Here is a 144,179-nt window from a genome sequence, read left to right as displayed (position 1 = left end):
CCGCAACATCGACTTAGCCAAGCTGCGGGGCAATGCGGGATCCTTAACCCACTGCACTGGGCCGGTGTTCCAACCCGTGCCTGCGCAGTGACCTATAGCTTGTTCTTTTTAACTGCTGCGCAGTATTCCACTGAATGAACCAACTACCAGTCCATTTATCCAACCTGTTGATGGATATTGACGTTGCTGCTGCTTTTGTGCTGTTGAACTCCGCGTGCCCTCGTGAGTGTGTCTCTGGGACCCTCCCACCCACAAAGTGAGCCCTGGGGCACCCTGCCGACAGGTTACCGTCTCTCTGTCGCCCCCAGGTGGTCAAGGTCGTGGGCAGCAACATCTCCCACAAGCTGCGCCTGTCACGGGTGAAGCCCACCGACGAAGGCACCTATGAGTGTCGCGTCATCGACTTCAGCGATGGCAAGGCCCGGCACCACAAGGTCAAGGCCTACCTGCGGGTGCAGCCGGGAGAGAACTCTGTCCTGCACCTGCCCGAGGCCCCGCCCGCCGCGCCCGCCCCGCCGCCTCCCAAGCCAGGCAAGGAGCTGCGGAAGCGCTCGGTGGACGAGGAGGCCTGCAGCCTCTAGACTGATGCCCACCCCGCCACCAGCCTGCCCCGTGCCCCTACGCCAGTACCGAGTGCATGAGGAGCCGCTGGACCGCTGGGGACGGGACTGCCTGGGTCCAGCTGCCTCCCCATCCCCGAGACCGCCCGTGGCCCCCACTTCGGCCCTCCGCCCACCACCCCTTGGCTCAGCATGTAAGCCCCGCCCAACCCTTCCCCTTCAGACCCTTGCGGTGACCTGGCTCGGAGAAGGTGGCCCCAGGGCACCTAGGGGACAACTGCCTTGAACGCTGAGGTGGGGCATCAGGCCGGGGCCAGGCTGCCCCTTTTCTGTCACCAGCTTCAGTAGAGTCCAGTGTTTCGCTTTGCTTGCTTGTCCTCCATCCCGTCCCAAGCCGGGGCCTCCCAGCCTTACTCTCTCTCCCTCCTACCGTCCCCTGCTTGGACCTGGGGGTGTGGACAGTGACCCCTCCCCAAGTTTGGACTTCAGTCTTCTGACCAGAACTAGGGCCTCTTCTCTGGCAAAGACCTGGGGCCCCAAGCCCCCAAGAGAACCATGGCTTGTTGGCAGGGTCGCTCATAGGTGACCTGGGAGCAGAGGGAGACCCCTCACTGCCTCCTGGTGGGTCCTCCGTGTTCAGCCTCCTTACACTGAGAAACAGCTCCCTGTCCCACTCCCTGGGACCAGGAATCAGCCCCTTCACATGGTAAGTTGGAAAGAGGGCCTTTCCGCCTCTGACCCCATGGCCCCACGCAGAGTTTCGCACCAGCAGGACCCCTTCACGGGTCTTTGAGGCTCTCCCAGGAGCCACCTCTGCCAGCTCCTAACATCCCAGCCCCCTCCTAGGACCCATGCCAAACCCACCCAAGGGCCTGGGGCTGTTGGGAGCCAAGCCCCCCCCCAACTCATCCCCTCACAATTCCTGATGGGGGGCACCCACCCCCTGGTGATTTGTAAATATCTCTACTGGGCCCAACACCCCCTCAGAACTGGCTCAGAGCTCAGGCTGCCCCTCAGCGATGGAGTGGGGGGTGTGGGAGAGGCCGAGGGCTTTGCCTAGGGGTATTTGGGTAACCCTGTACACATGATCCATCCGTGACTACCAGCCAACCTGAATAAAGTGGTTTAAAAAACCTCCGGGCAGTGTCCTTCTGGAGCATTTGTGTCTGGGAGCAGTGCTGCTGGAGAGGGGGAGGCCAGGAGGGCTGGGCTGCCCACACCCACGCCTCGATCAGCATCTTCCTGCTTCTGCTCTCCACCCCCCAAGCACAGAACAAGTGGGAATGGCGCAAGGATAAGGTGAAGGGAAACCAGACTTTGTCCAGCGCCAATCCAAGTATCAGGCACTTGACTCATTCTCAGATTCTGAAATAATGACACATACAGAAGAGAGCATGAGACATGTTTACAGTTTTGTGAGTACATAAGTGACCAAGCAAGTAGGGGTGAGCCACCTTACCAAACAGCACCCCAGAACTGGACCCCCCTGCCCAGCCCGTGTGTCTTCTAGATCAACCCCCTCCTCCCTCTTGGAGGTCACCATCACCCTGATTTTTTTTTTTTTTTTTTTGCTTTTTAGGGACACACTGGCAGCATATGGAGGTTCCCAGGCTAGGCCAAATCAGAGCTGTAGGCGCTGGCCACAGCCACAGCCACAGCCGCAGCCACAGCAACGGGGGATCAGAGCTGCATCTGTGACATACATCACAGCTCATGCCACCTGCATTCTTTTTTTTTTGTCTTTTTTGTTGTTGTTGTTTCTATTTCTTGGGCCGCTCCTGTGGCATATGGAGGTTCCCAGGCTAGGGGTTGAATCGGAGCTGTAGCCACCAGCCTACACCAGAGCCACAGCAACGCGGGATCCGAGCCGCGTCTGCAACCTACACCACAGCTCACGGCAACGTCGGATCGTTAACCCACTGAGCAAGGGCAGGGACCGAACCTGCAACCTCATGGTTCCTAGTCGGATTCGTTAACCACTGCGCCACGACGGGAACTCCGCCACCTGGATTCTTAACCCACTGAGTGAGGCCAGGGATCGAACTCGAATTCTCATGGATACTAGTCAAGTTCTTAACCCACTGAGCCACATCAGGATCTCCCCACCCTGATTTTTAAGGTCATCCCATTCGTAATGTTCCTTTTACCATTTTACGACCTATGTGTACATATATATGTCATCTTAAACAATATAGTTGAGTCTTGTTTACACGTTTGAACTTTATATTCACAGAATCGTACGGTAGCTATTCCTGCACACACTGCTATAATCGTGAGATTCATCCATGTTGTTACATGTGTCTAATTTGTCCATTGTTATTACTGCCTGACTATCCTCCAACGTATCAACTTATTTATCCATTCTGCTGTTGACAAGAATTTGTGTTCCCATTTGGTTGCATGATAATCCATGACCCTGCCCCAAGCACGTGAGCATGATATTCTTAGTGGTGGACTGGCCAGGTCAGAGGTTTAGACACTGCCCTTTAGGGATCTCATTTTTCTCCCCTGAAATACCACCATTCCCATATTGCAGTTAAGGAAACAGGCTCAGAGAAGTTAAGTAGCTCCCCCAAGGTCACACAGCTATTGAAATTTGCTATGCCAATCCTGGCCCCCACTCCCATTGTGCCCTGGGCTCTGGACGCCCTTTGGCTCATCCCAGCCAAGAGTCCCACCTGCCGCGGTCCTGCTGAGAATCTGCCTGAGGGCGTGTTGGTCTGGGATCAAGACTTTGGAGCCAGTATGGCCAGCTGGCGCCTCCTCTTGTGTCTCTCCAGGAACCACAGGCATCACTCATCCCAAGCCTGGGGCATCTGCCTGTCCTGGAGCTCCCCTGCCAGCCAGACGTACCAGCCTCTCTCAAGGGCAGGGACCAGGAACTGTTGAAATGGTGACTGACATTGGCTGAGCACTAAGTGTGCCCCAGGCACTGTGCCAGCTGCCACAGCGGTCCCAAAGGGAGGTGTGTATCCTCGGTTTTGAGATGAGGAAATTGAAGTTCAGAGAAGAGTGACTGGAGGCTGGCTGGCTGGATGAGGACATGGATAAACTGGGCTGTGAAGCAGGCAGGGCTCTGGACTTGGTATAGAATCCAGGTATTCCTGAGGCTGTATGGCCTATGACCTGTGGTCCTTTCAGGCCAGCAGCCAGTCTTAATTCAATGAATATGGTCCTTCCAGAAAGCCCCAAATTCAAGGCAGGCCCTGAAAAGCCTAGGTCCCTCTGGGAAAGTCTGGAGGTTATAGGCTTCTGCTACTGTGATAACAATACTTACAGGTCTAATGGATGCAACTAGAGATTCTCATACTAACTGAAGTAAGTCAGAAAGAGAAAGACAAATACCCTAGGATATCACTTATATGTGGAATCTAAAATATGGCACAAATTAGAGTTCCCATTGTGGCTCAGAGGAAATGAATCTGTCTATCATCCATGAGGACTCAGGTTCGATCCCTGGCCTCGCTCAGTGGGTTAAGGATCTGGTGTTGCTGTGAGCTGTGGTGTAGGGTGCAGATGCAGCTCAGATCTGGCATTGCTGTGGCTGTGGTGTAGGCCGGCAGCTACATCTCCAATTTGACCCCTAGCCTGGCAACCTCCATAAGCCACAGGTGTGGCCCTAAAAAGACAAAAATAAAATAAAATAAAATATAGCACAAATGAATCTATCTACAGAACAGAAACAGACGCACAGATATGGAGAACAGACTTGTGGTTGCCAAGGGGGGATGGGGGAGGGATTCGGATGGACTGGGAGTTTGGGACTAGCAGATGCAAACTATTGTATTTAGAATGGATAAGGAATGAGGCTCTACCATATAGCACAGGGAACGATATCCAATCTCTTGTGATAGACTATGATGGAAGATAACATGAGAAAAAGAATGTATATATATATGACCAGGTCACTTTGCCGTACAACAGAAACTTGCACAACACTGTAAGTCAACTATACATTAATTTATAAAAAAGTAAATAAAATAAATTAAAAAAATACTTATAGGTCCTGAGTACCTACTATGCACAAGTAAAGGGCTTTCCAGAGGTTCCACGGGATCTCATTTCACTCTCCCAAGGGCCTGTGTCTCATCTCCGGTCCCCTCCCCCTTTGGAGGGTTCCCCAACGGCTTGGAGGGATTTTTCTTGCTCCTTTGGGAATGCAGCCCAGGGGAGAGGACAGTGCATGGTTAGAATCCTGCCTCTGCCCACCCTTGTTTCAGGACCCCAGGAAAGGCTCTTTCCCTCTCTGAGCCTCAGTTTCTCTTTCTGTAGAATGGGGGTGTTCCCAGGGAAATGCAAATCAAAATCATAATGAAATACCTGCTTCAGGCATTTGACTCTTCATTCAGATGGCAAGAATCAAAAAGACAGAATAATAAGCATTGGCAAAGATGTGGAGAAATTACAACCCTCATACACCGTTGGTGGAATTGTAAAATGATGCAGCCGCTTGGAAAAAACAGTCTGGCAGTTTCTCCGAATGTTAAACATAGAGTTACCACACAATCCAGCAATTCCACTCCTAGGTATATACACAAGAGAACTAAAAACACATATCCACACAAAAACTCGTACATGAATACTCGTTCATAGCAGTGTTATTTCTTTTTTTTTTTTTTTCTCTTCTGTCTCTTTTAGGGCCTCACCCAAGGCACATGGACGTTCCTAGGCTAGGGGTCTAATTGGAGCTGTAGCTGCTGGCCTACACCACAGCCACAGCCATGCCAGATCCAAGCTGCATCTGCGACCTATACCACAGCTCATGGCAACGCCAGATCCTTAATCCACTGAGCAAGGTCAGGGATCAAACCCTCAACCTCATGGTTACTAGTTGGGTTCGCCAACCACTGAGCCATGATGGGAACTGCATTTTTTTGTTTGTTTGTTTTTTGTCTTTTGTCTTTTTTAGCAGTGTTATTTCTAAATAATAGCCTCGAAATGGAAAAAACCCAAATAGCCATCGACTGATGAATGGATGAATAAAACGTGGTGTATCCAGACAATGCAATATTGTTTGGCAATAAAAAAGAATGAAGTACTTATACATGCTATACCATGGATTATTCTAAGTGATAATCAAAACATTATTCTACGTGAACGAAGCCAGATACAAAAGATTACATATGGTATGATTCCATTCATATGAAATGTCTAAGAATAGAAAAATCTATGGAAACAACAGATTGGTAGTTGCCAGGGCTGGCGGGGAAGGAAAGTGGGGAGTGACTGCTAATGGGTACGGGGTTCTTTTGAGGGTGACAGAAATGTTCTAAGATTGATTGGGGTGATGAACACACAACTCTCTAAATAAAAAAAAATCACTGAAATCTTAGTATCGTACACTTTGCATGGGTGCATTGTACAGTATCTGAATTACATCTCAATAAAGCTGTCGAAGGAAACAAGATCCTCTTAACGATAGCACAGGGACCAAGTGCCCACAGCAGGCGCACGGCAGGCACTTGGAAAATTCTGGCTCCTATTAATATGATTTTTATGTGGAAGACAAAGCAGATTTGTGCTGGCCTCAGAGCAGAGCTGGGGGTAGCAGCCTGGGATGTGTGGCCAGGGAGAAGGAGAGAAACAGGGGACCTGGGAGAGGGAAGTTCCTAAAGGGGGTATCCAGGCCCTGTCCTGAAGACTCAGAATCTCCCCCCATCCACCCCCGCCACTGCACCCCTAGTTAGTTGCTCTGCAGCATAAGAATAAGCCTGGGGAGTTCCCGTCGTGGCGCAGTGGTTAACGAATCCGACTGGGAACCATGAGGTTGCAGGTTCGGTTCCTGCCCTTGCTCAGTGGGTTAACGACCCGGCGTTGCCGTGAGCTGTGGTGTAGGTTGCAGACGCGGCTCGGATCCCGCGTTGCTGTGGCTCTGGCGTAGGCCGGTGGCTACAGCTCCAATTCAACCCCTAGCCTGGGAATCTCCATATGCCGCGGGAGCAGCCCAAGAAATAGCAACAACAACAACAACAATAACAACAAAACAAACAAACAACCAAAAAAGAATAAGCCTGGATGGCAGGGGAGAAGAGGTTCTCATTATAAATTCAGATGTCCAGGCCCCCTCGGCTTTCACATTGGTCCCCACCCACATCTATGGCTAGTGACCCTGGTGACTCTCATGCTTGCGAATGACTCCAAGGCCTCCAGCTCCCTTGGTCCCCAAGGCCCCCTACCCAACCAGCCCAAGTCCTACCCACCCTGGCTGCTTGGGTGCCCTCAGGTGTGGTCCCTCACACTGTCAACCCTATCCCAGAACTTCCCTTTCCATCCACTGCTAGATGGGAATGGGGGGCACTGCAAGGATCAGGCCTCTGCTCCCCTGTTCTCAATCCTTCATCCTGGGATTCAGCGTGTGAGGCAAGGATACCCCATTTTAGAAGGTGGGAGAGTGTCCAGTAAGCTGTAACCCAGGGGCTGGACCCTCCAGTGCAGGGCAGGCCTGACCACATTCCAAGTCCCTAGTAAGCGCTGGCTCTGTGATTAGCTACTAGAAGGGCAGTGCAGAGCCATCCCAGCAGTTCCGTGAGAACCCAGCTTGGGGCAGGGGATGACAGGATCTGGTCCAGGAGGGGAGAGAAGGAACTCAGGAACTCCATCAGGGCCCCCGGAAATGGGTGGGGTCCCCTGCCTTCTTGAGGCCCACACATCACCCAAACCCAGGGCCATCTGACTCACAATAGCTTGTGAGCAACCCAGATATAGGGCTTTACCCATAAACGTTCTGATTTGGTCATTCTAGAGCCAAAAATCTCTCTGCCCAACAGGATTCTGATGGAGGTGGCCAGTGGAGTATAGTTAGAGAATTTTTTTCTTTTTAGGGCTGCACCTGCATCATATGGAAGTTCCCAGGCTAGGGGTTGAATTGGAGCTGTATCTGCGACCTATGCCATAGCTCACGGCAACATCAGATCCTTAATTTAGTGAGGCCAGGGATCGAACCTGCATCCTCATCCTCAGGTCAGGTTCGTGACTCACTGAGCCACAACGGAAACTCCCTAGTTAGAGGAGTATTGCACTATATGATTCTTTAAAGAAGCAGACACACATAACTAAAAAATACATATACTTTTTATAAAAATGGGTGTTCATTTCACTTAACCACAGGCCTTGCTTCTTACCTGCTCTCATTTTCTATCTCATTTTTGCTGCTGACTGAAGAGCATTTCAGCACAATAACCCTAACCACTTACCTCCTGATGGACATCTAAACTATTTCTAATGATTTGCTCTTACAGGTAATGATTATCTAAGTATGGCTCTAAGAACAGCTTGGCACTCTTGGGGTATTTCAAAGTGTGTGGAAAATTCTTAAACACGGAATTGCTAGCACCAGATAGTCTATCAGATCACCCTCCCCAAACAAACTTGACTATCTTTTTTTTTTTTTGCTTTTTAGGGCCATACCTGTGGCATATAAATGTTCCCAGATGTTCCCGGGTTGATTTAGAGCCACAGCTGCCGGCCTGCAACACTGCCACAGCAACGCAGGATCCGAGCCACGTCTGTAGCCCATACCAGGGCTCATGGCAACACTGGATCCTAAACCCGCTGAGTGAGGCCAGGGATCGAACCTGCAACCTCATGATTCCTAGTTGGATTTATTTCCACTGTGCCACGACGGGAACTCCCCAAACTTGACTATCTTAAAACTTTTTTGGAATAAGGAATCAGGGCACATGATATGAATTTTAAAAGTTCCAAAGAGTGTATACAGAGAACTGCATTCTGTTCCCACCTATCTATCCCAATTCCTCCTGGACACAATTACCATTAAGAAGTTCTTAACTCTCCTTTCAGTTATAGTCTGTGTGCGTGTGTATATGTGTATGTATGTGTATGTGTTTAAATACACGGATAATAGCGTGTGTGTGTGTTTCAATACATGGATAATAGCATGATATACACAGTTCTGCACCTTGCTTTTTCCACCTACCTTGGCAATGGTTCTACATGGGTTTTTTATTGGCTGTAGAATAGCCAATGATATGGATGAACCACGATTTATGTAGCCATTCCCCTAGGGATGAACATTGAGGCCATTTCCAATCTCATGTTGTTATAAACAGTGTTTATTGTGAATTTCCTAGATTATAAATCTGTGAATACATATGCAAACATGTCTGCAGGATAAATATTTAAAAGTTTATCTAGAATTGCTGAGTCAAAGAGTTTGTGCATTTTAAATTTTCAAAAATATTGCACAATTGATCTCCACAGAAGTGGGATCAACTTAGACCCTACAAGCTGTGTCTATGAGAGAGTGACCCTGTTTGCTGATTCCCCACTTTTGCAGATCCTGTTATCGAAGGTTTCGTTCCTGGTCAATCTGGCTGAAATGGGATCTCATGGTAGTTTCAATCTGGCTTTTCTTATGAGTGAAACTGAGCATCTTTTTGCTTATTTAAGAGCCATCTGTATTCCCTTTTCTGTGAACTGACAATTCATAGTCTTTGTGCATTTTCCTATTGATTGTCATTTTATTGATTAGTAGGAGCTCTTTGTGAGATGAATTGCAAATATTTTAATCAGTCGTTTGGCTTTGTTTTTGGTGTTTTTCCCCTCCCAATTAAACTTTTTTAAAAATTGTAAAATTAATAGATTAATTATATCTGTTAATTGTAAAAATTTTATAATTAATAGATTAATTATATCTATTAATCTTTTATTTTCTCATTTCTGCATTAGGTTCCTTCCTTCCTTCCTTCCTTCCTTTCTTTCTTTCTTCCTTTCTTATTTCCTCCTTTCTCTCTCTCTCTCTCTTTCTTTCTGGCTGCACCCTGGGCATATGAAAGTTCCCAGGCTAGGGGTCAAATAGGAGCTGCAACTACTGGCCTACACCACGGCCACAGCGATACCAGATCAGAGCCACGTCTGGGACCTACACCACAGTTCATAGCAATGCAGCTCATGGCAACGCTGGATCCTTAACCCACTGAGCGAGGCCAGGGATTGAACCCATGTCCACATGGATACTAGTTGGGTTCATTACCGCTGAGCCACAACGAAAACTCCAAGTGCCATAGGTTTCTGTGTATTAATTTTGTACCTAACCAACTTATTGAATTATTGCTTGTAATAGTTTCTCATTTGATTAATGATATCTTCAAGTAAGGTTATCTTCCTCATTTCTTTCTAATCTATATTCACTTTATTTATTTCTCTTGTCTAATTGCATTGGCCAATACCTCCAAGATAATGTTAAATTACAGAACTCATAGAGGACATCTTTGCCCTGCTTTTAGCTTTAAGGTGAGTGCTTCTCAGGTTTACAATGCTAGCTTTTAAATATATGTCCAGAGTCTCCTGTGAATGATTTAGGAAACTCAAGCCTTATTAATGAAATACCCAAACACTTCAGGATGAATGCCTATTTCAAGTAGGCACTATCCAAGCCAGGTTCCAAGAACATGCCCATTCCACTTCTTGAAAAAAAAAAAAAAAAGGAAAAAATTTCTGGACCTTCAGGTACAGCTCTGCAAAATCAACAGGTATGGCATTTAGAGCATGAACTTTGGGGTCTGATAGACATGGATTTGAATCTCAGCTCTACCACTTCTGAGGTATGCAGTGTTAGGGCCACCTCCTTTTCCTGAACCTCAAAGTTTCCTTGGGGAGCTTAAGGGGACACTGTGAGCTCAGCATTTAGCACACTAAGATTGTTCTCATTCACCAGCATGGAGGAGGGTAGGGCCTAGGAATCTGCATTACTAATGCAAGAACGTCTATGAGCTGGTGGAATATCACACGTGCATAACAAGTTGTCTGAAAAGAGCTCCACCAAGCTGAGAGCTGTGGTCACTTCTAAGGAGTGGGATAGAAGGGATATACCCCAGTAGCCTGACTATTTGTAAAGGGCAAGTTTTATATCTGTAACTTGAAATTCATACAAATATTTAAAGAAAACCAACAACAACAACAAAAGAAGTAAATAAAAGGGGGAATGTAAGATGCTAAGCTTGGCAGGAATCCTAGTATGTCTGAGTCCCCTTGACAAGGTCTCTTGCTCCAGTGATGAGAATTGCTCTCCCTCTGAAGGAAGCCCCACCCTGCACGGAGCAGACCCTAGAGTCAAATTCACCCCACTCCTCCTCTATCCTACTCTCCAGCTCTCTTGCCACTCCTACTTCTTTTTTTTTTGCTTGTGTTAGTCCTGATTTAGTTCAGATATCCACACTCCTTTGAGGCCACTTATCTCAGTAAAGACTTGCCCACTCCCAGACTCAGTATGTGCATCATAATTAATCTAAGCCAGGAGCTCTTCATGCGGAGTCTGTAGACTACCTCTAACAAAGGTCCGTGGATGGAATGCATGGAATTCACAAACTTGCATTGGGGACAAAAAACAAACAAACAAAAAAACACAACTATGTCTTTATTTTCACTAACCTCCAACTGAAAATTTAGCATTTCCTTCTATTATGTATGTAAGCAACGAACCACAGTATTATTAGCAGTAGCTTGTGAAGTCACAAGTCACCAATGGAAATCACAGTTTCATATCACAAAACAGTGTTTACAGATATCTCAGATTATTGTTTACACTCATCACTACTTAAAAATTATGGTTGTTATTAGATCCGCTGCAAGATTTTTGTTATTTAATGCACTAATAAAGAAACAATTCTATATCACTTAAATATATGTATTTTGAAAACTGCATTTCAGTATAATTGGTTTCTTTTGTAATTCTGTCATTTTGTTTTGTGCAGTTAAACAGAGTATTCTGGGAAGGGGCCCGTAGGTTTCACCAAAATTTCCAAGGGGTCCATGGCACAGAAGAGGCGAATAAACCCTAGTCTAAGCTAAAGCTGGCAATTCCATTATCCTTGCTGTAGATTACCTTAGGAAGTGTCATGTGACCTAGTGCATCATATTCACAATGAGATGCAAGGGGACATCTCTTGGAGGGAGAGTGGAGTCCCTCTTGAGAAAGGTTTCTTAAGAGGAGACATGAGGAAGTCATATGTTCTTCCTCTGTTACTTAGTGGCTAAGCATGTGAGCTGGGAATTCCTTACACCATTGGGCAGCCATGTGGACAGCAGCTGATCCACTTGAGTTGCAGAAAAGACTGATGGGAGAAGCCTGAGTCTTTGAGGATGCGGTTGATCTGATGAATTAGCCAGGTAGGAACCTCCCTACCCTTAGGATTTAAGCCATTGGGTCAATTGTCTTTCACTTGCAGACAAGAGCACATTCTCTAATCCGCCATGCTACTTTTGTTCTCCCATGTTTCCCACACTTGGCCCTAAGCATTCCTGGAGTGACATGAAGAAAGGACCCAGCTCCTTCCTCCATCTGACCCTTATTTAGATTGGTCAGATCTTCTTTCTTCAAGCCTGGACATCTTCAGGTCCTTCAAATGGACTCATGTGACATGGTTTTGAGACCTTTAACTACCACTGACATGTATGTCTACCCAGGTCAGTGGTTCTCAAACTCTAGCATCCATTGGAATCATGCTAATGTTTGTTAACATCAGCTTGTTAAACCACCCTCTCAGTTTCAGACTGAGTAAGGCTGGAGTGGATCCCAATACTTTGCCTGCCTGCCTGCCTGCCTGCCTTCCTTCCTTCCTTCCTTCCTTCCTTCCTTTCTGTTTTTATCTTTTGAGGGCCGACCCATGGCATATGGATGTTCCCAGGCTAGGGGTGGAATCTGAGCTGTAGCTGCCAGCCTATGCCACATCCACAGCAACGCTGGATCTGACCCTCATCTTTGACCTGCACCACAGCTCACGGCAACACCAGATCCTTAACCCACTAAGCAAGGCCGGAGATCGAACCCCCTCTTCATGGATACTAGTCAGGTTTGTTAACCACTGAGGAAACTCCTAGTTTGCATTTTCTAACAAATTCCCAGATGCTGCTGAGGCTGTTGGGAACCAGAGTTTGAGAATCAACGGTCTAGGTCCCTGTAAAAACACGGCTTTCAAAAATGAAACCACTACTCAAGGAGGGATCCAGCTAGTGCTAAGCAGAGCAAAATTAACACCTTGCTCAATTCCAATAGCATGCTCCTATTACTGCGGCCCAAATTACAAATTGCTTTTTCAGACTGTTGACCTCTATGTCACCCAGACTCTGAAAACTGTATCATACATGTGGCTCCTAAACTTTCTCCCTGTCTCTTCGTTGTGTACTTATTATGTGCCAAGCGCTTTAAGGAGTTATCTAATTTAATTCTCAGGACAACTTTGAAGTGGGCAGCTATCTCTTTTGGGGAGATGGATGCCCAGAGAAATAAAGAGAAACAATACTCAAGGTCACCTAGCTGGTAAATAAGTGAAGGACCCAGGATTTGAGGCTGATTATAGAACTCTTCGATTAAGAACGCTCCTCCTGCTTAACAGCCCCAATTAGTCAGCTGCCCTTTGGGGCCAAGGCAAATTTACCTAATTGTACCTCATCCAGCTCATTTCTCTTCCTTGTCTACAAGGTCATCAAATGTGATTTCTGTCAAATTCCCCAGGTTTCTGAAGCCTCCAATATGTCTTTCACCCATAACTCAGCCCTTTCACTGCCTGCTCCTGCTGCCCCCAAGAGAAGGAGGTTAGGCTTGCTAACCTGAGCCACATGAGTTAGGTTTCTGAAAGTGTTAACTGTGGGCACATTTTAATAAAGGCCATTTTCTAGGCGACAGCTACATGAATGGTTCTAATTTAATATGCAAATGTACAACCAGTGATTTAGGATGTGCTGGGCCTTTATTGTTCTAGTTGCAGTTATGTTGATTTAGCCCACAGCTTTATAATTAATAATTTAATAAGCCACCTTATTTTTTAATCTCCTTTTGTCCTCATGCCTCATCCTTTTCTACTTTAAGGGACAGGTCTGTGTGAAGATTGAGTTTAATGAAGGATCAATCCTTGAATAAGTGTAGTGGCAAAAAGTCTCCCTTGAAATACTAGAAAAAGCTTTAAGTGCATGAGTTTTCATTTTCTTGATGCGATTCTTGGTTGCATCATAAATATGATGGCTCAGTTTATCCCCAGTAGTGCTTTTAGCATTATGTTCTATATTTCTTGATATAAACATTGTTAGACAAGTTTTTTTTTTTTTTGATGTGTATTTGCCTGGGATATCTTTTTCTATTTTCAACATTTCTGTGTCACTCTCTTAGGCACAAATCCTATACACAGCTTGTACTGAATTTTGATGTTTTAAAAACTTCATCTGGCGGTCTCTGTCTTTAACAGGTAAGCTTAATCCACTTACATTTATTGTGACTACTGATTTAATTGGACTTATTTTCTACCATCTTATTTTGAGTGTATGTTTGTGTTTTCTATTACCATGAGATTTTTTGAGGGGTGGAGAGGGAAGGACCATATATGATTAATTTTTTTCCTTTTCCTTTTTTTTTTTTTTTGGTCTTTTCTAGGGCCGTACTCTTGGCATATGGAGGTTCCCAGGCTAGGGGTCTAGTCGGAGCTGTAGCCGCCGGCCTACATCACAGCCTCAGCAACGAGGGATCCAAGCCACAACTGCAACCTACACCACAGCTCACGGCAATGCTGGATCCTTAACCCACTGAGCTTAAGGGATGGAACCTGTAGCCTCATGGTTCCTAGTCAGATTTAACCACTGAGCCACAACAGGAACTCCTAATTTTTTTTCTTGACTTTTGATATATAGCATACTTTAGCACCTCATCCATTTTTCTTCCCACAGATCTGAAGGCTATGTATCACATTCCTTTCAGTGGTTTCATTTTAATTTTTAACATACTTACTTATATATTTTCCTAACAGTATATAAAGTTTTCAGTATCTCTATTTTCCTCTTGACAACACCAACACTGTGTAACTACCAACTGAACTACCCTCCTCCCCGTCATCCTTGTTATTGTCTAGAATTTTAGTTCCACTGTTTATCATAAACATTGTTTATATTATCGGAAATTATTTAGAGTCATCAATACATGTAACCAATTTCTGTACTTAATGTTTTCCTTCTTTCACTTTCCCTTTTGCTGAAATACATGATTTAGTAATTTTGTCAGTGAGGGTACAGGTGGTGAACTCTCTTAAGCTGTGAAAGTCTGAAAATATCTGTAATTTGATTTCTTTTTTCAGTGTTCATCTAGCTGTGTATTGAGGGAGGTTGATCGTTTTTTCCCTCTGCATGATAGGATATCATTTCATACACTGCTGTTGATGAGAAATCTGCCATCAGCTCAATTGGTTTTCTTTTGTAGGTAATTTGTCTTTATTCTCTGTAACTCTTTTTTTTTTCTTTTTTTTTTTTTTGTCTATTCTAGGGCTGCACCTGTGGCATATGGAGGTTCCCAGGCTAGGAGTCGAATCAGAGCTGTAGCTGCTGGCCTATGCCACAGCCACAACAACACCAGATCCGAGCTGTGTCTACGACCTACACCACAGCTCACGTCAATGCTGGATCCTTAACCCACTGAGCGAGGCCAGGGATTGAACCCAAAACCTCATGATTCCTAGTCGGATTTGTTAACCACTGAGTCATGATGGGAACTCCTATTCTTTGTAACTTAAGATTTTTCTCTTTATTTTTGACATGCTACTCTATCATCACAATATTTCTGGTTGAGATTTATTTTTAAACATTCCAATTAGCACAGGGTATGTGTTTTTCATCTGAGGACTTTCTTTTTAATTCTGAAGCATTCTTAGCCACCATTTCTTAAATGCTGTATCTCCATTACATCCTTTATTCTATCCTTCTGGAATTTCTATTACACATATATTGGAATCTTTCTATCTACTCATTATGTCTTAACTGCGCTTTCATATTTTCCATTTCTTTATCTCTCTGTGCTGCTTTCTGGGTGAATTACTCAGGAATATCTTTCAATTCACCAAATGTCTCTTCAACTGTGTTTTATTTAGAATGTATCCCATTTGAATGCACTTCAATAATGATACTTCTCATTTTTTTTCAGATTTCTAATGGTTTCTTTTTCAGATCAAGAGCTAATTCTGTTTTTGTTTCATAACTTTTTATAAGATATTCCTTCCTTTACCTTTGTTAGGATCCCAAACCCTTAACATAATTTACTGATTGCTTTACTATTTGCACTTATTATGAGCAAATTCATCTGTTAAGAGTTGGGCTTGTTGGCTGTCTCTATTAGTTTTCTTCAAGTGCTTTAGAACTTTCGTTTGCAAGACTATTTTTAAAAGGAACATTTCTGTCTATTTTCTTTCTTTGCATTTCTCTAAACCCAGAGCCTCAGGACCCTCTCCCAAACTAGGCTCCCTACTGGCAGCTGAGGATTCCCAGTTTTGGGTGCTATCAGAGATGTCCTGGATGCAGTAAATGAGTCAAGGTGGTATAGCTCAGGTCCCAATTACCAGACCTGCATTTGCGTCTCTCCATTACCCAGAGTTTTTTTGTTTTTGTTTTTGGTTTTTTTTGTCTTTTTTTTTTTTTTTTTTTTTTTTGCCATTTCTTGGGCCGCTCCCGCGGCATATGGAGGTTCCCAGGCTAGGGGTCCAATCGGGGCTGTAGCCACCAGCCTACGCCAGAGCCACAGCAACTCGGGATCCGAGCTGCGTCTGCGACCTATACCACAGCTCACGGCAACACTGGATCGTTAACCCACTGAGCAAGGCCAGGGACCAAACCCACAACCTCATGGTTCTTAGTCGCATTCATTAATCACTGCGCCACGACGGGAACTCCTCAAGCAGAGTTTTAAGCAATGAGTCTGATGCGAGATCTCCACTTCTTGAAGAACCCTTTTGGTCTTGAATTCCTGGTCATTTCTGCCTGTTTCCAGGTGAGCAGGTCTGAGGCTTCAGTCTCCATTTATCTCTGTATTTCTACTCCCTTAAGTTATCGTATTTGTGAGTGTGACTATGTAATTTTATTTAATTAAAAATATAATTCACAGGAGTTCCTGCTGTGGCTCAGTGGGTTAGGAACATGATAGTATCCATGACGATGTGGGTTTGATTCCTTGGCCTTGCTCAGTGGATTAAGCATCTGGCGCTGCTGTGAGCTGTGGTGCAGGCTGCAGTCGTGGCTCAGATCCGGCGTTGCTGTGGCTGTGGTGTAGGCCAGCAGCTGCAGCTCTGATCCGACCCCTAGCCTGGGAACTTCCACATGCTGCAGGTGTGGCCCTAAAAAGTAAAATAAATATAATAAATATGTGTGTGTGTTTATGCGTATAATTTATTGCCATAGTGTATAAACAGATTATTTTTACCATGCTAATTCATGGATGGTGTGGTTAAATTTCCTTACATTGGTTATATTAAGGTAGATATGATTTATGTACAATAAAAGTACACACTTAAAGTGTATCATATGGGCATTCCTGTTGTGGCTCAGTGAGTTTAGAACACAACTAGTATCCAGGAGGATGCAGGTTTGATCCCTGGCCTCGTTCAGTGGGTTAAGGATCCAGCGTTGCCACAATCTGTGGTGTAGGTCACAGATGCAGTTCAATCTGACATTGCTGTGGCTGTAGTGTAGGCTGGCAGCTGCAGCTCTGATTTCACCCCTAGCCTGAGAACTTCCATATGCCACGGGTGTGGCCCTAAAAAAAAAAGACCAAAAAAAGTGTAAAATTTGAAACAGTCATATAATTGCAATTAAATGATAGATGCATAGTTATCACCATTATAACAAAGAAAAGAGTAATTTCATCACCCCCCAAGCTTCCTTTGTACCCCTTTGCTATCAATCACCTTCCCCAAACCCCAGCCCCAGATAACCACTGATCTACCTTCTATGGTTAGTTTTGCCTTTCCAAAAATTTCATATAAATTGAATCGGACAGTATGTACTCTTTTATGTTTGGCTTCTCTCACTAAGCATACTGATTCTGAGATTTATTCATATTGTGTATACCAGTACTTCATTTGTTTTTACTGTTGAGTATACTCTGTTACATGGATATATCACCATTTGTTGATCCATTCTTCTATTGACGGACATTTGGGTTGTTTCTAGTCAGGGCTATTATATACAAGTCTGCCGTGAACATTCCTACACAAATCTTTGTGTAGATATGTTTTCACTTCTCTTGGGTAAATATGTAAGAGCGGGAATCCTGGTCAGTATGGTAAGTGTATGTTTAACATTATAAGAAACAACCAAACTGTTTTTCAAAGTGGCTGCACCATTTTTCATTCCCATCTGCAATGTATGAGAGTTCTGGTTGAGGAGCAAGTTATTTTTAAAGCATGAACTCAATGCCATCTTCACTGAAGGTGACTGTAAAAACACTTTAGAGTGTACGCTGAGCTATAAAATGCCAGGAATGGTAATGAGTGCTCAGTGAGGGCACAGACTTTTAGTGTCTGGTGTACTGCTGCATTCCCAATGTCTAGCACCGGTCCTGGCTCATGGCATGCACTCAATAAATGAATCAATAAATAAAGATTTGTCCCTAACAGCATTAACAACTTTTTTTTTTTTTGGCTGCACCACGGCATGCAAAAGTTCCCAGACAGGGATTGAACCCAAGCCACAGCAGCGACAATGAGCCACAGCAGTGACAATGCCATATACTTAACCTCTAGATCACCAGGGAACACTCATTGACAGCTTTTAAGCGTTGGGTCAAAGTTTGGACCAACTGCATCATATTTAAGGGAAGGAAGTTTTTTGGAATCCTGTTTTCTCCTTCCTTAAATTTCACTTGTTTTGAACTAGTTAGCATTTCTCTCCCTTTCAATTCATTACACAAAAGGAAATCAGGCTGGTGGGTAAGGAGGTGTCTCACTCAGCCCTGCTGCCACTCAGACCAGCCTCTTTGGCTTCTCCCTCAAGGCTTTCTTTTCCAGCTACCAAGGGTGGGGAGCAGTTGAAGGATGGTGCCTTCAGAGGAGGGGGAGTTAATGATGGAATCTGTAGTTGGGCCCACACGGCTGACCTCCCTGGGACTTGAGGGGCTGCCTCCTGGTGACCTGCCTGAGTAAGAGCCGATGGGCCCGGTGGCTGAGCTGGGTGAAAAGAGTTGGGTCCACTTGGCTGTCCTTCCCACCGTTCATCAGGTGTCCAAAAACTTGGCAGCCTATAGGGGTTAGGGCATGTCCCTGAGCTGTGAGTCCAATACAGTAGTCACTAGCCACATGTATGTATTTAAAGCTAAACTAATAAACTAAAATATTTAGTTCCCCAGTTGTACCAGCCACATTGCAAGGGCTCAGTAGACACCCGTGGCCAGTGGCCATCATATTGGCTAGTGCAGACATAAAACGCTTCCATCACTGAAGGAAGTTCTATTAGATAGTGCTACCCCGCAAGAAAGACACCTCAGGTAGAAGTACACAGGCAGAGGACTAAGAAGAGGCAAGTGATGGGCTGAAGTACATCAGACCAGGCAGACTCCAGCTGGGCCACCATGGTCCATGGGCCCCACACTCTGGGAGGGAAGCAGAGGAGAGAGAGGGAAGGTGTCCAGGCAAGGGTGCAGTGGTGGGGGGAGAAACGTATCTGTGTCTTGTTTAAAGGATGTTTTAGTATGGGTTCCTCCAGAAGCAAACGCTAGGAGGAAAACCTAAGGGCCAATAATTTACAGGGTTGGGTCGGGGAGGTGATCCCAGAAAGTACCAGTGGGGAGTGAGGCAGTGAGATGGGGAAAGTGCATGGTCCGGCAAGTGTCCGCTGTGAGCAAGTGGGACTCCACCCTACTGGGAAACCCTGGCAGCCAGTGTAGAGCACACTCTGCAAAGTCATCCTACCCCAGGGCTGGGGAAGCTGTGGTTTTTGAACATTAACTTCCATCTGTCATTGGCTGAAGGCTGCTCCCAGGGTGTTAATTTGCCAGGACTTCTGGTCTGTCTTACCTGTAGAAGGTCCTCAGGCAAAGAGCTGCAAACAGGAGCAGCTGGAAGTTAGCTGGAGCACAATGAGTGGGGAAGACCTGAAGGAAATGGGCTAGGCACACCTATCTGCTACAAAGGAGAAAACCAACATCCTTAACCCCAGCCTCATCACACACACACACACACACACACACACACACACACACACACACACAAGCTCTTTGCAACCGCTCACACTGGCCTCTTCCTTTTCCTCAGACTCACCCTGCTCCCTCCCACCACAGGACCTTTGCACATGCTGTTCTGGGAATGTCTGAAGCTCTCTGCTACTCTTTCCCATCCCCTTTCTTCTAGTCAAATCCTAGTTATTCTTTAGACCTTGGCTCAAGCATCCCTTCCTCTAGGTAGCCTTCTATGAAGGACACCCCACCCCCAACCCAGGACAAGAACAAGTGTGCAATATCACACTGTTCCAGCTCCCTGTCCTATAAGTGTACCATTATATATTTGTTAGGTTAGTTGAATAAATCTGTCTTCCAATCAGACTTTAAGGAAGGGATCTTATTCACAGTGACACACAGTAGGTTCGCAAGAAATATATGTGGAGTGAATGAATGAAAAATAAAGGAATGAATGAATGAATTCCAGTCTGGCTGACTAAGATTCTCAGTAGCCAGAGAGAGAATTTACCAGCTAAAGACCCCAGAAAGAGGAGGAGGCTAATTAGCAATTCATTAGGATCCATTTTCACTTCTGTAGTCAATGCTAATCACTTGTTTGTTTAAAACAAGAAGTTCTGAACTCATTAAATCCATTAGTAAATGAAAATGTTTCTCAGGAAAGTCTGGCCTCCCACAATGGAGTGTAAATTCTAGGGCGCACCCTCTACTTGGCATAGACTTGCCAGAAGTCAGGAAAGCAGGTGCTCGACAATCTGGAATTACCCTGGGTGAGGACCTCCTTCACAGCAGGACCTTAGGAACCTGCTCCTTCAGCCCTCTGAGCTCAGTGTCCCCCTCTGTACAATGGGCACAACATTCAATCGCATGGCTAGTTGTGAAGATTACAGGGAGCCAGCCATGTAGCCAGGAGTGTCAGCTCACACCTTGGTGTTTTCCTCCCTGATGGCCGGTAGAGGGTCTACTTTGAGGATGGAGCTACCAGGCAGCTCCACTGCCCTGAACTCCTTCCATCTTCCTAACATACAGTCTCCTCTCTCTTCCTAAGTAGCCCACTTCAAGATTCCCAGGCCATGTTGGGCTCACCCTGGCCTTGCATTATCAGCTCATTTAATCCTCACAGCAAGACCGTTACTACCTGCATTTGTGGATGTGAAAACTGAGCTTGGAGAGAAGAGGCAACTGCCCATAATTTATTCTCTCCAAGCTGAGCTGTCTCCTCCAGGAAGCCATTTCTGATCCTCAAGGCAGAAATGGGCTCTCCCCAGTCCATGCTCCATCAGATGGGTCTGCTGGGCCTGAGTCTCACTCATCCTCATGTTCCCAGGGGTCTGGTATGCTGCAGAAATGGAGCATCCACCTGTGTCTGGGCGCCCACTACATACCAGCCTCAGTGCTCAGTGCTTCTCCTGCGTTAAATCACTGAGTCCTCACAAAAACTGTATAGGGCGAGCTACTATTATTATACCCCATCTTCCTGATGAGGAAATTGGTGCTTTAGATGTCACCTGCCTAGAAGGTGCATAAACGGCAAAGGCAATCTGTCTTTGGAGACCATGCACGTCGCCACCTCAGAGGACTGTCTTGCCCCCACAACAGGTGTCAGGACTGCTGGAGGGGAGGACTTGGGGTGGCTGGCAACGGTGAGCCCTGCCCTCCATCCAGACAGAGCCTGCACAAATGCTAAAGAAAACCAGTTCTCTGGGGCAGTGCTACCAACATACTCCTCAGGCACCTGCTGCGTGCCCGCTGGAAGTAGAGTTGGGTCTACCTTTGGGGTACTGAACCGACTTGCCTCCCTTCCCAGAGTTTCACCCTTTTGTTCAGCCTTATTGTTGATTGTTCCCACGTCCCATCGCGGTGAGCTGCACACTGTACCTGTGGTTCCCTCTGCTCAGAGGGGCTCTTTATTTTGTGTCCAAGGGGGAAATATTGCAAAGCAGCTTGGATGGCCTCTCCATGCAGCCTCCTAGCTTCCTTTCAGTTCAGCCTCTCTGCTGCCACTTACACCTCTAAGGTATCCTTATCGTTGTGAGGACCAGCTCCTACACAGCACTGCCCAGGGGCCAGGCCCTGAGTCTTTACTTTATTCTCACCATGCTCTAATTCTCACCATGCTCTCAGGGAGGTATTATCTTTATTCCATTTTGTCAAAGCTCAGAGCAATGAAGGGACTTGCCCAAGGCAGTAAGGTCAGGATTCAAATGTCTGTGTCCAGAGGCCATGCTCTTAACTGCTGCTTCCAACCTCTTCCTATCCAGACTTTATTGCTGCCTTCTCAAGATTGTCTTGTCTTCTCTGAGCCTGACTTCTAGGAGACAGCATTTATATCTTTTTTTTTTTTTTTGTCTTTTTAGGGCCACACCCACGGCATATGGAAGTTTCCAGGCTGGGGGTTGAATCAGAGCTGTAGCCACCAGCCCACTCTACAGACACAGCATTTCGGGATCCAAGCTGAGTCTTCGACACACACCACAGCTCACACCAATGCCGGATCCTTAATCCACCGAGCGAGGCCAGGGATTGAAGCTATGTCCTCACGGATACTAGTCGGGTTTGTTAACTGCTGAGCCACGATGGGAACTCCCAGCATTTATGTCTTTTTGTCTCTGGGCTGGCACATAAAAGCCTCAAAAGGAGTTTCCGTTGTGGCTCAGTGGGTTAGTAACCCAACTAGCATCCATGAGGATGTGGGTTCAGTCCCTGGCCTTGTTCAGTGGGTTAAGGATCTGGTGTTGCTGCAAGCTGCGGCATAGGTCGCAGATGTGGCTCAGATCTGCTATTGCTGTGGCTGTGATGTAAGCCAGCAGCTGCAGCTCTGATTCAACCCCCAACCTGGGAAGTTCCATATGCTGCAGGTATGGCCCTAAAAAAGAAAAAAAAAAAAAAGCCTCAAAACGTGCTCGTTGAACTGAAGTTTCCAAGTTGCAGATTTTGGATTCTGTTGCAGAAATCTGATGTAACTGATCATGTAAACTCATTATGTGATGTTAGCAGTCTTAGGTTTGAATGAATCCTATCTTTGCCCTTTATTTGGTGCCTGTCTTCCTAACAGTGAGAGGAAGGCACAAGCCACAGCCCTGTCCAAGGTGCTGAAGATGCAGTCAAGCATGTGAGTCCTCCCTGGTGGGGGGTGGGGGTGGGGGCAGTGCTGGGGCAGAGAGCAACATGCAATGCCCAGAGAGTGCTGAGTGTGTCTCAAATTCTACCTGGGCAGTCAGGAAAAACTTTGAGGCTCAACCTGCTTCTTTTGGGGTTCTGAGGGGCTTAGATGAGCTGGGGCACAGAAGGGAGATGGTCTTCCTTCATGCACGCTGGGGCTGTGGGTGGCTGCCTATACAGCAAACAACCCATTCCCTGAAGATCCTCTCCAAGATCCCTTTCCTTATTTGGCTTAAGAAATGCCTCCTTAACCCCTAGCCTGTTTCCCCATGAGAAATGCAAAGCACAAGATAGGGAACCCAGATAATGTCAGGCTATCACCAAAATGTGAGTTTACCGTAGAATTATAGACTCACAAATGTCTTATATTTTATTGCTTTTTAGGGCTGAATCTTTGGCATTGGAGGTTCCCAGACGAGGGGTGGAATTGGAGCTGCAGCTGATGGCCTACACCACCAGCCACAGTGACTCCAGACATAAGCTATGTCTGTGACCTACACCACAGCTGACGGCAATGCCGGATCCTTAACCTACTGAGTGAGGCCAGGGATAGACCCCATGTCCTTATGGATACTGGTTGGGTTCATTACTGCTGAGCCATAACGGGAACTCCACAAAAGTCTTATATTTTAATAATAACTTTTTTTGGTGAATGAATAATTTACACATGTATATGGCTAAAAAATGTGAAGAGTTATAAAGGGTACGATGTAAAAGACTTCCCATCACTGATCCTGCTACCCTTCCCAGAGGCGGCCATTTGGGTGTTCTTTCAGAGAACTTCTGCACAAAAAGTACCCCTGACCCCCCATAAATAGTAGCATTGTTCTGCTTGCCTTTTTCTTTAATAATGTATCTTGGAGATATACACAGAGAACTAGCTCTTTCTTTTTAAAGGCTTCTTGGCACATTACATGTTAGTAAGGCACTGGTTTAGCCAGGACTCTCTGGATGGACCACCAGGTGTTTCCATTTTTCTTCTCTCTCTTTTTTTCCCCTCCGCTCCTGTGGCATGTGGAAGTTCCCAGGCCAGGGATCAAACCTGTGCCACAGCAGTGACTCAAGCTGCCTGCTGCAGTGATAATGCTGGATCCTTAACCTGCTGCGCCACAAGAGAATGCCTCTGATTTTTTTTTTTTATTAATGCAAACAGTGTTTCAATGAAGAGTTTGTTCATCATCTTTGCATGTGGGCAAGGAACTTCCTTAAAACAGGATTGCTGAGTCAAAGGGTAGGTGCCTTTAAAATTCTGAAAGCCATTGTTGTTTCAATCATTCCATTATACGGATGCACCACAGTTCATTTAACCAGTCCATCCCTCCCCACTTCCCTCTCTCCGCAACCCCTTCTGCTTTCTTTTCAATTCTGTATTTACTTTTAGAAAACAGTTAACAGTAACATCTTATGACTTCGGATGTACCATTGTTCAGAACAGTTCACTAGAATTTCTGTTTTGGGAGGGGGCGAGGGGGTGTTTTAGTTTCTTCTGGATGGACATTTAAGTCGTATGATTAGGTTTTTCCCTATCTTTTGCTCCCAGTCTCTTGAAATATTAATATAAAGCATTAGGCATAATGCCTAGCACATGCAGGGCACTCAGTATTTGTGAGTTTCTGGGAATCAGAAACAACCTTGCAGTGACCTGCCTGTGCATGCCTTACACATTTGTGCCCAAGCGTGAGTATTTAATTCTTAGGGGCAGAATTGCTGGTCAAAAGGGGTGTACATTTAAATTTGCAAGATACGGGCCAACTGACCTCCAGAGAACTTGCACCTCCAGAGAACGCATATTCCTGTTTTTCCACATATTTGCCAACCCTTTAGTATCAAATCACCGTTTAGGGGGTGGAGCAATGCTTGGAGACTGACTGCTTCAAACCCTCTACCAGGAAAAGGGAAACTGAGGCCCTGGGGAGGAAGAGGGACCGAGCAATGTCCCCTGTGAACTGTAGTGCAGTGAGAGCTCCATTTCCGTCCTCTTTGTCCTCTTCTAGGGGGCTGGGTAGTGTCCCGGGTGGCATGTGTGAGAACGCCCGGTGGGGTCCCCGAGGTAAGAAAGGACGGGAAAATGGGGCAAAGAAGAGCTGGGGGGCACCAAGATCTGTGTCCACGGCTTGATGTGGGATCTCAGTTCCCGGACAAGGGACGGAACCCGGGCGACAGCGGTGAAAGCGCCAAGTTCTAACCCCTAGACCACCAGGGAACTCCCATGTTTTATTTCTTAAAAAAAAACTTCTGACTTTTTCCACGACTTCTCCCTGTTGCCAACGCCCCTCCCCCCACAAACATCCTTTCCCTTGGAAACGGCCTCTGAGACTCTGAAAAGTGCTCTCCTCACTTGTGAGCCCGCCTGTGTGGGAGGACGCCAAGGACGTGAGGGTACTGATTGAGAGAGCAGGTGGAGACCCGGGAGCTGCTGTGCAAAAAGAATGGCAAATTACATAAGGAGGGAAAGCGGAAGGGGGCGGTGGAGCCAGTGCTTTTTTAACCCTTTCCTGCTGCGAGAGCAGGCAGCCCCGGACGATGGGAGATGGCTGCAGCCAGAGACATTCTCATAAAGGGCTTGTGCTGACGGCTTTGAAAAGAGGACAGCATGGCTCCCTCCTCGCCCTTTGCAGACAGGCTTTGTACTCTGGGTAAAAGTGTTGGAAAAGGTAGAACAGCGCCTAATCTAGGAGATGATTCCTGTGGGAAATCAGGCTGCTTTTCTGGTGTAATTTGAAAAGCCACTGCCTTGAAACTTCAGTGTGTGTGGGGGGTGGGGGGGTGCAGACGGGGTGCAGAGAGAAGAATGCCATTTATAAAGCAATCAGTGCTTCGACAGAGTCAGCCATCACTCAGAATTATTTTCCAAAATTTGGCCTCTCTTCCTTACTCTGGAGGAAAGGCAGCACAGGCACTGTGCTTCCAATCAAGCCCGACACGGAGGCTAGGGTAAGTCACACAAAGGGAGAGGAGCCCTGCTCTGTTCATCACAGCGGGAGCTGCAGAAAATCATTTCTGAGGCTTCTCAACTCCTCCAAACGAGCCGGAGGAAGCCTCATCAGAGGTTGCATTCATCTCACTTCTTACTTTTAAACTTTAAAGCACATATTTATGTGCCTCAGGTTGCCCATGAACCACGGCATGTCAAACAGTTTGGGGTTGATGGAAGAGGTACATTTTCTCGTCCTGGGACTTTCAGAAACACAATTTCATCACCAGGCTCTCTCCCTTCCAATTCCTCCTGTGCGCTGCCACGGGATGAATATTCCTAAAATGCTGCTTTCAGTACATTATTCACGCGTTCAAGAACTGTCCGAGGCCACCTCTTGATCTCTTAAGGCTGGGATTCCCAGGTTGACAGTCAGGGCCTTCTATCCATGTGGCCACAGAGATCACCACCTCCCCCCTTCCCACCAAGCCAGTGCACCAAGGCAGGGAATGCCTGTCTTTTTTGCCCCCCCCGCCCCCCCCGCCAGCTTGCATCTCTTCATGGCAACCAAACATGGCGCTTCCTTTTAGGGGAAAACAACTCCACCCCAGCTCTCTCTACATATGGTTTGGGTCAAGTGACCTGACGCCAGGCCTGGCCATGAGAATGTAGATCAGGGCCTGGCAAACTAAAGCCCCAGGGCAAAAACAATGCCCCCACCCCGCCAGTCCGTCTTAAAAGGCTCTGGAGAATAATTTTTACATTTCTACAAGGTTATAAAAAAATCAAATAATGATTATAAGTTCTCCTTGTGACTCAGTGGGTTAAGAACCCAGTTAGTATTCATGAGGATATGAGTTCAATCCCTGGCCTCGCTCAGTGCGTTAAGGATCTGGTGTTGCCATGAGCTGTGGTTGCAGTTGCAGCTCAGATCTGGGATTGCTGTGGTTGTGGCATAGGCCAGGCAGCTGCAGCTCCGATAGACCCCTAGCCTGGGAACTTCCATATGCTGTTGGTGTGGCCATAAAAAGAAAAAAAAAATCAAAGAACAGGATAATATAGAGAACCTATGCCCGCAAAGCTTAAAATATGCCACCTGGCCCTTTATAGATAAAGTTTGCCTACACCTGCTTGGCTGCACAATGCTGGGTTTGGTGGCGGAGGAACGGATGCACTGAGGGGTCTGGAGCCAGCTAGGCCCATTGGTCGTGAGAGCCCAGACTTTTTTGCTCAAGCCAGTTTGAGTTGGGTCTGTCAGTTGCAAGGGAGGGGTTATGATGAACACAGATACAGGCAGGTATGTCCCCATGCCTTTAGGCCTGTTATTTCCTTATCTGGAATGCCTTTATCCTCTTTGCCTGCCAAAAGCCTGGTGGTTGTATCGGGATCTTTTTTTTTTTTTGCCTTTCCATTTTAGCGCCACACATGCAGCATATGGAAGTTCCCAGGCTAGGAGTCAAATTGAACCTGCAGCTGGCGGCCTACACCACAGCTCACGGTAACGCTGGATCCCCAACCCACTGGGTGAGGCCAAGGATCAAACTTGCATCCTCATGGATACTAGTCAGGTTCTTATCCCAGTGAGCCACAAGAGGAACTCCTGTTTTACCAGGATCTTATCTCCTCCTCTGCTGTGGTCCCTTGTAGCTCCCGAGTAGTTCATTCTGAGACCTGGTCATCTGCTTCCTCAGCTATAACTGCATCCCTTGGAGGCATAGGTATTGCATCCTTAACAAAGCCACAAGCCATGGGATGGGTGCGGCGGGGGTGGGGGAAAGAAAAGCATGTTGTCCAGCCCTGGGCACTAAGCTAAAGACCACAGACAGCGCAGCAATTATTGCAAAAGAGGCATAGGCAATGGCTCCATTTTAGAGATGGGAAAATGAAGGAAAGCAACTCGCCTGAGGTCATGCCGTTTTTAATAGGTAGTGTCAGAGATCACCCCCAGCTTGGATGAACTCTAGATCCACGTTTTTTCCACCATAAGGTGCCTCCTGAGGGCCACATCCAACTCTTCCTGCATCCTGCAGGAGCACCCCCCCCCATCCATCTCAACTCAACCTGAAACGCAAGGCCTCTCAGGACCTGCCTGCTAATCCCTCACCTGCTACCCCTAATTCCAGCCACACCAGCCACTCAGAATACTCAGGGGCCACCCTGAATGAAGGCGAATTTAATAGGGGGAAATGATCACTTTGTGAAGCCTACGTTAACAAGGACTAGATGGAGTCTGCTGGACAGGTTCAAAATTAAAGTTGCCTGAATATAATAATAACTGCGGAGGCACTCTAATTAGTTTTTTTTTTTTTTTTTTGATCAAGTGCAACAATCTGCCTGCAGGAATTTGAAAGCAACTCAAGATGTCTTAACTCTTTGAGGAAGACACAGGGTTTTGGAACATTACGGCAAATCCTCCCACACAGATGATCTCCTGGAGGGCTTCCCCAGAGCCCGAGTGGCACGGCGACACAGGGTGGGTGTGCATGTGACCCCTGCCCCTAGGCACACCGTCTCAGCCTGCCACACCCGGGCTCCCTGGGAAGGAAGGCAGGCCACTCGAATCTCACCAGGAGCCAGGTCATGCTCGACAAGTCACGCCACCTCTCTGACCCGTTTTCTCATTTGTCAGGACCTAGAGATCGAATTAGTCTATCACTTTGGGTCCCCAGTGGAATTAGGAAGAGCACTGTGTGAATCTTCTCTACAATCCCCTCAATTAAAGGGCATTTCCTCCCTTTCCCAAAGGAAATCATCTCAGAATTTTAAAAGTGGAAGAGAGTTAAGTGATTATTTCTCTCTTTCAGGGTTCCTTAACCTGGAGTCCCTGCAGGGTCATAGGTGAAGTCTCTGAAATTGTACAGAGGATTTTGCGAGGTCAGCTAAGCGGACCAACCCAGTGGGAGATGGAGACGGTGTCTGACTTCAGTCTTGGAGGAGGCAGTGCCTTCCTGGGAGTGACAGGGGAGGAATGTGTCGAGGGAGTGGGTCCTCAGATTGCATCTGATTCCCAGAGGATCCCCAAATCCCCAAAGATGACGAGCAATCTCTCTGGTCCAGTCTCTCCACTTTACAGGTGGGAGGACTGAGGCCCAAAGAGAGGGGGGTGCCCCTGATGACTCCATGACAGAGCCAGACCGGAAGAACCAGCTGGATGTCCCATTGCCCTTGCTGGGAAGGCCCCAAAAGGAAAGGAGTGGGGCCCCTCTGGAACTGGCTGAGGACACTTGTTCCAATATATCCCCATGCCAGCCATTTCCTGCTTCTGTTTTTGGGGTTTTTTTTGAGAGCTTGGGGATTATCTATGTCACTGGAGGAATTACTGAGTTACTGCCTCAGCACGCATTTGGTGGGAGTGTTCATCATTCTTGCTCGTGCATCCTTCAGCACGGGTGCGTGCGTGTGTGTGAGTGCGAGTGCGTGTGTGTGTGTGTGTGTGTGTGTGTGTGTGTGTGTAGCTGTGTACCTAAATTTACATAACCGGTGGATTTTAAGTCTCCCAGCTAGAAAAATCAAGTGTTGATCTTGTCTTTTCTACACAAACTCCCTCAAGGTTATCGCGTGGTTAATGAAGGGACCCAAGTCAGTAGCTCCAGGCAAGCCAGCATGACGGGGCTGGAACAGCCCTGCTCTGCAATCCCTAATGAACAAGTGGGTCCAGGCGAGGCTCACCAATGGCTGCCAACATCCTAAGAAGAGATGAGACAAAATATACTTCCTGATGGAAGTAAATGATACCACCTATGGGGGAGCGATGCCAAAAAACAAAAACAAAAACATCAAACCTGATCAAGCCTTTAGTTCTGTCTCCTCATTTACAGGAGATACAGGTGACAGAAGGAGACCGTGAAATGACCCCCACAGGGATGTAATCAGTAAATCCAGACTGTGGGAAATGCTGTAGAATAAATGACCTTGTTTTCTCAACAAAAAACTTGCCGGAAAAAGAAGAGAGAGGTGGAGGGCAAATCTATAAATTAAGAGAGATTTATTAAGGGACATATCGATAATGGCAATGTACATAGCTTGTTTGCATCCTGATTCAAACATACTGGGAAAATTGAAACACTGACTGAATACAATATTAAAGGACTATTGTTACATTTTCTAGGTGTGATAATGCTAATCTGGTGGTACGTTTTAAAGACAGCTTTGGGGGGGGGGGGTTCCTGCCGTGGCTCAGTGGAAATGAATCTGACTAGCATCCGTGAGGATGCAGGTTTGATCCCTGGCCTTGCTCAGTGGGTTGAGGATCCGGCGTTGCTGTGAATTGTGGTATAGGTTGCAGATTCGGCTCGGATCTGGTGTTGCTGTGGCTGTGGCACACGCCGGCAACTACAGCTCTGATTGGATCCCTAGCCTGGGAACCTCCATGTGCCATGGGTGTGGGCCTAAAATTAAACAAGTTTAGATGTGACACCTGGAACTTGCTTCAGAATAACCCAGGGGATGGTTGAGGGTGCAGGGGAAACAGAAAGGGCAGATGAAGGATGGCTATACGCGGGTAGCAGGTGCAGCTGGCTTATGGGCACACGGGGCTTCGATACACCATTAGCCATGATAGAAAGGTAAAAAATACCTGAGAGGTATCCAAAGAATTGTCATGCACATTTGCCTTTGGAGAGGGAAACTCGATGTTTCAGGAAAGAGGACAGGGAGACTGATTCTCCATTGTTTCGTATGGCTTGGATTTTGCATCATGACTTTGTATTTTGCATCATGACTTTTCATTCATGAACATAAGCACACTTCTCCCCCCACTGCCTTTTTGGGCACCCTGTGGCATATGGGCTTCCCAGGACAGGGATCGGATCCCAGCTGCAGTTGCAACCTAAACCGCAGCTGCAGCAATGCGTGGATCCTTAACCCACTGTGCCAGGCTGGGGATCAAACCTATGTCCCAGCGCTCCCAAGATGCCACTGATCCCGTTGTGCCGTAACGGGAACTACTACTATAAACTTACCTAAAACAAAACAACACAACAACAACAAAAAAAACTCAATTTAAATAACAAACTTCAAAGTGAGATCGTGATTATACTTTTCCTCCAAGAAGTGCCTTTATTTCATTTTCTTCCAAAGCACAGGTGAGGTTCCAGCTCCTGATTTGAGAATGGAGTCTGTGCTGCAGGCCAGTGTTCTGAGATCTCCTGGATGTGTGATCCTTCCATGTGGTCCTCAGGCACTCAGAAGACACACAAGATGCGTGGTACAGGCCTCTGTCCCACGTGTCCTCAAGTTCTCGGGTGTGGGTGTGCATGTGGGGTAGCCTTTGAGGCAGCCAGGGCCGCAGAGATGGTAAGCGAAGGAGTTAAGCCCTTAGAGCTGCCAGACAATGTCATTTGAAAACACCAGGTATGAAATATAAATAACAGTCAGCTACTATCCTTCAATCCAATTTCTAAGCAGTTGTGTGATCGATCAATTTATAAATCGATCGGCTGTCTAATCCACCTTGGCAGTCTTCTCTGCTGCTGCTACCACTGCCCTCGGCCAGGGTGGGGTCGGCCCCATGTCTTTCGTCCTTGGCAGGGAGGAAGGGATGAGGTCACGGCAGCTGTTGGAGCAGGAGGAGCACATTGGCTGTGTATGGGTTCTGGGGGCCGGTGGCCCCCCGCAGCTGCACAGGGTGGAGGCTGGGGTGGGGAGGTGTGAACTCCTCTGGGCAGTAAAGTTCGTTCAGGAGGAACCAAGTGGAGTCTGGGTCTACCTTCATCAAGTGGAGGAAAACGCTGTGGAGAGATGGAAGAAAAGGAGTGGGGGGGGCACGCCGGGGGTGGGGTGTGGGGGGGTGCTGGTGCTCTTACCCAAGAGCTGCCTCCTGAGCTATTTGGGAAAAAGCTGATAATCGCATCACTAAGCACAGCAGCACAAACCCCACTTTGCATTGTAAGACAGGGCCATGAGGATGGTCCCAAAGCCTAACAGCAAGAGAGGTAAAGAGTTTCATATTTGTTGACATAGAGAAGGAAAGTAATTAGTCTGAGCAGAACAATATTGACATCAAACAAGCTCTTAGCAAATAAACTGGTTAAATTCTGGGCTGTAAGGCAGTTTCCAGAAGGACGAAAACAGGCAGGGCCCACCCCTCATTACAGGATGCACTCATCTCACAGACAAGCCCCGGGGCAGGGACTCCCTGTCCTGCGTGGGGAGCCCGGACAAACCCTCAACTGCTGAGTCCAGGTCCTTCTCTCCGACCCACCAGCATGCTGCTGAATTTGGCAGCTGGCCCTTTTCTGGCCCCCGAGAGCCAAGGATTCCCGGTGGTCTGGATACGCTGGGTCAGGGATCAGGCCCAGATGCTATCCTGTGGGAGGACCAGCTGAGCCCTGTCCTGTGACCTTTAGCAGAGGCAGAACACTGGTGCCCTATATACACATGAACAGAGCTGAAGGACCAGGGCCACCCTACACGTGCACCTGCCACGGGTGAGGTTCTTTATTTGTCTCAGCCTGAACTGCAGGATCACGGTCTTTTTTATCTTCTCACATCCATTTCTTTTTTTCTTTTTTTGTATTTTCTAGGGTTGCACCCACGGCATGTGGAGGTTCCCAGGCTAGAGGTCTAATCGGAGCTGTAGCCACCGGCCTACACCATAGCCACAGCAACGTGGGATCCAAGCCACATCTGCAACCTACACCACAGCTCACGGCAACGCTGGATCCTTAACCCACTGAGCAGGGCCAGGGATCGAACCCGCAACATCATGGTTCCTAGTCGGATTCGTTAACCACTGAGCCACGACAGCAACTCCATCACATCCATTTCTCAATGATGCTCAGGGTGACCACGCCGGGCAATCCAAGTGTAAACATCACACATGTGTGATGCAGCAGTTCAGAGCCTGGCTTTTCAACCTCAGGAAGGCTGAGGCCCTCCCCTCGCTGGGCGGCTCTCTTGCCCCCCCTCCCCAAATCTTAGCTCACGCTGTCACCTGTGCAGAGGGCAGGCTTCTTGCACCACTTGGCCTAGGTGCCTGCCCTTTAATTTAATCTTTCAGGGCACCTTTCGCCGCATTTATTACCTGCCTGTTTATTGACCACTTCCCTTCCTCACAAGAACAAGCCCGAAGGCAGGGACCACATCTGTGTGGTTCATTAGCACCTAGCACGGCACATGGTAAACACTCGACCAATACCTGACTGAACGGGTTTCATATTTTATTTACTTATTGCTTTTTAGAGCCGCACCCAGGGCACATGGAAGTTCCCAGGCGAAGGGCTGAATCAGAGCTGCAGGTGCCAGCCGACACCACAGCCACAGCCACTCGGGATCCGAGCCATGTCTGCGACCTACACCACAGCTCAGGGCAATGCCAGATCCTTAACGCACTGAGCGAAGCCAGGGATTCAACCTGCATCCTCATGGATACGAGTTGGGTTCGTTCCTGCGGAGCCACAACAGGAACTCCTCATATTTGAAAAGTGACTTATTACACTACACACGAATGGCTTCGGACGACGCCCCTCTTTGAAACAACTCCATTCTGTAAAATAACCTAGTCCACTGCTTCCCATCAAGGAAGGACCAAAACATGTTATGCTAGTAGGAGTCAGGTTACTGCAGACGTCACTAGCTGTGTGTCTTGTCTCCATCTCACTTCACCCAGGGTTCTGGGGAGTTTCAATGAGAAAACACAGGTCCAGCCCTCCTTGGGGCCCACCACACAGCAAGCCCTGTGCACCCACGGACAGCAGACAGAATCTACTTGTTGGATCACACATTTCAGTCTCGATGACATTCCTAGCAGCCTATCTCATAGTGCTGGGCATCGAACAGGAACTTACATGCTTGCTAAATGCAGCTAAATGCTGTTTTTTAATGTCATTCACTGAAAAGCCTGTGGGTTTTACCTGGGTGAAGCCAGTTTTCCTTTCTTCCTTGGGTTTAGCAGACATGTGCTAAGAAGGCGAGGGAGGCATTTTGAAAAATTTTCTGGTCTGCTTTGTGCCTGAACAATTTTAAGTTTTCTTTACTTAGGATAATCTTGAGTTTACAACCTCAGTGGTGGTTGCTGGGGAAGTGATTAGAATATTCTAATTCACCGTTTCCACTTCACCGCAGAAAGGAGATGGGGCCTGCGTGGGAGACAATTTTTGTTTAAAAACAAAAATATCTTTGATAATTAGAGTGGCAGGGGAAATTACGAAAAAAATGTACCCAAAATGGGAGATTTCTATTTACACGTGACACAGTTGACAGTTTTCCCTGGTGCCAAAGACTGTTAGCATGCAAATGGTTTCATTTGATTTTTTTTTTTTTCCTTTTCAAGAACTGGAACAATTCCTCAAGCTACAGCATGGGCGCACTCTCAGCTTCAAGGAGTATTTTGATCTAGGCAAGACCCAGCAAAGTGGTGCTACGGCCCAGTTCAGACACAGCTCTGCTCTGACTTATGAGGCACAGAAACGATGCCATGTTCATTTTCGGCGTCCTTTTTAACTGCTAGATGCGGGTGTTGTATTCTTTGGCAGGAAAGGAAAAAGAAGGAAGGCACTCTCTTTGCCCTATGTGATGCCTAAATAAAATGCTAAGAGGGAGGCAAAGGAAAAATCACGTGCAAAGTTCGCCCTCTTTTAGTTAGCAAGAGCCAAACTCCCAGAGGAATTATTTTGGGTCTCATTTCTGGGCTCTTAGAGGGTCTTTCTGAGATTCTCCAGAATGGCAGGCGGCAACACAAGTTTCCTCCCCACCTCTGCGGCTGGGAGCAAATTATTTTGCCTCTGTGAACCTATTTCCTTTTTCTCCAAAGGAAAATGATCACACCCGCCCCACCTTCCTCACAGGTTTGTTCCGAGGCTCTAAGGAGATGAGGTGCAGGAAAACACTTTGAAGTGTATAATGAAAACACTGTTCCTTCCAGAAAGAGAGTGTGTCTGTGTCTAAGGAATAATTATCACCACCAACCCTGGCAGCACTGCCACACCATGGAAAATTCTCAGACGCTTCAAAAAGGGCAGAATATTTGTCTTTTGTTTCAGTCATAATTTCCTTCATACTGACTTGGTAGGGGTCCTAATTCTCAGCCATGGGGGTTGTAATTTGGCCCATTATTTTCAGGAAGAAACGAATGCAGTATGCTTTGCCCTCTGCACGCCCGAGGTCGGGAGAAATGCCGTTCCATGCGACCAGGTGGCCGGTAGGTGTATGCTCTTGCTTGGCAAAAGGCATGCGGCAGCAAACACTGACAAATTCCAAACCCGGGCCCTTGTTCACTCTGAGGCCCTGGGAGCTGAGCCTCTGGGAGCTGAGCTGAGCCTGGGCCCTAAGAACTCCTCTCTGAGGACTCGGCAGCCCAGCTTCACTCCAAACTCCAGTACCACCTCCCACTTCGTTGTGGGGTCAGTTCCTGCCCTTCCTGAGCTGGGGAGATAGGGCTCCCAGAGAGCCAGGACAGAAGGCTGCAGACCCAGAAAGCATCCTCTTGCATGATCAGAAGCCAGAAGACAAAGGCAGGACCTCCGCTTTGAAGTGACTGGAGTAACTGCCCGGAAAATGTTCCTCATACATCTTGAGATGTGGTCGAGATGGCTGCTGAACATGCCAAATGGCCAACTCCATCTTTTTTCAAACCCAAACAGAAACACTTAAAAAAAAAAAAAATGTGTGTGTATGTGTGTACACCATTTAACTCCTGAACAAAAATTTCTTTCTCCTTCCCCCAGGCCCAAATCAGTGGCTCCAGGGAGCAGAGTTATCAGGAGATTATCTGGTCCCCAGAGTTTCGGGAGGCACTCAGCTGTGCCTCTTGCCTCTGAGTGTCCTGAGGCGAGTGATTATCTCTCAATAACCTGTGGGGCCGTGTAGCTTAAATGATAACTTGACTTTAAAAAATTTAGAACTCGCCGTTAGGCAGTTTCTAAGCAACCTCTGTTTCCATGGCAAAGAAGCCTGGTGTTTATACTGATTTTTCACTTAAAATGCGGTTTTATTGAATTTCACTTCATGCAGGCAGCCATTTCCCCGCACTTCAGCCCTATCTACAATTGACGGGTATCAGTAAGTACCTAATAAACTCCAGACACCAAACCAACAGAAGCGACTCATTCCTTTACGATCAATATCAGGTGTGCCCGAGTGACAGAGCTGGAGGGGAGGGAGCCTGGGGAGCTGGGACACGCTGTGCTAGGATGTGGTTGGCCGGGTCTGGGACCATCTCTGCATGGTTCACCAAATGTTTCCTGGCACCTGGTCCGGCCCAGGCACTGGGTTAGGTGTGTGGGACACAAAGGTGGGAAGCCGAGGCTCAGGCCTCAGGGCTCCCTGCCTGGTGGGGAGGAAAGCCTGTTCCCAGAGGCTCATGAAGCATCGTGCAGATAGCCAGGCTCAAGTCACGAGTGGGCCAGAGCCAGGGAAGGGCTTTGAGGGAGCACGGCAAGTCACTTCTCTGCATCAATCAGACTCGTTCTAAGCCCCTTCCAGCTCCCACACTCCTCAGCAGTTCTCAGGCATGGGGACCGGATTGTGGGCCCTTCCACCCAAATGTGGCAAAACCAAAAAGACACCCCTCTGTTGAAGAGGCACATATCACAGTGTGTCCTCACCATCTCGGGCTGGACAACGTCCGCTCAAGGGGAGCTCCCAAAAACCCAGCCAATCGAGGCCCAGCAAAGCTAAATAAACTGTAACTGAAATTCAGAGCCTCTAGCTCTCCTGGGTGACAGGCTATTCTTTCTCTGTCAATTACTTGCTTGAGGGAGCTGCTGCTCCTTGTCTCTTTCTGGATTTATAAAATGCTCTCATGAGCTGTCTTCGTAAATGCCAGGGGTAAAGGACTTGCGGCTTTGTGATGTTTATTTATTTATTTATTGGGGATATCTGAAGAAGTTATTCAGGGTGTCTCCTTAGGAACACGATACAGGTTGTCTCTGTATGGGCATGACTAAACGCAATCGGAGAATAAACTCACCTGTTGGAAAGCAGGCGCATCGGCAAAGCTGCTTTGGCTTCCCTGTCGTTCCCTTTCTGGGAGAACAGCCTCCATGCTCTTCTTTTCTCCAGCCATCCCTTCTCCCGTGACTCCTACATGCTGATGCTACAAATGAGGCTGTGTGTTTCCTTTTAAATAAACGGATGCTCGGGGTGTCGACGTGTCCGAGCCAGCAAGCAGTGGGGCGATGCTACCATACTCGGTAATTTACTCTAATGGGTCTTGGTTCATTGGGTAACCAGTATTTCAAGCCTGTCCTTTCTTGCTATTGAATTTAGCGATCTTCCTCTGCATGGAGGCCTTTTTTTTTGTTGTTGTTTCTAAATGTTGGAAATGGAGGATTATGACTTGAAGCAACAATTTACTCTCCAAATGAATACTGCCAATTACCTCTGCAGCTATACATACTTGTTCGACTCAACTATATTTACCTGTTCACAGACATCCATCTATAGATAGCCAACCTGCACATCTGCACAGAGACCTATATTAAAAATATTTAAATGCAACGGGGAAGGGTTTAAAATCATAAACACCAATGGAAGCTTGCGATGCTAATTGAGTCCCTAAAGTACCACGAGACAAAGTATCATAGATGCAGCGGAATGACTTCATTGCTTTGTGCATATTTAAAAAGATATGGCACTGAGAGGCCCAATCTGTTACTGACAATTCAAAAATAAGCCAGAACCGAGAAGGGTTTAAATCCCACTGGGGTAGGATTTAAAAGCAGCCCTTTCCATCTGGCCAGCTCTCCCCCTTCCAGGCCCCACTGCCAGCCTAGATCCTACGGCAGTGACAACGCTGCTGGGTGCGGATCTCAAAGTGGCCCTGGCCGTCTGCGTGCTCAGGCCACGTGCCGAGTTTTCCGGTCCTCCCTGGAAGATTCACACCCTTGAAGATAAAGACATTTCGCGGCAGCCTACCTGTTTTGCACCCCCCCCCCCCCACATCACCCCCGGCCAACCCCAAACCGTTTTCCTGTAGCCCACACTTTGGCAATAAGCCAGCAGCCTCCACTGATGGAACCATACGAAATTGCTCTAGGAAATGTTACTTCTGTTTCTACTGCAAGGACATTAGGAAAGATCAGCCACAATGGTACTCAGGGTTCCTCTAAGCTGACCCATGGGGAAGTTTCCTTAGGATTCAGTACCAAGGGAATTTCAGAGCTGTGGTTCCTTCTGAGAAGCTTTCTTACTCCAGTAATGACTGGAAGTTTCAGCAGATGCGTTTCTCTCTTTGCCTTGTCTGTTAGGAAGCCCAGAGCTATGCTGCAGGCTCATCTCTGGCAGAGGTGCGGAGTTCAAAGCCTGCATTTTGTGTATTAACCTCAATTCTGGCTTCACCTTGTTTTCTGTCTTATTATTTTTTTCCTTAAGAAAATATCTTTACTTCCTATTTACCTTGTTGGAGACACTTCAGTTTATACGATGCTCTAGGTCTTTTCTGGAGTAAGGAGGAAGTTTAAATAATGAGAATGATTATTGCTGATTGACTTTTCACTCTGGGCTGACATTCTGTGCTAAAGACATATTCATGACTTTGTGATAATTTTATCAGGGGTTAAAAAGATATGCTTATTCTAGTCTTGTAGATGAGGAAATTGAGACTTTAAGAAGGAAATTAACTGACCCAAGGTGACACTACTACTGAGCAGTGATGTGAGGTCAACTCTACCTTGGTCTTTACCTCTGAACTCTCGACACAGTATCAGGCTTATAATAAGAGGCTCTAATCATCTTTTACATAAATACACAAAGAAGACAATTGAGGCTATGCCCCCAGCTGCTTTACTTGGCACTGAGATTGTCACATTTCTCTCCTGCTTCTTAGGTATTCAGGTCACACCACAGACTCTGCCAAGGAATGAAATGGCCACCCTCTGGTCAGCCAAGGCTTTTGATATCTGAAACCCACTTTGTGCACGTGGTCCCACTACCAGGCTTGATCTCCCATCAGAAGCATCCTGGTTCCCAACCCAGCACAGTACAAATAAGGGCATGCACGCCCCACACCTGGCTTTCCCACTGGGTGGGAAAACTGATGACCCTGGCAGATTATCAGTCACATGACAACACCAAGGAAGCAGGGAAAGACGGAGCATTTAAGTAGCCAGAGGTCCTTGCCTTCAGATCCGAAACCCAACAACCCACTTGGTTTGTAATCTGCGTGGCAGATGTCTCTTATCTTTGACACCAGGAAATCATGCCTATACATGCATAGTGAACAGCTACAGATCTGGGTGTGTTTTTAGAACAATGAGCCTTGAAAAGAAAAGCAGCAATGCCTGTCAAAAGATGGATAATAGGAAAGCTAACTACGTGGGTCTGGATTTGTCAACTATTAATCAAATGTCAAAAGGGAAAATATTAGGAGTGCCCTCGTTTCCATGCTGGATGCAATCCGAAGGGGAAACAGCTTTGCAGCCCAAGCTGAAACAAACTGCCCACACCATTTAGGGGGATGAGCTACTAATTTTAAGCTCAGCTGAACTAACGGATCACCTCTGTGGCTCCTGATCCGTTCAAATATAATAGGCCCATGTGTGGGTAAAGAGAGGAGTTGGGGCTCTGACGGGGATGAAATGAATGAGCCAAAGCCAGTCTGAGTTCGTCCAGAGTTTGAAGGCAGCGGCTGGGTCTTTGATGGGCTGGGATCCTACTGCTAGAAAGAAAGCCAGGAAGTCAGTCAGTAAATGAACCTTCAAACTTGGTCCTGACTTCTCATGCAAAAGGCGGTAGGAGAGGTGGAACGATTAACATGAAAAGGATCCTTCTGGGGTGAGAACCCCTGTTCACAGTTCGGTAAAGATGAAGCAGGCTTCCAACAGGAAATACCATGCCCATGTGCATATGTGTACATGTCACATATGTACACGATATATTTGGCAAATTTATACGTCTCCCACATGGGTTTGTATACAAATATAAATATATCTCCAGAAGGTAAGCATCATGAGGGCAGAGGCTTCCTCTCTCTTGCTCCCCTCTATTTTCGGTGCCTAGGACAGCGCTGGGCACACAGCAGCTCCTCAGCCAATCAGGAGTAGGAATGAACGTGAGTGGATTCTCTTACACATGAATGCAATTCATCTGCATGATGATTCTGGAGGAAGGTGTTATCACCAGGCCCAGTTTATAGAGGAAGGAAATGAGGCGCAAGTAAACCCAGCAATTTGCTCAATCAAGGTCACAGAATCAGTAAGAACCTAGGTTTGACCACTTCCAAGACTGGTGCCCTTTGGCCATGTATACAATGGCCAAGAGAGGAAGATGGGAGGGCCCTCTTCCTTCGCCACAGCACCCGGTACCTGCACAGCCAGCACTCCCTGCTGGCACCCTGCATGCCCACCTGGGTTCTGGGCTTGGCAGGTGGCGGCAGGACTAGGGGGTGGAGACCAATAGGCCTAAAAGCATTGTTTCTCCATCGTTGGCCACGGACTTCAACTTTTTAAAAGCAAGTACTGCCTAGTTTATTTCCTTTTAGCCCCAGGGTGGAAGGCTCACTGAATGATTTAAGACTCCATGCAAAACACGGAGAGCCTTAGAGGCTGCTCAAGAGAGAGGAGTGTGGTTTTAATGGAGTGGTTGAAGCAGGCTTGGAGCGTGTACTGGTTTGAAGGGAAAACACAGAAACGTGGGGAATATGCTCTCATCTCAAATTCCTTTCATGTAAGGGAAGGAAAAGCTCCATGGCCAGAAAGGCACAGAACTGTGGAGGCCCGCAGCATGCTGGGAAGTATCTCAGAGGCTTCCGGGGCCACTGGAGAATTTACATCAGTTAAGTTTTCCTCTGCATGGTTGAGATGGGGGCATGCCTGATGTTTTGTAATCCAGTGCTTACTTTCAGGGACTTGGCCTTATTTGCTGACCCCTCTTCCCACACCCCAAATACGGTTTTCTCATTTGCTACCCACGGAAGTTATTCAACGAGGTGGACTCTGGGGGGAGCTCGTATTGTTTTCTTGCATAGCCAGTTAACAGTGACACCTGGTGGTAACAAACAGCAAGGTTATACCCTGCTTTTACCCCTCCCCCCTCCACCCCGCCCCCAACCAAGTTGCAAGATTTATGTCCCTCCTTACAAGGCACATTCACTAGATAAAAGCATTAAACTGGAATGGCATCTCCGTTCTTAGCATTTACAGCCTCAGTTATATCAACCACCCCCTGATCAATTTCCATTTCTAGAGTTTACAGCCTGGATGTAAAAGCCTGCCACAAAGGCTATATTTAATACGACAAATTAAAAAAGCAAACACAGGCTTGGTCATTCTTCGGAGCCAGGAGAAGCAAACAGGAGGAAGGAGAAAGCCAACCAGAATGCATACAAAGAGGAACCTTCACGAAGCTGTTGAAGAGTCTGCCTCCATTACCACGTGAAGGAGGCTGCCCTGCAGAGGTCACAGCCCTTGCCTGCCAGGCCTCCAGACACATCTGCCCACCCGCCTCCTTTCAGATGCTGGAAGCCTCAGAGCTGCCGCCTGCCCTCGAAGGTCTCCCACCAGCCCCACCACATCCAAGCAAGCCAGTCATCTATCTGCCCAGGGTCACTGGAGTCCCTGCCCCTGAGGGCGTTGGGGTGTCTCTGGGAGGCTCTGGCTTTTACTGGTTCTTCAGCTCTACGGAGCCGAAGCTTGGGTGACTGTGACCCTCTGGGCTATAGAACCCCCTCTTGCACCCCAGCAAAGAACACCCAGCCTTCTCTTCTCCCATGAGTGGGTGGGGGGTGTCACTGAGGGCTGTGTGGGAAATGCTGAGGGGCAGGGGTGGGAGCAGGGCGCTGGGGAGGGGGCTTCTGCAGTGGTTCAGGTCAGAGATGAGGGTGGCCTGGCCCAGCAGTTTGGAGGTGAAGAGAAGCGGACAGTCTGAAGAGAGATTTCGCAAGTTATGAGGACAGGCTTCACTTCTGGAGCGGATGTGGCACGTGCAGGAAAAGGAGAATTCAGGACAAACACTTGGATGGATGTGCGTCTGTCGGCTGAGCTGGAGCCTCTGTCTCACCCGGGGCATCTCATTTCTTAGTCCCTGGAGGTCTGACTGTTTTAAAACTAATCGGCCCACCCATCTCCCTCTCTTCACTCGTAATGAGACTCACAAAGAGACCAGGTTTCCTATTGTCTCAGGTTTCTTCTCCCATTTAGAGAGCTTATTAACTTCTGAATCAAGATGCCAAATCAGCTCCTGATCAAGGACAACATGGATTTTTTTCCCCCGGACTTCAAAATAAGTTTGCCGATGATGTGTACGTGAAGCAATCAGCCTTACGCTCCCTCCTCGCCCAGCCCAGCCGCGTCAGAGGGAGGTCATCTGACTCAACCCCGAAAGGAAGGCGGTGGAGCAAACAAAGGGCGCTGCTGCAGTCAAGCAGTGGGGCTGCGTTCTCCTCCTCCCCAGGCACTTGGAATTTCAACTCAAGAGTCAGCAAGGTCTAATTCGGGTTTCATCGCTTTCAGTGGCAAAAAAATAAATACATAAATAAAAATAAAAAGATAATGAATTGTGAATATTAGCTTGTTTGATGGGTCTAAACTTGAAGGATGGGTGTGGGAAAAGTAGCACGGGCCAGGGAATGAGAAAATCAGATCTTCGGGGCTCTTCGGACATCCAGAAGAACTGACCTCAGGATGGATTCGTCATGTTCGTGAGCGTGCCTAAAAATCACAGCACAGTGAGCTCAGGGACACTGCTCGGGGGAGGACCGCTTTCACCTGGAGTAAGAATGGGGACAAGAAGCTACTTGGGATGTGCTCTTATGCTCAAGAAACCATGACTGATTCTGGGCCTAGGGGATGTGACAAGAAAGAGACAGAAAGAAAAAAGGGAACTGGGCACATCAAGGGCCCAAAATTGCAAAGGACGATAAATCAATTCAAAGAGATATTTCCATGCTCCCAGAGAGTTGCAAGGTTTATAAGGGAGCAAGTCGGCTGTCCTCATTTCATAGACGGAGCAGCCCTTCAACCCTTCAGATGACGAGATGACACCCACCCCAGCAAGGAAGGGCGACCGGACCAAGTGGGCGGGACTGTTTCTCTGCCCAGGGATGTGGAGCTGCAGGGCCCAGAGCAGCAGGCAGGGCCAGGCTGGACGGGCCGGCTTCTGCCCCAGCTGTAGACAGCCAGGGACAGCAGTTCCAGGGCAGCAGGCTGCTCCTGGCTAGGAGAGTTGGGGATGGGGGGGACACGGTGCATTTGGGGGCTCAAGTCTGGGGAATGCTCCTGTGCTCAGAGTTTTAGCTTTTGATAAGTATCCTTTAGGACTCAGGGAATGAGACATAGCTTCGTCTGTTAGAGGTGGTACAGCTATTCTTTGATAAGCAAAACCCTTGGAAATTGGAATCGCATAATTTCAGAGTTGAAAAGGCCCTTTAAATCATTAGTCCAATGGTTTTGAATGTTTCCTGGTTCACAGATTCCTATAATAATCTGTGATTATTCCTCATTCATCACTGGATGAATGATGTAGACTCCGCCTGGAAAAAGACACGTATACGTCTGCTTGCACACACACAAGTCTGCACACAATCTGTGAGAGTTCACTGCATCTGATGCCCATTAAGATGCTCCGTGGAGCCAAGGCTTGCCAGATCTATAACCCAAATGCTTTCGCTTTGCGGATGAGGGAGCGGAGGCCCAGAGAGGTGCCAGGGTCACCTGGGCATTAGAAGAGTAGCAAGAGGGCCTAGAAGCAGATCACCCTCCACTCAGGAGAGTGTTTTGTCCTCTGTGCAACACCATCTTTCTGCTTTGTGCCCCTCTGGAAGTGCTGCTGATGCTGCAGCAGAAGAAAAGGTTACTTGTAAAGAGAAATGCGTCTTGTAAAAATACCATCTCTAGATGGTGGCACAGTTAAAGAAATCATCTTAACCTGGCAAGAAGAGAGAGAAGAGAAAAGAGATGCCTCAACTTGGCTCGCCATTAGCAAATCATCTATAATTTAGGACAAACGTAAAGAGATGCGAGTGATCAAGCAGACGTACCTCCTGGCAGCCTCTTGTAATTTCACGGGCTGTTTGGCGCTGAGGTAAATCAAGCAGGCATCCGCCACTTTATTCAGGTCACCCTCACCTGCAGAGAGGAAAAAACAAAACAAGCATTGGCCCTTGGACTTCATTGGGGATGAGCAGTAACCAACTGCTGTCTGATGAAACTGGAGCAGCTAGGCAAGATGCCATGGGCTCTGCCCTCCATCCCTGAGTCAAAACCCAGCAATGTAAAAGGATAAATGAGGCCAAAGTGAGACAGAAGGACGTGCACATGAAGAGAGATGAGAGGAGCTAGGCTAAGCAAAGAGGGCACGGGTGGGGGTGAGACAGAGTGCACAGTGTGTGTCCGGGTGAGACTGGCTGGTACCTACCTAGGTCCAGTCGCTCACAGAGGGGGCCCAGGCCCTGCAAGACAGCCAGCTGCAACTTGAAGGCCAGTGTGTGGGAGTAAACTGGTCCAGCCCTGGCACTGACGGGAGCCTGGCTGACTAAGGAGCCAGTCAGCCTTGGCAGGACATCTTTGCAGAACCGGCTCCTTAGAAAATCGCCACACTCGCCTCCCAGGGTTTGCAAAACCTGTGGAAACAGCCCCCAACCTGGTGACTGAACATTGCCAAGGCAGCGACTGCGTTAAAAGAATGTTTGGTAATTCAATTTCATCGAGATCTCTGCTTGAAAAAAAAAAAAAATAGAATTACTGCTGTTAATTCCTTGCCCATGGTTTGTGATTCTGACAGTTATGAATTTGGAGGTCTTTGCTCCCAAGGCATGGCTGCTTCTATCCATAAATACAGATTACATAAAGAATAATTCAGAGGAATCTTGGGCTGGATGAATAATCAGTTTAATACCTAGGTTTCCCTCCCTTTTTTGATAAAAAAGAAGAAGAAGAGGAAGAAGAGCTTAAAGCAGTTCGCATAGATCATCTCTTGAATCTTCCCAACATCCCGGGAAGAAAGACTCGCGCTTTTAGCTAGCTGAACACACATAAACAGGCCCAGCAGCTGAGGCCCAGCTCAGCGGCTGCCCTGTGCGGGCACCGGGAGGCAGTGGCTGGCCGAGGTCCTCAGCTGGGTCAGGGCAGGTCCCCGGTGGCAGAGCTGAGTCAGAGTTCCTGCGTTCCACGGCACAATCTCTTATGTACATCACCCTCATTCTGTCTTTCACAACAGGCAGCTTCTTTGCATGTCTCGTTTTAAACTTTCTCTAGCAGAACATATTGAAACGTTTTGCCCCGCTGCACAAGACTGAGTATACACGATAATAGGAATTTCTTTAAAAATTGGTAAGCAAGGCATATCCAGCACAGAAGGCATTTGCCGACTTTGTGGAGAATAATGCACTTATTTCAGGACCCTCAGTTGGCATTATGGACTTCAAGGGTCACCAACATGTTTGGGAGCAAAAAAGAGGCAAGAGTTACAGGGCACATATCTTTATATTTTCTCATTTTTTATACTTGCTGTCATTTCAGATAACCTACAAACTACGTGTGTGTGTGTGTCTGTGTATGTGTGTGTGCATGTCACTGTGTACTTTGCTTTGGAAAAAAATATTAACAATTTTATGTTTTATGCCAAGTATATTAGTTGCATTCTGGGCTTCATTTTATCTTTTCATTTCTGGCCACCCTGCAGCATACGGCGTTCCTGGGCCAGGGATCAGACCGAGCCACAATTGTGACCTATGCCACAGCTGTGCAACACCAGAGCCTTAACCCACTATGCTGGGCTGAGGACTGAACCCGCAACCCAGCACTCCCAAGACGTTGGCTGGTTCTGTGGCACCATAGCAGGAACTCCTGGGCTTCACCATATATTCCTACATATCTTTTTTTTTTTTTTTGCCTCATCTTGTTCACCCACTTCTAATTTATGTTAGCTTGCTTGCCACGGTAAATGTATCCCTGTAAGTTGCCTTAAATGCTTTTTAGAAGAAGGAAGGATATAAATAAATAAGCCAAAAGCTGTGTGCTGACGTAGGCCCAACTAAGTCAGGAAGAATACCTTCCACAGACAGCTTCGAGCCTGTCAAAGCATTTCATCAAACGGTCCCATTTTATCTTTAACAACTCTGAAAAAGGTGGGGCAGGTGGTCACGGGCTTTGCCCAGAGTCACCTGTCTGGGCAGAGGACGCCCCCACTGCCAGAACCATGGCCTCTTCACCTTGAACATGGGTGTGGACTCACAGATTTGGGTTCTATCACTTACTAGCTGTGTGATCTTGAGAAAGTTCCTTAACTTCTCTGGGCTTGTTTCCTCCCTGGTCAAAAATAGGGATACTAGGATCTACCTTGCAAGGCTGTTGTAAGGAAATGAGCTCATGTGTGGGGAAGTGCCAAGCATGCTGCCTGCTGCATCTTAGGTGCTCAATAAACACTGGCAGCTCTTTTTACCTGCTAGTTTCCTCTGCTTCAGATTCAAAAGGAAGCTGAATTTTTTTTTCCTCTTTGCGCTTTTCTTATTTTTTTATATTTTCTTTAAGGCATAGGATATCGCAATGAGATAAAAAGAGAGCCAAGACACTGCAGAGCTCGGTGCTCCCTCCCCTCCATCCCCACGACTGACGGTGGTGGGACATAATTGTGGTACCTTGAAAGCTCTGAGCACTGCCAGAGGGTCATCGTTTGTAAGTCGGTGCACGAGTGAGGGCCAGGCCCGATGAGCCAAGGGAAGGAGCTGGTTCTTATGGGACTGCAGAACAACCACACACAGGTCCAGCACATCCAAGACCTGAAAGAAAAGGGGGCATGATTTCCTTTTTGTTTCAAGATTTCCTTCAAGACCATAAAGGCTTGAAATCAGATATCTGAGATTGACTCACCATTTTATTTTTTTGCTTTTTAAGGCTGCACCCGTGGCATTTGGAGGTTCCCAGGCTAGGGGCCAAATCGGAGCTACAGCTGCCAGCCTACGCCAGAGCCACAGCCACGCCAGATCTGAGCCGCGTCTGCGACCTACATCACAGCTCATGGCAATGCCAGATCGTTAACCCACTGAGCAGGGCCAGGGATTGAACCCGCAACCTCATGGTTCCTAGTCGGATTCGTTTCCACTGTGCCACGACAGGCACTCCAAGTCACCATTTTAAAAGAATAAAACTTAAAAATTCATTAGCCAAATAAATACTTACAGAGTCCAGACTATAAGCCAAGCCCTGGCTAGGTACTGAGTTGGGGACACACAGGGACAGAATACATGTTTCCTTGCCTTCACGGGGCTTATGGTCAACTGGGGAAAGACCTTAGATAACACTTAAGTAAAGGGATGCTTACCAGTTGTGACAAGTGGCAGGAAGGAGAGTAAAAGCAGAAACACAAAGAAAGTGAAGGGAGGGATGTACAGCATACGGACCACTGGGAGGGTTTCTCTGAGGAAGTGACTTCTACACAGAGACGTAAAGGATGAGTAGGATCTGGTCCCACGATGAGTGAGAGTGTTCCCAGGACTGAGAGTAACAAGGAAGGCCGAGAGGTGGGCGAGCTTGCGGTACCCAGGAAACTAAAGCAGGGCAGCGCCATGGAAATGACCAGGAAAAGTGACAGGATACAATTCATGTTTTAAAAAGGTCATTAAGGCTGCTGAATGGAGAAGGGACTTGAGGTGGGAGCGAGAAGAGGTGAGGTGGTCCTTGAGGAAGCCACGGTGCACGTCCACGCGAGAAGGGGAGAGTTGAGCAGCTAGGGGGTGGCGGCAGAGGCAGCAGAGTGAGGGGTTTGAGATCTGATTCGGAGATGAAGTGGCTTAAACTGCTGAAGGACTCGCTCTTGGGGAGATGAAGAGAGATCTCAAAAGGCACTGCTGGATTCAGGCTTAGCAATTGAATAGACGCAGGTGTGGCTTAAGGAGCCCGGAGCTACACCAGGAGGAGGAGGAGGAGGAGATGACGGGGAGAGTGGGTGGCAGCGAGTTCCGGCACCTCTAAACGGGGTGGTCAGGAGGCAGCTGGGTTACCCATCAATCTCAGAAGAAAGGTCTGGGGTAGGCTGGATGTAAACTGGGTTTTTTTCACATTCCCCGAAAATATGTTCCCTGTTCTCTCCGTCTCAAAGCTCACCGAAGACAGACAGACGCCTGCCTCAGGGCAGTGGTCACCATGTGACCCTTGCAGGCTTCCCGGAGCAGATGAGGGTGCCCATCTGGGTCAGGAAGACAGGGAGGTCTGCGGTAAAGCCCTACTGCGTGTCTATATGTGCTGGTCACGTGGAGATGGGGAGAGACACAAAGAACAGAACAGGCCCTGCCCTTGAGGGCTGAACAGGTAGGCAGAGGAGTAAGAGGGACCTCAGGACACCGTGGGGAGCAGCGCAGTATGGTGGGAGTGGCTTTGGTATCTCTGACTGGCTTTGGATTTGAGCTCTGTCACTAACTGGGCAAGCTATGCTTCAGTGAATCAAGGACACACATTTTCCTCCTCTGCCTGGAATGTTCCTCCCCCCTCCCGCCACCCCCCCTCCGCCCTTTGCCCCTGCATGGCTGGCTCCTTCTCAGCCTTTAAGTCTTGGCTTAAACATTATTACCCGACAACCTGGTCTCAACCAGAATGTAAGCTCCCTCTTATGTAACAGGGTTTGGTAGAGTAGTTTCCCAAAATGTGTTAATTACATGGATGAATTTTCCATCACAGAACTTACTTATGAGCTTCATAGCGTTTGTTCCATGCAGATGTGTGTATCTGTGTATCACCCCTTTGCCCTCAAGAGATAGGAAGTTGCACGAAGGCAGGGACAGGTCTGCTTCGCTTCCTTCTATGTACCGTCTGCCTGACCTGGAGCAGTCCTCAATAAGCACTTAATGAATACTAAGTGAATGAGTGTGGATGCCAAGCCTCAGGGCCGCTTTCTGTTTACAGTCAACAACCCTGTGAGATGTCATCATCCCATCTCCACCTTACAGAGGGGAGAAGCTCACGCTCAAAAAGGTGAACTCGGCTAGTAAAGGGCAGAGCCAGGATTTGAACTCAGGTGTGCAAGTCTGACTCCATTGTCGATGCTCTCAATAGCTACAGTGTGTACGTGGCTGCTACAAAGCTTCCACAAGAGGGAGGATACTTTGCCAGTGTATCAACTGGACACTGCCAACGAAAGGCGCCTGGAAAATGCCTCCTGAATGAAACAACAGACAAAGCTAAGGAGTCTCTCTGGGAAGACTAAACAGACTCTGCGAAGCCCAGACACTGCGGTTTGAGGTACTCCTTGGATCAGGGTCTCCCAGCCCATCTCCCCTGCCCAGGGCAAAGTGCCCTGATCGCTATCAGTAAGGCACGAGGTGGCTGCTTTGCATTCCTGCTTGGGGGTAGGGAGGAGTGGCCAGGCTGTGCTTTCATTTGGGTGTAAGATCTTCCCCCAGGTGATTCTGAGACCTGGGCCCCTCATACTCAAGCCCTCCCCACTGTTATTAGAGTCACTAGCATGTATTTTAAGCCCTCGCTGATGGGGAAGCTGCTTCAGAAACTACCAGCAAACAAGGATGTAAGATTAAGAAAAGTATTGGTGTTTGGCCTCAGATGAAAATGGAAACAGAAACAGAGATGAGGGCTAGTGTCAGGCTTGGAAGAATGACCACTTTAAAGTATTAGAACCAGTGCCCCACATTAAGTCAGCTCAGAAAATGATATCCTTTCCAAAGCAGATGACTTTTTTTCCCCTTGGAGAGTCAATGAATCTCCAAAACTTTATGACTTTTAATTCCACAAAGGGGACTCGGCTCCCTTTGGGCATCTGGGCTGATACCAAAGATGTAAGACTGGCATCCCACAGGTAAATTCCTCCCGAGGGCTTCTCCTGGCCGCCACACATGCAGGGGGAGATAAGGGCAGCTACTTGCTCGTCCCTGCGGTCACTGCCGCTCAGACCAAACCTTGGTCCTGCTGTGCGGTGAAGGCAGGGGAAGGGCCGCATACTGACCTTCAAGCGGATTTTCAGGTTTTTATCTGACATCAAGTGGATGCAGCGCTCCATCACGTCCGTGGCTATCTGGATCTGCACTGGCAGTGGTGGCTCCACATGGGGACCAAGGTCGTTCTCATCCACTTCGGGAGGGTCTGACTGCTCCTCTGGGAAAAAAAAAACATATCTGGAGGCAGGGTTTTATGGAAGATGCCCCACCTCAGTTGATTTCTCAACCTCAGATCAGGAATAGGATTATAAGGGAAAATGTCTAAGAACTGATTCGAAGGAAATCATATAAAATTTGGGTCAAGCTATTCACTAAAGCATTACCTGTAATAGCTAAAAACCGGGGGGAACCTCTCCAGGTCTACTCAATGGTGATATAAATTATGGCACACATATCCATACAATGAAGGGCATGTTATGAGGCCCTGAAAATTTGTATCTACCAAGGGCTTTAATGACAAGAAAGGCTTATGAAATAACACTGTGATAGAAAGGCAGGATACGAAACTGCTACACAGTGTGAGCACTATTATATAAAGACTTATGTGAAGATGGGAGGAAGCACAAAATATCAACAGAGATGGGGTCATAAGAAAATAGTTTTTATTTTTTCCCCCACATCCTTGGTCTTTTCTAAGCTGCCACTAATAAATATTTAAAATAAAAACCTAAGAGGGCAAGGTTCTAACTTGAAGCCCTGGTTCCCTGGCTGGTCTTTGGCCCTCTACTCTCTTGCCTTTCCTCTTGACTCATCCTTTGACCAAAGGGGGGTCCACGCCTGTCCTGTCCCTCAGCCTGTAAGACCTTGAGGGCCAGGACCCCTGGATCAGGGTCTCCCAGCCCGCCACCCCTGACCAGGGCAAAGTGCCCTGGTCACTATCAGTAAGGCACGGAGGTCATCTTTGCATGAGAGGTAACGCAAGGGCAACTTGGTACAATACACAGAGATGGGGTTTGGTCAGAGGACCTAAGTCTTGCCTCCACCTGCTATTAGCAACTCCCCTCATCCCGTATCACCTCATCTGAAAAAAAGGGATAAGGCGTGTATACCTCATTTGTTTGTTGACAGAGTTAAATGACATGAATGTCACCAACTATTACCATTTTTTTCACTGTCTGGAGTGCTGCATGGTACAAGATAGGTGTAAGTTTGTAAATTAAAACAACAAAAAGACGTGAGTGTTGCATGAAACCCAGGCCCAAATCCCTCCCCTGAAATTTTGCCTCTATCTGCTAATAGCTTCCAGCCTCCCCTCCACCCTCACTACCAGCTGTGCTCATCTCCACTGAGCTGAACATTGCTCCCCTACCTTTTTCCCATTTCAGTTTCCTCTGCTGGAAAAAAAGAATCTTATAGTAGAGGACACACCTGTCTCTGACAGATGCTGAAAAGATAAATGAAAATGTGCTTGCAGAATGCTTGGATTTCTTGGAGAAAGGGACCTCAGATACATAAGGCGTATCTTTTATTGTGGTTAAAATAAAAAACCCGTGTCAAACCAATATCAATCCAAACATTCCTTATAATGCCAAGTGTGTGATGAATGATAATTATAAGAACGATAAGGCTTTGCTTTTCCTTCTAGAGGAGGATTTGTTTTTGAAATTCACCTACTGTGGAATGTTTGAGGGATGTGGATTTTGTTATTGGAAGAAAGATTTGATTCATTCAGTCTACTCCTAGCAAACATTAACTAGAACCAGAAGATCCTAATCGTGAAAGAATGGATTCAGTGACAGTGCTAGAATTTCAAATGAGAATGGCAAATCTGGATTACAGGGGATCAAGACGCTGCCTCTTCTTCGGGGTTTCTAGGCTTGGGTGAGGGGTGCAGTTTATGCAGAGGATTGGGTTGGCTCTAGAAACAAAACTAAGAAGAAAAAGCTTGATAGATTTCTGATCAGAAAATCCTGTTCTTGGAGAGAATAACAGCTTAGCTCTCTATAAGTCATTATTTGGGCCCTGTGACGCTTCCCTGCTATTTAGAAGGAATTTGTTGTAGTTAGTTGCACTGAACTATTTTCCGTTACCCTGGAAGTATTGGCTTCAGTTCACCAGAGTCTCAGAGTAGAGATCGCCAAAAAAAAAAAAAAGGGGAAAAAAAGAAAGGAAGAAATCTGCTCGATTCCAACCTAACAAACTAATTTGGGACTCAGTTCGATTTAGGATAGTTCTGAGACCACCAAGCTCATTATGACTTGGCATTTTATATTTGCAGAGGAGATTCTAATAATTTATTAATCCTTCCGTGACCTGAAGCTCCAGACTGAGCTTGTGAATAAAACAATAGGCCAGAGCTTCAACTAGCCTGAACTCCTTTCTCCTTTATCATATAAATTGGTAAGAAAAACACTGACATCTCCTTCTACCAATAAATAAAATAAATGACCAAAGCATAGGAGTAGACTATGGGCATAAGAAAAAATTGTTAGGGAAGATGCGTATATAAAGAAACCTTCCTAGTAGTCAAAGAAATGCAAAGTAAAATAATAAGAACTATTTTAAATTAGCAAGAAGCAAAACTGGTAATAGCCAATGTTGGCAAGGTTGTGGTAAAACTAGTGTTAATCCTGCACGGTTGAAGGGAAGGTGTAAATGAACACAACTTTTCCGGAAGGCAATTTGGCAAGCATAAGATATTGTTCATCTCCTTGACCTAGAAAATCCCACTTCTGGGATTTCTAACGAAATATGCAAAAGGAAAAGGTCACGTGCACAGATTCATCCATTGCGGCACTGTTTATTAGAGGGAAAAGTTAGAAGCAACCTAAACGTCCCACAAGGGAATAGATACTTAGTAGCAGCTATTAAAACATTAATTATGAAAGCTCCATAGCAACATGAAGAGTTCCTTATTATATAACTACATGCAGAAAGGGTATAATACATTTAAACGGTGGCTGCAACCACATAAAAATAGGTCTGCAATAGAAAAGACGGAAAAAGACTACATACAAAGTGAGAAGGCTTATGTTAGCATGGTGGAATTATGAGTGACCTTTTTTATTTCCAAACCTTCTCTAATATTTGTTTTTACAAGAACTTGCTTCAAAAAGAAAAACACAGGAGTTCCTGTCGTGGCTCAGTGGTTAACGAATCTGACTAGGAACCATGAGGTTGCAGGTTCAATCCCTGGCCTTGCTCAGTGGGTTAAGGATCCGGCATTGCCATGAGCTGTGGCGAAGGTTGCAGACGCGGCTCGGATCCCGAGTTGCTGTGGCTGTGGCGTAGGCCGGTGGCTACAGGTCTGATTGGACCCCTAGCCTGGGACCCTCCATATGCTGCGAGAGCGGCCCAAGAAATGGCAAAAAGACAAAAAAAAAAAAAAAGAAAAACACAGCCGAAGCCACAATACATAATGGTTACCTTCTTCATTATCAAAATCCGAAACATTTCCTTCTGCCACATCCTTTTCCTTGAGATAGTTCAGCACAAACTGTTCAATGCCTTCAGCTGTTGTGACGTCAAGTCCATTCTCAAGACGTGCTGGCCTTTGGCTCAAATGACTTCCCTCCTCTCCTAGACTTTGCTCTCGGAGATCACCTGCATCTGGGAACCACTGGGCTGTAAATAAAGTGTTACAAGGATCACCACGGTCATTGCCAATAGGCACTGGTGCTTTCCAAGCAGAACAAGCTCTCTGCCACGGCCTGCATTGCCCCCACAGGAGTCTGTCCTCCCTGTCTCTCCAACCTCCTCTTCTAACCACCACGAGCTGCCTCTTAACGGGCCATCTTCCAGGTCCTCCGATGCGCCAGGTGTCCTGCCCCAGAACTTTTGCGTATGCTGTTCTCACTGTCTGGAACACTTTCGCCCCCTATGTCATATCTAGCCAATTCCAATCTACTTTTCATGTCTCAATACGCTTGGCCCAGTAAAGCTATCCCTTGACCACCCCCACCCCCCATCTAACTTAGGTCTCCTATATGGTGTCTCAAATAGTACCAAGTTCTAGCCTTTCATTTAAACTTACCACAGTTTATAATTACTATATTTACTTTGTACATATTGTGTCTGAATCTCCCCATTAGACCCTGTGCTCAACTAATCACCGATGGAAAGCCAATATGCCCAGCATAGAGTGGGTGCTCAAAATATATGCTGAGTGAATAGACAGGCTAGACTGGAGAACAGCTACAAGTGACAAGATTCTGAGTGCAGGATACACACTGCTCGTGAGCAGAAGAGAGACTCTGAGAGCCTTGAGAAAGGACAGTCTTACACAGGTATTTGATATAAAATGCTTCCAAAGGCTGGCATTTTCTCTCCAAAGCTTTTCCTTCTTCAGTGATGCGCCAAGACTTCTGATGTGTCACCACAGGATAAGCCTTAAACATTACTGAACCAGGGGCTTTCAAACTGTGCCTTGAGGAGCCCCACTACTCTGCAGGAATGTCTCAGGGTCATGACAGGGAAGGCACCAAGAAACAGAAGGCTAAAGGGTGGGGAGAGGGTTTCTATGCCTTCTTTAACCAGCACTGCTTTAATTTTAGCTCTTTTTGTATACTGGGGTCCCCGAGGGCTTCGTTTCAAAAGGGCTCTTAATACTTGGAAGCATCGGAGTTCCCGTCGTGGCGCAGTGGTTAACGAATCTGATTAGGAACCATGAGGTTTCGGGTTTGATCCCTGGCCTTGCTCAGTGTGTTAAGGATCTGGCGTTGCCGTGAGCTGTGGTGTGGGTCGCAGACGTGGCTCGGATCCGGCGTTGCTGTGGCTCTGGCGTAGGCCAGTGGCTACAGCTCTGATTAGACCCCTAGCCTGGGAACCTCCATATGCCGAGGGAGCGGCCCTAGAAAAGGCAAAAAGACAAAAAAAAAATCCTTGGAAGCATGAAACAACCAAAAAACCCCACAGCCTGAATCTTGGCCCTCCTTCTGCAGGCAGCAGGGGAAAAAGCCACTGATGACCTTTGGCACCTGCTAATCTCCTTTCTATCAAGGAGCATTTGCAAAGAGCCAGAGCAAGAGCAGATGGGATATGTCAGGGCCAGCAAATGGGAGCAGCACAGAGCAAGCGCTGGACCTGAGAGCCTTCAGAACAGTATCTGGAGGTTCTTACATGAAGGGATCAATCATGCCGTTTCCTCAACGCCCCATCCCCAGAAGTAAATCTGTTCTAACTATCCTCTGAGGGATTGCATTTGCAATGGGTTAAAGCCAGAGCCCAGCATTTACTCCGCTACAAGTAGACACGCTGCAAAGGCTATTTTCTAGATTTAAGGCTAGTGCCAGACATTAAAAAGTCTCTGCTCACAAATGGCTTTTAAACATATGAAAAGAAGCTCAACCTCACTCTTACAGCAAATTAAACTATAATAAGGTGCAATTTTTCTCCTACTGGATTAGCAAAGATCAAAAAGCTAGGCAATATATACTGTGGGTGAGGGTACGGCACAACTGGCTCTCTCTTATATTACCGAGGGGAGTTTAAATTGGTACAACCTCCTAGCAGAGCATTTTGAAACCAGCAAAGATTTAAACCTAAGACCATCTAAGCCAGCAATTGTCTTAGGAATCTACCCTATTGATATTCTTAGATATGTTCAAAACGACCTACAAAACACTCACTGCAGCATTTTTTGGGGGTGTGTGCAGAAGATTGGAAACAGGAGTTCCCACTGTGGCACAACAGGATCGGTGGCATCTCTGGAGCATCAGGACGCAGGTTTGACCCCTGGCCTGGCACAGTGGGTTATGGATCCTGCATTGCTGCAGGTGCAGTGTAGGTTGCAACTGCAGCTCAGATCTGAGTCCTGGCCTAGGAACTCCATGTGCCACAGAGAGGCCAACAAAGCAAAACAAATAAAATCCAGAATCAATCAAAATGCCCACCAAGAAAGGACTGCTTCAATTATGGTGCAGCCACAAGAGAGGACACCACGTGGCCATCAAAACAATGTGGTGGCCCTGTATGCATGGATGCGGCACAATCTCTAAGTGCTGAGGTAGGTGGCATGGACGCTTTCTCATTTTCAAAGCCACACAGTTTTTTTGTTATTATAATCAGCCAAACAGAAGTTGGTGCTAAGGCAGTAATTCAACTGACGGTTCTTGCCTCATTGTGGTACCTAAGGCTTTTTTTAGTCAATGCTTGTGAAACAATGTATTTATGGTGACTCAATTTCCTAAAAGACATAGTGGGTTCTTTTAAAACCTTCTGGAAGTTTTCTGAGACAACACTTCCACTTCCATCTTTTTTTTTTTTGTCTTTTTGCCTTTTCTAGGGCCGCTCCCTCGGCATATGGAGGTTTCCAGGCTAGGGGTCCAATCGGAGCTACAGCTGCCAGCCTACGCCAGAGCCACAGCAACGCGGGATCCGAGCTGCGTCTGCGACCCACACCACAGCTCATGGCAACACCAGATCCTTAACCCACTGAGCAAGGGCAGGGATCGAACCCACAACCTCATGGTTCCTAGTCAGATTCGTTAACCACTGTGCCACGATGGGAACTCCTCCACTTCCATCTTCAAAGAGCGACCATTAGCTAGACAACTTGATGACAAAGGAAATGCTAGCATACCGTGCTCCTTGGATTTGTATGTGACTGATTAACCCTCCCCCGCAATCCCGTACTGCTTATCATTCAAAATGCAAGTGCAGTCTGGGTTATTTCAAAATTTTCAGAAAAGCTGTCTCCAATTTTGCCGCTTTTCCTAGGCTGCATCCTCAACTCCTTCTCTGTAATTTAAAGAAAAGGTGCCACACAGGACTCCCCCTTTAGAGATGACTAAAGATGTTAGCAATTCAAGGCAATTCAATTTTCAAGGCCCAATCTGAGATAGCTCCTGAAAGGAAATATCTAACAGGCCTTTTCTTAATATTACTTTTTAAAAAACTCAAATTGATATGTAGTAGAGTTCTCCAAACCACTAAGGGGGGAAGTCTGGGGTATATTTGGACCAAGGAAGCCATTCGTAGTCTAACACATATAAGGAATCAGCCAGCCTTAGGAGTTTCCCATAAGGGCAGGGACCAAGTTCCTCTTGGTCACTGCTGCCATGTCTGTGACTAGTCTGTGCACAGGCTTCTGAGCAGTTTGCAAAATATACCCCAACTCTTTCCCTGGGTCTACGAGATCTGGTGGGATTCGTCTGCACCTTCCAATTTCATCTTGCATCTCTCTCCACAATGACCCCTCGTCCATTCTTCAAAGACCCCCAAGCCCTTTCTTCCCGCTAGGGCTTTGTACATGCTGTTCCCTTTGCTCAAATATTCCTAAAAACCATAAAAAGGACTTGACAACTCCATATGTACCAATGGGCCCTTCTCAGCCTTCGGCTCTAGTGTCGCTTCCTTAGAGGGCCTCCCTGAACACTTCATTACTGTCCCTGTTAAGTCTCCTGCAGCAGCAAGAAAGTTCCTTGAGTTTATGCATCTTGATCTTGTTCACGACTGTATCCTCAATACTGAGCACAGCCTGTGACATATGGCAGGCACTCTTAATTGAAAGGACGAATGTGTGAATGTTCATGAAAGAAGGAAAGAACACCGGAAGTGGTATCCGTTATAGGGCCGAGGGCTGTTCAGTCACCCTCTGTGAGAAACTTTCCTACATGCTCTTAGATTTTCAGCTGTCAAAATTTGGCCAGCAACCTTTCTACCTAATTTGGTGGTTGTTAGCAGTACTGAAATAGATACTGAAGATATGCTCTTTAGAGAAAAGGAACTGGGGTACACAGCTTTATATATATATTTATATAATAATACATATAATATATTTTATTATTCAAGAACTGACTATCCAGTTGAGGGATTCTTTTCCTTATAGTCCAAAACTTTCCCTTTATTTGCGGGGGCGGGGGGAGGGGGGGGGAGGCGCTGTGCCTGTGGCATATTCTAGGAAGTTCCCAGGCCAGGGATCGACAAAACTGCCATTTCAATGTGGCTAACACCTCCAACAGACACCCAATAGGGTCAAAGGGAAGGAGAGAAATTCAAAGGTTAATTAAAAGGTTAAAAGAAAGTTTCTAGACCTACTCTGTCCAACATGGCATTCACTAGACACATGTGATTATTTAAACAAAAATAAAAAATTCAGTTCCTCAGCTGTACCAGCCACATGTGGCTTTTAGAGTGGACAGAACAGATAAAGAACATTTCCATCATCACAGAAAGTTCTTTTGGACAGTACTTTTCTAGAGGACGTGTGGACTAAATAATTCTTGTTAGTCTTGTTTTCCATTAGCATAGATACCGCTAACTCTAATAACTCTAAATAGCATCAGAAGCCAGTTTGTTATATTGAAAAGAACAAAACTGCCATAAATCCTGACTTACTCCTTACTAATTGTGTGACCCTGGCTAAATAGGAGTTCACAGAGCTTTAGTTCGCCTTCGCCGTAAAATTAAAATAATGCTTTATTTAGCCTGCAGGATTTATCTTCCTGGTATGGAGCAAGAGCTCAAAAAGTATTAAAGTTAAAAAAGCAATAAGCAGTGCAACCCTACCATAACATGTAGGACCAGACACTGACCTATTCAAACAATGCCCTCCATAGCATAACCACAAAAGAAGACAAAAATAAGCTTAGGCCAACAAAGATACTAGTCCTATCCCCCAGTTAGCATTAAAAAAAGAAAAGGGGTCTCAAGGTACCTAATGCTGCCAGCAGGGCGTGCAGGACACTGACAAAGGAAGTAGCTCTCTTATCATAAAATTGGTCCAGAGTGGCCAAGACATCCTGAACCACATCTGCCACCAAAGGAAGCAGGCTAGCATCTGAGTTCTGCAGCATAACTTCCAAGACCTTCGGGGTGTGGGGGTGGAGAGACAGATGACGCAGATTTAAAGAGATGCCATTCACCAAATAGTCTGAATTCTGATTGATCAGGTGCTGCAGGGAGTCATAGTCACAAGCGTGGCAGATGTCCATCATGGCGCTGGTGGCCGCCTGACTGATGAGCAGGGTTTGGTCTCCAGCCTTCTCCAGCACTGGATAGAGGGCTGACATCAAGAGCAAACGGAAGTCTTTTCCTAGTGCATGTGCAAAGTGGCCGATCCCTTCCAACTGGATGCATATTTGCCAGATGTTGCTGTTCATGGAGCAGATCGTGGGACCTGGCTTTGAGAAGGCAGGAGAAGAGGTGGCCTGGCAGGTGTGTGCACCAGATGTGAGGGCCTGAAGGCCTGACTGCTTCACCATCAGCTCCTCCCCCACTTCTTCGGCCTCCATGCAAGTGACCAAATACCAGTTCTCCTGGCTCGTGTACTCTTCAAGTATCGATGTCACGATCTCCCTCAGCTCCTCTGGGCTTGTTTTAATGTGTTTTTCGTGAAGATTCTCCACCCCCAACCCAGCAGCCCCTGCAACCAGCTCATTAAGGATCATGGCGGCCTGTTTCCGGTAGGCCACGGACTCGCGGTACAGTTCCATAAAGTGATCCACAAGCAAGTAGAGGTCCCCATAGAAACCAAGAAGCTGACAAACCTGCCTCAGGAGCAGGAAAACCCGCTCGTCGGTGAAGAAGCGGAAGTATCTCCTCTGGATCAGAGTCCATTGCCCTGCAGCTGGAGTCTCTGGAGAAGTGTGCAGGTGCTCGGGGTTCCAACGCCGCTCTTCAACGATTTTGATGTCAGCCACGTCTAATTCTAGAACTTGGATAAGAGCTTTGGAAAGGCGCTGGAGATGGGCCACAGAGTTGAGGACAAAGTTCACCTTGGGGCCCAGGAGTTTCAGGTACCCCAGTAACAAGGAGAGAGTGGAGACTCTGCCCTGGTCGTCTTGGGAGTTCATCAGGCGGGGGAGGGATGTGGCCAGGGAATGCAGGTTTTCTGACAAGATGTCAGCAAAGGCTCTGCTGCCCACCACGACCTTCGCATCGGCAAAACGTCTCAGCACTTTATTGCACTGGGCTTGGACATCGGGACTCTCGTCGTTTAGCAGACTCACCAGGGCCTTCAGAAGGGGACCGGCCGACTCCACCAGTGACTGACTGCACTTCAAAAGAAGGGCCTCGACAAGGTCTATCAGCTCCAGCCTCACCTTCCAGTGTGGGTGAACGGAAACGCACTCAGTTATCTTTTTAATAAGGACAGTCAACTTGTCACCGGTGTTTTTTACCCAGCTGGCTTCCCTGTGAACCATCAGCTCTGCAACTCTGTGCTCCGCAGCAGGCTTTGCTTGGACCTCTGACACTCTTGTGAGCTGTTCATCAGCCATAATGAAGCTCACGGTCTCGTAGAAGATCTTTAGGGAAGACACGACAATGCTGTGCCCTTGTTTAAAGTCTCCTGTGATGACCCTGGTCAGGGCAGTTGCGATTCCAGGTAGGAAAGAAGCAAACAAATCCCCCAGCTGCTTCTGCTCAAGCTCATCCCAGGACCTCGGATGGCCTTGACAGTCACACTGAAAGAGGAGAACCTGTAAACATTTCAGGGCAGCCATTTTAATCTGTCTGGATTTCTCCTGCTCTGCTAGGCCTAACAGTAAAGATACAGCAAATCCTAAACGAGGCAGAACGGAGGGTTCATAAAAAGACAGAATGATGTCCCCGTAGGCCGCGTGCATTAATGTGCTAAGGCCCTGGATCACCGCCAGTTTCAACTCCTCTGACACAGCAGCGGGTTTTTGGGAGCTGGGCGAATACAGGCAAGCAGACAGCTCCGAAAAGAGTTCCTGGAGAAGTTCTTGCTCCTTCACACACGTCGAAGAGAGGACAAAGGTGATGCACTCCACCACGCTCTGGATCAAGCGTTCTCTTTTGGGACCTGGGGTCTTCAGGGTAAATCGCAAAGGGAAGAGGATGTACTGCTGAAGTTCCTGAAGGGCAGAGTCACTCACGGCTTGTAACTGTGCCTGCAGGTGCGCCACATTCTCCACGGTCTGCGCCTTCGTGAGCTGAACACAGACAGGACGCAAGACGCCGAAGGCCTCCTCCGGAGTATCAAAAACCGCCATGGTGCAACAGCCTTCCTCTCACTGAGGAAACATCCTGCAGGCTGGAGGAAGGAAACTTTTCAGTGAAGAAGGGCCAAGCTCAGAGCAAATACCGAGGGAACTCGCACACATTCATGCAACAGAGGGCTTATGTGCCGGTCACCACACAAGGTGCCAGGGGGTAATGGAACAGAACAGAGCTGGTTCCTAATCTCAGGGAGCCCCCCAGTCCAGGGCGGGAAGCAAATGGACAGTTATAACAGTCTGTTAAGAATTAGGACAGGCCTGGAGTTCCTGTCATGGCTCAGTGGTTAACGAATCCGACTAGGAACCATGAGGTTGCGGGTTTGATCCCTGGCCTTGCTCAGTGGGTTAAGGATCCGGTGTTGCCGTGAGCTGTGGTGTAGGTTGCAGACATGGCTTGGATCCCACGCTGCTGTGGCTCTGGCGTAGGCCAGTGGCTACAGCTCCAACTGGACCCCTAGCTTGGGAACCTCCATATGCCGTGGGAGCAGCCCAAGAAATGGCAAAAAGGAAAAAAAAAAAAAAAGAATTAGGACAGGCCTGTGCTTACGGTCCTACACGAGTGGAAGACCTAAGTGTCACAACCCTGGGAAAGCCAGCGTAGGTTTTGCAGGAGGAAGATGCTTGAGCCAGGACTCAAGGGAGGAGTGACCAGGAACCTGTGGGCTATTCTACAGAGCATGGATTTTAACCTGTGGGAGTGATGGAGAGCCACTGAAGGGTCTGTCTCTTTTAACGTGAGGTATAAGAGACACAGAATGAAATGCGCTAGTCTTAACATACAGCTCAGTAAATTTTAATGTATGCAGAGGCCCATGGAGCCACTGCCCAAAGCAAGATAAAGAATACTTCCAGTGCCCTGGAAGGCTCCCTTGGGCCCTTCTGCAATCAATTCCCATTTCCCCTGCCCAGAGGTAACCATTACTCTGACTTTTACCACCATGGACTAGTCTTGCCTATACTTGTCATGGAAAGGTTTTAAAAAAGGGAGTGATAGGATTGACTTTAGGCACTGAAAAGACCCCCTAGCAGCTAGTAATATGGGAGAAGACTCAGAACTGGGTGAGACTGAAAGCAAAACAAAATGAAAGAGAGGGGCCGGAGAAATGGGAAAATCAGGAGGGCGTGCTATCACAGAAATCATGGGAGACGAGAGGTTTGAGCAGGATGGAGAGGTGGACGGCAGGCAGGTTTATAGGTAAGTGAAGGAATTGAGCAACTTTATACAAGAGAGGCTATTTTCTCTGTGAGGGGAAATGCAAAGTCATGGGCTGACAGTGAACAAGAAGGGGGGTAAACAGAGGGCTTGAGGAGAGAAATAAAAGTCTCAAATATTCCCTTTGGGGAAGCAAGGCATGCTGGGAAGACATAAAAGTATAGCCCAAGGGTACTAAGGACTGAGCTGAAGCTGGAGACCATAAATGTGAACAACTGTAAAACTGGCATTGGATGGAGGCTTAGCGTTCAACTGGTTTGGAAGTCTTTCTCTCTCTGCCTCTATTTACTGGGGGCTTCTGAACAGATGATAAGAAAGTTTTTGTTGCTTCTCCTTGTCCCTAGTAGGTCTGGGCAGCTGAGCGGTGGCTGGTGGGTGTGGCCAAGACCTGCCCAGCTCAGAGAGAGAGTTGGTGCTGGATTCCCCCTCTGCATCAGGAGGGGCTCCAAGGGCGACAATCAGGCTCTGATACCTTGGACAGAGTCTGGTCCAGAGAGCTTCACAAAAGCAAGGGGGATGCTGGTCTGTGAGGTTCCTTGGTGGTGGGGGGGACAATCTCCTGGTCTCTGTGACCCTCAAGAAGCCAGGGAAGAGATGAGGCTCAAATCTCCCCTACTCCAGGCTAGCAAAATGCCTGGGGTGGATGCCAGAAAGCTAGGCCAGAGAATTCTAACGCCCCATCAGCACTGGCTCACACACTGATGACTCAGAGGCTGCTGGGCCACCCCCCTGCCTGAGGTACTAGTAGTTGGAACAACAGAAGGAAAGGAAGTAACCACTTAACAGGACACTCAGCAGTCAGAAGCAAGAAAAGCAAACAGCGCAGCTTTGAGGTGGTGACTCTCAGACCAAAAGAACCACTAAAGGAGACAGATAAAAATTTGAAAAACAGTAAGACCAGTAAGGAAATTCAATTATGACAATAGATATATCTTAAAATTTTAAAAACATGTCTTTCTACACACACACACACACACACACACAAAGATGGTTAACTGCTGAGATCCAATTAGTGGCCTGGAAGATCTGGTAGACCTATCTTACAACTCCGAGCAGAAATACAAAGAGATGGAAAAAGTGAGACTTGGAGGACAGATCTGGGAGAACCCATATATAAATAGCTGGGAATTCTGGAAGCAAAAAAAGGGAACAGATGGAGGAGCCAAAACAAATAAATAACTGAAACACCTTCCTGAGCTGCAAAAAGATTTACCTGTAGATTGAAAATACTGAAGGATACACACCTAGTCACGTTCTGGTAAAATTCCTGTACCCTAAAAGATAAAGGTGGGAATCATATATGCTTTCAGGCAGAAACAGCAAATAATTTAGAAAGACCAGCTTTGGCCTTCTCTTTGCAATAGAAGACCATGGAATACCATTTACTGACTGCGAATAAAGAACTGTGGTCCCCAACCCCTATGTACGCGAAGAGATTCGCCTGTCAGGGTGAGAGAGCCAAAGGCCAGGATTCAGAGAGGGTGGCACCACATGCCCTATCAGAGGACTCCATTTAAACAAGAAGCCATTCAAAATAGACCTAAAATGGGAAGAGGAATGAAGGAAACATTGCTGAGTAACTTCTTTTTTTCATGTTAGCGAGGAAAACTTTCTTCAAATAAAACGTTGAAGTGGAAGCCCCGCATGTCAAATAGATAAAATCAGAGGGTCTGGTTAAAGCTGGGGTGAGGGCAATGGCCTGGGGCTCTCTGTCTCTCTTATTCATCTCAGGAGTTTCAAGAGGATAACCTGAACTATGTTCTTAGATTACATGACGAAAACTGTAATAGGGCTAATGAAGCGAGAACACCACAGCCTGTCCCAAACTGAACTTACCTGCTTGTTTTTCTGTATTCCCTTTGTGATTTATGGTCCTCCCCTGGCCTAGGAACCTTAGACTCTCTCTGCTTTCTTTCACCTCCCTCTTAATGCCACTGTTAAGTGGCACTTCTGCCCTTCAGCATCTTATTGTTGATGACAATAATCATCTATTTAATACTGGACTGATTATAAGTTTCTTCTCTGGGCACCCCTGCCTTGTGTGTGTTTTTTTTTGTTTGTTTGTTTTTTTTGTGGCTGCACCCACAGCATGCAAAAGTTCCTGGGCCAGGTATTGAACCTGTATCACAGCAGTGACTATGCCAGATCCTTAACCCACTGCACTGCCAGGGAACTCCTGCTTGCCCCTCTTGAATCCACATTTCACACTGACATCAAAGTAATTTTTTTAAAACAAAAATCTGGATCATTCTTCCCCATGCTTAAAATTCTTCAACGGCTCTTTGGAGCCTACGTAAAGTACAAACGCCTTTTTGTCACGGCATACAGGTCCCTTCACTATCAGGCCCCTGCCTATCTCATCAACCTCATTTCTCACTACTTCGCCTCTTGAACTTGAAACTGCAACCATGTGAAATGATAAAGCTTGGAATTTCCTAAACAGGTGGTGCAATTTCACATTCACCTCCTTTCTCCTTCCACTACATATACTGCTGTTACAGTATTTAGAATCCCAAATTATTTTGTGTATGCCTGTTTTACCTACTTTAGACTGGGCAGTCCTACGCTTGGAACCTACAAGGGCATCTGGCACATGACAAGCACTCAAAAACAGCTGCACAAGATTCTCCTTTCAAGCAGGATACAGTAGGGAATGGCAGCCAATACTGATGACAACTGGAGAAATCCAGATAAATTATAAATATCTTCTTAAAGCACCAAATAGTTGTAGAAGCAACAAGGACCAGACAAACTAACACTTAAGTAAAGGATGAGGGGTCACAGCAAGTCACCAAATCACAGCTGTTTTTGTATTTTTCCTTTGGTGCATTTGCTGATCTTGGACATGGCTCAGGATTACAGCGCGGCCCAGGCTGGAGGCTGTCACTGAGGGAAAAGGAACCAAAATGCTTTTAATGTGGTCATATAGGACTGGAGTCCTAGATGCAAAACCAAAGTCTTCAGGGATCTCAAAATATAGGATTTCTGAGATAAGGCTGCTGCTGGGAGACAAATGGCTGAGAAATGTCCAAACAAATGAAATACATCAACCCACTAACTCAACCTCAAGTTGACAATACAAAGAGAAACACACACAGACACACCACAGTCGAATGGCTGAACACCCCAAAATAAAGAGAAAAATCAAAAGCAATGCAGCAACAGAATTGACAGACAACTTCTCTAAAGAAATGATGAAATCCGGGCAACAATAAAATGACATCTTTAGAGGACTGAAAGAAATAACTGCCAACCTTGAATTTTACACCCTACAAAAACATCTTTCAAAACTGAAGGTAAGAAGTTCCTGTCATGGCTCAGTGGAAACGGCATCCGAGAGGACGCAGTTGTGGCTGTTGGCTGTGGCAGAGGCCAGCAGCTATAGTTCCGATTTGACCCCTAACCTGGGAACCTCCACATGCCATGGTTCGGCCCTAAAAAGACAAAGACAAAACAAAACAAACAAACTGAAAGTAAAATGCAAGACCGTAATGCACAAGAGGTGCATGGATGGTGTAAAAACAGTTAAATGTATTAGGAGTCTAGTGGTATCAAGAAATGGGAAAAAAAATCTGTATTAGACTCTAATATGTCAAGAATCATGTTGAAATCTATACAGTAAACTCCAAAAGAACTGTTTGAAAAAAAATCTACCTGACAAGAGAGTAGTAAAAATGGGATAATAACTATTTTTGATTAATCCAAAAGAAGATGAAAAATGAGAAAAAAGGAAGCAAAACCAGTGGGTCAAACATAAAGCAAATATTTTATTTTATTTTATTTATTTTTATTTTTTTTTGTCTTTTTGCCATTTCTTGGGCTGCTCCTGCAGCATATGTAGGTTCCCAGGCTAGGGGTCTAATTGGAGCTGTAGCTGCCAGCCTACGCCAGAGCCACAGCAGCGTGCGATCCAAGCTGTGTCTGCGACCTACACCACAGCTCATGGCAACCCACCGAGCAAGGGCAGGGATCGAACCCGCAACCTCATGGTTTCTAGTCGGATTCGTTAACCACTGCGCCACGACGGGAACTCCAAAGCAAATATTTTAGAAGATGGTAGACAGAAGCCCAACCAAAACACTGATGACATTAATTCAGAGTTTTCAGCACTGGCACTAATGACATTTAGGGTTGGATAATGACTGGTTCGTGGAGGGCTGTCCTGTGCACTCTAAGATCTTTAGCAGCATCTCTGGCCCCTGTCCCCAACATGCTAGTACCACTCCCCCAAGACTGGCAACCAAAAACGTCTAGAGATATGCCCTGGATGAAAACTACTGCTACAGAGTTAACATAATCCCAATCAAAACCCCAGCTGTATTCTTGCAGAAAGTTACAAGATGATTCTAAAATTGATATGGGAGGAGTTCCTGTCGTGGCTCAGTGGTTAACAAATCCGACTAGGAACCACTGGTTGCAGATTTGATCCCTGGCCTTGCTCAGTGGGTTAAGGATCTGGCGCTACAGCTCCGATTCCATCCCTAGCCTGGGTACCTCCATATGCCTTGGGTGTGGCCCTAGAAAAAGACAAAAAGACACACACACACAAAAAAAAATTGCTATGGGAATACAAACCACTTCAAAAGAGCAAAGATCACCTTGAAGAAGAGGAATTAAATTGGTAAATTGTAGTAGTAGAAGTGATTTCAAAATGTACCATCATATTAAAATAATTAAAGGCAGTGTGTTATTGGCAAAAAGAAAGACAAAAGGAAGAGAATAGAGTCCAGAAATAGTCCCCACATATACAACAGAGACTCCATATGTAGACTCATATATCTGACAAAAGTGACACCAAAATGAACTGGAGGAAAAGCATGGTCTGTTCTATTTTTATGGCTACAGCCATGGCATATGGAAGTTCCTGGGGCAGGGACTGAATCCAAGGCACAGTTGTGACCTATGCCGCAGATCCTTAACCCACAGTGTTGGGCCAGGGATTGAACCTGCTCCTCTGCAGCAACCTGAGCTGCTAAAGTTGGATTCTTAACCCACTGCACCACAGTGGGAACTCCAAGAATGGTCTTTTCAATTACTATGTCACTTGGCTACCTACCTGAAAAAAATATATAGGTCTTGATTATATCACATACTAGATTTAAATGTGAAACGTCAAACAATAACACTTTCTGAAAAAAACAAAGAACATCTTGGTAATCTTGGAGTAGGCAAAGATTGCTTAAACAGGACACAGAAAAGAGCTAACCATAAAAAAAAATGATAAATTGGACTACACTGAAAATTAAGAACTTCTGTTCATCAAAAGACACCATTAAGAGTGGAGACAACCAAGATCTTCTATACATCATTAGGAAAAAGACAATCCAACAGAAACATGAACAAGAACTTGAACAAGCATACCACAATAATAAACACATGCAAAGACATTAGCACCATTAGTCAGTAAAATGCAATTTAAAACCGTAATAAAATATCACCACATACCCACCAGAAGGCTAAGCTGAAAAAAAGGAAAAAAAAGGAAAAAAATACTAGGCATTGGCAAGGGTATAAAGCAATTAGGACTCTGGTTCAGTGCTGGTAAGAGTGTAATTGGTACAACTACTTAGGAAAGTACTTCTGCAATATCTACTAAGGACGTACGCTCTATGACCTATAACTCCGTTCTTTGATATATACCCAACAGAAACGCATAAATAAATTTACCAAAAGATGTGTTCTGGAGTACACTATCCATAGTGCCCCCGCAGAGAAACTCCCCAAACACGCATCTGTGGTAGAATGGATAAACTGCAGCATAGTTTCCCAAAGGGACACTCTACAGATGAAGACTCACCACAATTGGAGATTTTCAAAAGAATGGGTTAGGGGTTCAGAAATGTATAAACCAGCTCTCTGTAAGGAAGACAGTACAACAAATTGCTACTCTGGCATGACTATAAAAGGCAATCATATATCGTTATGGGATGGCCATGAAATCACGCCTGGGTGACAATACGTCAATTACAGAAGGAATTGTTTAGAGATTTAGAAGCTTAGGAGTCCCAGATTCTACTCTTATAAAATGAAACCCTAATTATTTAAACTGGCACTGCAGAGTTTGATGTTTATATAACTGACAGCAACAGGGCCATTCCAGCCAGAAAGTGATACCAACAGGAGGCATTCAGAACAAGCTGATTCTCTAGGTGAACAGAGAAAACAACCCAGGTTTAGCTGTGGCAGGCAGTGACTGAATAAACCAGTTCTTGACTCTAAACCTTTCCTGGTTCAGTGTCCCCCTATGGTGGTCACAGAAAGCAGTCACTGGGGAGGTGGCAGACGACATCTGCAATCGGAGGGCTTTAAGTGAACCCATTCCCCTGGCACCCTCTTCACCTCCTCCCCTTCTCTTTCTGCCTGTCACAGGGATGCGTAAGATCCCAGGGCCATGGCACACAGGTGGTGAAGACATGGGACATTCTGTATAAGATGAGGTGCTGTACTTTAAGACACTTAAAAGATAAGATGGTAGACACAAGGTACTTTCTTCTTTTTTTTTTTTTTTGGTCTTTTTGTTGTTGTTGTTGTTGTTATTGTTATTGTTGCTATTTCTTGGGCCACTCCCGCGGCATATGGAGGTTCCCAGGCTAGGGGTTGAATCGGAGTTGTAGCCACCGGCCTACGCCAGAGCCACAGCAACGCGGGATCCGAGCCGCGTCTGCAACCTACACCACAGCTCACGGCAACGCGGGATCGTTAACCCACTGAGCAAGGGCAGGGACCGAACCCACAACCTCATGGTTCCTAGTCGGATTCGTTAACCACTGCACCACGACGGGAACTCCACAAGGTACTTTCTGTATCATACAATCAACAAGTGGAAAAGGGAGGAAAAAAACCCAGAGAAGGAGGACAGGAATTTAGAAAACGCATGAAGACCAACAGGGAAGTGTTCATGAAGGGAGGAGGCTTTGCGTTGAGGAGGGGGGACTGCATACTTGGGGTTGCGTGGGAAGGCTGTTCAAGGTACAATGCCTGTCTCAAGCAAAGGTCAGAAGGCAGAAAAGTCATAGCACCTAATCTAGGTGGAGATGAGAGGGAGATGCCATCACGGCAAATGAGCCAGGCCTCACACAGAGGTGACGTTCTGATGAGGCTGCCTGTTTGGGGCCTTAGTATTTGATACATCATCAAGGCTCTCACCTTTCAGGGGTTTACTCCCAGGTGAATTCTGAGTGAGGCTTCCCTGATTAGCCCTCTTCAAAATTGCAACCCATCCTCACTCCTTGCCCAGCCTTTAAAATTGTCCTCCATGGCACTGACAACCACCTGTCAAACCAGGTTATCCACCTCTTTGTTTACTGTCTCTGTCCTTTCACAAGAATATAGGCTCTATGTGGCCCAGTGATGTTTGACAAGTTTCTTCATTGCTTCTGGCAAAGAGCAGGTATTCAATAAATGCTTATTGAATCGACAGTCAGAGACCAGGGTCTGGCTCTCTTATTTGGGGGAGCTTTGATATTGGCTACGTCTATTTGGGGGAGCTTTGGCATCGGCTACATCTGAACTGGATTCTGGGTAAAAACCACTATACTTGTCTCCTCTTGGGGATGAATTATTCCTTTAGGTAGTTGATTTCATCCTTCATGGGAGGATCTTGCTCAATTCATTCTCGGGTGGCAGTCGCAGTTCTAGATTTTGGCTGTATGCCAGCCTATTTTTAGACTGTTGCCAGGATAGGGACAGAAGGAGTATGAAAACAGGAATCTGACAGTCTGGCCTCTAGTCCTGGCTCTTACAGTATCTGGCTGTGTAGTTTCCATGTATTTCAGTTTCTTGAACATAAAATAAACTTGGTGGGTAAGATGACCTCTAAAACTTCTAACTTTGAATAACTGGCATATAGCAGGAAGACTGGGTTTAGACTCCAGAGACAGGAGTTTAGGTATAAGAATTACCAACCCAAGTTTTTTTAAATTTTATTTTACCTTTTTTTTTTTTTTAAACAATTGCACCTGTGGTACATGGAAATTCCTGGGCTAAGGGTTGAATTGGAGCTGCAACTGAGGCCTACATCACAGCCACAGCAATACCAGATGTGAACTGCATCTATGACCTAAGCTGCAGCTTGCGCCAATGCCAGATTGTTAACTCACTGAGTGAGGCCAGGGATCGAACATGCATCCTCACAGAGACAATGTTGGGTTCTTAACCTGCTGAGCCACAATAGCAACCCTGCCAACACAAGTTCTTGAATAGAAGGAAGAGAGCTAATACTTGTTGAAAGAAACCTACTATACACTGCGCAATGAGCTAGATATTTTATGTGCATAAGTTCCTCATCCACAAGCTGAGTAACACAAGGATCAGGGAGATTAAGTGATGCCCAAGGTCATACAGCAAGCAATGTCAGACCTGGGACTCACCTCGGCCTGTGTGACTCCAAAGATTGTATGTACTCCTCTCACTATACCAGAGGTTTCCAACCCAATTGTTTATCAGAACCAAGGAGAAGCAATATAAGTGCAGATTCCTGGGTTCCACACCAGATCTACTCAATCAGAATCTATATTGGGGGTGGGATGGGACAGGTTACTTTCGGGAATCTATGTTACAGGTTTGCAAGGTCAGGAGTTCCCGCTGTGATTCAGCTGGTTAATGATCCGGCTTGTCTCTGTGGCATTGCTGGTTTGACACCCAGCCCAGCGCAGTGGGTTAAGGATCTGGCACTGCTACAGCTGTGGCATAAGTCCCAGATGTGGCTCAGGTTTGACCCCTGGCCCAGGAACTTCCATATGCTACAGGTGTTGCTGAAAAAGGAAAAAAAAAAGTTTGCAAGGTCAGTCCAATGATCTATGAAATTGATGAGAGTACCACAGATCTCAAATATTCTTACCACACACACGAAAAGGGTAATTTTGTGAGGTGATGGGGGTGTTAACCAACCTTATTTTGTTAATCATTCTCAATATAAATATGATTATGTGTATCAAATCATTATATTGTACATCTTAAATTTTCATAATATTGTATGTCAATTCTATCTCAATAAAGATGGGGTGGGAGTTTCTGTTGTGACTCAGCGGGTTAAGAACCTAACTAATATCCAGGAGGATGTGAGTTCGATCCCTGGCCTGGATAAGTGGGTTAAGGATCTGGCACTGCTACAAGCTACAGCATAGGCTGGCAGCTGCAGCTCCGATTCGATCCCCTAGCCCAGGAAGTTCCATTAGCCACAGGTGTGGCCATAAAAAAACAAAAACAAAACCAGAACAAACAGAAAACAAAAATTAAACTGCAGACTTAGCCTCTAACATATCAGTAATTACATTAAATGTAAAAGGTCTAAATACACCAATAAAAAACAGACTGTCAGAGTTGATCAAAAAATATAAACTAACTACATACTGTTTACAAGAAATTCACTTCAAACATAACTTTATATCAGGTTGAAAGGAAAAAATATTATCTTGCAAACATCAATCAAAGGAAAAACAAGAGTATCTATATTAATATCAGATAAAGTAGACTTCAGAGTAAAGAAAAAAAAAATACCATCACCAAGAAGGAACATATATAAGGATTAAGGGTAAATCTATCAGGAAGACATAAAAATTTTAAGTGTGTATGCACAAAAGGACAGAGACACAAAATGTGTGAAGCAAAAATGGATAAAATTGAAAGGAAAGGTATTCCCTAGTATGGGTGGTGACTTCAACATGACTCTCTAAACAACTGATAGAACTGGACAGAAAATCAGCAAGAATAACAGAAGAGCTCAATAACAGCAGCTAATATTTACAAAATCAACATTTACAGAATACTATGACCACAACAGCAGGATATACATTCTTTTCAAGTGTCCACGGAATCCACACCAAGGTATCTTGGGCCACAAAACAAACCTCAATAAATTTTAAAAGAACCAAAGTCCTACAGAGTTTGGTCCCAATCACAATGGAACCAAACTAGAAATTACTAACAGAGAAATAAAAGGAAAATCTCCACATACCAACACATTTCTAAATAATCCATGGATCAAGGAAGAAATGTCATGGGAAATTTAAAAAAAATACATGGAAATGAATGAAAAGTTTAACATATCAAAATTTGTAGGACACAGATATAGCCAGGCTGAGAGGGAAATTTATAGTACTAATATTAGAAAAGAGGAAAGCTCCCAAATCAATAATCTAAACACTCACAGTAAGAAGCTAGAAAAAGATGAGCAAAATCCAGACCAAACAGAAGGAAGATGTAATAAAGATTAGAGCAGAAATTGAATTTGAAAACAGAAAACGAAAGAGAAAATCAATGAAACAAAGAATTGGTTCTTTGGAAAGATCAATAAAATTGATAGATTTCTAGCAAGACTGATGGGGGTGGGGGAAGGAAGAGGGAGAGAGAAAAAGGGAGAGGGAGGGGGCAGAGAGAAAGAGGGAGAGAGAGAGAGAGAGAGAGAGAGAGAGAGAGAGAGAGAGAGAGAGAGAGAGATTACCAATATCAGCAATGAGACAGCACTACGGACTGTAGACACCAAGGTATAATACAGGAATACCACAAATAACATTACACGCTTACATCTGACAGATGAAATGATGAATTTCTCAAAACACAAATTATCACAATTCACACAATGTGAAATAGATTATTGAATGGCCTTATAAGGGAACCGTATTTATTGTTTAAAAACTCCCAGATTTAGGAAGGAAGGAAGTGAGGGAGGGGAAAGGGAGAGAGGAAGGAAGGGAGAAAGGAAGAAAGGAAGGAAAAAGGAAGGAAGGAAGAAGGAAGGAGGGGAAACCTTCAGGCTCAGATGGTTTCACTGAAAGAAAATTAACACCAATTCTACACAATCTTCTAGAAACGGAAGAGGAAGAAAGAAGAAACACTTTCCAATCCATTTTATGAAGCTAGTATTACCTGAATAACGAAACCCACCAAAGATAATATCAAAAAAATTTAAAAACTACAGACCAATTTCCCTCATGAATATAGGTGCCAAAATCCTAAACAAAACATTAGGAATTTAATTTAGCAGTATATAAAAAGAATTATACACCATGACAAAGTAGGATTTATTCCAGGAATGTTAAGGCTGGCTCAATATTTGAAAATCAGCAGTGTAATAATATTAAGAGGCAAAAGAGGTAAAAAAAAAAATCACCTGATTGTATCATCCTCATCTTTCTGAACCTTTTTTTTTTTTTTTTTGGTCTTTTTAGGGCCACACCTATGGCATATAGAAGTTCCCAGGCTAGGGGTCGATTTGGAGCTACAGCTGCTGGCCTATGCCACAGCCACAGCCACACCAGATTTGAGCTGCGTCTGCCACCTACACCACAGCTCATGGCAACACCGGATCCTTAAACCACTGAGTGAGGCCAGGGATCGAAGCTGTGTCCTCATGGATACTAGCCTAATTATTTCTGCTGAGCCACAAAGGGAACTCCCCTGAACTCTAAATTTTCAAGTGTCCTAATTCTTAGTCACTGGGCCCCTTTTCTTTCTATACATAGTCCCCCTTATGACTCCTACAAGTATATCTCCCTCCTAGATCTCTCCCTTCAATTTGAGACCCACAAACGCAATTACCTATGAGACTTCTCTACTTGGATAGGCATTTCCAATTAGACATATACGAATCTAAATTCCTGCTCTTCCTCCCCAAACCAGCTCTTCCTGTAAATGCAAACTCCATTCTTATGGTTGTTTATGCTAAAACCCTTAGGGCCATATATGTTCTTGTTTCCTTTATGCCTCACATCTATCCTAAGCAAATCCTGTGATCGCTTCCTCTAAAATATCTCCAGAATCTGAGCCTTTCTCATTAGGTCCACCCTGGTCTGAGTCTTCCTTACACTTGGCTCATCACAACAGCAGCTGAAATGGTCTTCCTGCTTCTACCCTTACACCATTACTGTCTATTTTTTACTTAAAGACCATATGCCCCTCTTTGCTCAAAACCATCCAATGGGAGGGTCAGTTGTGGCGCAGTGGAAACGAATCCAACTAGTATTCATGAGGATGTGGGTTCAATCCTTGGCTTTGCAGAGTGGGTCCAGGATCTGGTGTTGCCGTGTGAGCTGTGGTGTAGGTCACAGATGAGACTTGGATCCCGCATTGCTGTGGCTGTGGCATAGGGTGGCAGCTGCAGCTCCAATTTGACCTCACTCATGTATTACGTTTTCTCACCTATCAAATGTGATCACAGCCCCCTACCCCAAAAGGATTAAATAAAAGAATATATGCAATGTGCTTAATACACAGCAACCTGGTATAAAAGTACTCAGTATATAACACTATTACTTAATACGGAAAGATGGTCTAGATTTGGACTCAAAGGCCCTAGGTTATAATTATGACTGTGTGATTTTAGGCTATTCACTTCTTTTATATTAATTCACTCAATCAGCTATGAGTCAGGTGCTGGAGTAAAGAAGACAGTCCCTTCCCTCTAATCTTTGTTACATGAACTTGGGTCGGTCACCTTAACCTTTTTCAGCCTCACTTTCCACATCTGCCAAATGGAAATAATATAATACCCATCTCATAGTTTTCTTGAGGATTAAGTGAGTTACTATGTAAAAAGAGCAGCTGCTCACTTATGTTGGCTTTGATTGTGATGATTCTAGTCTGGCGGAGTAAAAGCATCTAAGCAAAGGACTACAATACAGTGCAGTAAGAGCAACAACAGGCACCAACTAGAACAGTGTCTCCTAACTGGAATCTGCCCACAACAATCAGTTCCCCTAGGATCAAGACATTTTAAAACTCTGTTATGTCTACAAGAACCTAACTCCTGCCACCACCCTGCAGCAGTTTAGACAAATTTTTCTGATTTGACAACTTTTTTAAAATAGGAAATGGGCTCAGTCTCAAATAGTGTTTCTGGAAGGTCAGTGAACCCACTGACTTCCTTACCTTCCTCTCCCCAAGTTAACATTTTACTTAAATTGAAGCAACAGTCCAAAGGACCCCCAGAGGGCAAAGACGGCTTGTAGTCCCCTGAAAACACCAGCCAAGAGCCTAGAGCCCCGAAGTGTATTTTATGGCGGTGCTCTCACAGACTAACATCAGAACTGGCCATTAAAGGCTGGTCCTGGAGGCCGAGCGGGAGCCCACCAGGTGAGGAGGGGGACGTCACCTTTGTAGAAAGAACAGCAAGAGCTGAAGAGTGAAGGCGTGAAAAGTGCACGTGGGTGGCTTGGAAGAACCAAAAAGCTTTTTGTGGGGGGCACCCAGAGAGCAAGACATGTATGGAGGAAAAGTGAGGGCTAGGGCCTGCCAGGTGAGGGAGAAATTCATCCCATCCCCAGGTCATGATCTCTCCGCCTCAGGATTCCCCTCTAAGGGCTCCAGCTTGCGGGGCTCCCTCTAGATCGCGCCACTCTCTTCCCTTACCTCGTCTTCCAGCCTTTCCCTCACTCTCCCGCCTCCTCCGCCCCGCCGGAAGTGACGCGTAACTCGCGCGCCGCGCCGCTCTGCGCCAGAAAGGTTCCGCGATAGCGGGAGAAAGGGTGCCGGGGGGACTCACTGCGCCTGTGTGCGGGCGCGAGCGGTCAAAGCGCTTTCCGGAGGCCGCCGAAGTGCGCTCGTTTCCCGGTCTGTCGCTTTTGGAGTGCCCCGAGCGAGATTTAGAGAGGTCTACACCACCGGAGCGGTGTTTTTCTACACTCTGACTCCTCTTGGTGGCCCGCCACTCCGGCGCTTGCCCTTTGACCCTGCTGTGGCGGTGGGGTGAGAGGTCGGTGGCCATCTTGTGGAGGCGGCGCGGGCGGCTGTTACTGCGGAGACCCATCCCCTCCCCCTCCTGGCACCCCCGCTGTCTCTCAGTCTGTAAAGAGTCGTGCAAGCCGTCAGGTGAGGCCCCGGCCTCGTGCCGTCACTCTTCCCGCCGCTCTGGGCGGCCTAGGCCGCTCCTTGCCGGGCCTCACCGCCGCCACCATGTCCTCCTTCTCCGAGTCCGCGTTAGAGAAGAAGCTCTCGGAGCTGAGCAACTCTCAGCAGAGCGTGCAGACCCTCTCCCTGTGGCTCATCCACCACCGCAAGCACGCAGGACCCATCGTCTCAGTGTGGCACCGTGAGCTCCGCAAAGGTAAACACCCCCTCCACCCATTTGGGTCCTCCCCACGGGCTGTCTTCTCCCCCACCCACTCCTTAGGCCCCTCTAGCTTTTTAGTTGAACCTGGCTTTCCGGGCCTGGGCCTCTGATTGATTGCTCTTCTGAGGTTGAAAACTGTGTTATCCACATTTCTCGGAGAAGGAAATCAAGTCCGGGAAGGTACTTGTCTGAGGTTCCACCGACCAGAGCTCAGGACTCTCGGTTCACCCAGCCGTTTTTCCCTCCGGCTTCTCCTGACACTTGTGACTATTATTCTCTCGGCAGCGTTGAGCGCCTGGTGGAGGGTACAGGCCCTAGCCTGTCGTGTGCAAGACTCTTGCTGGGCATTTGGAGTAAGACCGCCTAGATAGAGTCCTGGCTCAGCCACTTGTGATCTGGGTGATATCGGGCAAGTTTCTTCTCCCTTTGCCTCTATTTTCTCATCTGTCAAAGGAGGACAAGGGTAGCTGCCACTTACAGAAACTTTATTCTGTGCAAGTCACTATGCTAGGACCTTACATATCTCCTGGCATTTAGTCCTCAGCACTGCCTTGGGAAGTGGGTACAATCACTGCCATTATAGAGAAGTTAAGGGGCCCCACCACCTAGACCTTGTCTCTCAGTTTCTCCTCTTCATTTCTCATGCAGCTCTTCATTGGTTCGAGACCCTGCTCAGGATCTGACAGTCATTGATTGAGTTCAGCCTGTTATATGCCAGGCGCTAGTTTGGGAGCTTGATAGCATGTTGGCTGCAGAGGCCAACTGCCTGGAATCTGGGTCCAATTTTGCCATTTACTAAGCCCCCGAGGTTTAACCTCTCTCTTCCTCAGTTTCCTGATCTGTAAACTGGAGATGATGATGACTGCTATTTATGTGCCTTTGTTCTGTGCCAGGTGCAGTACTGATATCTTTACATATATTGTCATTTTTTATTTTTATTTTTTATTTTATTTTGTCTTTTTAGGGCCGCACCCACAGCATATGGAGGTTCCCAGGCTAGGAGTCTAATTGGAGCAGTAGCTGGCCTATGCCACAGCCACAGCAACGCTAGATCCAATCCGAGCCACATTTGCGACCTACACCGCAGCTCACGGCAACGCCCGATCCTTAACCCACTGAGCAAGGCCAGGGATGGAACCTGCACCCTCATGGTTCTTAGTGGGATTCATTTCTGCTGCGCCACGATGGGAAATCCACATTGTCATCTTTTAAATTCTCAGAGTTGTATAAAGTAGGAGCTTGGCAGGTGAGAAAAAAATGGAGGCTCAATCAGCCTGTGGTGTGGAGTAAACAGATAATCCAAGTGAACGCCTAGCATGGTGTCAGGCACAGTGTAGGCACTGGATTAATAAAAGCGAGGTGGGATACTGATTACTCAGTGTGGGGCATGTTTTTTGCCTCAAGTTGCTTGCAGTCTGGTCGGGGAGAATGGCCATCTACACGGCTACCTGAAACACCAGTGAGTTCCGTAGCGGAAAGCTGAGAAGATGAAGCTTAGTGCTGTTTTGGACAGCCTGTGTGTGGTAGGCCCATGAGAGCTTAGGAAGTAACGTTACATGTGTTCTCTGCTATCTGCGAGGTCGGGGTGTCACTCTGTCTTACAGATGAGGAAACTCAAGTGGCTAAGTGGTATTTTCAAGGCCTTAGAGCCACAGAGGCTCAGACTACATCAGATTGGCAGACCCCAAAATCCAGTATTTTTTCAGTTCTAGTCCTCTGGCAGACATGCCTCAAATATTATATGCTTTACTGTGATGAGGGTCCTTTCAACCACGAGGTGGTTGGGGGATAGAGCCTGGGGCTCCCAGAACCTCCCTCATGTACCCCCTTGTGCCATTCAGATATTTCTGTCATCAGAGTTGTGGGGAAAATTTTTGAAGTGCCTCTACAGGATCCTCTGATAGGATCTCAGAGGCAGGTCAGAGGCTATCTCAGATGTCTTCTTTTGTGAGGTCTTCTTGATTCCCCACATCACCCTATTTGAGTTATCAAAAGTAGCAATTTAAAGAGTACTTTTGTTTATGAAGCTCCTTTAACCCTAATATCATCTCGGGGAACCTTATGTTGTAAATAGGCCAGCATTATTATCCTCATTTTATAGATGAGAAGATATGAGGAGATTAAATATTTTGTTAAGGAGTATATAGTTGGGACATAAGCCCAGAGTTCTCTGACGCCAAAACTTTTTTTTCAAGTATCCAGTGCATCAGTGCACTTAATACTTCAACTCTACCTGTAGTGCTTTTGTTTATTAGAATTAACCAGCATTTATTTCATTCTTACTAGTTATGTCTCTCTCATAGAGAGAGAAACTAGACCCTCTAGTTGTAATGTACACAGCATTTAACAGTGCCTGTTAACAAAGTTAAAAAATAGGAGTGGAGTTCCCTTGTGGCACAGTAAGTTAAGTATCCCGCGATGTCACTGCAGTGCCCTGGGTTGCTGCCACTGCTATGACACAGGTTTGATCTCTGGCCCACGTGCCATGGGCATACCATTCCCCTCAAGAAAAAAAAAGTGCCTTAGGAGTTAAATTATGGTCTCTGACATTATTTGCTTGGCTGAGTAAAGGATCCAGGCAGCACTGTCTAATAGAGCTTTCTGTGATGAGAGACATGCTTTCTATGTGTGCTGTTCAACAATGTCTCCTCTTCCCATGAGCACCTGAAATGTGACTAAGGAGGTAAAGTTTCAAATAAATACAATTGAAAATTCAGATCCTGGAGTTCCCGTTGTGGCTCAGCGGTTAACGAATCCCACTAGGAACCATGAGGTTTCGGGTTCGATCCCTGGCCTTGCTTAGTGGGTTAAGGATCCGGCGTTGCCATTAGCTATGGTGTAGGCTGGCAGCTACAGCTCCGATTAGACCCCTCGCCTGGGAACCTCCATATGCTGCGGGTGCGGCCCTAGGAAAAAAAAAAAAAAAAGAAAGAAAATTCAGATGCTGAGTTTTTTGTTAGTTACGAATTAAGTGTTCAGTCACCACATGTGGCTAGTGGCTACCAAGTTGGGCAGTGAGGAGCTGGAGGACAGTCTTCCAAGAATCGGTGTACAGTTGCCTGATACCCAGACGTCCTTCATGAAGTGAAAATGCCCCCGCACTAAAGTGGGAAAAAGATTCTGTGCTCTAATATTCGAATTGACCAGCCCCTTAGTTTCTAACCCACACTGTGTCTTTAAAAGTAGACATTTCTATCTATAGTCAAGTCATTTCCCTAAAGATGTTCACAGATGGTCTCTGATTTGCCTCCAAATATTTATGACTAGAATTTTTTCCTGCTTAAATACTACTGCTATTCCTGATGTGTTATTTTCTTTCTATTTCCTAGGAATAATTCTTAATTTATCCCTTTGGGCTCTATTCTAGGTAGAACTTCTCCCCTTTTTAGAGCAGCTTGGTGTAAAATGGTCTTAGATGAACATTTTTTAGTAGTGTTTTTGTATCTTGGCTTGAATGCAGGTAAATAGGTCTTAAAAAACAACAACAGCAACAACAAAAACTTCTTTAAATGTCAAAACCAGCTGAACAAGTGAAAAATTTTGCTCAGATGGTTTTTTCAACTTTGCACAATAACTGTTTCAACCAGTTTAGAATAGGCCTGGGTAGGGAATGAATGGATCTATACTGTCATATTGGAAAGACATTTGAACAAGTGAGTTATCACCCAGGACTGGAGTAGATAGAGGGCATGTGTGTTGTGCGTATTATGACTGTGTGTGTTCACGTGCTCTAGGACTTTGTCATATTACCCTTACACACACGGTGCTTATGTTGACTGTTCAGGATGCTGGATGTGGAAGGATAAAGTTAACGTAAATAAATTCCTTTTGCTAAGTTAGAGGGTGATAAAAATTAATTGGCGTTATCGATAGTGAAAACCTTGGCTCTGTCTTGGCTGTCACATTTGTACTACTGCAAAATGTATCAGGTCTTGAGTGGCCAAACTGATACTTTACAATATGGATTCTGGAGGTTGTTTTTTTTTTTTTTTTTTTTTTTTTTCTGGGGCTGGGGATGGAACCTGCCCCACAGCAGCAACACTAGCCACAGCAGTGGCAGTGCCTTAGTTGTTGAGCCACCAGGGAATTCTGGGTTCTGGGTTTCTAAACATAAAGTATAGCAATTATTTAAAGCTTTACTTAGTCTGATTTGCTTTTTTGAAGTTTAGTTTTACTTTTGAATCTGCTAACTTTCATGGCATTATAGATTGGGTAGTTTAACTTGCTGTACCATCCTAGAACAAGGTTTGCTTTAAAAAAAAGCTTTTTGCAATAATCATACCTCTACAGCAACAGTAGGATATTGTAGCTATTGACACTTTTGTTCTGCTTTTGACTAATAATTAGTATAGTTAAAGATAGCTCCAGGTTTTCAGCATTCTTATCATTTGGCCATCTAAACTAGGTTATTACCAGAAGGTTAATACAATTCAAGATATCTATATTTAATTTTATGAGCACTTTAAGTCATCAGTTTAAACTATAACATGCTTTAAAAATCTTGTTTTTAACTTGAATTATTCTCCTATAGCTACATTTTAAAATGTCAGCTCTTATGCCTGCTGTGTCAGAATTTATACCTGTTGTGTGCATTTCAAAAGAAACAGAAATGGAGAAAGCAATGGAGTAAGGACTAGTAATTCAGATGTGTAAAGGTTGACATAGGGCTTGATGAGTTTTTCAGGTACTTTAGCATTAATGTTTTGAACTACCTGGTTGTGTTCTTATTTATATTTTTTAAAAGAAAACTGTGACCAAAAATAGTAGTGATGTAAGTTATGGTTGAGAAGTTATATGCATAGAAGTCAAGAAATTCAGTGGTGTTCCCCTAAGCAACTGTAACTCAGACATATTGCATGAGGTTTTTATGGTTTAATATATGATATCATCTAGAGTAATAGGAAATACTATGTTCAGTAAGTATAAGAGAGAAGAATTATGGTTTTTGTGGGAGCCATAATTTTGCATATCCAGGTTTCAGAGGGGTGTAAATTTCAGTGATCATGTAGCATTAATATATGTTTGTGTTTGAGATAAATATCCATTGGTGCATCTAGAGATTCCTCTGGGTTGTAGAGTTGGTATCATTGACTGATTATGATTATTGGAATGTTCAAAGAGAAATTATTGGTCTAGAAGCATGAATTACAAGAATCTATTTTAAAATTAAAACCTAGCTCAGCCTTTTAGTATGTGGTGTTTGATAATTAACAGTGAGTTAGAAATGTTCATCTTTGCGATAGAATAAATGAAAACCTTGGTCTTAACATGTCTTCTGGAGAATATTGACTGCTTATCCTTTAGGAGTTTTCTTTGGATTATCTTCGTTTTTACTGCCAATTTATTACCCTGGTTAAAATAACAGAGAAATTAAAATGGCTTATGCTTATTTTTTGTTTTTTCGAAATTGTATTCTCAGACTTGTTTTATTAGAGACCTCCAGGAGTTCCTTAAATTGTTTTTTCAAACATAGCAGTCTTGACCTCTAGTAGATAATGTTATCTCAGTGTTCTTTAGGAATAGCTTAGGGCAAAAGAATTGTGGGTTGAGAATTTCTTTGGTGTAAGTTAAATTATCTTTTCTTTTTTTCCAGCCAAATCAAATAGAAAGCTTACTTTTCTGTACTTAGCCAACGATGTCATCCAGAACAGTAAAAGGAAAGGACCTGAATTCACTAGAGAATTTGAATCTGTCCTTGTGGATGCTTTTTCTCATGTTGCCAGGTATGTTTTTTCGTTTTTTTGTTGTTGTCAAATGCATTATTTTTTCCTCCTTTTTATTCTTTGTGGTTTTTTGAGTTTTTTGCGTGTATGTGAGTGAAAGCCTTTGTAACTTGACAACTTCATACTTTAAAAAGATATGCCCTATCGAGAGTGTTTGCAGAGGCCAAATTATGGGTTTATATTTTGCCTGGGCCCTTGAGAACTATCTCAGATATGTACATATTTTGATGTGTTGAAGGAACTCAGTCTAGCACTTGAAATACATCTTTTCTCCTAGATGTACACAGTATTGAATTTATTTCTTGAATATGGTATTTTTCTTGGTTTGGCTAAGTGGTCTCATTAGCTTATAGTCAGAAAACAAAGCTAAATAGTACAAAAGAACTTTGCAGTTACAAAACCTTAATAGCAGGAAATTAGTTGCTTATGCTTTCGTTTCTTACTTAATTCCTTCTGGATGTCTGGAAGTCTAACTTAAAATAGTCATCATTACTGTAGCTGCAAAGATAGTAATTATTAATGTGCAAAGTAGGTATTTGGCTCTGTCATATTAAGTCTCTGCTACTATTGTGTTTTGTGACAGAGAGCATGGGAGCATAGAGCATACATATAGCTGATATCACAGTGTATGCATTTGATTTAAAGTTTTATAAATCATTTTTACTCATTTAAAAACACATTGCTTTTTGTAGACATAAGTTAGTTGTCCAGAAGGAGCAAAGAGAAATTATTTTTTACTGGAATATTACTAAATGAGCATATAAAACTAAACATCTTTGCCAAAGGAAACTGGAAGGGTGAGAAGGAGACTATTGGGTTAAAGAAAAATTGTTAGGGCTACAGTGTGAGTGAAAGACCTTGAGTATGAAAATAAGCCTGGCATTCCATGAAAGCTTTTGGGAAAGTTCGAAGGAATGAAATGAGAAATGCAAAAGATTTTTAAGAAATGACATTTAGCTTTATAGAGATGGAAAAAAGATTTTTGTCAGTGTGCTCTAGTCCCCCCCTCCTTTTTTTTGGTGAAGATAGATAATAAAAAAGCAGGTGTGTTAAGAACTTGAAAAAAATACTGAATCCTCATAATAGAAAGTAAGCTTAGAACAGATACTAGAGTTGCCACCTGAAATTGGAGATGGGCTTTGTCTTGTTTTGAGGAGATTTAGTTCACAGTTTCTCAGATGTTGGCTGTAGTTCTGCCTCCGACATGGTCTGAGTAGCCTTGGATGTGTTACTTAGCTTTTTGGGCCCAAGTTTCCTAATTGGTTAAAAGTGAATGTCACCACCTTTCTCATTAGAGTTGCTGTGAGGCTAAAGTAAAACACCAGTGCCCAAGCTCCAGTCTTCGCTCATTCGTGGACTCAGTATACTAAATTATAAACTGTGAAGAGAAGGACCATTTATTTTTTGTTCTTTGCTGTATCCCGGGCACCTCGTAGAGTATCTGGCACAGAGCTGCTGGGTTACTTAGCTTAGGGAACACCATTTAGATAGTCTTGATGTGACTGATGTCCTAGGAGCTGAGCAACATTGTGGTCTGCCCTGGTACAGAGTAAGAAGTGGTTGTTGAATGAGTTCATTAATTTAGGGTATAGGAAATTGAGTAAAATAATTTCCTATAAGGATAGTAAATATATTTTTACTTAAATACTGAGCGATAATTACTAGCTGCACCCAAACCAGAAAAGCGTAAGTAGAAAGGGGTAGGAAAAAGAGGATGAGCAATATGAGGATTAAAAATTCTTTTTCTATTTGGTTTTATCTTAAAACCTTGGGAGGCATGACAAAAGTGGCAAATTCTGTGGCATTGTGGGCAAAATAGACCTGGTCCCTTTAAATTAAAAAACAAAAAATAGCCCTGGAGTTCCCGTTATGGCTCAGTGGTTAACGAATCTGACTAGGAACCATGAGGTTGCAGGTTCGATCCCCGGCCTTGCTCAGTGGGTTGAGGATCCAGCGTTGCTGTGAGCTGTGGTATAGGTTGTAGACACGGCTCGAATCTGGTGTTGCTGTGGCTCTGGTGTAGGTGGGTGGCTACAGTTCCAATAGGACCCCTAGCCTGGGAACCTCCATATGCCGTGGGAGCGGCCCTAGAAGAGGCAAAAAAAAAAAAAAAATAGCTCTGCTACCTTTCGTTTTTGCATTTTTCTTATTCTTTTAAAATCCTGTTTGGGTATTGTATTCAAGATCCCCATGTTTCTGAGCTCCCTCCCCATCCCCACCCCCATTATTAGAATAGAAAGTCCATCCACACCATTTCAATCCTGATGCACCTTATCAGCAGTAAGAAGTACTCTTTGTACAGTTTTTCTGTGGCCAACTGATGAACAAAGATAGAGGACCCATTAGTATTGACCAAAATTGACTAGGAATCTCTACAATAATTTCCTCCTACCTCCTCTCTCAAACTTTATGCCCCTTAGGAAAAAACAACAAACTTCTCAAGTCAGAGAGTGCTGCCAAGCTCATAGGGTGGACTTAATTTGAACAGCAGTTTAAATAACCAGACTTTAAACTTACTTTCCACACAAAGGCCTTCTTGTTTGTTTTCTCAGTTTGGAGATAGTTGTACATTTCATTTTTCCTTCAAGATGTTATTGAGTGCCTTTTTTGTTGTGAAGTACTGATCTACACACTAGGAGGGCAGCAGTGAACACGGCTGGCAAGGACAGAATGAACAAGCTACTTTGAGAGGGTGATAATATGGACATAATAAAATAGAGTAATGTTCTGGAGTGGGATTTCTTCTAGTGTGGTGAAGGAAGGAAGTGACATTTGAGGTAATCATGTGAAGTAGGAACAGCTATTAAAAAGAACCTAAGGTAGACATAATCTTGGCATGTTACGAAGATCAGGATGAAAGCCATTGTGGTTAGAACACAGTGAGCAAAGGGGAAAGTGGCATCCAGATGAGATCAGAGAGGTGGGCAGGTGGCAGTCACATATGCCTTGAAAACCTTGGGAGAGAGTTAGGATTTGTTTTGATGGGATGACAGTGAGGGGTTTTAAATATAGGGAATGATATATTCCAAATAGCTTGTCAAAAGATCCTTCCAGCTTGGGGTAGAGAATGGATTATAAAGGCCAAGGGGCATGAATCTGGAGGGTATGGCTCTAATTTAGGCTGGAAATGACATTGGCTATAATCTGAAACAAGATAATAGCTTTATTGAATGTTTATTTTATGGGTAGGTTTGTGCGTCTCCTTCCCACCGCATCTACCATGTAAAACTGATATGATTCCTTGGAATTGAATGGGAGCTGAGAGTGAGGGAAAAGAGAAATCAAAGACTATTTCTAGGTTTTTGACATAAATAAGTGGATGGCTGATGGTCCTGTTTACTGAGATGGAGATTGGGGAAAAGATGTGGTAGAAGAAATAAAGACTTTTTTTTGGCCATATTAGGTTGAGGTGCTTAATGGATATTCTAAGGGGTGATGCCAGATAGCCAGATGAATGAAATAGTCTGAAGCTCAGTAGGAAATAAATTTCTGAAGACATAGATTTGGAGTTATCACCATATACATATTTATTTCCTGTGATGTCATGGGTCCTCAAGACCACTGCCAGGTTTGGTGACTTGCTAGGAGGACTCACAGGACTCAGTGTATAGATATAGTACAGTGAACGGATACAAAGCAAAATTAGCGAAGGGAAAAGGTACAAGGGCTGAAGTCCCAAGGAGACCAGCGTAAACTTCCAAGAGTCCTCTCAGAGTGGAGTCACACAAGACACATAATACCCCCCCCAATTTTTTCTTTTCTTTTCTTTTATCTTCTTGTCTTTTTAGGGCCGCACTTGTGGCATGCAGAGGTTCCCAGGCTAGGGGTTGAATCGGAGCTGTAGCTGCTACAACAGCCACAACAACGCATGAACTGAGCCACGTCTCTGACCTGCACCACAGCTCACAGCAGCACCGGTTTCTTAACCCACTGAGAAAGGGCAGGGATTGAACCCGCATCCACATGGCTACTAGTCAGGTTTGTTAACCACTGAGCCACAACGGGAACTCCTCTTTTTAGGGCCACACCTGCAGCATATGGGAGTTTCTAGGCTAGGGGTCAAATCAGAGCTGCAGCTGCTGGCCTGCACTTCAGCCACAGCCGCACCAGATCTGAGCTGCATCTTCAGCCTACACTGCATCTTGTGGTAATGCCAGATCCTTAACCCACTGAGCGAAGCCAGGGATCGAATCCATGTCCTCATGGATACTAGTCAGGTTCTTAACCTGCTGAGCCACAGTGGGAACTCCAATTCCTCCCCCATTGAATTACGACAACACATGTGAAGTCTTAGCTACCTGAGAAGCCCATTAGAGTTTAGTACATAGGGGTTTTATTGGGGTTGGTTAGTTAGGAAATGGTGGGAACACTCCTGAAATCCACATTCCCAGATACCAGTCAAGGGCCAACCTTGTAAAGCAGGCCTTTCTCAGGCCAGCAGTCTCAGGCCTGCTCTGCTAACTCTTTTCTGCACAATTGCAAAAGACTGTTTCTGCTCCACCTTTACATGAGGTACCGTTGGAAATGGTGAGGATGCTTAGAATTTCTGCCCTGAGTAGGCCTGCTGTGCCCAGAATGAGAGAAACACACAAATCATAGTGGGTATACCAAGGCAGTGCCATTAGAGCTGCAGAGGAAGAAAAAGTCCTTTAGCCAGCTCAGCCTTCAGGTATCCAGTTGACACCCCAGGCAGCAGCTCTATGTGTATATAATACACACGTTTTGCTTTTTAGATCAATTTTAAGTGATCAAATTTATAATTAATTAGAATCAAGGCGCATACTGAGTTGTGTTCCATGTAACACGTTATATATGTACTTTCACTTTATTCATTGGTAAGTGACAAAGAATTTTTTTTGGTGTTTTTTCATTTAAAGAGATCTTAATTTAGAATGGAGTTAGTACAACTTGAAAAGATAGCTCCTTCTGTCATAAAATGACTTAACTGCTTTAGCTGTATCCAGTTCCAGGTGCTAAAGTGACTTCCACTTCATTGGAGCTACTTTATGACAAAACCTCACCAGTGAAAGGATTGCTTGACTATTGTGTCTATATCTTTGGAACTTAGCTGGCAAACTTTGATTTACTGTAGTGCTGAAAGAATTAGCTTATCATGGTTAATTATTTTCACTAAACTAGAGCTCCCCTTCTGGCTTTAGCCTTTAGTGGTGAATGTCTTCTGGTCATAGCAGGTTTGAGCATCAGTATCCACTGTCAGTAATATGGCCGCAGCTCTACTCACAGTCAGGTCTGTCCGTCCGTGTCCTGTGTGTCGTACACCACCCTCCACCCCCGTCAGTCTTAAGCCCCAAATAGCCTCAGGAATGGTGGATGGTGGTTGGTGTATGGTGCTTGGGTAGGTGTTGTGCCCCTCCCAACCCTTTTCTTTTTTCTTTTTTTTCTTTTTTTTTGTCTTTTTGCCATTTCTTGTGCCGCTCCCGCAGCATATGGAGGTTCCCAGGCTAGGGGTCCAATCAGAGCTGTAGCCGCTGGCCTACGCCAGAGCCACAGCAACGCCGGATCCTTAACCCACTGAGCAAGGCCAGAGATCAAACCCGAAACCTCATGGTTCCTAGTCCGATTCTGTTAACCGCTGAGCCACGACGGGAACTCCCTTCCCAACCCTTGTACTTGATTAGAGTTTGTTGTCATAAATGGTTTCTCTTTTCAGAGAATTTGCAGAGAACTGATTTTATGCTAAAGGTACCAACCAGTTCTGATTAGTTGTGATTTTGTTACTGTAGTTACAACAAACTACTTTGTTTTATTTTTTCTAAAGGTACATTTGATCACATTAGGGACTTCCCAGTGCCTTCAGGATAAAGGCCACACACTTAATATGACATTCAGGGTCCTCTATAATCTAATTCCACTCTGTCCCTTCAGATTCTTCTTCTCTTTCCACACACTCCCCATATACTTCAGTCACCTGAATGACTCACAGCTTCTTCTTCCTCCCTTGTTCTGGGGGTTCCATTCATAGGCATATGCCCCAGTGGCAGGAAGTGCTGAGTAGAAAATACTTAGGGATGAGATTGTGAGATGTAAAGGTGAGGGGCTGCTGGGTCAAGCCCTAGAGGTTAGGACCTAGCCCTTGTTCTTTGTATTCCAAGCACAGTAGTTGATAAACCTCAATGAATGAGGTGAGTACTTAGTTGATATCTGACATGATTGACCTTGATGTAGTAAAATGACTGTTGAAAATTAATTGTATGGCCTACCGAAACCTATCTGAAAATTTTCAAAAAAAAAATCATGATTAAATATTTGTTGGGCTTGTTCTAGGGCATGTTGCATTGAGGGGAAAAAGACAAATCCCTGCCCTTGTGGAAATTACATTCAAATGGAAAGAGAGGGAGATCCCGTTGTGGCTCAGCTGAAACGAATCTGACTAGGAATCTGACTAGGAACCATGAGCTGTGGTGTAGGTCACAGATGCGGCTTGGATCTGACATTGCTGTGGCTCTGGCGTAGGCCAGTGGCTACAGCTCTAATTTGACCCCTAGCCTGGGAACCTCCATATGCTGTGGGTGTGGCCCTAAAAAGAAAAGAAAAAAAAATGGAAAGAGAGTATAAACAACAGCTACCTGTGTAGTGTATCAGAAGAGAAATTATATGGAGACAAATTAAGTAATAGTGTGATTTTAAGTAGCAAGATTAGAAAAGGAGTCACTGAAAAGGTGCTATGTGAATAAATATAGATCTGAAGGAGAGCAAAGAAGCCTTGCCTGGCCTAAGCCTTTAGCTGTCTGGGGAAATTTGTGGTTCCTGGCGAAGTGAACAATGGCGAAGTGAACTATAAGTGCAAAGGCCCTGAGGCAGGAGGGCCAGGAAGCTGTTGTGGAGGAAGTGAGGGTAGGAAGTGAGGTCAGAGAAATAATGGGCTGGGTTGAGAATCGCTTTTTAGGCTTTATTGGGACTTTGATTTTATTCTGAGGGAGAAGGGGAAGAGCCTTTGGATGTTTTGAGCAAAGGAGTGACATGATCTACCTTAAACAGACAGAGTAGTTAGAATTGTATTTTCCATACTTGGGAAGAGGTGGGTGGAATACAGGGTATAAACAGGGAGACCAGTAATAAGGCTATTGCAGTAATCGGGCAAGAGATGATAGTGGCTTGGATCAAGCACTTAGCAGAGAAAGAGGTGAGAAGTAATTTGTTTCTAGGTATTTTTGAAGGTGGAGTAAAGGTTGTTTTTATTTTTTGTTTTTTGCTTTTTAGGGCTGCACTTGTGGCATATGGAGGTTCCCAGGCTGAGGGTCAAATTGGAGCTGTTGCTGCCGGCCTACGCCACAGCAACAGGGGATCCGAGCTGCCTCTGTGACCTATACCACAGCACATGGCAACGCTGGATCCTTAACCCACTGAGCGAGGCCGGAGATCAAACCCGAGTCCTCATGGATACTTGTCAGGTTCGTTATCCACTGAGCCACAATGGGAACTTCAAGGTTTTGTTTTTTTTTTTTTTTTTAGTCATGAATATTAAGGTTATCTCTTTTTAAGTTTTATAAACTACCAGTGGACATTTTTTCCCTTTTTTCATCACCCTGACCTCTGACTTTTAAAAAAAGATTTAACGAAAGGATAACTCATTTGTATGTACCCTGATTTACTTAGTACTTTGGCCCCAAACAATTTAGTGAAATTTGCCACTAGTAATTCAGAAGTAATAGTTTGCCACTAATAATTCATAAGTCATACAGTCTGACCAGATTAGGCAGAAACCTCAGCTCATCCTGAGTGTTAACATAAGTTTTAGAAAAGTGCTGTCAGGGCTGGGGTGGATGAAACTCCCATTTGAGTTGCATTTGGTATGGTTTCTTGTTGAATGGAGTTCCTATTAAAGGTATTGCCTTAGATACTAAATGTTAGGGTAGCCCTTCCTGTCTCAGCTCCCTCACTGTAAGATCATTGACATCCAGACAGTCTCACAAAACCAAGCAATTCATAGTAACACAGTGGAGGTGAGGGAAGAATTCTTTTTCCTTTCGGAAAGTTCCCCCATGCTTCCACTTGCGATCTGACATTTTATGTAAGCAACTGTTTCACACTGAGCTCAAGTTATGATCATATCACTGAAAAATATCCTGTTTTAAGAGGGTAATGTCAGGGGGAAAAACCCTTCTAGCTTCTTTCAGATATAAATTCTAAAGGACTGTATTATGTCCAGTGTGTTCTAAGGTTACCTGCTAGATGCCTTTATGTGAACTTAGAATATAGAGAACCTGGAATATAGACCTAGCCCTGAATTAATTATGAAGTAATGAGTTTGAAGTTGAGATCAGTCTTGACATACATGTGTGTACGATTATATTTATACCTGTTAGAGATGTTGTTGTTTAAGCATTGATGTTATTGTGAATTTATCCCCCATTTTAAATATTTGGTTTTAATCTTTTTTTTTCCTATCCTTAAGTTTTGGCCTACTTCAATTTCCAGCAGTGTGTCTGGCACTAGATTTTAATTAATGTCTTCTAAAAAGCAAGCTGTCTCTATTGAAATGATTGATTTTTGAGAATTCTGTTGATAAAAATCAAACTTTGGCTTTTTACCCTATTTGCCCCATCTTTCAAGGAGGATAAAAGACATGGATTACTTTTATAACATAATTCTTCTCTCTTCTGTAAATACCACAGGAAGAACGTAGTGTCTGGTTAAGTTTTGAATATCTATTAATTACAGTATGTACCTTGCGCTTCCTTCTGTTTTTAAATATGTAAATCATTTAGTCAGTTGTTGATTTCTTTTTTTTTTAAGTAAATCTGTCCTAATTAAAAACAAAAAATCTTAAGCTTATATATATCTTTTCATCTTTTCTGGGCAGAGAGGCAGATGAAGGCTGTAAAAAACCTTTAGAAAGATTGCTGAACATCTGGCAAGAAAGAAGTGTGTATGGCGGCGAGTTCATACAGCAGCTGAAGCTGTCTATGGAGGACTCCAAGAGCCCTCCCCCCAAAGGTAGAAACATCACCACATGTTTACAGCTCTTGGTCTTTGCCTACTTTCGAATCACATTTGAAAAGCTGCAGTGGGGGTTGCTGTGAACCACCAGCGATTGTATGATTCTTCAGAGAAAGATGATCATAAATGATGGTGAGAATTTATGTAGTGCTTGCAGCGTGAAAGCCTGGTTCTAGTATTCATGCTCTTCATCATTTCATACCCTGCCTTCTGCTCTGTATTCTCCTTGGTTCGCTTCTGCCTTTCGGAGACTTTCCCTGCACAGGGGAAAGGAACAACAACATTGTTTAGCGTTCTGGGAAACTAGAAGTACCTAGGCTAAGGTTTGGTCCTAGCCTTGCCACTACTACAGGATCTTGGATAAGCCCTTTCGCCCTTGCAAAACCTGGTTCTATTAGATACTGATGCAGTTTGAGGGCATACTTTTGATGGTTGCTAGCTTGCTGTCTAAAATTGATTTTGGTCTTTGCTGAACCCACAATATCCTCAAGTAGTGTGGACATGTATGTATATAAATTTTTTTTCCTTCTTGAGAGCTGTCTTATTTTTTTCTTTAAAGAGGAAAAAAGATCAAATGTTATTTGGTCCTTTGGCTTCTGGTTAGTTGTGGTTTAATTCTAGGCGGCATGACATGTTTCTAAGCTGCAGGTCTGATCTGACTACACACATATTCATTGCCTGGAGGATCAAGTCCAGGTACTTACATAGTATTTAAGACCCTTTGTACTGTGAACTAGTTTACTTTTCTGGGTTCTTCTGCCATTTCCTCACCTGTACCATATTCTTTGGCCATTCCCAACAATTTTCCCTCTGAATCCTCTGTTGGTACCCCTTCCTTTGCACCTGTGTTGCCTCTGCCTAAAATGTCCTTCTGTCCCCTTTGTGTGGTGAACTCATTTTTAAAGAATGCTACTTATTCTGACTTCTCTGTTTGCTTGTCTGGGCACATGTAGCCATTCCCTCTATGTTCCTCTGATACTTTGTACACGCCTCTGCAGTAGAGTATAACCATAATTAGCACAGTGATAATGTCATTCATTCATGAGTCTTTATTGTATACCTTTCATGATCTCTTCCAGGTCTGAGTATATAGGCATCTTAAGGTCAGGTAAATTTCCTGTGAAACTAGAGGTTTCTAAGAATGACGTAACTGCTTTCAGACTGCAGATCATTGTTGTTTTACTTGGAGTTGATAGAAAACAATTTTGAGGTCACTCTGGAAAGCAGCATGTTTCCTACCTTGGATTCTGGCAGTGTTTGTTTTGTGTCTTTTGGAGGTATTCTGCACAGTGTTGGGGAATTATCCAGTGTTCTTTTCTTTCCTCTGACTTCAAGTTCATTGGTAAACAGTGCTGATTTTTTTAAAAACACCTTTGGGCAAGTAGGAGAGCTCTGAAGGACGACATTTGAAGCTAAGTGTTGAATTTCAATTAAACAAGCATTTGCCAGACATGTGCTTTGGGTTAACAGCTATGCTAGATGGGATAGGAAAGAGCAGGAGAGGAATGAGAATTGTTCTACACTCAGGGAGCAGTCAGACAAATTAGTAGATTCAAAAAGAGCTCTGTTGAGTCTCTTTTTTTTTTTTTTTTGATGAGCATCTAGATTTGTTAACAGCAGTAGAGGCAGTATTCTTCTAATGCTGATCTAGAGATAATTTTTCTTTCTCTAGTTTATAACGATGAAAACACATATCAAAAGGTTCCAATGTGTGTATTAGTCTCAGCTAACTCTTTCTGTCTTCTTTGGACCTGAGTTACCAGAATATTTCACACAGTCCTTTCAAAATATTGATGAGTTTTCCAGAAGTTTATTTCCAAATTTAAATAGTCTTTTTATATTTCAGCCTTAATTCACGGGTAATTTTTTGTCTTTGGACAACTTTCGGAGAGTATGAACTGAGGAATTTTGTTTTAGAATTGGAGTTTTCTTGAGTTTGTATACCCGTCTCCCTAGGTACAAGACCCAGGTGTTCTAAAGTCTCTGTTCTGGGAATACTTAAGCTGTTGATTGTCTGAGTGGAACTTCATTATTGACTTGAGTCCCACATAAATTACACAGTATCCTGTAGTTGTAGCCTTGAGAAAGGAAAGGTAGATACAAAAGAAATAACATCTACTGAGCACCTATTCAACACCAGCCTCTCTGCTGGCTGCTTTTCATGTTATTTTAGATCCTTACAACTACTCTGTATTTGGTATTTTTTCAGATGAAGATATTAAGGCTCAAGGATTTCCCTTAACCTGTTGGTGATGCAGTGGCTTAAGAATCCAACCGCAGCATCTCTGGTTGCTGTGGAGATGCAGGTTTGATCCCCGGTGCAGTGGGTTAAGGATCTGACATTGCTGCAAGTGTGGTGGAAGCTTATAGCTGTGGCTCGGATTTTGATCCCTGGCCTGGGAATTTCCATATGCCGCTAGTGCAGCCAAAAAAAAAAAAAAAGATATTAAAGCTCAAAAGGGTTTAGTAATTTTTTCCAAGATATAATTGATAAGTAGAGAATTCAAATCCAGGTCTGTATACCTTAAAAGCCTATATCCTTTCTTTTTTTTTTTTTTCATTTTTTAAAGTTTTATTGAAATATAGTTGATTTACAATGTTGTGATAATTTCTGCTGTACAACAAAATGATCAGTTATGTTTACACATGTCCATTCTTTTTCAGATTCTTTTCCCATATAGATTATCACAGAATATTGGATAGAGTTCTCTGTGCTATACAGCAGGTCCTCTTTGGCCAGTCATTCCATCCATGTACCACAGTGTGCATGTGCCAATCCAAGCCCCTAGTCCAACCTCCCCTCCTCCAAGCTGTCCCCCTTTGGTAACCGTAAGTTTGTTTTCAAAGTCTGTGAAATCTCTTTGTCTTCTGCAAATTAAGTTCGTTAGTATCTTTTAAAAGCCTGTTCTCTTCCTACACAGTATTCCTTGATAATCTAAATGGAAAAAGAATCAGAGAGAATGGATGTGTGTATATGTATGACTGAATCACTTTGTTGTAGAGCAGAAATTATCACAGCCTTTTAAATGAATTATACTTCAATAAAACTTTGAAAAAATAAAGCCTGTGTTCTCTACACCATATTTTTTCCTTGAAAGCACAGAGAGTCAGTAGACTTGAATTCGGGCATGAACTCATGAGCAGTTCACTCAGCTTTCCTGGCCCTTAGTATAGTTAGATTAGCTATTCAGAGCAAGGGTTTGAAATTGGACTTCCAAGGTATGAAACCCAATTCTGTCACTTCCAAGCTGTGTGAGCTTGGGCATGGCATTTGACCTCTCTGAGCCTCAAGTTTCTTACTGTACAGTATGACTGTTATAGTAATACCTCATAGGGCTATGTGAGGATTACCTGAGATAACGTAGGTAAGATGGTATTAATGTGATCATATGACTTCTATTTGGCAGCCCCCCTCCCAGTTCTAATATCTAATCTCCTTTTCTAAATATAAATGGCAAAAGTCAGAGGAGACTTGTTGGTCTTTTCAGCCCCCCAGGTTTTATGCAAGGGCGGAGAGCATGGTGGTTAGCAGCAAAGGCTCTTGGCCCAGCTTCCCGGGTTGAGGTGGCCATTCAGTTCAGTGAGATGATAAATATGTACAAGTACATGCTTTCAGAACTGTCCCTTAAGTGCCAGCCGTTTCTTTGTTGCAGATCTTTTTCTCTCTACAAGTAAAGGTTAATGTGCTTTTTTAAAAAAACTTCCCATATTTTGAAGGAGGGAACAAAGAACGAGGGAGCTTTTGCAAACAATATGTCTTTAGTCTTTTTTCATTATAAAAGTAATATAAAATCTATGAGTTTTGTTTTGTTTTGTTTTGTTTTGAAGAATCCTGGAAATTTCAGTTGGCTCCTTTGGAAGATCCAGTTTTACAAATAGATGACTATGTTTTGTTACATGATTTGGGATCTTTCAGTCTAACTTTTTACCTTAAAATTGGTTTCACAGTCTGCCACAGTGTCTGAAATTCACCAAGGTCGTGTCTCTAAGGGGCATACCGTAAACCCTTAGGTAACCAGATTACGTGAAGATTAGCTGGGTACAAGGCCCCTTGGAGACACAGGGACATGTTGGAAGATAGAACAGAATGTGTGCAGTATGAGGACAGAAGGATTTTGGCCCCTGTAGTGTTTGCCCTGCCTGTTAATACAGTGGTTGAGGGAGTAAGCAAGGGGGTGTAGCTCCTGTGGTCAGAACGGAAGGTACCTGATCTGAAATCCAGACACAGCAATGGGACTGGTAGATTTTCTCAGTCATTTTAACGGCTGTCTGACTAGACTGAGAATCCTGGATATCCTCACTGCTAACTCTGTACAGACACGCAGGAGAGAGTCACCAACCCACGTGGGTGAAGGGAAGCAGGGATGGTCATTTCTGGCACAGCACTAGGGCTTTCCAAGTGCCTTGCTTCTTCTGCTTTCAAGAGGTTTCAGAGTCAGATGTGTTGACACCTTGTTGGGTATTAGAGGGATATAAAGGAACAAGTCACTTAATGTTTGCATCAGAGAGGTAAGGCCAGTGGCCATGCAAAATGGCAAGGGCCAAGTGTGCTTAGAGAGGCCCATGCACTTGTGGGAGTCCAGGGAGGTGATGATTGCAAGAGGGAGTACTCAAGGTGATTCTACCATAACCATTACCCAGTAGGCTTTGAACTTAGGTGGCCTTTCCAGGATTTTGAATAGAGGCATGATGGAGTGAGAGCTCAGCTTTAGGAAGATAGAAGAGTGTAGTCTAAGTTGGAAAAAAGTGACTGTGGCAGGGACCCCAATTGGGACAGTGGTTTTGGACAAGGCATGAGAAAGGATAGGTGGCTTTGGGAAGGAGCAGAAGGAGGAGATGGGGGAGAATTCCTTACAGGTGTGGAACTGCTGGAATTTGGGACTTGGGAAGAGATTCTGGCTCCAAGACACTGTACTTAGAAGATGGGACCAGTGAAAGTGTTCATAATGGAGTAGGGCTAGGAGAGACCTGGAAAAGTAAGACGATAAAGGTTACTTCCTATTGTACCCTTATGGAAGACATCAGGATGGCAAAGGACAGAAATGCCCTCCAATTATTTTTATCAGTTTGATTTCAGACTTGTATTGCTTCAGTTGAGTGGCAGTGTGAATTGGTAAAAAGAACTGCAGGTTAGGAGGCAGAAGACTTTTGCTGTGGGACCCACACTTAGACTAACGAGCCCTCTGACTTTGAACAAACCACAGCCTGTGGGCTTTGACATTCTCATGAAAAATGAGGTGGGAAACAGTGGGAAAAGCAAAGACATGGGTCTGTCTCAGGCCCTCCGCTGCTGAAATTCAGTGATTCTGAGTGTCTGAGGTCTTTAGTGATGTGTGGTTTTCATGTATAATAATTTCTCTCTGAGAGTTTAAAATCTGCAGGATTCAAGTTTTATAATTTTTTCTACCTTCTTTAGTATATTTAACAATTACATTTTTTGAGCATTCTTCTAGGTGTTTGGAAGTGAGCAAAACTATATACATATGTGTGTGTGTGTATATATTATTATCTTTTTCTCTTGTGCTTACATTCTAGTGGCCCCTCATCAGACATGGCTGCTTTCATTAGTGTCATACCACACACTACACATGAATTAGGCAGCCACTGTGTGCAAAGTACTTCAAGATGTTTCTTATGCAAAAAATTATATCCTTATAGAGTTTCTCTTTGAAGAATACAACAGTCCTTGCTTTGCATAGTAGTACAGGACTGTAAAAATGACCATTCAAGCTGAAACTGCAAAATGATCTTAATAATCAATGGGAAGAATTACAGTTATTCTGTGACTTAGAAAATTTTTTGTCAAAGAATTAAAAACTCACTGTTCATTACAGTTGTATAGAGAAACAACTGTAAAGTTCAGACTTATTTAGCATGGTTTAGCATAAATTAGAAACATGGTGAATTAAAGTATTTCTGTTACAAACTTGTCAAGAGCAGTTTGAACAAAGCTTGTTGCATCTTCTCCATCTTTGTCATACTCCTTCCTAAGTTGTGGATCAGCTTCTAACATTTTATCCTTTGCTTTCAGTGTTGTGACGTATCTCTGTTAGTTCCTTAAAAGTGAAGTTTTGGGTCAGCATCACTTCTTCCAGGACATTGTCATCCTTTTCATCACAGCCCCTTGCTTCATTTAGGGTGATAAGTTGGCCTTCACTCAGTTCCTCTGGCTCCAGTCTCTAGAAGTCATGGCATGAGATTCCCGGAGTGGCACAGTGGAAACGAATCTGACTAGGAACCATGAGGTTGCGGGTTCGATCCCTGGCCTTGCTCAGTGGGTTAAGGATCCAGCGTTGCTGTGAGCTGTGGTGTAGGTTGCAGACGCTCCTTTGGATCTGGTGTGGCTGTGGCTGTGGCATAGGCCAGCGGCTACAGCTCCAATTAGACCCCTAGCGCGGGAACTTCCATATGCCGCAGGTGTGGGCCTAAAAAGACAAAAAAATAAAAATGAAGTAAAATAAAATAGAAGTCATGGCAGTGCCAGTATCCCCACAGCCAGCTGTTTCTTCTACAGCTCCATTTATGTTACTTTTGAATTTCATTTCCAGCATTAATTTTGGTTTTAGTTTCTTTGTTGCTCTCTCATCTCTGATAGTCAATTCCCTGTTTTGATTATTCAGTTTCATAGAATGTCTCGTGGATTTGTTACTGGGAGGCAAACAACACAACCAGTTTGCTGTCTGTGCATGAACTGAATAACAGAGGTGCAGTGACCAGTTACTGACCTTGAAAGAAGTGATGTGGTCACTAATCTTGATGCGCTTCTATCATTTACGTAATGATTTGTGGGCTGAAGTTAGCAGCGAAGTTTGTTTTCTATGCAGTTACTTAAAGTAAATATGCCGTGGTAAATTTGAACTTTGTTGTTGGGGGAATGGTGGTGTTTAACCAAACCATGGTAATAAATCTGTGCCTAATAGAGTAGCACAAAGATAGGACTGCCAGTAATGCAAGTGCTACTGTTTCTTTTCTTTAGTAGAACAGACGAACAAAAACATTAAGAAAAAAATAAAGCCCTCAGTATTGACTTGGTTTTCACGTCAAACAACGTTTGGTCTGTTAATGTGTAAGGTAGAAAACAGGAACTACATCCTTGGCTCCAGAAGAAAACATTTCATTAAGCGGGAAGTGTACATTATTCTGTTTATAACTCAGAGTTCTGAGGCAGGCGGATGGTGTCCCCTCATTTGACAGATGAAAAGAAAACTGTGCTGCTGAGTAAGTTAAGAGCAGTGGAAAGAGCACAGATTTTGAAGTCATACCTTTACATGAGGTATTTAGCTTCTCTGGGTCTTCATTTTCTTACCTGTAACATGGAGATACTACATCTTAGGATTGTTGGGAGGATCAAATGCAAAGAAACTATTGCAGTGCTTTCCCATATTAGGTGTCCAGTAGTTTCTTACTTTTCAAACCTGTATTTCTCATTTGGTTTTATGTCCCTCATTTGTTTGACATTTATTTTATATTGTCCAATTTAATGCAAAAGGAATGATTTTGGGATTACCACTCTGTCATAACAGTTTAAAATCACATGGTACAGATAATTTAAAAACTGTAAGCTGTTAGCCTCAAAAGTGGTCAATTTAAAAATGGTGCCTTAGTTTCTCCTGTGGCACAGCAGGTTAAGGATCCATCTTTGTTACTGCAGTGGCTTGGGTGATTGCTGAGGGGCAGGTTTGATCCCTGGCCCAGGAACTTCCACATGCCACTAGTTTGTCACCCCCCCCGCCCCCAAAAAATGATTTAAGTACTTTCTGTCAGTAGTATGTCGTAATGCCCGATAATGGTTATTTTAAAATTCAAGGTAATACTTTGTTTTGTTTATAGATCAATAGTTTAAACATTTTTTTTTTTTTTTTTTAGGGCCACACTAGGGGCATGTGGAGGTTCCTAGGCTAGGGGTTGAATCCAAGCTACAGCTCCCGGGCTACGCCACAGCCACAGCAATGCAGGATCCAAGCCATGTCTTCGACCTACACCACAGCTCATGGCAATGCCGGATCCTTCACCCACTGAGTGAGGCCAGGGATCAAACCCTCAACCTCATGGTTCCTAGTCAGACTTGTTTCTGCTGTGCCATGATGGGGACTCCTGTTTTTAGAGTTTTTGATACGGTTTTATTGTTGGGCTTCTCTCTACTACTTGTTTGCTGAAATGATCCTGGAAAGCTTAAAGTATCTCGTTTTATACATGGTACATTTCCTACAAACCATCAGCTTGCTTCATTATATTCTGATGTTGTTTCTTACCATTTTACTTCTCCTGTTAACTCTTTTTGAAGATAATAAGCTTTTTAATGAAATGCATTAGTTAGGTAAGTTTCACTTCTAAATTTTTTTTTCAGTAGTAGTTTTCCAGTGAGTCAGTATGAAATGACAGACTAAGGCCATTTTGATTCTTTTCAGTAATGTGGGGAACAACCACTGATTCAAAGTAACTGTTGTAATGGTTAACATTAAGCCGTCTCTGGAAATGTGTACACCCCTTCTACCCTTTTTTACATGTGACCCATTGTGCATAGCATTTGACTCTTACCTATACAGGCTTTAGTGACCCATATTTGTCACTTTTTTCTTTGCTTTAGCAACGGAGGAGAAGAAATCTCTGAAGCGAACTTTTCAGCAGATACAAGAGGAAGAGGATGACGACTATCCTGGAAGCTACTCTCCCCAAGATCCTTCTGCAGGACCCCTCTTGGTATGTCCTGACCCCGGAGAGTAGGGCAGAGTGGCTTGACTTGACCACTAGTTGAAGATGCTGGCCACAAGGTGGCGCCAGTAACTAATAGTGTGGACTCACCAGAGTCTGGCACTGGGTGCAAGATCCATCTAGTGGCGTGTACCAGATAGCAGGCTTGATTTTTGTCTTTGCACACCCTGACTCTGGGATGGATTTGTGTTTTACAGAGTATTTGGAAGGCAGCCATGCTCACCACTATACCGCCAGTGTGTACAGAGTACTTGGATTTGGCTTTTCTTAACTTCTGGAAGTTGAAAATATTCTTAAAAAAATAGACTCTTGTAAAGGGATAGATAATGTCACAAAGACATTCAAAAGCCCTCCATGTGGCTTATCTCCAATAGCGTGATTGTTTCTAAGTAAACAACAAATTAGTTTCTAAGGACAGTCTGTTTAGCAGTAACAAATTTGCTATGCTGTAATGTATTTAAACATTAAAACAGGAAGCTAGCATTTACTGAGTTTTTAGCCATATATTTTGGGTTTTTTTGTTTTTTGTTTTTTTTTCCCTTTTTTTCCCCCCTTCATTTTTGGCTGTCCCAGGCATATGAAGTTCTTGGGCCAGGGATCAGATCCAAGCCGCAGTTGTGGTCTAAGCTGCAGCTGGGACAGTACTGGGTCTTTAACCTGTTGCGCCAGGCTGAGGATCAAACCTGCATCCCATTGCTCCCAGGATACCGCCAGTGCCAATCCCATTGTGCCATAGCAGGAACTCCATGTATTTGCTTTGTTTGACCCTTCCGATAAATTAGCTCGTGTACTCTGTGGCTCTTTGTTTTAGCTGTTATGTATTCACTTGCAGTCAAAGAAAGTGGGGCTCAAGGAGACAGATTAAGTAACTTGCCCAGTGTCTTAATTGAATATAGGTCCGATTTCAGAGCCCATGTTTTCACTGAGTGATACTGCCTCTTATTTTGCCTAAAACAGCTTTACTTCATTACACATGGGTGTATTTAAGGCCTGTGTAAACAGGAAGCATGTCTGACTTGTGTTATGATAAAATGTTGAAAGCAGTGTTAGGCCTTATATCTTTGCATTTTAAAACTTCCTCAAGAAAACAGCCTGAATTACCAGCTTTCAGGATAACAGACTAGTGTCTACATGGTATTGTTTGGGTCATTGTGGACGAGCTAACCTGTCAGCATTGTATGTTTCCTGACAATTAAAAACTCCTTTTTTGGTATACACAGAATATACATTCTTGGTTTGCTTTTCTTAAGTTTTCTTTCCTCTGTTTGTCATTAGTAAGTTTGCCGCATTTAATTTTGGGAGAGGCTGCCAGAATTGAAAATGTCATCTTTGTGACAATCATTTTGTAGAAAAAAATCCAAAAAAGAATTTACTCAGTCAACACACAGTTGCTAAGCATCTGATGCATTTACCTTTATTCTATATTGGAGGCCATTCTACAGTAGAAAGGCATCCTTTGAAACTAAGCAATGTGAACCAGACTCCCTTTTCTTAAGCTGCTGAAAACATGTTCTTTAAAAAAAAGTTTTAACGGTTACGTGGAATTTCAATTCTGTTCTACTTTGGATTTAGAAAAATCAACTCTGCGTTCTCTTAGAATTCGTATCATTGACTTCAGTATATGCTCTGGGATAAGAACAAATGATTTTTTTTTTAATGTCAAGGATAATCATTTTTAGAATTTGCCTCTACTTTGTTTAACTATTTCTTTAAACCCCATGCCCCCATATATCTTAATGCATAGTGTTGTTTGTGTTTTCATTTAGACCGAGGAACTAATCAAGGCTTTGCAGGACCTGGAAAATGCTGCATCAGGAGATGCTACTGTCCGACAGAAAATTGCTTCTTTACCCCAGGAAGTACAAGACGTTTCTCTTTTGGAAAAAATAACAGGTGAGAAGGTAGTTTGGGTGAAAGATGAGGGAAGGGGGACATATCTCCAGTGCATCAAACCCCAGGACATGCTTATGTCTGCAGGTACAGACTTTCCGTGTGGCGTTGGGTTCTCTGTCATCTTGGGATTTGCAAACATAACTCACATGCTGAACAAAGAAGCTGCTGGAATAGTCCAAGCTTGAATAGTGACTCTAGGAATTATTGCAGAAATGCTAGCGTGCCACAACCTGTGGTACTCAATACAACAAGTAAGATCTGTTGAAAACACAGTGCAAATTGTGTGCGCGGGGGGCTGAGGAGGGGGAAGACGTTAAACTCATGATCCTCTTACCAGAAGAAACCTCAGTGCTGTGATTTATACACTGACACACCCACAGAAGATAGTGCCTTCGGTGCCAAGAACTCCAGGTTTGTATTGTTAGTCATGTCATTTTTGCCCTCTTGAAGATCACCCCCAATTAAACAGTTGGTATTATTCCTGCTTTAGGTGCGGGCAGTTGAAAGGAAGGAATGAGGCATGAACTCATAGAGAGTGTGCTCTGTGCCAGATGCCTCTTCAGCCTAGGCTGCAGAGCCTGTGTTCTTTCCACTGCAAAAGCTTGGACCACTCCTGTCTGAGGTCCACCATTTCTTTCCTCTAGTCTCTTGACTTGGCTCTTCACTCATTTCCTCTCTAGCCATTTAAAGGAAGTCAAGGTTTCTTATGAAATGTTTCCTTCATTCGGCAGATGTTTGAGGTACATTGTATAGCATCTGCCCTTGGTGTCCTGCCCACATCCCCTTACAGGTTAAGTGCACCAAAGAAAATAAGGCAGAGGTGGGGTAGGTGGGCAGAGGATTACTGAAGGAGGTACTGTTCCAAAGGTGCTCAGGGAAGGTCTTCCTGGTGAGGTGGTTCTTGATCAGAGGCCCCCTCCCCCCCAAATTAGGAAGCAGGAAGTGAGGATCGGGGAGGGAAGGAAGTGCCACTTAGGCAGAGAGAGCTGTGTGGGTGAAGACCTTCAGGCAGGGCTGTGCTTCAATTGCAGAACGGCACAGAGGCCTTCTCAGTCGCGCAAGAAGCGTATTGGCTCACTCTCTGCTCCCCACCCCCGCAACAGTTACACCCACTGGATGTAACAGCTCGTTGGTCCCACAGTCTGTTGATCCGTCCACCTTTTACCAGCCTTTACTCCCCTTAAGGTCTTGTTTTCTTCGTTCTTCAGCTTGGAGTCTTTATAATCACTCTCTCACACACCCTCAGTCCCTTTCGCTCTCCTTCCCTTCACTCTGGTCTTCTGGCAAAAACCCAACTTACCTCCTGGTTAAATCCAACTTTTTTGTGGTTTCCAGGGCCACCTCATTTATTCTGTCAGTCACGATCTGCAAAATTGGAAGCAAATTAATATAAAATTAGCAGTGTACGTGGTTTCATTTATCTGTTTTCACTGACTTATATGGCTTTTAAAAATTATTTATTCGTTTTTATTGTACTTTATTTTTTTTGGTCTTTTTAGGGCTGCACCCCACAGTTTATGGAGGTTCCCAGGCTAGGGGTCTAATTGGAGCTGTTGCCACCAGCCTACGCCATTCCACAACCACAGCAACGCCAGATCCGAGCCATGCCTGCAACCTACAGCACAGCTCAGGGCAATGCCAGATCCTTAACCCACTGAGCGAAACCAGGGGTTGTGTTGCTTTAAGCCACCAGGTTTTCAGTTCTCTTGCTGGTTTCTCCCCTTCCCCTTCACCTCTTAATTTTGAGTACTTAGTCTTCTTTCCTAGTTAGTTTCACTGACAGGTCCTTACCCTGTTTGATGACTTTAAACAACAGTTTTTATGCTAGTGATTCCTTAATTTACATATCTAGTGTTGACTTCCCTTGGACGTGAGACCAATACATCTAGCCTCTTGCTCAGTATTACTAGTAACCAAACTTCTTATCTTCCCTCCAGAATTTCTCTCGTAGTCTTCCCCATCTCAGTAAATGACCCCCTCATAATTCCTGTTGGTCTGAACTAAAGCTGGTGTCTGACTCCTTGTTACCACCTCCACTGCTACTACCTCGTGCGCGTCAGCACTGCCTTCACTTGAGTTATTGCGACGGCTCCTATCTGGTCTTCCTGCTGCCTTCTAGTCCCTGAGCCATCAGTGTGTCCTCATCATAGTAACCAGAGTGATGTGTTAAAGTGGAAGTTCAGTCATGTCTCCTCTGCTCAGAACGCTCTAGTCCTATTGGCTCCTTGCCAGGCACTTTCCTCTCTAAGGGCCTTTGCACTTAGTTCTTTCTTCTGCCTGGAATGATCTTCCCACATTGACACATGCCGTATTCTCTCAGTGAAGCCTACCCTGACCTCCTTATTTTAAAATGTCCTATTTTTTTCGCCTTTGCCTTGTTTTTCTCTAGAGTTCTTTAAGTAAAATATCATCTATTATTTCTTTTCTTCCCTGAGAATGAGAACTTGGAGGGAGAGAGTTTTTGTCCTTTGTGTTTCCTGTTGGCTTAGGGCCTAAAACGGTGTTGGACACCCACTGGGAACCCATGTATTTGTCAGACTAATGGGAAGGTTTGGGGTGTAAAAGTCTGGTGAAAGTGAGTTTAGTGACAGTGGCAGGAGAGGAGGTGAGTACCGGGAGGATAGACGGGTCTCTCGAGAAGTTCTGCTGGAAGAGGAGCAGGGATCTGGGGCAGTAGCTGGAGAGTGACACATGGTCAGAAGATAGAGCAGTGTGTGTACATGCTGGTGGGAGTGCTTCACGAGTGAGAGACATTGATGAGGCGTGGAGAGATGCAGGGGACAGTCCCAGAAACTGAATCTTGGAGCAAGCGGGAGGGAGTGGGCCACCCCTACACAAGTGAAGGGCTGGGCAAAGACACTCACGGCCACTGTCTGTAACGGGGCCGTGTGAGGCCAGCCACAGGTGAGTTCTCCCAAGTGAGCATCTTGCTACTACATTTTTACTGCACTTTTTCTATAGCTTGTAAAGTGATTATTGGTGCTTTATCTGGGTTATATCTCCCTTGTACAGTTTCTTAGAGTATGAGAATTGATTTTTTTTAATCTCAAAAATTAGTGTTTTCTTTGTCATTTTCTGCCACAGGCACCAAAACATTTTAATGAATTAACTATTACAAAAAAATAGTGAGGCGTTGACAAAGGTAAACCAACCACAACCCAAGCAGCTTGTTCCCATACCTCCCACCAATCTTGAAGAATGAGTTCCGCTGTCCTCTTTACTCTCAGTGCTGACATTGTCTCTTTGCTTCATGTTCCCTTTGGCTTACCCTTCCTTCACCAAGAACATTCTTTTGTTTCCCTGTCCCTGCGGAGCCTAGAAGTACCTGATCTTTGGCATCAGAACTAATTGGGAACCTGTCAAGAGTTCAGCTTCCAGTATGTGTATTGAGAAGGCATCCTAAAGTCTAAAAGACTGTTTGCCTGAGAAGCTGTGGTGGGAAATCTTAAATGCCATTACCTACAGTAACGCTGAGGCTCTCACCTTGATGACCTGTATCCGTAGGAGCAGCGGATCTGTATTGCTATGTAACTCACTTTAACTTGTCCAAAGAACTACTGGAGTCTCTAGAGCCTTGTTTTAAAGCACTGATCTCACTTGATCATTAAAGGCCTTTTTAAAATGAGGTATGTACACACTTAAAAGTTCTAGTCTCACCATACTCACACCTAATTAATTCTGTCAGTTCTCTGAAATACATTGTCTTCTCATTTCCTGATGTTGAGCCTTGTTCACCATTTCTTTCCAAGGGTACTCTTTTATACTTTGATTCTTTTTTTTTTGCCATTTCTTGGGCCGCTCCTGCGGCACATGGAGATTCCCAGGCTAGGGGTCTAATTGGAGCCGTAGCCGCTGGCCTATGCCAGAGCCACAGCAATGCGGGATCCGAGCCGCGTCTGCGACCCATACCACAGCTCACGGCAACGCCGGATCGTCAACCCACTGAGCAAGGCCGGGGATCGAACCCGCAACCCCATGGTTCCTAGTCGGATTCGTTAACCACTGCGCCACGACGGGAACTCCCTACTTTGATTCTTTAGCGCAGTTTTTTCCCCCATACAATTTGAGGTACAACCCATTAATTGGACCTGAAATCAGTCTAGTATGTAATGACCAACATTTGTTACTTTTTTAATGGGATAGAAGATAAAACACTCTACATACACTTAGGAAAGTATGTCTTATGAAACTTTTGCTTTTATTTTTATTATGTTTATATCAAGTGTATTTCTTAGCACAGGTCACATTCAGGATCATCTGAGAGCCTCTATTCTTATCAGACCTTTTATTTTGCTGAGTGGAAGGAGGTTCAAGGCTTGTGCAGAATAAGAGGTAGAATCAAAAAGGTCCATTTTAGAGACATGGTTTGAGTCCTACTCCTCAGATGAACACATGATACCAATCCTGTCATGTAGCTTTAGTCTTAATTTCCACACCCAAGAAATGAGTGCTTGCTTTTGTATATCAGAGGGCTATGCAGAGAATACTTAATGAAACATTACAATTGCAAGTACTTTTGAAATTCTCTGAGGCAGGCGAATATTATTTCACATGTGACCTTAAATATCTCTATTTATTTTAGAGCTTTTGTAGGAATAGACATTGAGAAATCCTTTGCCAGATTCCCCTTTGAACAGTTGCCTCACTTAAGGGAATTCAGAAATGTCCTGTCTTCTTGACAGGAGCGAGTATCTTTGGATTTTGGGCCAGTCCATTGTTTGTCTACAGGTTCTGGCTTATTCTTGGACTTGTATGTCAGAGGAGAAACTGCTTACTCCCCCAAAAATGTTTGCACTTACGCCTGTGTGATATGTATATTGTCTCTCTTTTTTGGTCTCATTTGTGCTTAGACAAAGAGGCAGCTGAACGTCTTTCAAAAACAGTAGATGAAGCGTGTCTGTTACTAGCTGAATATAACGGGCGCCTGGCGGCAGAACTGGAAGACCGACGCCAGCTGGCTCGGATGTTGGTGGAGTACACCCAGAACCAGAAAGATGTTTTGTCAGAAAAGGAGAAAAAACTAGAAGTGAGTACCTTGCAAGGCAGACCCAGACTTCCCAAGTTTCCTTTCCTGTAGCCTACTTAGGAGGTTTTTATTATGCCTTAATAACATCTTTTTTTCTTTAAAAAAAAAAAAAAAAAGATTCACGAGATGAGAATATCCATCAGATATTGTAACTGCTTGAATGTAGTTGAAAATTGAGGTCATGTTTTTATATATCCAGGAAAGAACAAATGGAAATATAGAAAACAATGAAGTCTGAAATCACAGCATTGAGGGTCTTATTGTTGCTTTAATTTGAAATTTTTTTAAAACAAAAAAACAAAAAAAAGTTGTGGATTGAGGTAAAGAGACATTCAGCAAAGCCAAAGAATGATTGTTTGGTAATATTTGGGAAATGGGTAAAATGTTCTTTCTTTTGGCTTATATCGAGATTTATATCCATCTTGTATCCCTGCTAAGACCAATAAGTAGTCTGCCTCCAAGCTCTGTCTGCAGTCTGTTCTAAAATTCCACATAAACATAATAATGCTCATGGAGCCTAATTCTCCAACTGTTGAGAAAGAACAAATTTCTACCCTGAGTTGACATTGTCTGAGTGCCCTTGGGGAGAGGCTTCAGAACTAGTTTCTCTCCATGCATTTTTCTTGGCTTCTTAATTAATTACATGGTGGTTTATCTTCAGTGCTTAGTCCTCTGCCATAACCGAACCCTCAGGGTGGACATTGGGGAACTTTTACTTGCTTCAAGCTGCTAGGCTTCCTTTTTAGGAGTGTCTACTCTTCTTTTTTCCAAAGAGACATGGAGAAGAGTTGCAGCCAGTGGTACAGGAAGGGAAAACAGGTTTGAGTTGGAGAATCAGTCACCTATTACAAGAAACAGCAGAGTAAATCAGGGAGGGGAGGGGAATGCAGCTCGCTCAGGGGCTGACAGGATTGTATTTGCCTTTCCTCTGACTTGTGCAGGGAAATGAAGGATGGGCACTTTTTACCACGTCATTACCTGCAATGATTACAGGAGCTGTGATGGGTAGTGGTAGTGGGAACTTCATATTCCTAGCCAGCTTGAAAGTGGAAGCTGGGAAACAGCTGTAAAAATAGTACGGCTCAGATTTAGAAATCGACACTGACCAGAAATCCTAAAGGGAGTTTCACAGGCAGTACCAGACGGTCATTTATCTGAAATGCCCGTCTTTCACTGAGGAAGCGTTTTCAGCACTGTGCCCTGGGACTAATAAGAGAGTGTAATTAATGATTCTGGTTGTAAGTCACCATGCCATCTGTTGAACTGCCCCTTGGCGACACATTAAGGGCTTTCTCTGATCTGTCAGACATTGATTATCATGAGCAGCTGCTGTTGGGTGGAACGTGGCAAGCTACCATAGAGGACAGAGACTTTGAGAAGGAGATTGGGTTGGCAGAGTGAATTAACTCTTTGTCTCCCTTTCTCCAAGTTGCACTTTCCTCTGTCTGTTTCTTGGGGGATCTTTCTGGTGTCTGTAGAAGCGGTGGTCTGCTAGATTGCCACAAGAGGTCATTGATATGGGTCAGAGATTCAAGTCTGTTTTACCGCTTTCCAAACCAAATTTCTTTACTCATCTGGGTATTGGAATTCCATTGCTTTAATTTCAGAACAGGTGTGTCCCACCACTGCAAAGGCCAGATTCTGAGTGGTTCTTATCCCAAACCATGTCTCTCGCCACTCAAGCAAAACTGTTCATTGTAAAATTGGAGCTAAATTTGCTGCATTTAAAAAATCATACTCTAGATATAACATAAGATGTTAAGAGATGGCTTTAATTCTTTCTTTATCCATGTATGCTAAAAGTATGAACGGTCTGCTCCCTAGAATCTAAGATTTTTCTCTCACTTTCCATAATAGAGTGGTCTTAATTCCATTATATCTTTTTGTGATGATAAAACTTGCTAAGTTGGTGCCACTTGAAAGTTGCATTATTACTGTGAATTCTTCTAAATCTTCCAAAAGTCTCTTATTGATGAAGACAGTGTATAAAGTATACTATCAACATATCTTTATTTTTTAACACTTCCAATCCTTGTTTTAAAACTGATATATCAGAATGCTAGTGAATTCTGCTTTTATTTTTTAATCTTTTCACTACTGTTAGTGTATAAATATGGAACTCTCAGAACTCTGGAAGTGTAGTTATTTACTTGAGAGTCTCTTTTCTTCCCAAAGTTCTAATTTGTTAACACTTGAGGTTTTTTGTTTGTTCGTTTTTGTCAAGTCTATGTCTTCCTTATTTAACAAGCATACCTTTTCATTCTTTCCCATGAGAGTTTTTTGTTAGATCTTTCGGTAGCGTGTAAACTTTGCGGAAAGGAGTATAATGATTCAGAGAGTCTAGGGTGATTCAGACCCTGGGATGTAGAAGACAGTTATGGCTCACAGAGAGATTGTGTTTCTGCCCTCAAGGAAGTCATATTCTTGGATAAAGAGCATGGGTGAACATAAAACCAAACCAAGCAATTGTACATAATACAGATTAAGGAGACAATTGGCAATTATGATTGTGGTTTAAGGTTAAGTCCGAACTTCCTGGCAGGCAGTAAAGCCATTTTGTGAAAGGAGGTAGCAGTTGAGGGAGAGAGATATGTTTGTAAATGGGAAACAGCCAGACTGGAGCAGACAAACGTGTGAAAGAAGACTGAAGCAATGGGAGTGGGGTGCCAGAGCCCCTCTCTGGGAGTTAGACTCTGTACTCTATAAGGAGTTGAGTTGTTTATTCATCCATGAATTCAACAAAGCTCATGCCAGGCAGGAGGCAGGCAAAGCAGGATGTGTGCCCTCTTTCAGTGAGCTTCCACTCTAGTTGGGGGAGGGAGGGGACAGCAGCCAAAAAAGAGTTAAAGTAGAGTGTGAGAAACGTTATAAGTAAGGGACTGTTCTAACTCATTGTGTCTAAGTTAAAATAGACCAAGAAAAAATGAAGTGTTAATAGTTTAACATATTAAGTTGGTCAGAAGTTTATTTAAAATATAAGAGAATTATAGAGCACACAGTCCGTTTTTTAACAATGTAATGCCTTCAGTGGGTCTTCCAAAGTTCACTGGAATATGTGCTCTTTGGTTGCTCTTACAATGTCAGAAACATAACTGTTCCTCAGTAGACATTTGTTCTGTGAGTGATATTCATCATCTGATGTAACCTTACTCTATAAAGAAGAGGGGTTTTTATTTTAGGTCGCATTAAAAAATTAATTCTTGGTTGTAAAGAATACATTAGTAAAGAAAGGTGAGTATTTGATGGAAACCGGGTTTCTTCCTTTGTGTTACTTTTCTTTTTTTTTTTCCTTTAAGTAGAATCGTGATTCGTTTTGAGATGGTTGACATTGGCCTTAAACTCTAGGCAAGGTTAGAAGGAAAGCTGCTTAATATTTGTCATGCACATGAGAAAACAGAAGTGGGAAAGAAGGCATGTAGAAGGAAGCATAAATAGCAGCACAGAAGTGAGGATGAGGAATGAGGATATAGAAGAAGATGAATTCAAAAAGGAAAAGACCAAAGGTACCAGAAAAGCCTCTAAACTTCAGTTGTTGTTTTTGTTTGTTTTTTTTTTGGGGGGGGGTAATTTTAGGGCCTCCCCTGTTGCATATGGAAGTTTCCAGGCTAGGGGTTGAATCAGAGCTGCAGCTGCCAGCCTACACCACAGCCACAGCAGCGCCAGATCCAAGCTGTGTCTGCAACTTATACCCACAGCTCATAGCAACGCTGGATCCTTTAATCAGTGAGCTAGGCCAGGGATCAAACCCGAGTCCCTCAAGGATACTAGTTGGGTTTGTTAGCGCTGAGCCACAACGAAAACTCCCTAAACTTCAGTTTTTAGAGCAAAGGGAAGATTTGTTTCTGGGTAACAGTCACCATTATCCCAAGTGACTGATGGAAGCTCACAAACCATAGATAGAGTAGGATGGACAGAATTCCTGTCTTGTCAGTTTGGAGAATGCATGATAGGGGTATGTTCTGTCTGGTTGGGGCTTGTAAAAGGGAGAGAGAGAGGAAGAAATTATTTGTACAAGCATTGAAGAAAAGGGGGGGGCAGGCACCCATAATTTTACCTCCTTAACATATCTCCACACAAAAACTTTTACACAGCTGTTTATAGCATCATTACTCATAATGGCACTTCTGTCAAAAATCAGTTGGCCATAAATGTATGGGTTTATTTCTGGACTCTTCCACTAATCTATATGTCCTATGTCAGTAGCACAACTGTTTTGATCACTGTAGCTTCATAGTTAGTTTTAGAATCAGAAAATGTGAGTCCTCAAACTTTGTTCTTTTTCAGTATTGGTTGACTGGGGCCTCTTGCAGTTCTCTGTGAATTTGAGGATCATCCTTTCCATTTCTGCAATAAAGGTTGTTGGAATTTTAATAGGAATTGTATTGAATTGGAGACTGTTTTGGGCACTGTTGCCATCTTAACAATCTTAAGTCTTTCAGTCTGTGAACATGGGATATCTTCCCATTTATATTATTTAGTTACTCCTTTTTTTTTTTTTTTTTTTTTTTTAAGGGCTGCACCTGTGGCATATGGAGGTTCCCAGGCTGGGGGTCCAATTGGAGCTGTAGATGCCAGCCTGCACCAGAACCACAGCAGTGTGGAATCTGAGCCGCATCTGCCACCTACACCACAGTTCACGGCAACGCCGGATCCCCACCCCACTGGAGCGAGGCAAGGGATCAAACCCGTGTCCTCATGGATGCTAGCTGGGTTCCTTGACCACTGAGCCATAACGGGAACTCCCTATTTAGATACTCTTTAATTTCTTCTGTAGAGTTTTAAAAGCCATGCTGGAGTATCACTTACTGATATTTGACATTAGAAAGGACCTGTTTAGGTGCCATTGATAACAGGGACCATGGTAGAGGATAGTGTGTGCCTCCTTTCAGTCGGCAGTGTTTACCCAGGTATAGAAGGCATGCATATGTACGTGTGGGCACGCCCCAAAGTTACCAGGGCACAGTCAAGTCAGCCAGCTTCACTCTGCGAAACAAAGGAGGCCTGGATGTCTAGCTAAGGTCCTTAACGGGGTTGTTGAGCTGGACAGAACCTTAGAGATAGTATATGTAGTTAAACTTCTGAATTGGTGAAGAAACTTGGACCCAGAATTAGCCACAGATGAGGAATACAATTCAAAGCAGACATTTTGTAGTTTTCCTATCCGGTTTATGTTTTGTTTATTTGGTTGGTTCTTTAATTATTTCATAAGGTTGGGTCACAGCAGAAGGACACTAAACAGAAAAATAGCCAGAGTTGAGGCATTTCAGCAATCCCAAGAATCTCGTTTTAGAGACATGACATTTTATGTAGGGGGATTAAAATGGTTGCATGAAAGCATTCTAGAGTGGCCCCTGAGAAGACCTTTCTGAGTTTGAGCGAGCCCACTCTGCTGCCAAGGTTCTAAGTAAGTTCCCTCCTGCTGTCACCGTGCCTGCTCTTGCTTTTAGAGAAAAGGAGAAATTGCTCATTGAACTTGGGCCTGCTGCTCTTTCTCCCTAGCTTGGCACCTCCCCCTTGGCTCTAATGAATACTCAGGAGTACAGCCTTCTACTTTAGACAGCACAGCTGGGAAGGGGGAAAGGGCCCAGAATCCAGCATTGTCTTGTGACTCTTTGTATATCTGTTTGTAATTTGGTTGTAACAACTTGAGAAATTCTTTGGCTGTAGCTGAGTGGGTACTAAACCAAACTGATGGCCGTCTGTTGTTTTTGGCAGCATCCCCCACCTCCCTGCAGGGTGCAGATGGTTAGAATTGTTCATTTCAGTAATGGGATAGGCAATAGGTGGAGATAGAGAGCTCTCTGTTTGTCAGCGTTGGAGTAAATTCTTCCCCTTCCCTGTGGTGATGAAAGCCAGTATCTCATTGTCCATTACAGTAAGGGCAGATGGGAGCAGGTGATCTAACCCTCATGTTAGATGAGAAGACAAAGCCTAGCATTTACATCAGCAGTTTAAGGTCACAGGAAGACAGTGAGGACCAGAGCCCCATTCTCCTAAATCCTGACTCCAGTAATCATCTCCTGTGTTCCCCGGCTGCTGAGAGGCCCTGCCTGGCCCCCCTGCTGACTGGTCCTCTCCACTCACTGCTGTTCCTTAGTTGTCATTCTTTCCTCCCTGGACGAGCAGCACTGGCAGCACCACAGGCTGTTACCACAGTCGCTGGAGCAGGTCTGTCTGCTCACCCTAGTCAGGTGGATCGTGGGGTTGTAACTGCATAGGAGGCATTGGCTTGCTCACCCCTTTTTTGCATCCTTGCTTTGATTTTTTTCTTTTTTAAATAGGTTTCCCTCCAATAGGTGAGGACTTTTCTTGAGTTGTATGTTTTGAGTAATTTGGTGTTTGGAGGTGGTGTCTTGCTTCCTTGGATTCCTTCCCTTCATTTCAGGGGCTGCTGACCCTTCTAGCTCAGGCCATATTTGCAGCTGGAGCCTCTATCGGTCTGTGTGCACATAGATGCATGCGTGTTTTTTCTGTATTAATCTGTCACTTCAGGAAGAAAACTGCCCCATATAATGTACATCATGTACTTGATGACCTTAAGGATGTAGTTCATTGACATTTGAGACTTCAAGTTGTAAAAAGTGTCATGATTTCAGAGCTCTCCCAACTCAAATTCCATAGCATTGTTTTCATATGTGTAGTTCAGCTTTTTTTTTTTTTTTTTTTTTTTTTTTTGGGTCTTTTTAGGGCTGCACAAGAGGCATATGGAGATTCCCAGGCTAGGGGTTGAATCAGCTGCAACTGCTGGCCCATGCCATAGTCATAGCAACGTGGGATCTGAGCCATGTCTGCAACCTACACCACAGCTCACGGCAACACCGGATTCCTAACCCACTGAGCAAGGCTGGGGATCAAACCCGCCTCCTCATTGATGCTAGTCAGATTCATTTTTTCTGCACCACAGCAACTCCAAAACATTCATTCTTATTCAGCTAATATTTGGTGGGTTTTTTTTTTGTTTGTTTGTTTTTTTCTGATGATAAAAGCACATCATAGGAAACTTATAAAATAATTTCACTACCCAGAGATAACTGCTTTTAATTTGAGTATATTTCCTTTATTTTGTCCCTCTTATTTCAGATTTTTTTTTGTCTTTTGTCTTTTGTCTGTTGTTGCTATTTCTTGGGCCGCTCCCGCGGCATATGGAGGTTCCCAGGCTAGGGGTTGAATCGGAGCTGTAGCCACCGGCCTAGAGCCACAGCAACTCGGGATCCGAGCCGCGTCTGCAACCTACACCACAGCTCACGGCAACGCTGGATCGTTAACCCACTGAGCAAGGGCAGGGACTGAACCCGCAACCTCATGGTTCCTAGTCGGATTCGTTAACCACTGCGCCACGACGGGAACTCCTTATTTCAGATTTTAAATAATCCATAATGTCATGCTTTTTTAAACTTTACATCATCATCTTATTGACGCAACTTTATAAGCATTTTAAATGGCTACTGGAATACCTGTGGTTGGATATTCAATGTTTATTTTTATTGAACATTTGTTTTTTGTGGGTGGCTAACTTTCATTATTATTTCCTTCCTATATATTTCAAAAAAAGGATTTCGTATATGTGCAGATGATTGCTTGTTTCTAAGTACGCTGCAAGTCATACACATTTCAAGGTCTTTTCCACTAGTATGCATTTATATCTTAGGGGTTTTTGCTTTTTCAAAGCGTCTTAAGCAGTCCAGAGCTTCATTGTGCTTTATAGACAGGCAGACAGATAAAAGATATATATGTGTATACATCTCCAAGTTAAGGATTAATCTTTGTTTTATGGAGGAATGAACACTGAATAATTAAACAAATGGGGCTCTCTTCTGGGTTTTAAATTGTGTTTACATTTGAAACAGCTGTGGGAAAATAGCAGGTACTTACTGTAACACTGACTTTGTGAACATAACTTTGAGAGCAGAGTTCAGATTACAGAAATTTGAGCTCTTGTGTCTTAAGTGTCTGTTTGACCCAATGGATACATGTTATTTTAAGCAAATAGCTATTTTAGTCTTTATGAATGTTCCTACTCCTGTTAAGGTGGGCCTTCTACTCCCACTTCAAGTCGGGGGAAAAAAATTGGATTGTGTCATATTCTGCTATCTTGTAAATTACATCTCTGACTTTGTTTTTCCCTATAAAATGTAGGACTTGAAATACACCATCAGGAAGAGTCTTTTTTCCATGATTAAGGCAAAAAATGTGCATGGTTATAATGAAATAACAGTCAGAATGAAACCTTTGCAAACAAAGTCCCTGAGCTCCCCAGAAGTATGACATGCTTCATGTGGAGAAGTGATGTACCAGCCAACTGTCATCATGACTTTGCAGGCCTCATTTTTTTCTCTTCCTTATTCAGATTCTTTGAACATTTTTAGGAAAGTGTGGACATCTCTCTTGCTTACTCTAGTCATTAGGTACTTTGAGAATTTTAAGCTGAGTAACTTTGCAGATTTCACCTCAACAAAAATTTGCCGGTGGCATGCTAAGCGTTCTTGGGGTTTGGATAGTGATTATAAATAGACATCCCACTTTTTTGTCTTAAGGACTGGTATGATGTATTTGGTGTTTTTCCGAGTCCACAGTGTTGCTGCTCCATAGGACGTAGACTCTCACTGGGAGTTATTCCTAGAAAGATACCATTTATCCCAGTTAGGATTTGGTGGTGAAGATCTGCAGTGCCCATTCCAAGCTCTTTCTGGGTTTCTCTACTAAAGTCAATGGTCTTTGCAGCCTCTTATCTTTGCTGTGGTTTTTCATTTTATAAAATAACAATTTGACCCTCACCTGGGGCAAACAGGTTCAAACTCTTGTCTAACCTAAGTTGTTAGTGTTTGCCATTCCTTATCACATAGGACCTTTAGAACCAATTTATTTTCCTTGCAGATCCAGTAGGCTGGCTGAAGGGGTCCTTCTCAGCAGGTAGCATGCTTTGCTTCTCTGATTTGTTTTTCTAGTCACATTCATATGAGCACAGCCCTGCACCACCACCACCATCCCTCTGTATGTACCGCCATGTCCTGTTTTCCCTTGTTGCCTCTGCCTGCCCCATTGCAGCTTTGCGGCGTATCTCCATGACTGTCCTCAAAATCCCTCACCAGTAGTTTAATCTCGAAAGCCAAAAGACGTTTCTCATTGTTTCTCATCTCCTTTTCTCTTTTTGGCCCTCTCTGTAGCATTTAATACTATTTATTATTTTTTATGTGTTTTCCTTATTTGGTTTCTGTACCCACCTCTCCACCAATTTTAGATTTTTTCCCCCTTTTTTGGGGCCATGCCTGTGGCATGTGGAAGTTCCCAGGCCAGGGACTGAACCCTTACCAGTGTAGCAACTCATGTCACTGGAATGACAGTGCCAGATCCTTAAACCACAAGAGAATTCCTAGGCTTTTTGTTCTGTAGTAAACTTCTCCATCCTCACCCTTTAAATGTATTCCTTTAGAGGTTTTTTTTTTTTTTTTTCATTCTAGACCTTTCTTTGTGTGCTGATGGCTCAAATCTAGATCTTTTTCTAGGCCTTTCCTCGTACTTAAGACCCATGTGTCTTATTTCCACAAACACTTCATACTTACTCTAGGCACAGCATACCATCTTCTCCCTTCCAAACTTTCCTTTCTTCCTCTTTCCCTGTCTTGGAGAATAGCATTGCCATTCATCAGAATCAGACACTGGACCTCATCTGGTGTTTCTCCCTCTATTTTTCCCATCTCCCAAATCAGTCAGATCGCCTTCCTCCTGTCCTAGCTTCTCCTGTCCTCAGCTTCTCTGCTGCGCCTTTCCGTCACCCGTTTTCCATATTGGAGTAGTCGCCAAGCCATTGTGATTTTCATCTCCTTGATTTTTCTTGCATTTGTCCCCATCTCTTCATCTCTGTCTCCACTTCCACTTCCTTAGTCTAGACTGCCCCCATCTCACGCCTGGTCCCCTCAGTACTCATTACTGATTCATCTGCATTTGTTCTTAAGCCCTGTGATCCATTCTTCGTGTGGTAGCCTGTGATGTTTTCAGAATGCAGCTCTGAGCATGTCATTCTCCACTCAGACGTTTAAATGGCTTCCCATTGCTCCTAGAATATATCCCCAATCCTTGTATGTCCCCATCCCCCTACCTCCACCCCAGGACGTGATCCTTGCTGACCTCTTCAGCTCATATCTCTTGCCATGTTCTGTTGCACTTTGTCCATGCCTGCCTTCTTTTATCTCTGTCCTCATGTGTGCTGTTCTCTCTGCCTAGAACACTCTTCCTCCTTTACTTCCCATGAATTACCCTTACTTGGTTGATCCCCAGTCATCATTATATCCCAAATCAAACAGTATTTCCCTGACACCCCACTCCCATCTCCACCCTGTAAAGCCAGGTCTTTCCCTGCTGCCGCCCCCTATATGTACTCTTACAGCTCTCTGTCATTTTCCTTCAAAGCACCATGTAGTTCATCATTCTGTTTCCAGATTGCTTGAGATCATAAAATGATCATAAAATCCTCTCCATGTTGTCATTCTTCCATCCCAGCCCCATCCCACCCCCATCCCGGTGCTTGGCTCAGCGTCTTGACCTGAGGTGGCAGATAGTTGCAGCTCGGTTCATCTCTAGGCTAGATCAGAGGATATCTTTGACAGGGACTCCTTCCGGTGGAGGGCGAGAGGGCGAGATCTAGGCTTTGCTCCTGAGACAGATTCTTTCCCTTCTCTCAAATGGTGCCATCTAATTACATAGTTCTGTGACTTTTTCCCCCCTTGTCTTGGAGATCAAAGGTCTTTTCATTTTCTCAAGCCAGCTTCTAGAAAATGTGCTAAATTTTCAGGGCATATTCAAATGGTTTGTAGAAAGAAAGATTTTGTACCCTATTAGTAATTCTCTCTCTTTTTTTTTTTTTCCAATTCTGCAATTTTTTTTTTTTTTGGCTTTTTGGCTTTTTAGGGGTGAGCCCACAGCATATGGAAGTTCTCAGGCTAGGAGTCAAATTGGAGCTGTAGCCACTGGCCTACACCACAGCCACAGCAGTGCCAGATCCAAGCCACATCTGTGGCTTACACCACAGCTCATGGCAACGCCGGATCCTTAACCCACTGAGCGAGGCCAGGGATCAAACCTGTGTCCTCGTGGATCCTAGTCAGATTCATTTCCATCAAGCTACAATGGGAACTCCTTGCACATCTTTTCTTAACATAGAAATCAGGAAGAGTTAGTATTACCTATAAAATAATAAACATGAGAGGAGCAATTGTTCTTTACCCCCTCAGATCTGCTCATCAACTTTGAACAGTTTAACAAGTGCTTGGTCTCATTCAGATCTCACCTTCACCCCTCAACCCAGGTTATAGGCATTATTTCCATTCCCATCTCAGCTAGGAAGACGCTAAGCCCAGCAAAGTAGAGTCAAGTGTCACACCTACTCAAGGGTAGAGTAGGATCTGAACCTGGATTTTCTGCAAGTTTGTTCTGTTCTACCACAGAGACCTCCCTCTAGTGGGAGGGAAGTGGTACGCCCCCAGCCTTTTTTGGAGAAGCTAGGAAATGCATTTTCTTTATTTTGTTTGATAATGGGAAGGAATTGAAGTCTTTTTACTGCTTGTGTAGAGAGCTGTATCCAAATGCAGTGCAATAACCTGCAGGCTACCTTGTTCCAAGCAGACCTTTTAGCACTTAAAAATATAATAAACATTGCTTAAAATTATTCTGTGTTAAAGATGTCCTTTTCCTTTCTACCCTTTGCTTTTAACTGCCCTCCAGGAATACTTGACTCCACCAGTATTTGGCTCAAAAGGAGAAACAATGGAAAGGCCTGCTCTTGGATGTTGTCACAGCATTAATAACCTGAGGGGGTTTGGTTAAAAATGGTCATTAAGGAAGTCAGTTTGTGAGGGCGTTATTTGCATAAAGCTTATGTTCTTGAAGGTTAACTTTAAAAAAGAAGAATTATATTATAAATCTTCTTGTAAGCTAGTATTTTGGCTTTACTTGGTTTTGTATAATGAGGGACCCATTACATAAATGATGTAGCATTTTTGAAGGACCCAGGTGAGTTTTTTTTAATAAGTCTCTCTTTAAAGCACTTTTGTGGACATCTGTTAAATTGTACATTTTAGCCTTACAAAATTTTCCCAGTCTTAAAATTGATTTTATTTTTGTTAGTCTCGTTTTTATTAGTTTAGTTACATTTATACAGTAATTTTTCATTCTTCCCATGCTTTTGCAAATCTCTGTCAGAAGTCAGTTTTTGTTGTGATAGTAGAAGCACCCTAAAGCCTTTTGTGTAGATGATCCTCTGGGAAGAAATATCCTGAAAATATTTTATGATATGATTTCAAGCTTAAGAAGCCTGTTCCATTTGATTCCTACACTAGATGGTTGGATTGCTCTGAGAATGCTCCTCTAATTGTAGTCATTTTTGTCATTTTCCCTTCTGGGGAATACTTTATGTACCATTGAGGGGTCAGAGAGGCGTTTACCCCCTCTGCTTCTCTTTCTTTTCTTTTCTTTCTTTCTTTCTTTTTTTTTTTTTTTTTTGCCACACCCAAGGCATGTAGAAGTTCCTGGGTCGTAGATCAAACCCATGCCACAGCAGTGACAGCTGCTAGACCCTTAAACCTCTGCACCTCAAGAGAACTCCTCCCCTCTGCCCCTCTTGAGCTCTTGTGGCTGGACTCATGATAAAAGTGACAGAGGCAGATGAAGAGGAGAAGCAGAAGCGCATTTTTAGTCATGCACACAGAGATCTCATAGAAGTAGGACCAATGAAGTGGCTGAGACAGGCAGCTTTTTTAGACTTTAAACAGGCAATAAATTTGTGAAGAATTGACAGCAACAGGAAACTTGGGTTTGAAGTGCTTAATTAGAAAATAAACAGTTTGGGCTTGGGGTAGTAAATTTAAAAAGTAACGGTGTTTGTTTATACAGACTCCTTGACTCTGAATTCTGTCTCTGACAATAAGGGGGTTCTAACCTCTAGCTGCAGAGAGTAAGCCATTCACATTAGATTTATTTCCTGCTTTTCAGGGAAACAGGAGGGTCAGATTTTTTTTTTTTTTCTTTTCTTGCATCATTCTCAGAAAACATCAGTTCAGAATAATCAATATGCTATTGTGGCCATAGATGGGGGTGGCCCATTCTGAGCCCAGCAGTACTTTTATTACCACTTTTGGTGATGGAGCTGAGAGGCCCTGAGTACTGGAATTGGAGCCACAACTTCCTCTTTTCCTTGTATCTTCCCCAGCATCTTACTCAGCAGCTCCAGCCCTGCTGTGACACCCAGAATGTATCATTTTGAAATGTCGCAGCTGCCACTAAGTCATATGGAGCATGGAGCTGGCTGGGAGAGAGGTACAGGTCAGTAATGGTTTTGTTTTGTTTTGTTGTTAATGTTCTGCATAGATCCTTGGAGAAGAATTAAAAGCAGCATTCTTATTTTCAGTCCGAAGAGTTATATATTGTATTTTCCCTTTTAAAAAAATGAATGAAAGAGAGAATTAATTCATTGTGGTTTAAGTAAAATCTGTGATTTCTAAGTGTAGCTCCTGTGAACCTCGGTGGCAAGAGCTAAGCGTCCTGGCAGGATGAGGGGGCTGAGTGAGCCTGTTCAGTAATATTAGGGCAGGGGTCAGCATCCCCGTCCTGCCTGGCTCTCGCCCTTCATGTGATAAAGCTATTCTTTGCCTTAAATGCAGTGTGGCAGGTCACCTTTAAAGCAGGGCCCTTCATAAACTTCTTTGTGCACAGTAACCCTTTATGACTCTAAACTGGGAGTAGCTGAGCAGTGGGTGATTTTTATATACAGTATGTCCTATAGCACAACAGGGCAAGAAAAAGAAAAACGTGAGTCTTGTTACTAGAAATCTTATCAAATCAAATCCCTGCCTGTGGTGTTATTTCTAACATAAATTTTCTCATGTAAATACTTCTTTGCAAGAAAACTCTAGGTTTGACAGTGTTTACATTTTAATTGGTGTTTATTAACATGAGTTGCTAGAAGAAATGCTTATAATTTTGTTTTTGAAAATGAAATTCCTGTAGAAAGGTCGTTGCAGTGTCAACCCCTGTCATTTCTGACCATCTTGTCCCCAGCTCATCTACAGCACGGCAGGTTGTGTCTGCCTTGCTTCCTTCAGCCAGTTGTCTTGGTGCTCTGGGCCGGTCTGTGTTCCCATAGTATCAGCTGGATCCACACGTCTTCCCTTGCAAGTTCGGAGAGTATGAGGCAAGATTCCAGATCTTTGCTTGGAGCATAAATCATAGGCATTATCTTAGAACTGCACATAGGGCCTATACTGTCTATATTTTAAACATTTTTTCGCTGTTCATCACAGGTGCCCACTTTCCCCTCTACCCCCTCTCCTCAAGGGTTTGAAACTGGGCAGTGGTAACAGCAGATCTGGTGGAACCCTGACCTGTTTCCTGGCTCCCTGTGACCTCGCGGGGGGCGGGGGGTTGCTGCAGTAGGTGCATGTAGCCCAGGGGGGGATTCAGCTCAATCCTTCACCTCTGCCCACCACCCTGGTATAAATTATGCATGAGCCGGGGAAGAAAAGCAGCAGAGCTACCTGGGTTTGCCTTGCCTTTTCTTGTTTAAGATTGGTAGTGAGGGAAAAGGCAAGTGTCTGAAGAGTGCAAAAAAGAGCCATGGGGATCGTGGGTGAGGTGACCCAGCGGTGGGGAGAGAAGAATGATGAGCAGGATCGGTGCATCAGTGTTATCTGCTTGTGTAAATGGTGCAGGTCTTGATCTCTCAAATTCCTGTACCAGGCAGGGTAGCATGAGCCTTAGATTAAAGGCTAAATCCTCTGTTACACACCAGTGTAAGGTATTTTAAACAAAGATCACGTGATCCCCTTGACACATCGTTTCTCTGAGTAGTACTTGGCAGAGATTGTGGGATGCAGCACACTTTAGTAACTCACAAGAATTTGAATGGGTTTCAGTACTTTAAAGTTGTTTTCGTGTTGTCATGAAAAGAAGCTTGGGTCTCTGCTGAGCACAGGAGTTGCTGTGGGCTTGGTTTGGAACCTCATAGTAGCAGAGCTTGTGGACCATACTTGTTAGAAGGCAGGCTAGTAGGTTGAGGAAAAAAAGACTCTTGGATTCTCCTAAGGTCTGTCTCCCCTGCCTCTTCAAAACCTAAGAGAATAACTAGGAAGGCAGTGCCATTACCTGACCGAGGGAGCATAACAAGAGAGACAACTGGGAGGCAAGTGAAGGCCAGATTTGTATTTGGGAGGTAGTTTGGTTTAGATTCATTCTTTGTGTTGGTCCATGGCAGCATTTATAGATGGCTATGTTTGGAAAAGATTGTATCTAATTAAAAAAAAAGTGGGGGGGGGTAGGAGATCATAGAGTTAGTTACTACTAAATTTATTTAGGGGACTGTAAAATTACTATAGCCTCAGTTTGACCTAATCAGAGCTTGCTGTGAATTCTAATCTGCTTATCTCTCCTCAAGGTATTAAGCTGAGTCATTAAATGGTCCCAGTTAAGCAGGTACATGTTTTAACAGTTTTAAAGGCAGTCTTTACCTGTATGTGGATATTCAGGGTGTATGCCTTGTCACTCTGGCTGATGGATTTTAACCTCTTGGCCCATAGGTCTGTTTTTTTTTTTTTTTTTTTTTTAAGGCTGTTTTTAAAAACAGTTTTAGGTTCACAGCAAAATTAAGAGAAAGGTACAAAGATTTCCCATATTCTTACTGTCCCCACACATGTACAGTTGCCCCAATATTAGCATCCTCCAGAAATGGTACATTTGTAACGGATAATGAACCTACATTGACACATGTTAATCATTTAAAGTCTTTAGTTTTCATTAGGGTTCACATTGGTGTTGCCCATTCTATGAGTTTGGGCAAATGTATGATTCATCATTATAGTATTATCACTATTCTAAAGGTCGTTTCTGCTTCACCTGTTCATCCCTGCATCCCTCCAACCTTGTCTCCATAGTTTTGCCTTTCCCAGAATGTCTCTTCAGGTTGGCTTTTCACTAAATATGTGTTTAAGGTTTCTCTGTGTCTTTTCATGGCCTCATAGCTCATTTCTTTTTAGTGCTGAATAATACTCTGTTGTTTGGATGTACCAAGCTTTATCCATTCACCTACCGAAAGGACATCTTAGTTGCTTCCATCTTTTGCCAGTTGTGAGTAAGGCTGCTCTAACATCATGTGCAGGTATTTGTGTGGGCAGATGTATTCAACTCTTTTGAGTAAATACCAACAAGTGTGATTGTTGGATCATATGCTAAGTGTACGTTTAGTTTTGTAAGAAACTGCCAAGCAGTCAGTCTTTCAGTGTTGCTGTACATTTTGCATTCCCATTAGCAGTGTACTTGAACATTCCTCTTGCTCCCCATCTTCACCAACATGTGCTATTGTCAGTGTTCTGGACTTCCAGCTTTTCTAAGCGGTGTGTGGTGGTATCTCAGTGTTCTTTCAATTTGCATTTTCCTAGTGACATGTGATGTCTTTCACAGACATTTTCTCCTAGTCTCTGGCTTATCTTTTCAGAGTAGAAATTTTTCATTTTAATGAAGTCCAGCTTATCAGTTCCTTCATGGATTATGCCATTGGTGTTGTATCTAAAAAGTCATCACCAAACCGAAGATCATCTAGATTTTCTTCTGTTATCTTCTAAGAGTTTATAGTTTTGTGTTTTACATTTAGGTCTACGATTTGTTTTAGTTTTTATAAAGGATGTGAGATTTGTTATCTAGATTTAGCTTTTTGCATGTGCAATTGTTTCAGCACCATTGTTGAAAAATACTGACTTTTCTCCACTGTATTGCCTTTGTTCCTTTGTCAAAGATCAATTGACTATTTACATGGGTCTATTTCTGGGCTCTATTCTGTTGTGCATTGATCTGTTTGTCTGTTCTTTTGCCAGTACTCTGTTGTCTTGATTATCACAGCTTAGCACAGTAAGTCTTAAGAGTCAGGTATTGTCTAACTTTGTTGTTCTCTTTTAATATTTGCTGACTCTTAAGAATCTTTTGCCTCTCCATATCAACTTTAAAATTAGTTTGTTTACATCTACATAATAACTTGTTGTGGTTTTTATTGAGATTGCCTTGGATCTATAGGTCAAGTTGGGGAGAACTGACGTCTTTTAGTATTGAATCTTCTTATCCATGAACATGAAATACCTCTCCATTTATTTTCTTCTTCTTTGTTCAGTCATCAGAATTTTGTAGTTTTCCTCCTATAAATCATATAAATATTTTTTAGATTTATACTTAAGTATTTCATTGTTTTAAGTGCTAATGTAAATGGTATTGAATTTTAATTTCAAATTCCACTAGTTCACTGTTGGTATGTAGGAAAAGTGATTGACTTCTGTATATTACCTTGTATCTTGCAAGTCTGTGTTTTTTAATCCTTTTCAGTGAGTACCACTTTCATCCTTTCTCAGGCTCATGAACCTGCTTTTAAAATAGAAATCTGTATGGGAAGAGGATGAGAAGAAATCTCTGTGACACAAGCAGGTGTAGGCAGGATCTATCCACTTTTAGGCCTGACCAGGGGAACATATTTTCTTTTATTAAAATGAAGTTTCTTTGATGATATCTAGAATATAATAGCAGCGTAAGCACGATGAGATACACACACAAACCCTTAATTAAGAACAAATTAGATCTTTGTTTTTATTTTTGTTTTTAAAGATTGCCTTTAGGAGTTCCTGTCGTGGCTCAGTGGTTAATGAATCTGACTAGGAACCACGAGGGTACACGTTCGATCCCTGGCCTTGCTCAGTGGGTTAAGGATCCAGCGTTGCTGTGAGCTGTGGTGTAGGTCGCAGACGTGGCTCGGATCCCGCGTTGCTGTGGCTCTGGTGTAGGCCTGTGGCTGCAGCTCCGATTAGACCCCTAGCCTGGGAACCTCCATATGCCTCAGGAGCGGCTCTAGAAAAAAGGCATAAAGACAAAAAATAAAAATAAAAATAAAATAAAGATTGCCTTTAAAGAGAGTTACTTGAGCTTACGGTACTGTGGGGTATTAGATCAGCTACCTTTACTTTTGACCTCAGGTGGACTTGCTAAGTTAACCTGAGGATCACCCAAGAGTGAGGAACCTTGGATTCTGATCCCAAGAGGACTCAATATAGACTTGCTGATTTTCAGACTGTACTTGAGGAATTCCTTCAACTGTCTTGTAGCTGCCAAGAGTGGATGCCAAGAGTTGAGGTGGCTTTCACTTGTTAGCTTTGGTCAGAGGAGCTGGGCAGGGAGCAAGGATCTTCCTGTTGTTAATGCACTGGGCAGTTCATTAGATACCTGTTTATAGGATCTTCTGGGCATGTGGACACTGGGTGAAGCAGGTGGGTCCCATCCTAGCCTTCTGGTGCTTGCTGGTTTGATGGGGGAGTCACTATTAATAATGTACTTATTAAGGCATTTTTTAGTTGTATTAAGTCTACAAAGGAAAGAAATGGGATGCCAGGACTTGTCCCTTGTCTCTGCATTTGATGGCTTGTGTGAGCAGCTTTCAGTTCAGGGTTCAGGTGGAAGGCTGACTACCTGCAGTCATGTGGGGAACAGAGCCTCCCTGCCCATTTCCCCAATTCCCCTCTCTCACTCCTTGCTTGGAATTTGTCTTTACAACTTGAACTCAGTGCTCTTCATTTAACCCATTTCCTGTCTTCTCACTCTTCCTAGGAGTGCTTACGTTTATGCCCTCAGACTCTGCTTCTCTAAGTATGCTATGAAGGAATCTGGAACTTGAATACAAATCTTATGGGTGGTACAGTTTCTTCATCTTCAGATAAGGAAGGATGAGGGAAGAGGGAACATGTCCACAGTCACGCAGCCACTTAGAGTCAGAGCCAGAATTAAACCCAGGGCTTTGTGTCTCAGCCCAGTGCTTTCTGTTACATTCCTACAGGAGAGGCTTTAGTCAGCAAGGGCGCAGCCTCAGGAGCCTCCTTGTCGCTGCAGAAACATGGAGCAGGGTGACACAGCTGGAGGAGAAAAGGCAGGCCCCGAGGGGGCCATAAACCACAGATCTCACGTGGCCCAGGGTTGTTATTCTGTACAGATTTACCAGGAGGGCCTTTAGCTGGGAGCTGAAGAAAGAAAATAGTATATTCAGTTTCTGTCACCAGGGGAGTCATATTTTAGAGGAACATAGAAATCTAACATGGAGAGAGCACGTAAGGCAGTCTGTTAGGGACGCAGTGCTCAGGAAGCCCAGCGGAGACGGAGACCAATCTCTTGGATGAGGAGGAAAGATTTTTCTGGAGAGGGTGAGACTCAGCAAGTAGGCAGAGGAGTGGAGTCAGGACTTTGTGGGGAGCAAGAAAAGAAAGGGATTCTTTCAGGCTCGAGGGAATCCTGAACAGATAGCCTGTGCACGAGGGTTGGGAAGTTGTGAGAAGTACATTTGGGCAGGAGCTAATTTTAGAAGACCTTGAGCTCAGAGCAGTCCTGGCGATAGAACGGTGCCAGGCTTCGCTTTCTCAGAGGAATGACTTGATGGAAGCTGTGCTTCTGCAAGATAAGTCTGGCATGTTTAGGGAAGACTACTAGAAGGCCTCAGCAGGGCCTTGCTGCAGTCACTCCGGTGTGGAATGAGGAAGTTCTGGACACAGCTGATGGCAGTGGGACTTTTGATTTTCTATAGTCCTTGTCTACGAAAATGATCATCTCAGTTAATCGAAGTTTAACACAGAAAATAGAGCTTTATAGTGATTTTCCTAGCCATGTCAAGGTGGAACCTTCAAAATAATTGTAAAGCTCAGGCTTTATTTTATAAAGTATTTTGAAATGGATAAGAACCAAAGACACTACACGTATAAAACGTCACATATTTTTACTTTCAGATCTCAAGTGCTAAGTTAAATACCATTTAATCCGCTATTACTGAACTCCAGAACTTTTCTTTTTTATATAAAGTTTTGACTTTTGAGAGTTTGAAAACCCAAATGTTATAGTTTAGCTGAATTGGGGGCGGGGGGGGCGAGGGAGCACAGGGGCAATCTGGTGAGGAGCACGTAGAGCAAGAGGGTAGAGTATCTGTATCAGTTCCTTAAACCTAAATCTCAGTGCGCACCCACACTTAACTGCGTTGTCTTCTCTCTGTCTCCTCAGGAGTATAAACAGAAGCTTGCTCGGGTAACCCAGGTCCGCAAGGAGCTGAAGTCCCATATTCAGAGTTTGCCAGACCTCTCCTTGCTGCCCAACGTCACAGGGGGCTTGGCCCCCCTGCCCTCTGCTGGTGACCTGTTTTCAACTGACTAGGGCAGGTGTTGTGCCCCAGATTCCCATCTCTACCAGCAGAACGAAGAGGGAAAGTCATGGTTGGAAGTAACCTAGTAGCCCCCGATTCTGTCCCTCCTTCCACTTGGCCCCCCAGCCTCAAGAAAGAACCACAGACTGACTCCTCTCCGGCCTCTCCTGTTGAGCACAATTCAGAACAGTGGCGAGTGGAATCCAATTTAGATTTATATTTGGAAAGAATACAAACTGTCACACTTCATGTTTCCATGCCCCTGTTGGTTTCCATTCTTAGCTCTCTCTTTACACCTAAGAAGTTATGAAAATCATGTGTACTCCTGTAAGCTTTCAGAAGAATCTTATCCCTCATGACAGCATTGTGTTGTGAAAGCAGCTTCTCCTTTCTGAGCTGGGCTTGTTCAAGTTCAGTACAAACAAGCTTCCACTGAGGGGCTTAGTCTGGAGTCATTGGCTTTCCTGGCTGCCGTTCACCCCAAAGGTTGGAGGCACGACTGTGGAACAGCTTCGCCATAAAGAGTTTGCCAAATCTCTGAGTCTCTCTTCCCATGCATGGCTTCTAGCAGTGCGCCGTCAGAGGTCAGGTGCATTTGTTCTCTCAGCAGACTAGAGACTCTAGCAGTAAGATTCAAAGCTGATCTGGGACATGAAGTCCCAGTTCAGAGACAGACTAACGGGGATAAGTTACTTGCTCTAGGTTCCCACCAGTAACCTTTCCAGGCTGCACTTCTCAACAGTCCCACTGCCAGAGAGCATGTTCCTAGAAACATGATCTTTGCTTCAATTGGTTGTGAAGGTAGGTGTTAGAAATGGCACTGGTGGACCCCAAAATCTATAGGCATACTGGGTGTCTGGGCTCTGCGTGGAAATTGTTTTGAGCCTTTATTTTGGGGAGTAGGGCACACACTAACATTTAATGCACTGCGTGGGTACATGTGCACAGCATGGTGACTGAGCTTGAATATCTCCCCTGCAGATGTGACACGCTGTGCATGTTTGTCTGTCTTTCAGTTCACACCACTGCACGTGTCCATGTGCCCCCAGGAGGAGGCATATTTTGCATCGGATGTTATTGAATAGCTCATCTCCGGAAGGGGGAAAGTGAGGGGTATTAATTGGGGATTTTAATTCCATTATCATGCCAGCTGACATTATGACTATATAATGTAGTTAGAATTTTTATCTTGCTTTTAGTAAAGATTAGGTCTGCTGACTGTAAATCATTCTAATTTGGCAGGCTTATTTTTGACATTGGAAAGGGCAGAAAACAATTTGCCCCAATAGTGTAATAGGAATTATAGCCCAGAGGCTGAAATCCAAAAGCTGTAAAAAGGAATTCAGTGGAGGGGGCTTCAGAATCCCCATTATTTTGAGTTGCTGTATTCAGGATTACCAAAAAGCCAATTACATGTAATTTTACATGTTCAGCGTGTTAGAACATAACCTCTGTTTTAAAAAGCGTAGCAGGCTTCCCTTCAAGAAGCTCTCCTGCCTGCCATGAAATAAAAATGATGAAAAGTCATAGCAGGTATGCAGTTTAACTGTGTAGAATCTAGTAGCATTTAAGCTATTTTTCAGATTGAATATGGACTGTGTGTTTGCATATTGACACTGCCTGTTGTCCTGTAATTATTAAATTAATGCGTCTATATAGTTGTTCTCCCAGAGGCCGTAGGGCAGTAAATTACCAAAACTGCAAAATAAATTCCAGTCTTTGCTGTTTCTGCACATAAGCCCCCTCCCCACATGATGTGCTGCTTTAGTCCTGCATATGAGCTTGCTTCTCAACAGACCCATCTTGGACATTCTCTATGCTTTCTTTTACCAGGGAAGCCAAATCCAGCCATAAACCACCAAAAAGGTGTGGTAGACATTTGCTCTGATCAGCTAGATGAAAGTGTTACAGTGGATTTCGCTCACTGCTGTGTTTTATCTGATTGAGTCTTTGACCAGCAATTGGTGCATAATTACTATAGCAAGGGCAAGAAATGAAACCGTAGCAATTATGTAAATGAATGTGTTGGCCTCGTAACACCTGTTACTAGTAGACTTCCTGTGAGGAAGTTAGTTCTTTTTTTTTGTTTGTTTTTCAATGAAATGCTTTTGTTTTGAATCTTAATTCTCCAGCATCCTCCCCAAGTGTGCTTATTACTTCATTTGTTTAATTTAAATGACCCTTTCTCCTTGTATGTATGAGGTGATCTGGCGGGGTGGGGTAGGTGGTTGTTTTGTGTTTTCCTTACCTATAGGGCATCCATCGGCCTCAGAGACCTTTCCTTTAGGTCATATTCCTCAGAAAGTCTTCAATCTTCTTTTTGTTTTTTGTTTTTGTTTTTTTCTTAAAGAATATTTTTAAAGCTTAAATTTGTATATTAATTTAGGACTTTATTTAGAAGTATAGGCTGCCATTGGTGGTAGCAGTATATTCTGAAATGTCTCATAGATATATATTTTTGAATAAAGATGGTGTTGTTGAACGACATTGTGTGATTTTTTTTTTCTGTCTCCCATTAGGGAACACCCAAGGCTTCCTTTGTAATCAGCGGGTAATGAGTAATCACCAATGGAGATTGTGCTGTCCGCACAGAATCTTGTCTCTTAGGAATTTTTGTGACTGCTCCGTGGCCCATAAATACTCAGCACTTAGATAGTATTTTTTGGTTCTTTCTAGGGGTGTAGTTAGCTTTAATTAGCCAGTCCACACAGTACCCAGGAGAGGTACTGCCAGAGTTTTATCTTCCTTGTGCAGAAGTAGGACTGGTGGAGAGAGGTTAAACCGCTCTTTCCCTAGTACCACACAGTCTCTGTCTGACAGATTAAAACTTGGAAGTTCTTTGATTTCAGCACTTCTGTTCGCACCACTAGGCCTCCTGAGAGAGATTTGATTTTGGCAGTACAGTGAAAGCCACTCTGAATAGTAAGAAGAAAAATGCAAGATAATTGCAAACCCAAGTGGTATATCATTTTAAAACATTTTTGTGGGGTTTTTTCCCTTTGAAATTCCGTGAAGAGCATATTGACTGAGCATTATTGGTTAAAACACAAAGTAATAAAAGTGGTTCGAAATTGGTTCCTTTGAAGTAATTGAGATGTTTAGGAGGATGGTTTTAACCTTTCTTGCTGGATGAGGGCAGCATTCACCCAAAGGAGTGCAGTTACTCATTTATCCCATTTGTCTCACGGTGCAGAAAACTGCTGCAGCCATGGTCCTTTGAGGAGAAAGGCAACTCAGGTTGAAGTCCAGATTTGAGGAGCTGAGACTATGCATTAACCAGGTTCTGTCTTAAAATATCAAGGTTGAATGTAATATGTGAATCTCAGGAGACAAGATCTCCTTCTGTGTCCCCAGGTTTCATGGCCTAGTTAATGTCTTCCCTCCTACCTATAAATAGTAAGTCTATAATTCCTCTGGTTTAATTAGCACTTCAGGCTACAAAATGTGACTCTGAGGTCCTCAGAGCTGAAGGTAGAACTACCCAAGAGTTCATGAATCTGTCAAAATGCTTAACTTTTGTGATGAGAGCCATTAACTCTGTGTGACCTTCCTAGGCAAAAGCACTTTTCTCGGTCAGCCTCAGTTTTCTTATCTTTGCAGTGTATCGGACTAAATTATTTCTAGGCACCCTGCCAGCCCTAAAGCATGTGATGGTTATGTTACAGGAGAAGAATGCTGGATGGCATGTCCTAGGTTTCCAATAAATAGTATTTGATAGGTAGGTTAATAATATCATCATTGTACTGTATATGGTTTTTTAAAAATATATATGAAGTCCTGGAGACTAGCCAACAAGAGGAAGAACGTGAGAGACAGTGCCAGGTCTAGGAAGAGCACTGGGCACAAACAGTCGGCCTTTGGTTTATTTGAGACCTTGAAAGAAAAGGCCACTCTCAGACAAATACTGTCTGATATCAGTTATATGTGGAATCTAAAAAATAAACTAGTGAATATTAACAAAAACGAAGCTGACTCACAGAGCAAAACTAGTGGTTACCAGTGGGGAGGGACAGTACGGGTGTGGAAAAGTGGGAGGCACACACTGCTGGGTATAAGATGGGTAAGAGCAGCGTTCCTGCTGTGGCTCAGCAGTAACGAACCCAACTAGTATCCATGAGGATGTGGGTTCAGTCCCTGGCCTCGTTCAGTGGGTTAAGGATCCAGCGTTGCCATGAGCTGTGGTGTAGGTCACAGATATGGCCCAGATCCTGTGGGGCTGTGGCTGTGGTGGAGGCTGAGAGCTACAGCTCCGATTTGACCCCTAACCTGGCAACTTCCATGTGTCACATGTGCAGCCCTAAAAAGCAAAAAAAAAAAAAAAAACAGGCTCAAGGGTGTGCTGTATAGCACAAGGAATATAAACAATATTTTGTGTTAACTATAAATGGAAGGGAATCTTTAAAAATTACATAACTAATAAAAGGAAATTTTAAGAAAAAAATAAATTGACTTATCTAAAAAAAAAAAAAGCCACTCTCCAACCTGGTTTGCCATCTTATTTTCTCTTAAGATCATTCATCTGGCTAAACTCATTTCTCATTGCCGCCTCTGTGGGATTTTCCATTTAAAAATCATTCTTCCACTCTGAGGCACAGATTCAATTAAGAATCCATTATTCTCCTGTACAGTAGATTGGGATTCACACAGCTTTATCTAATGTTGAAAGCCCAGTTTGTTCAATTTTTTTTTAAGACTCTGAAATAGTTATTTCACATTAAGAACTCACTTCTACCACTGGTTTGATAAATATTAAAATTAGCAGTGTGAATCAGAATTTAATTCTTTTTACGAATAAGAGGCAGCTAGCTGTAACAAATAATAACCCCCATCCTTCCGATCTCCTCTCGCTGTGATGACCATGGGCAAGTCCCTCTGCCTTTTGGGAGCTCAGCTGCTGCTTAAAGGACATGAAGGAGGTTGACCTCTGAAATCCTTCCCAGATCTAAAATCCTGCAACTAGTCTTTCAGAATATTTCTTCCTACTGAGAATCTTATTAATAATACCTCACTCTGTAGATTTTTAAAAACCAATTATCTGTATGAACTCTTGAAATCAATGAGTCAAAGTGGTTACAAACATACCTATTAATAACTTTAAATGAGATATGTGTAAAAAGGGCCTAGTACCATCTCTGAGACAAATTAGAAGCTCAATAGTAGCTGTTAACTGTATTTAGTAAAGATTGTAGGTATTTAAATGCACATATAACAAGAGGTTAAAATAAATGTTTTTTGGAAGGCAGCAATAGACAGCACATACCTAGACTATATGCTGTATTTATACAATGGAGATGATAAAACCTGTAGCCCTCTCAAACTTCCTCAGCCACCTTGAGGGTATAAAAGCAAAGTTAGAGTTGAAAGAGGAGAATTTTTGGTGGGGCTTTCTTTGAAGAGAGACATTTGTGTGTGTGGAGCCTCCTAAGGGAGGGTAGTAGGTGCCAGTTGCCCCTCACCTCAAGGCTGGGGAAAAGGGCCTCGGGGGAACTTAATGCGTGTCCCCCGTAGGGTGACAATCCCGTGGACTACACAGACCCTGGCCTGGAAAAATCTAAAGGATGAGATACCAGTGAGTGGCAGGGTGCTTTGACGATGGCCCAAAGAAGAGGTGGCAGGGGTGGGTCTAACTTCCCCTCCTGGAGCTGGCGGGGGCAGGGGGTGCGTGCAGGCCTCCGCAGGACCAGATGTGGGCTGCATGCAAGAGCACTGGCATGCGGTCATCTCGGAGGCTGACCAAGAGGTGAGGGTTCCGACTTCCAGTGCTGGCAAAGGAGCAGAAAGCAGAGCCACGGGGGAAGGCATCACCCCGAGAGATCCCTGGGGCATGAAGATGGAATGACTGGGAGGAAGGAGAGGATGGATGAACCACCCTGACGAGCGTCAGAGGGGCCCGCATGAAATAGACGCAGTTAAACGCTTGCCAAGCCTGTGCCCGGTCACCACAATGCCTCAACTAAGGATTTTTTTCCTGGCTTTACCCTCCTTTCCTCAGCCCTATCCTGGAAGGGTCAGAAACCTCTTAATGCACAAGCAAGGCCTCACCTCCCGGATGCAGTCTTCCAGTCTGCGGTTGGCGGCAAGCCCAGAGAAGCCTCAACCTCAAATGATAAGCCAGTTTGGGACTTCCCTGGTGGCTCAGCGGGTTAAGGACCTGGCATTTTCACCGCTATGGCTTGGGTCACTGCTTTGCCACAGGTTTGATCCCTGGTCCAGGAACTTCTACATGCCACGGGAGTGCCCCTTCCCCCCCAAAAAAGAAAGAAAAAGATGATAAGCTGTTTTGATTATAACACATATTGGACATTTAAATTTCTGAACTGAGGCTGTTTTGCACCTTAAGTGTGACTACAGGATGATATTGTTATTATTGTTGTTAAATAAGATTGACTAGAGAAGTTGTAGAGGCCTGACTTTTCTTCTCGAGTTAAGGGATAAGCTAATCCCATAAACAGAGTTTCAAGGGATGGTAGGAGACAAAAATAAAGTTGCTTTGTGATTGTAATTCTACAAGCCTACTTGTTCATTTTGTTCATTGTAACGGTTACATACATGATTTTTTTTTTTTTGCTTTTTTTAGGGCCGCACCCACAGCATATGGAGGTTCCCAGGCTAGGGGTCTAATCAGAGCTACAGCTGCCGGCCTATACCACAGCCACAACAACGCCAGATCCGAGCCACATCTGCAACCTACACCACAGCACTGCAACGATGGATCCTTAACCCACTGAGCGAAGCCAGGGATTGAACCCACAACTTCCTGGTTCCTAGTGGGATTCATTTCCGCTGTGCCACAATGGGAACTCCCTACACGTGATTTCTTTTATGACCTTTAATTCTTGATTCACTATTTTAGTTTCGCTAACTTAGTTCATTTCCACAACTTCAATTTGTTTCTTAATTAGTAAATTCAAAAATTATCCTGGGAGTTCCTGTTGTGGCTCAGCGGAAACGAATGTTTAATGGGCACTTAATAGGCACTCCCAAGCCCCTAGCAACCACTTATCTGCTTTTTGTCTTGATGAAATTGCCTATGCTGGATATATAATATAAATGGAATTATACAACATGTAAACTTTGTGTCTGGCTTTGTCCACTCATCATGGTGTTTCAATGTTTATTCATGTTATAGCACTTAGCAACATTTTATTTTTTTTAATAAAAAATGGTTGAATAATATTCCATTGTGTGGACATGCCACATATCCATCAATATTTATCAATCAGATGACAGGCATTTGAATTGTTTTTACCTTTTGGCTATTTTCAATAGTGTTGCTATGAACATTCTTAAACACATTTTTGTTTGAACACCTGTCTTCAATTCTTTTAGATATATACCTTGGAGTGGAAATGCTGGGCCATATGGTAATTCTACATGTAACTAATTGAGGAGCCACCAAATGATTTTCTACAGAGGCTGCGTCATTTACATTTCCATCAGCAATGTCTGAGGGTTCCAATTTCTCCACATCCTTGCCTGTTAGTCACGGTTTTCCAGAGACATAGAATCAATAGGATGTTAATATATGTAGATAGATAGATAGATAGATAGATGGATAGATAGATAGATAGATAGATGGACAGGGATTTATTTTAAGGAATTTGCTCACCCAATTCTGGAGGCTTAGTAAGCAAAACCTGCAGAATAGGCCAGCACCTGGAGATCCAAGAAAGACATGCAGAGTCCAAAGACAGTCTGCTGGCAGAATTCCTTCTTTCTCAAGGGGGAGGTCAGTCAGTCTTTGTTTTGTTAAGACCTTCAACTGATTGGATGCGGCCCACCCTCATTGTGGAAGGTAGGATTTTCTCAAAAATCCAACAGTTTAAATGTTAATCTCATCCTAAAAACACCTTCACAGAAATATCCAAAATAAAGTTTGACCAAATATATAGGCACTATGGCCCAGCCACATACAATTAACCATCACATTTGCCAACCCTTGTTATTTTCCATTTCTAAAATTATAGCTGTATTGGTGTGCTAGGGCTCCCTAAGAAATTATCACAAACTGGGCAGCTTAAAATAGAAAATTTATTATCTCCCAACTCTTGAGGCTAGAAATCCAAAATAAAAGTGTTCACGGGGCCATGCTGCCCCCAAATCCCTAGGAGAGGTTTCTTCCTTGCCTCTCCAGGTTCTGGTAGCTCCAGGCATCCCATAGCTTATGGTACCATAACTCTAATCTCTGCCTCCCTCTCCACGTGGCTATCTTCCTTTGTCCAAATTTCCCCCTTTTATAAATACATCCGTCATATTGGGTTAAGGCCCACCTTAATGACCTCATCTTTACTGGATTACATTTGTAAAGACTTTTTCCCAAATAAGGTCATATTCACAGACAGTGGGGGGTTAGTACTTCAACATATTTGGTGGGAGGAGAGGACGCAATTCAACACATAACAATAGCTATCCCATTGGGTAGGAAGTGATATCTCACTGTGGTTTTGATGTGTATTTTCCTAATGACTAATGACATTGTGCATCTTTTCATGTGCTTCTTGCACATTCGTGTGTCTTCTTTGGAGAAGTGTTTGTTCAGGTCCTATGCCCATTTTTGACTTGGGTTTTCTCTGCTGTTGTTGGGTTGTAAGAATTATTTCTATATTTGGGATACTAAATTTTATCAGATATGTTATTTGCAGATATTTTATCCTATCTTATTTAGATGTCTTTTCAATCTCTTGATAGTGTCCTTTGATGTACCCTTGTCAAAATCTTGAACAATTTATTTTATTTTTATAAATAAATATGTTAGTTCCCAGGCTAAGGGTTGAATTGAAGCTGCAGCTGTGGCCTACATGACAGCCACAATAAGACCAGATCCAGGCCACATCTGCAGCAACATCAGATCCTTAACCCCCTGAGCGAGGCCAGGGATCAAACCCATATCCTCACAGAGACAGAGTCGGGTCCTTAATCCACTGAGCCAAAGTGGGAACTCGTCAAACACTTTAAAAAGTGAATTTCAGAGTTTCTATTGTGGCTCAGCAGGTTAAGAACCTGATGTAGTCTCCATGAGGATGTGCATTTGATCCCTAGCCTTGCTCAGCAGGTTAAGGATCCAGTGTTGCCACAACTGAAAACATAAAGGACTACAAGATGGGTAGGATGAGTGAAGATGCATCCAGGACCCACACTCCTGGGTAGGTGACCCACAAGCGAGGGGATAATCACAATTGCAGAGGTTCTTCCCAAGAAGCAAGAGGTCTGAACCTCACATCAGGCTCTGCAGCCTAGAGGTCTTGCACCAAGAAGATAAGCTCCTAGAATGTCTGACTCTGAAGGCCAGCAGGCTTGAATACAGGAGAGCTGGAGGACTGTAGGAAATAGTCCACCCTTAAGTGGCCTTGCAAAATCTGACATGTTCCAAATCCCAGCACAGAGGCAGCAGTTTTAATGGAGCCTGGATCAGACCCACTTGCTGACTTCAGAGAGCATCTTGGAGAGGCAGGATGAATTGAAGGGTTGAATTGAAGCTGCAGCTGTGGCCTACATGACAGCCACAATAATCTTGGAGAGGCAGGATGCCTACATAAGGGAGGGACTCTCGCGGGGAGACCAGCACTGGAGGCAGCCATTTTGGGGAGATTACTCTACCATGAGGACACTGGTGCTGGCAAGGACCATTCTGGAATCTTCTCTCTAGCCCATTAGTGCCAGAGTTTTACTCAGCCACCAGCAGGAAAGCACCAGTCCCAAGAACCCCAAACCAAGCAGCCAACTGCTCTAGGACCCAACCCTGACCATCAGTGGACCAGCAGCCACCACAAAAGGCACAGTCTGGCATTCAGACAGGCCAGGGCCAAGCCCTACTACTAGCACATCCGTCGTAGTGGCCTACATAGGGAACATTCCTAGAGCATATAGGAGTGACCAGAGGGGAGTGTGCTGCTGGGCCCATGGGGCATCTCCTACATAAGGCACTTAGTGAAGATAAGAAAACATAACCAGCCCATCTAACATACAGAAATAAACACAGAAAACTAGGCAAAATGAGAAGACAGAGAGATATGTTTCAAATGAAGAAACAAGACAAAACCCAGAAGAACTAAGCAAAGTAGAAATAAGCAATCTACACAATAAAGTGTTCAAAGTAATAATCATAAAGGCACTCAGTGAACTCAGGAGAAGAATGAATGAACATATGAGATTAATGAAGCGTTAGGAAATATAAACCAAACGGGGCCAAAGAATACAATACCTGAAGTTTAAAAAGATGCTAGAAGGAAGCAACAGTAGATTAGATGATACAGAGGAACAGATCAGCAAGCTGGTAGTCAGAGTGAAATCACTCAAGCTAAAGAGAAAAAAGTATTTTTAAAAATGAGGATAGTTTAAAAGACCTCTGGACAACATCAAGCATACTAACATTTGCATTACAGGGGTCCCAGAAGGAAAAGAGAGAGAGAAAGGGGCAGAGAACTTACTCAAAGAGGTAATAGCTGAAAATTTCCTTAATTTAGAAAAGGAAACAGACATCTAAGCTCAGGAAGCACAGAGAGTCCCAAACCAGATGAACCCAAAAAGGTCCACACCAAGACACATTGTAATTAAATAGGCCAAAAAAAAAAAAAAAAATCAATGATAGATAATCTTAGAGCAGCAAGAGAAAAGCAACTAGTTATATAGAAGGGAAGCCCCATTAGATTATCACCTGATTTTCAGCAAAAACTGCTCAGGTCAAAAGGGAGTAGTAGTAGCATGATATAATTTAAGTGATGAAAGGAAAAAAAGCCTACAGCCAAGATTACTCTACCTAGCAAGACTGTTACTTCAATTTGAAAGAGAGATCAAGCATTTTACAGATAAGCACAAGCTAAAATTGTTTAGCACCACCTAACTGTCTTGACAAGAAATGTTAAAAGGATTTCTCTAAGCAGAAAAGAAAAGACAACAACTAGACATCTGAAAATTACAAGAGGAAAAATCTCATTTGTAAAGGCAGACATGAAAAGTACAAAAGGAAAAATCTCATTGGTAAAGGCAGACATATAATAAAACCGCTTATAAAGTTAGGTGGAAGGTTAAAGGTCAAAAGTAGTAAAATCACTTATATGCACAATAATAGCTAAAGGATACACAAAACAGAAAGATGTAAACTATGACACAAAACAAAAAGATGTATAAACTGTGATGTTAAAAACATTAAAATGGAAGTTCCTTCATGACTCAGCAGGATCTGGCATTGCTTCAGCTGAGGCTCAAGTCATAGCTGTGGTGCAGGTTTGATCGCTGGCTTGGGAAATTCCACATACTGCAGATGCAGCCAAAGGGGGGAAAATTAAAAAAAAGCACAAGGAAAGACAGCAAAAGAAGAAGAAAGGGGGAAAAAACTATAAAACAGCCAGAAAACAGTAAATGGCAATAAATACATACCCATTGATAATTATTTTAAGAGTAAATAGACTAAATGCTCCAATGAAAGACATAGAGTAGCTGAATGAATAATAATTAAAAAAAAAGGGGGGGGGGAGTTCCCGTCGTGGCGCAGTGGAAACAAATCTGACTATGAACCACGAGGTTGCGGGTTCGATCTCTGGCCTCGCTCAGTGGGTCAAGGATCTGGCGTTGCCGTGAGCTGTGGCGTAGGTTGCAGATGCGGCTTGGATGGGCGAGGCTGTGGCTGTGGTGTAGGCCGGTGGCTATAGCTCCAATTAGACCCCTGGCCTGGGAACCTCCATATGCTGAGGGTGCGGCCTTAAAAAGACAAAAGACAAAAGCCATGGAGGCTCAGCAGAAACAAATTTGACTAGCATCCATGAGGACTCAGGTTTGGTCCCTGGCCTCGCTCAGTGGGTTAAGGATCTGGCATTTCTATGAGCGGTGGTGTATGTGGCTACAGCTCTGATTCGACTCCTAGCCTGGGAACGTCCACATGCCACAAGTGTGGCCCTAAAAAAAGATCCATGTATATGATGCCAAAAGACTAACTTTAGATCTAGACACACAAGAAAGCTGGAATAGCAATGATTATATAAAACAGACTTTAAAGCAGAGACTATAATAAGAGACAAGGAAGGACATTACCTAAAGACAAAGGGATCAATCCAACAAAAAGGTATAACAATTTTGAATATATATGCACCCAGCATAGGAACACCAAAATATGTACCACAAATAGTAACAAACATAAAGGGAGAAATTTACAGAAACACAGAAATAATAGGGAATTTAACATCCCATCAGATCATTCACATAAAAATCAATAAGAAAACACTGGTTTTGACGAACACATTAGACCAGGTTAACTTAATAGATATATATAGAACTTTCCATCCCAAAGCAGCAAAGTACATATTCTTTTCAAGTGCTCATGGAATATTCTCCAGAATATATCACATTCTGGGCCACAAAACAAGTCTCAGTAAATTTAAGACGACTGAAATCATATCAAGCACCTTTGCTCACCATGATGGCATGAGACTAGAAATCTAGACAAGGAGAAAAAAGGCACACAAAACACAAACACATGGGTGCTAAACAATATGCTACTAAAAAGCAGTGGATTGCTGAAGAAATCAAAGAGGAAATGAAAAACAAAAGTGAGTGGGAGAATATATGTACAAATAATATAGCCAGAAAGAGGTTAATATACACAATATACGACTCAACATTAAAAAAAAAAAAAAAACATTTTTTAATGGGGAGGGAAAAAGGGCAGAGAACCTGAATAGATCTTTTTTCCAAGAAAGACACACAAATAAATGGCCAATAGACACATGAAAACATGCTCAGCATCACCAATTATCAGGAAAATGCAAATCAAACCACAATGAGTATCACCTCACATCTGTCAGAATGGCTGTTATCAATAATACAGCAAATAACAAGGGCTGGTGAGGAATTGGAGAAAAGGGAATCCTGTGCACCGTTGGTAGGAATGGAAGTTGGTGCAGCCGCCATGGAAAACAACATGGAGTTTCCTCAAAAAGTTAACAATAGAACTGCCATGTGATCCAGCAATTCCACTTCTGGGTATTTTTCTGAAGAAAGCAAAAACACTAATTCAGAAAGATACATATGCCTTACGTTCATTGTGATGTTATTTATAATAGCCACAATATGGAAACAGCCTAAGTGCTCATTAGTGAATGGTTAAAAAAAATGTGGCATATATATAAACACAATGGAATACTACTCAGCTATATAAAAAAAAGAAAGAAATCTTGCCATTTGTTACAACACGGGTGGACCTAAAGGGTATTATGCTAAGTGAAATAAGTTGTAGAAAGACAAATACCATATGATTTCACTTATATGTGGAATCTAAAAAACAAATAAACATAACAAAATAGAAACAGATATATAGATATAGAGGTCGAACCAGTGGTTGCCAGAGGGGAACGGAGGAGTGAATGAAATAGGTGAGGGAGATTAAGAGGCACAAACTTTCAATTATAAAATAATAAGTCATGAGATGTTATGTACTATATAGGCAATATAGTCAATAACATTAGAATAACTTTGGGAGTTCCCTTCGTGGCTCAGGGGTTAACGAACCCGACTAGGAACCAGGAGGTTGCGGGTTCAATCCCTGGCCTCGCTCAGTGGGTTAAGGATCTGGTGTTGCCATGAGCTGTGGTGTAGGTCGCAGACGTGGCTCAGATCCCGCGTTGCTGAGGCTCTGGCGTAGGCTGGTGGCGACAGCTCCAATTAGACCTCTAGCCTGGGAACCTCCATGTGCTGTGGGTGAGGCCCCAGAAAAAGACAAAAATTAAAAATTAAAAAAAATTTTAAAAAAGAATAACTTTCTAAGGTTTCAGATGGTAACTAGACTTATCGTGATGATCATTTTGCAATGTATAAAATATTGAATCACTATGTTATACCCCTGAAACTAATTTAATATTGTAAGTCAGTTTTACTTTAATTTTTTAAAAAGAGAAAAAATGAAGGTGAAAGAAAAACTTTTTCAAAACAACAGAAGCGGAACTAATTCATCACCGATAAAACAGAACCATAAGAAATGTTAGAAAATTTTCGGACTGAAGAAAAATGATACCAGATGGAAATCTGGATCTACACAGCAGAATAGAGAACACTGAAAATGTAACTCCATGGGGAAGTATATTTTTTTTCTCATAGTTTAAATGCCTTTAAAAGACAATTGACTGCTTAAACAAAAATAATAATGTACCTGGGGGTTTTATAATATACAAAAAAGCAGAATATATGACAACAGTAGCATAAAGTCAGAAGGGGAGAAATGGAAGTATTATTATAAGGATCTTATGGTAGTTATGACATGTTATAATGTCACTTGAGGGTAGAATGTGATAAGGTAAGATATACACTAAAAAGTCTAAAACAACCACAAAAAAATAACAAAGAGTTGTAGCTAATAAGCAAATAAAAAAGACACAGTGAACTCATAAAAATTATTCAGTTATTGTAAAAGGGAGGCAGAAAAAAGAAAAAGCAGAGCAAAGAAGAGATGAGACCTATAGAAAACAAGTAGCAAGGTGATATTCTAAAATCTGATCGTATCAGTAATCATATTAAATGTGAATAGTCTAAATACCTCAATTAAAAGGCAGAGATAGTAAGAAATTTAAAGTTCATAGTTTCAGATATCATAGTCACCAAGAGAGTCATGACACATAGGCACTGAATTGAATTATGCTTTACTCGCAGAAGAGACAGAGCAAGATCTGCTTTAATGGGGAACATTGATTCCATAGGACCAGTGATCCAGTCCTGCAGCTGATGCAGGAAGATGGTCCGCCTGTGCCCCTCTTGTGCTGTAGGAGGAGAACCCTGTTTCCTCCCACTAGGAACAGATATAAGCAGTGGGATTGGCCAGGTGCCATATGATGCACACGCTTAAGCAGAAGAAAAACACATTAAGCCTGTTAGCAAGGGAAAGATATTTGCAAACAAGGTGTTACATCCAGCACTGGCTCTGAGGGCTCTGTGTTTTCCTGTAAAGAAATGATTCAGGCCCCAGAACACTTTCCTACAACTGCGCAAGAGTCACCAGACTGTGTATGACTGCCTTTCCAGCATATTTACTCTCTGGCCCTTTACAAAAGTTTGCCCATCTGGGATTAATATGATGTGGACTTCAGTCTAGCAGGGACCATGATGACTTCCGAATTATTGGGCTATGAATTTTAATGAGGTCTCTATATATTTCTTTTGGGGGGGAATATATATCAGAGATTCCTATTTCTTTTTATTTATGTATTTACTTAAATTTTTTATTAAAGTGTAGTTGATTGACAATATTGTGCCAATTTCTGCCATACAGCAAAGTGACTCAGTCATACATATATATACGTTCTTGTTTTTATATTATTTTTCATCATGGTCTGTCCCAGGAGATTGGATGTAGTTCCCTGTGCTATACAGTAGGACCTTATTTGTGTGTATCTTTTTGTATTGGGTTTATTTTTTTAAAGCTATAATTTATTTATTTATTTAAAGTTTTTATTATAGTTTATTTACAATGTTCTGTCAATTTCTACTGTACAGCAAAGTGACCCAGTTGTGCATACACATACATTCTTTTTCTCAGATTGTCCTCCATCATGTTCCATTACAAGAGATTAGATTTAGTTCCCTGTGCTATACAGCAGGATCCCATGGCTTGTCCACTCCAAATGCAATAATTTGCATCTACTAACCCCAGACTCACAGTCCATCCCACTCCCTCCCCCTCCCCCTTGGCAACCACAAGTCTGTTCTCCATGTCCATGAGTTTGTTTGTTTGTTTCTGTGGATAGATTCACTTGTGCCATATTATTAGATTCCAGTCATAAGTGATATCATGTGGCATTTGTCTTTCTCTTTCTGACTGACTTCACTTAGTATGAGGGTCTCTAGTTCCATCCATGTTGCTGCAAATGGCATTATTTTGTTCTTTCTATGGCTCAGTAGTATTCCATTGTGTATTTATACCATATCTTCTTAATCCATTCATCTGTTGATGGACATTTAGGTTGTTTCCATGTCTTGAATATTGTGAATAGTGCTGCCGTGAACATAGGGGTGCATGTTTCTTTTTGAATGTTTTTTCCTGATATATGCCCAGGAGTGGGATTGCTGGATCATACGGTAATTCTACATTTAGTTTTCTGAGGTGCCTCCATACTGTTTTCCATAGTGGTTGTACGAATTTACATTCCCACTAACAGTGTAGGAGGGTTCCCTTTTCTCCACACCCTCTCTAGCATGTGTTATTTATAGACTTACTAATGACGGCCATTCTGACCGGTGTGAAGTGGTACCTCATTGTAGTTTTGATTTGCATTTCTCTAATAATTCGTGATGTCGAGCATTTTTTCAAGTGCCCATTGCCCATCCATCTGTCTTGTTTGAAGAAATGTCTATTTTTTGATTGGATGGGTTTATTTTTATTTTTTATTTTTATATTTTTGCTGTTGGGTTGTATGAATTGTTTTATATATTTTGGAGATTAAGCCCGTGTAGCATTTTCAAAATACCAGATGCCTAGGTTGGGTAGTTCTCTTCTCCCTGGCCCAGGAACCCAGTGGGTAACTGTGGCCTATTAGATATGCAAGTGGGCTCACAGGTTAGGATGCATTTCACTTCCCTGGGTAGAATCTTTGTGATGTTGCTACCTTGGAGGATTCTTCTTCGGTTAAATCTGATTAGTCGACTTGGCATACTCTAGGCTGGAGCAAAGAGCCCTGAATTTGAAACACAGTTGAAGTCCCAACTCCATCACTGCAGAATGGAATGACTTTAGACAAGTCACTTCACATCTCAGGGTGATGCTGACTTCTCAGTAATACTTAGTATTTCCAGATCTCCTTGGAGATCTTCACCCCTATGTTTAACGTTAACAACAGCTGCACAGAGAGACAGCACAGGGAGGTTAGGGCACCAGCCCCAGACTCCAATGAGCTGATTTTAAGTCCTAATCTCCCCACTTAACTGGCACATTGGCCGAGTGACTTTACCTCCCTGTGTCTTGCTTTCATCATCTGTATGCTGGGGGATAATAATAGACTTTAAAGGTTATGGGGATTTAATGAATATTACTAAAGTAAACTGAGCTACATGAGTATTTGCTAAATAAATAAAGCTGTTTACTGATATGGATCAGCCCATGCAAACTCTGGGCGTGTGAGCCTAGGCTGTGGTACAGCTGAATTCAGGCGTTCTTCTCTGGAGGTCATAGAGCAGACACTGTGCCCTCTTAAACTCACAGCTGTTGTGAAAAAATGCTGAAGAGGGACACCGACCAATTGCAGAAGAGCAGCTAGGCCACAAAATCAAGGCCACCAGGAAGGATGGCCTGGAACCATTTAGCCTGAAGATGAGAGGCCAAATACAGTGGTGCTCAGTGTATATAGATGAAGACAGGCATAAAAATGGTTCTTACTTTGAGGATAAGCTGGGGCAGGAGTCGGATGTTTCCGTGGGGAGAGCCTCTGACCTATTATCAGGAAGATATTGCCCCTCCAAAGTTGGCTGACTCTTCTTGTCTGGGGTGCTGTTGGGAGCTTCTCACCTAAGGTAGAGAGAAGAGATGAAACCTACAAAGGCCCTCCCATATTTAATAGTCCTGGACTCTAATATTTCTCTTGGCTTTGAGATTTGACTACCGATAAGCGTGGTTGGAACCAAGCCATTGCTTTTAGAGTTCCAAAGTTTGAAGCTTGCCAAGAACTCTAATAGGGTCTGCCCAGATTCCTTAGGCCACCTCTTGATGAAGGGCTCAGTGGCCTGACAGTACTATAAGGCCCCCCCACCCCCATGGATGAGGAAACACGGGTTAGTGGTGACAGCTCCTGGCAGGGTCATAGAAAGGTAATTTATCTTAGCACTGTCATTGTTCAGGAACTCAAAGGCAGATCTCCAAACCCTCTTTGATATCAGCACTGATTGCCTTTGAAACTTCAAAAGGGCCCTTCAGACCTGGGCCCTAGTTTGCCCAGAATGCTGTGGCATCTGGATTTCATTCTGATGGCCTGAAGGACTGTGAAGTCATTCCCAAGAGCAGCTTTCTTATCTGCCTCAGCCAAAAAAAGCATGGACAGTCCCGGTTCTGAGGTCATTAAAGTTCATTAGATTTTGAAAGTACATTATGGCACGTTATGGACAGATTCAGATAAGCCACAGTTCAAATCAAGCTCCCACTCCCCACCACCGT

General features: G+C 44.1%; 3 protein-coding genes across 6 annotated transcripts in view; 2 read left to right on the top strand and 1 right to left on the bottom strand.

Annotated features, from left to right (window-relative positions):
- VSTM2L (V-set and transmembrane domain containing 2 like) overlaps positions 1 to 1,695 on the top strand; it is a 13,815-nt gene extending 12,120 nt beyond the window's left edge. The window contains exon 3 of the mRNA XM_047771119.1: positions 309 to 1,695. Within this exon, the coding sequence (XP_047627075.1) occupies positions 309 to 581 (273 nt within the window). The 3' untranslated portion in view covers positions 582 to 1,695. The remainder of the gene's footprint in view (positions 1 to 308) is intronic.
- Positions 1,696 to 30,605: 28,910 nt separating this feature from the next.
- TTI1 (TELO2 interacting protein 1) lies at positions 30,606 to 74,916 on the bottom strand. Of its 2 annotated transcripts, none has more exons than XM_047771117.1 (8): positions 74,853 to 74,915; positions 57,985 to 60,327; positions 52,755 to 52,952; positions 49,397 to 49,545; positions 46,083 to 46,223; positions 43,862 to 44,066; positions 43,485 to 43,572; positions 30,606 to 31,299 (listed from the first exon to the last, which is right to left on the bottom strand). In XM_047771117.1, exons 2-8 carry the CDS (start codon positions 60,284 to 60,286, stop codon positions 31,116 to 31,118), a joined length of 3,267 nt encoding a protein of 1,088 aa, XP_047627073.1. In that variant the 5' UTR covers positions 60,287 to 60,327; positions 74,853 to 74,915; the 3' UTR covers positions 30,606 to 31,115. The 2 variants fall into 2 exon arrangements, with proteins under 2 accessions (XP_047627073.1, XP_047627074.1); XM_047771118.1 differs by lacking the exon at positions 30,606 to 31,299 and adding an exon at positions 41,999 to 42,213 and having other exon boundaries at positions 74,853 to 74,916.
- A 107-nt stretch (positions 74,917 to 75,023) lies between these two features.
- RPRD1B (regulation of nuclear pre-mRNA domain containing 1B) lies at positions 75,024 to 128,545 on the top strand. 3 transcript variants are annotated; one of them, XR_007133859.1, is made up of 8 exons: positions 75,024 to 75,546; positions 81,146 to 81,275; positions 90,100 to 90,233; positions 98,824 to 98,936; positions 100,715 to 100,841; positions 105,692 to 105,867; positions 119,069 to 119,181; positions 125,920 to 126,051. XR_007133859.1 is itself a non-coding variant. In XM_047771116.1 (7 exons), the coding sequence occupies exons 1-7, from the start codon at positions 75,396 to 75,398 to the stop codon at positions 126,067 to 126,069; spliced, it is 981 nt and encodes a 326-aa protein (XP_047627072.1). In that variant the 5' UTR covers positions 75,024 to 75,395; the 3' UTR covers positions 126,070 to 128,545. The 3 variants fall into 3 exon arrangements, 1 of the variants encoding a protein (XP_047627072.1); XR_007133860.1 differs by lacking the exon at positions 119,069 to 119,181 and adding an exon at positions 109,167 to 109,370 and having other exon boundaries at positions 125,920 to 125,957; XM_047771116.1 differs by lacking the exon at positions 119,069 to 119,181 and having other exon boundaries at positions 125,920 to 128,545.
- Positions 128,546 to 144,179: the final 15,634 nt, after the last annotated feature.

This window comes from Phacochoerus africanus, chromosome 3, assembly GCF_016906955.1.
Source record: "Phacochoerus africanus isolate WHEZ1 chromosome 3, ROS_Pafr_v1, whole genome shotgun sequence".
Lineage (NCBI taxonomy): Eukaryota > Metazoa > Chordata > Mammalia > Artiodactyla > Suidae > Phacochoerus > Phacochoerus africanus.
This window is presented reverse-complemented; position numbering and strand designations above follow the sequence as displayed.

Coding starts and splice junctions, on each gene's coding strand:
- TTI1 (XM_047771117.1), bottom strand. CDS start 60,286: ATGGCGGTTTTTGATACTCCGGAGGAGGCCTTCGGCGTCTTGCGTCCT. Junction 43,573..43,861: donor CTGTGAGCGACTGGACCTAG/GTAGGTACCAGC, acceptor TCCTCTCTGCAG/GTGAGGGTGACCTGAATAAA. Junction 31,300..43,484: donor TTACAAGAGGCTGCCAGGAG/GTACGTCTGCTT, acceptor ATCTCTCCACAG/CGTTTTCCTCCACTTGATGA.
- RPRD1B (XM_047771116.1), top strand. CDS start 75,396: ATGTCCTCCTTCTCCGAGTCCGCGTTAGAGAAGAAGCTCTCGGAGCTG. Junction 81,276..90,099: donor GCTTTTTCTCATGTTGCCAG/GTATGTTTTTTC, acceptor TTTTCTGGGCAG/AGAGGCAGATGAAGGCTGTA. Junction 90,234..98,823: donor CAAGAGCCCTCCCCCCAAAG/GTAGAAACATCA, acceptor TCTTTGCTTTAG/CAACGGAGGAGAAGAAATCT.